Source organism: Neovison vison, chromosome 2 (assembly GCF_020171115.1).
Source record: "Neovison vison isolate M4711 chromosome 2, ASM_NN_V1, whole genome shotgun sequence".
NCBI classification, from domain to species: domain Eukaryota; kingdom Metazoa; phylum Chordata; class Mammalia; order Carnivora; family Mustelidae; genus Neogale; species Neogale vison.
This window is the reverse complement of record NC_058092.1, coordinates 230,554,356-230,695,860: the sequence shown is the minus strand read 5'-3', so window position 1 is coordinate 230,695,860 and position 141,505 is coordinate 230,554,356. Positions and strand designations below refer to the sequence as shown.

The 141,505-nt window shown below is 49.9% G+C and overlaps 1 protein-coding gene across 12 annotated transcripts; it reads left to right on the top strand.

Moving 5' to 3' along the window:
• The first annotated feature begins 21,749 nt into the window (after nt 1-21,749).
• On the top strand, nt 21,750-125,071 carry FGFR2 (fibroblast growth factor receptor 2). 12 transcript variants are annotated; one of them, XM_044240641.1, is made up of 18 exons: nt 21,750-22,080; nt 26,021-26,312; nt 49,462-49,728; nt 50,625-50,702; nt 60,797-60,966; nt 71,937-72,060; nt 87,476-87,666; nt 90,358-90,502; nt 92,587-92,789; nt 102,213-102,364; nt 105,255-105,376; nt 107,622-107,732; nt 109,406-109,596; nt 115,901-116,023; nt 116,565-116,635; nt 118,378-118,515; nt 120,070-120,175; nt 123,370-125,071. In XM_044240641.1, the coding sequence occupies exons 2-18, from the start codon at nt 26,144-26,146 to the stop codon at nt 123,532-123,534; spliced, it is 2,526 nt and encodes an 841-aa protein (XP_044096576.1). In that variant the 5' UTR covers nt 21,750-22,080; nt 26,021-26,143; the 3' UTR covers nt 123,535-125,071. The 12 variants fall into 12 exon arrangements, with proteins under 12 accessions (XP_044096576.1, XP_044096575.1, XP_044096584.1 ...); XM_044240640.1 differs by lacking the exon at nt 90,358-90,502 and adding an exon at nt 88,979-89,126; XM_044240649.1 differs by lacking the exon at nt 49,462-49,728 and having other exon boundaries at nt 21,751-22,080.
• Nucleotides 125,072-141,505: the final 16,434 nt, after the last annotated feature.

Below are 141,505 nucleotides of genomic sequence, written 5' to 3'. Positions count from 1 at the left end.
CCTGTCACTCACAGATCATCGAAGCCTCCTGAGTTACAACTGTAGACTCCAGTATTCCCCGCAGAGACCGGATGGCCCACAAAGCCAACATCATTTCTATCTGGCGTTTTGCAGAGAAGGTTTGCTGAGCCCTCGAGTCGTAAAACACTCCGCTCTTTGCCAGGGGGCACAAGCTGCCATCACAGCACTGAGGCACACACTGGGACCCCCACGTATTCAGGCGTCTCCGAATTCAAGGCATCCCTCGTGGAGGCGGGGTGGTGGGACAGAAAGACATGGTGACGTGGGGGGGCCGTCGTCAAGCTCTGCCCCCAGCTATGGGTGACTGTGGACAGGTCCTATCCCTTTCTGGGCCACAGTGTACTGAGAGGTGTGGGGGTGCATGCGGACCCCGGAGGGGCAGTCAGAGCCTCTTCTGAGCTGCGGGATGGTTGGACTAGGAATGGTACCGCCCCGTGCCTCAGTTTCCCCCTCCTCACTGGATTAAAGAGGAAAGTGTGTAGTTTGGGATGGCGGACACAGGTGCTGGTGACGGCTGCACGACAATGTGAATGAACTTCACGCCCGCGAACCGCCCACTTAGAACACCTAAGACGATATACTTTACGGGATGGACATTTCATCACAATACAGGCAGAGTGGATCGCTCGCAGGGTTTAGCCTTGCACCCGGCATGCAGCAAGCACTTAATAAATAAAGACAAACCATCTATGTGATGAAGGTTTGAAACCAGATGATGGTGAGGAACGATGGTAACACTTGGGATCTGAGGGGTGTGTGCTCTTTGGATCCCAAATTTATTGCCCTCCCGTTAGTTCCTGAAAGCAGACTCTACCTGCTTGGGCCTTCTCCCATGGGGCTTTTGCTCAGTGTCCAGCAGGGACAACTGGGCAGCTGTTAGGATTTTCCTCCCCATTGAAGGGAGCCGCCACCTTAAGGAACATGCTTGCGTTCTTCCTACTCCATGATACCCAGGGGGACAAAACATGACTTCTACCTCCCACGGTCCCACCTGTGCTTCCTTGATGAGACCCAGCAAGTGGCTGGCCCTCAGTGGCCCCCGTTATGAGCTGAGAACGGGGACATTACCTGGCTTGCTTGCTTCTTGTAAGAGAAGCAAATAGTTCCCTTCAGAGATGATTAAGAACATTCCTGCTGTGTAATTAAGTGTCCTAAAACCCACTATGCCAATGCCATGACTTACTAGTTTTAGCAGGCTTTACCAGCCTCTGCATTTGGTTTCCAAAATAATCGAGTTAAAGTTAAATTAACAAGGAGTGATCATTGCTTTGAGAGGCTTGTACCGTCACATGGAACGGTCATTTCTAATAGGGCTGGAACAGGCAGGGAGGGCAGGAGAGTTAAATTAAGACTTTTCTTCGAGGTAAAGCTTTATCTCTGTTTGTTTTTTTTTTTTTAAAGATTTTATTTATTTATTTGACAGAGAGAGATCACAAGTAGACAGAGAGGCAGGCAGAGAGAGAGAGAGGAGGAAGCAGGCTCCCTGCTGAGCAGAGAGCCCGATGAGGCTCAATCCCAGGACCCTGATAATCATGACCTGAGCCGAAGGCAGCGGCTTAACCCACTGAGCCACCCAGGCGCCCTATCTCTGGTTTTTAAAACCATCACAGAGAAATGTTCGTGGAGAGAGCCAGCTGAAGCCCAGCCTCTCTGTGTCTTTACCCAGGAAGCCCACATGCGTGGAAGCGGACCCACGAGAAAGGCAGGGGCTGAGCCGAGCACTTCTCAATTTCAGCAGGCGTGCTAAAAATCACAACCTGTGCTTTTGCAAAACGGCAGCTCAGACTTTAGTCTTGAGGTTTGCCACAGTCTGTGACCATCCGTTTAAACAGTCAGGTTGTAACTTAATTCTGTAGATCAGCGTTCCTCAAAAGGAGACATTTTTAGCTGGGGGGCTCTGCCCAGCCTTTTCCTGGCAGCCTCGCTTGGAAGCCGTGTGTGCCTTTCTGCCTCCTCAGATCTTTAAGGACAAAACTGAATGCTGAGAAACTTTAGTCCATTTAAAAGAAACCCAGTCCATATGTAGACCCCTGACAGGACCCAGGGCATGCTGGAGATTAAAAAATGTGATGATCACACTTTGTTTGGGCTGTGGGAGGGCGGGTAGAGGGGAACGGGATAGTTTTTTAACCAGTAAAGGCATGTGTAAGTCATAGATCTGAAAGAATTTCTGTAAATGCATTTTTACAAGCAGCATGCTAAATGCACTCGTTTTGGGGGGAAACTTGATGGTAAAGGATTCTCTTCCAGATGGTCTTTCTCTCTCTCTCTCTCTTCGTTCTTTTTTCCTAAGATTCTATCCATTTATCTTAGAGTTAGAGGGAGTGAGAGGGGGAGGGGCTGTGGGAGAAAGACAAGCAGACTCCCCACTAAGTGTGAGCCCAATGAAGGCCCTATCCCAGGACCCTGAGATCATGACCTGAGCTGAAGGCAGATGCTTAACCGACTGAGCCACCCAGGCGCCCCCAGATGGTATTTCCGTTGTTTTCGTTTTGTTTTGTTTTAAGATTTTGTTTATTTATTTGACAGAGATCACAAGTAGACAGAGAGGCAGGCAGAGGGAGAGGGGGAAGCAGGCTCCCCGCTGAGCAGAGAGCCTGATGCTGGGCTCCATCCCAGGACCCTGGGATCATGACCTGAGCGAAGGCAGAGGCTTAACTGACCGAGCCACCCAGGCTTCGCAACAGTGTTGTGCTGACTTGCCCACAATTGCCAGGGGAGGGCAGAGAACTGGGAGGAGGATGTGGGCAGGGTTTGGTGCCATGATTATAGTAGCAGCTTGTAAATGTGTAACAACTGCTTCCCCGAGAGGGGGAAAAAGCCCCCCAATTTATAGCATTTGCCGATGTCTGTGGTGGAAACACTCCCACCATGGCCATGCTCAAGCTGTCCACGTGACCTCTCCAGACATGCCCTCGGCGGAGGAGCACACCGCGGCTCCCGAGAACCCGAGGAGCCAGCTCCATCCCACCCATGGGATAAACCGTGATTCTCCAGGATTCAGGAGAGAGATGGCCGTGGGCACGAGGGAAGGAGACCTGGCTGAGAAACGTCCCTGGCTGTGACCTAGGCTCAATCGTTGCGGGGTGGGGAGCTGGCACCTGACACTTGCGGGGTGGGGAGCTGGCACCTGACACTTTTCACTAGAGACAGGACGTGTCAGCAGGGATGCTTGGGGCCCTTTCTGAGAATTTTCATGTCTTGACAGGGGAAATTTGGACCCCTGTCTGTCTGTATTGCCTTGTTGGCCATGATCCTGACCCGGAGAGCAATGACATTCAGCAACCTCTGTGAGAGGCAGCAAGACCACCCTGGGCCAGGCATAGCCTCTCCCTCTGCAGAGCTCAGACTCCAGAAAGAGACCTGTAACATTCCAACGATGCCATGATACGGACAGGTATGGCAGCAAGGTGAAGGAACGGTGACTTCTCACCAAATGTCTGCATCGTGCACCCACGATCACGACCAATCCGTGAGCTCCGAAACACACACACCAAGCGAAGATGTGAGACGTCCCTGGAACTGCAGCTGACAGCAACATGCCAACTCCCCCTTGAGCTCTTAGGAGCCACATGCTGACATCCCATACTTCAGTGGAAGAGTCTGGGACGCTGCCTGAGCTTACGGCTGTGTGGCCTTAGGCAAGTTTCTTAACTTCTCAGAGGTTCATGGTCAAGCGTTGCAGAATGGGACCTTGCAGAACCACAGGGACAGAGACCAGAGTGGCACTCTGTAGTGCTCCTGTTCTTGACGGCAAGGAGCTTACACCCGCAGCGTGACTCTGAACCTGCATTCTGCTAACGGGCTTTGTGGCTTCAGGCTACTCTTTACCTCCCCAGGAATCACTAATTTATGTGTTGAATAAATAGGTTGGATCTGATCATCTCTAAGGATCTCTTTACAAAACAGGGACAAGGGGGTGACCACGTGCCTTCACTTACCCGGAACAGTCCTGATTGACACTTGCTGTTCCGGCATAATTATGAAAGTGCCCTATTTGCTACCCAAAAGTGTCCCTGTTTGGCCCATAGCATATACGGTCACCTTCTACAGCTGACATTTTTCAAGTACTTACTACTTGTCAGATGATGTGCTTTATAAATTTGATTTCATTTAATGATTTCACTTTCATCTCATCATTTAAATGTATGGATTCATAAGCCTGGAGGGTGTAAGGTCATCCGGAGTGACAAACATCACTGAGACACGGACCCGGAACCTTCAGTCTCAAGCCAACGTCTCAGCCCCTTCCAGACACCAAGCTTCACTGCCTCAATGTTGTTCAGTCACTCAACAAATATTTATAGAGTGCCTGTTAATTCTATTCTAGTCCTGTGGTTCAGAGGAAGTTTCCAGAAACGAGTTCAAAAGGCTGTGCATGTGAAGTTGGTTATTGCTAATAAGGAAAAGCATCATTAATTAGCCTGTGCCTACGGCACACGCTGCGGGCTTTCACGCACATGTGGTGCATACACGCGGCACATCTAGGCTTCAGGGAATCTTGCAGTAAAAAGAGATTTGCCTTTTTCAACTTGATGCTTTGGGGAGGCCAAACTAATGTGAAACATTAGCTTAAGTAAAGCTCCAATTAAGTAGGTGTGTTTGGTGCAAGGCGTGTTTCTGCTTGATAATTGTTCTTTATCGTACACAGATGTGGGTCAGATTCCCAGAGATGCCCAACCCTGACGCCAGAGAAAACCGGGGAGACCCATCGGGGGCTTAAAGAGACAGTAGAGCCTTTTCGAGTACGACCAGTTTTGCGTGATATTTTTGCAAGGCTTCTCTGTGACTCCCAGCTGCTGTCTTTTTCTCTGACCACCGCAGATGCGTTCATCCGGCACTAAACCATACAACCGCACGCCCAGGCTGACTCCCAGCCGCTTCCTTCACATCGCCAACTAGGACCCCCATCGGTCTGCTTCAAGGCTGGGTAAACTCCAGGCTTCTAGATCTGAATTCTCATTATACGAATGTCCGTGTCCTCTGGTCGCACCATACACTGCAAGGAAAGCAGGGCTGCACTGTTAGTATCGTCCACAGGTGGGCCTCCAGAGCCAGGAGGTCCAGTGCTTGCTAGCAAGGTCGCTGGGGCTCGAGTGTCATCCCGCCCAACCTGCTGCTCCGTCTGCAGCACCCAGGGCGCCTGAGGACCGAGTACAGCCCTCAGAGACTCGGTAATGAAAAGACGCAGGTCCAAGCAGAGTGAAACGGCTGGAGGCTGAGATGTGTGTTGGGGGCGGGGGGCTGCTAAGGGCAAGCCACTCGGCCAGGGTCTGCAGTGTGTCCCGTGGTCTGTAGTCCTTGGACCAGCAGCAGCATCGGCGTCATCTGGAAGCAGGTGCAACGGGCAGCGTCTCAAGCCCCAGCCCAGAACTACGGTATGAGACTGCATTTTTTGGTAGGATCCACAGGTGGTGCTTCGTGGGCAAACTGAAGTTGGAGACCCTCTTTAGACAGTGGCTGCCCACCTGCAGGAGGGTGGGCTCCAAACCACAAGGACGAGACCCCTCGGGCACTCTTGACCTCCAGCCTTTATTTTCTTGTTCCCTCTTGGTGTGATCTGTAATTGTCTTGTTTATTTATTTACTGGGCTACTGTCTGTCCCTTCCAGAATATAAATTTTATTGAGGGGGGCAGCAAAGACATCGTCTTATTCCATGCTGAATTCCTGGTGCCTCAGCCAGAGCTCTGCACAAGGCAGGTGTGCAAAAATACATTAGTAGGTTGGCTGGTTGGTTGGATGAGAATGAATGAATATGGGGGGGGAGGTAAGGAAGGAAGGAAGGAGAGAGGTGCATTGGCAGACAAGTGGCCATCCTTTTCTCAAATCTCTCCCCAGACCTCCAATCTTCCAGCACCTTGATCTTGGTCTTCCCAGCCTCTGGAGCCCTGAGAAATCACTATATCGCTTCTCGGCCTTTTGGCTAAGATCAAGTGTGATGTTTAAGGACCCGGTCTAGGTATCTGTGTTGTAGCAGCCCGAACAGACTCAGACACTGAGTCACCAGGGATGAGTGGTGGGGGAGTGGCTGTCTCCATGGTCAAGTGTCCATTTCCTGGTGTGAACTTCAGACCAGTCTCTGTACGGTATTTGGTGGTCGGGTCATGGCATCACGTGCAGGACTGTGCCCATCGAAACTCGGCAGCAGACACCATTAATTCTCAAATCATTGGTTCATAATGTATTACTTTTTCAAACAGGACCTGGGCTGAGAGCTGCAGAACCCAATCTGTGCGTGTTCTGAACGGAGACGCTGGCCTGACGACATGATTCGCATTCGCAGTGAGAAGTGGTTCTACGGCGTTCTTCCGACTTGTGATGACTTATGGAACACCTGGGCTCCCACCTGACCGCAAGCTCCAGGGCGACGGGCTCGAGCCGCCCAGCTACTCAGTAAACGGTGACTGAATGACTGAACGTACAAATCAGAGTCATAGAAGTTGTCTGGAGTTTCTTGTTATTCATTGTGTGGCCGTCCATGCGTTTTATCAAATGTTCCAATTACCTCCCAGATATGTCTTGATGTGGAAACCGACCATTATTTTTGGTTTCATTTTGCTGGATTTTAAATTGGTTTTGGGAACACCTCCAAAAGTAGGAGAATGCGCTGAGACAGCTGACCGGCGACACCATTAGTCACTGCGGAGAGCGGGGACACAGGCGTGTGGTGACCGTCCCCACACCCCTGGGTGCAGTGTGCAGCTCTGTCTTTACGCTCTCTGGAATTGCCTTGTGGATGAGAAATCGCCTTCTGGAAACCGAGTGTGGTTTTCGCATTACGGTTTGGGAGTCCTTTAAATCTATTTCTGCTACCCACACCCGTCCCCCACCGCTTTTCCCAGGAAAGGATTGGATTGGCCTTCTAGGTGTGGGGTAGGGGGGGTCCTCGGGGGCCCAATTCAGAGATCACCGCCAAGCTATAGTAGTATCTGTAGTCTGTGTGTGTGAAATCAGGCAGGGATGAGAGAAAGGAGGTTAAAAAAAAAAACAAAAAACCCAAAACAAACAAGTGTGTGTCTCTTTCCCGACTGTTCTCTATGTGGATTTAAGTGTTCTGCCGTGAATTCAGCCCCCAGCTTAAGCTTCAGCAGATTTAGATCCCAGCACGGTCACGTAGAAAACAGCTCCTGGAAAGTGTGTTTGAAGCTTGGGATGGAAAAGTGCGGAGCGTTGTGTGTCTTGTGGTCACCGGCAGACTCAAGTGGGCCAAGTGGACCTTTAGGGTCAGTGAGAGCTCCCCGTTTTCTGCTGCTCCTCCCTCCTCCAAGGGTCCCTTCCCACGCCCCTTGGATTTGGGCTGGCCTGACTGGCTTGGATGAAAGGGATGAGAGGGAGCCTCTGGGGCTGGGGTCTCCCAGGTCTGCAGCTTCTGCTCGGGACCCAGCGCTACCCCCACGAGAAGCTCAAGCCCTGTGGAGGGACTGTAAAGAGGGAAACTGAGGCTCTCTGTCGACGGCCCACCGGAGCTCCCAGATCACAGCTTGCACGCATCGCTGACCATGCGAGAGGTTGAGAGAGTGGGCATTCCTGCCCAGCGAAGCTTCCAGATGAGCGCGCCCCTGGTGACTCCACTGCAGAGCTGAAGACCCCCAGCTGAGCCCAGCCAACCCACACGACTGTGGGGAGAGCAACCGGCTGCTGAGGCAGTCAAACATGCCTCCGAATCATGATAAAAAGGAGGTCCTGGCTCAAGAGCCCCAGGTGGCCTCTCACCTGGCTTCCTTGACCTTGGCAGGTGCTCTGGGCTGAGCCGAGGCTGTGAGCGGCAGGTGCTGAGGATGACCTCCTGGGCCGCTGGAAGAGTCGCCTGGCTTGTGGCGAGGGCCTGACTGGATTGCACCTGGAGATGTTCCAGAAGGATCTGCAGCTTGGACTCTCCCTCCCCCACAACCTAACAGGGAGCATTTCCTCTGAGCGGAACTTCCACACGCAGGCCCCTAGGAGGGATCCATAAACTAGGGTTATTAACCAGCTGAGAGGCGACGAGCTCGGACCCAGGGCTTTGACGCTAGGAAGATTCAAACATCACCACGTTTGTTTATTTTGTTTTACGTTTCTGAGCGAATGTATATTTCTTCATGTTTAGAGATTGGCAGCCCTGGAAAATGAAGTTTATTTATCCACCAGATACACATCATATAAACAGCTGCAAACGGCTTCCCCCTACTCCCCCCGCGGCTGTGGCTCTTAGCTCTGACCTGTGGGACCGCTCTGTGACGGAAAGGAGGTTTCATTTTCTGGCATGCTCTGCCCTTGGCCTGGCTTTGGGGTGGTGCCTGTGGGCAGTGGAGACCCTGCATTCTGGGACCCAGGTAGTGGGGAGACTAAGTCTTGGCTGCAAGAGGGGGCGGCTTTCAGAATCCTATTCGGTTGCCTCCAATCATTCCCGGTTTGTGCTTACTTGTTCATTCAACAAACCGATATCCCTCTTTCCCGAGCCCTGTGCTAGCCCCTGGTAATGCAGGGATGATCAGCCCAGCACCGCCTGTCTGGGGGGGGGACCCTTACCCTGAAGGTGAGAGCCTCGAGAAGCAGTGTCTTGGGGGAAACGGTGACTTCCCTCTGGGGCGTCTTTCAACCCCAACGGAACCTACCCGCCTCTTCTATTTCCCCAGCGGCTACAGCTGTCCCTCGTCCTCCCTGCCCTGTTCCCATCTGTGCTGGGGGATGGGGGGGGGTGAACTTAAGGACGTTTCCGGAAATGAGGAGAGGTCAGGATGCTAAAGTGTTTGGAAGTCATTCTAGAGGACGCCCGCTGAGGCCCTCGCTCTCCATGAAACTCTGCTTGTGGGACTGCTCTGGCTTTGCACGTGTTCCCATTTATTAAACGTGGAGGCGCTCAGCTTCGGGGTGAGATCCCAGGGCTGCTGATGGGATCCATCAAATCTTTCCTTCACTGCCTGTCAAAGGCGGGTGGACAGAAGAAATGCACAAGAGCAGTGATCAGCCAATACCCAGAGTCTTGTATGTAATGCAGATCCCCCAAGAATTATGGCTCCTGGAAGGCTCACTTGGCAGGAGTGTTTGGATGTTATTGTTTTTCTTTCTAGGAAGAGCGGTTCACGTTTACAAGATGGATGATTATTGGGCCAGGCGCGGCAGAGGGTGCAATTTCTTGCCTGAAAATTACTCGTCTTCTGAACCTTTCAGCCACTGAGTCAGCCCCTTGCTTTGTCTTTGCTTCTTCCTGGCGGGGCTGGGTTTTTCCTATCTGCATTTCCTAACAGGAAGGCTCTTTTTTTCCGGCCAGCTGGGCAGCAGGATTTCCAGGGTGGTACGGCTTCTCCCTTCTCACTCTTTAATCGGCTCAACCTGCCAGTGGGCGCTGCACCTGAGATCTGGCCTTCCAGAGCAGGTGGGACTTGAAGAGTGGCCAAGACGTGCGTTTGGACAGCCCGGGGGTGGAGGGGGGCTCTCAGGCAAGGGGCAGCCTGAGTTAAGGGCTCTAGGGAAAGCTGAACCCGTGCTGAGACAGGGATGGTCAGGAAGGCAGGACAGAAGGAGGCGCCATTTCTCAGGCTCTTGCCACGCGTGCACCAGCTGGCCCAATGCATGCCCGCCGGGACCCAGACCGCATGACCGTAGAGTTGCCCGGTGCCTCTCCCACTGGTTAAGCCCCAGCCAGAGGTCTGGTCCCCATGCTAGGTGCTTTTCTGCCATTACCTTGTGTTTTGGGTTGAATTTTGTCCTTTTGAAGTCCTAACCCCATGATCTATGAATACGACCTTGTCTGGAAAGAGGATCTCTGCCGATGGAATCAAGTTAAGACGAGGTCGTCATGGCGCACCCCCCTCAGTGGACTGGTGTCCTCGGAAGAAGAGGAAAATTGCGACCCAGACCTGCAGGGAGAAGGCTGACTCCAGACAGAGGCAGAGCGGCAAGACTGGGACTCAGTGACTGCCAGCCACCGCCAGGAGCCAGGAGAAGAGAGGGAGAATTCTCCTCTAAGAAGGAGCATGGCCCCGCTGACCCCTTGATTTGGGCCTTCTAGACACCAGGACTGTGAGACGAGTCATCTGGCCTGTGGCACTTGGTTCCACTAGCCCTAGGAAACCAGTACGCCGGCTGTTACCCTACAACGTTGTCACCCCACTTGTTGGCATATAATGGCCCCCGTCCCGCGATGTCCTTTCTTTACATCCCAGAAGCTGGTGAAAGGACTTGCACTTGTTGAAACAGGGAGCATACCTGGGTGGACCTGACCCGATCACGTGAGCCCCTGAAAGCAGACAGAGTCATCCAGCTGGAGCAGAAGAGATGCCTCAGGGGGGAAGGCACAGAGACTTGGAGGGTGATAGGGGCTGGAATGAAGCTGCCAGCTCTGAACATGAAGGCCAGGCGCTGAGGGAGGCTCCCGGCTGCCGATCAGGCCAGGAAACAGCAACTGAGTTCTGCAGCCATGAGCAACTGCCTTCTGCCAACAACCAGAACACGCCCGGAACAGGTTCTTTCCCTGGAGTCTCCAGGAAGGAACACAGCTCCGCCGATGCCTTGATTTTGACGGAGTCCCCCCAGACCCCTGGCCTTACAGAACTGTGATCTGAGAAATATGTGTTGTTTCAAGCCACTAAGTTTATGGTCACGTGTTCTGGCAGCCCTAGGACACCGATGCACCACGTATAAACTTCATGGAGCAGAGAGAGGTTAGCCACCTTGCCCAAGTTCAGATGAAGGCTCGGTGGAGAAGCGGGCACGGGGACCCAGCTCTGACTGAAACCAATGTCCACGACTTACCTGTTGGAAGCCGAAGACATTTGTGGCAAAAGTGAATGACGGGTAAAGTGAGGCAGAGAACATCATTGATGTAACATATGGGGGCTGGCAGGGGGTAAGGGTGGGTAGACAGGGGGACTGGTGATCCCCACGCTGGTGGGGGGTTGGTACCCACCAGACATGGCTGACACGGACAGGGTCAGGAGAAGGTGCTGGGAACCCCACAGGCTGGAGCAGAGAGCCAGCCCTGACCACCAGAACCAGGTAGAGTGGCAGAGGCTGGTGCTGGCAGGCAGCCTGAAAAATGGGCCAAGCGTGTGAGGGCGCATTTGTAGCAGGAGGGTGGTCTGGCTCCATCCCGGACCAAAGGTCTATTTTCCCCATAAACTAACTCGCCATAGGCCAGCTAAGACCAGGTGAGAAACCACAGTGGTGGAAGGCTGTCATCCCGAGCTTTGTGGCCACGTCCTCCAGGACCCACACGAACCCTGAGCAGGAAGGCGGGACCCAGGATGGCCTGTGAAGCACCGTTCTGTGGTGACATGGTCAGTGGGTTCTAAGAAACGGATGGTGACCAGGATTTCTCCTGAGGGCGGGTGCCAGAGGCTGGCTGCTGAGGACCTGCCAACAGTGGTCAAACTGGCTGGTCCCTTAAATGTCTGGGGTCTCACAGAGATTGTCCACTGTGGCAAGACTCTGCCCTGGGGAACTGACCACAGCCACACGTTTCATACGCACATTTGATGACCAAACACCATAGCATCCTCACGCCCCAGTCAACAACCAGATGCTACTTCATTCAAGAGAAAATATGGCGGGCGCCCGGCTGGCTCAGTCAGGAGGACGTGAGACTGTAATCTCAGGGTTGTGAGTTTGAGCTCCGCGTTGGGTGTAGAGATTGCTTAAAAATAAAACCTTAAAAAAAATAAAACCTTGGGGCGCCGGGGTGGCTCAGTGGGTTAAAGCCTCTGCCTTCAGCTCAGGTCATGATCCCAGGGTCCTGGGATCGAGCCCCGCATCGGGCTCTCTGCTCAGCAGGGAGCTTGCTTCCTCCTCTCTCTGCCTGCCTCTCTGCCTACTTGTGATCTCTGTCTGTCAAATAAATAAATAAAATCTTTTAAAAAATAAATAAATAAATAAAAATTTAAAAAAAATAAAAGCTTAAAAAAGATCCCGTTAATTAAAAGAAAGAGGAAACAGGACATTCTATAAGATTACTATCATTAACACCAAATATACAAATAGCTCTGTCAATTCATAAATGTATCACTTAGAAATAGGCCCAGGTCTGCCATACAGTGGCCCCAGAAACCAAGCCCAGGGAAAGCATTACAGAGTTTCTGATCAGGGCTGACCCCCTTCTATTTAATGGAGACTTTTCCAGTGTGAGCCCAGGATGGAAGGAAAAGGCAGGTAATGCCCAGTGCTCTCTGGGAAGAATGCCCACTCTCTTGGACTTGTCCCAACCAGTCACTCAAAAGTGAGTGGCTTTTCCCCAGTATTGGGGTGCCATAGAAAATAAAGAACACAAAGTTCAATCTGAGTTTCAGAAAAACAATAATGTTTTTTAAAGATTTATTTATTTATTTATTATTTATTTATTTTTAAAGATTATTTATTTATTTATTTATTTGATAGAGAGAAATCACAAGTAGATGGAGAGGCAGGCAGAGAGAGAGAGAGGGAAGCAGGCTCCCTGCTGAGGCAGAGAGAGAGAGAGGGAAGCAGGCTCCCTGCTGACTGAGATCACAAGTAGGCAGAGAGGCAGGCGGGGGTGAGTTGGGGAAAGCAGGCTACCCGCTGAGCAAAGACCCCAATTCGGGGCTCCATCCTAAGACCCTGAGATCATGACCCAAGCAGAGACCCAACCCACTGAGCCACCGGCACCCTGAAAAGCAATAATTTTTAACGTAAATATGTCCCATGCAGTATTTGTTCATACAATATTGGGGAATGCTTCTACTAAAAAAAAAAAAAAAAGTGTTTATCTGAAATTCTAATTTAACTGGGTGTCCTGCATTTTTATTTTTTGGTCCCCCAAACTAGCAGTGTTCTGAAGTGGTATCTTGTCTTATTTGGAGGAGACAAGGTGAACAAATGTCTTGGTTCCCATTTTGAAGCACACAGAGGACTTTTTTTTTTTTTTTTTTTACAAAGGAAATGTCCTTGTCCCCAGAGGATGGGACAAAACAATGCTTCAGGTGGACCCATGCAGAAGGTGCCCATCACCATGACAAGCTACCTTTAGAATGAACCTGCGCGATTTCGGGAAGACCTTTAGAAGAAAGTGAGCGAATGCTCTGCCCTCAACAGCTCCAGCTTCTGCTGGAATCAAGGCTTTTAGAGGTGAGTCTGCAATATGGTTACACCCCAAATTCACAACCTATGAATAAGGACACAGAGTCAGAAAAGCCAAGAAACTTGCCCAGAGTCACACAACACAGATAAACAGGGGGAAGTAAGGCCAGGGTTAGGACAGGGCTACAAAGAAGTTTCTGCATGCTTCTAGTCTGGAAACCGGAGTCTCAGCTAACACACACCGACCAGTTGCCATGAACCGAGCACCCCCCTGAAGCCTCCCATTCAATCCACACAAACTCGGGTAAGCACGTTAAGCAGGTTTATTACTCCAATGTACAGGGAAAGATGTGGTCAGAGGGGCAGACATGAGGCCCTTTGGCAGCCAAACTGGCTTACAGATCCCGTGTTCCTAGCCACTTCTGGACAGCAGATGATAAGACCTGTAGACTCACAGGCCAACCCAACAAAGGAGTTAATGTCTAAAAATTGAGACAATTAGGGGCTCCTGGGTGGTTCAGTCGGTTCAGTGGCTGCCTTTTGCTCAGGTCATGATGCTAGGGTCCTGGGACGGAGCCCTGCATTGGGCTCCCAGCTCAGTGGGGAGCCTGCTTCTCTCTCTCCCTCTGCCTCTCCTGCCTGCTTGTGCTCTCAATCTCTCAAAAAAAATAAATAATATCTTAAAAAAAAAATCTGGATCGGAAGGCCATCTTCTCCAGAAGGATTGGAAGAATGGGCTCCATTGGCCTACATTTCCAGTCTTGGGCTGCCCTGCCACTCTGGACCCTCCCCCACCGGGCCCACACCCCCTGCTCACCAAAGGGGCAGCATAAGTGAAAAGCACACACTCAGAGATCAGCCTCCCTCCCTCAAGACCCTATGACCTTGGGCATGCTCTCAGAGTATCCGCTGCCCAATTTGTAAAACTGGGGTCATAATAGAATCCACTTCACAGGGCCCTCGTAATCAATATGTGATGATTCATGGAAGGCTCTGCTCACAGTTGTTTGGAATGTAATAGGAATCCAGTAAGTGTCCGCCACCATGCACCCACTCTGTGCAGAGAGAGCAGTTGCCATGATTCTTGCCAACAGGGACCCACCAAGGCTCTGAGTGACCTGATGGAGGAGGAGGAGCACGGTGGTCCCCTCCTCTGGGCAGAGTGGCTGGCAAGCTGCCCAAGGATCCTGAATGACCATCCAGATGGAGCCTGGACAGCTTCAGTGATACTGGAGAAAAGACCAAAAAGGATGGGGTACGTGGCTTTCAAAAGACAGCCCAGATCTAGGCTTGGGATGGCCTCTGTGAGAGGAGAGCGGGCAACCCCCGGCCTGGAGGGGGCCGGCCCGGGTGGAGACTGGGGCCTTAAGCTCAAATAGGAGGCCGGTAGTTGAAGCCGGTAAAGGCAGCTCTCTGGATTGAGGATCCAGGGGAGGAGTTGCCGCCCCTAGCTGTGGACAGAGAGTAAGCCGGAGATAGCTTCAGGCCAGGCCAGGCCCCGGGTGGAGACGGGGCAGGATCCCCTCCCAGCCACGCTTCAGCAAGCTCCAGGATTCCTGCCGCAGACACGCCTCGGCCTTGATCGCTCATCACCTGCACAGCCCGAACGAGTTCGGGGTGAGGCCTGGTGCAGGCGGATCGCCCCGCCTCCGCGCTGGGCCTCCAACCCGCATCGCGCCCCCAGTCCCCCAGCCCCCTGCCCCCCCCGGCGCCGCCCGCCCCCGCATCCATCCTGCGCCTCTCCGGACGCGCGCTGCCACACGGGGGCGCTGGCACCCGCCGCGCATACCTGCGCAGAGCCCCGAGAACAAAGGGAGCCCTGGGGACCTTGGCCTCCTTCACCTGGAGCCACCTGCTCCCCAGGCTGCGGCCCGAGCGCCACGCCGGCATCCGGCCCCTGGGAAGGAGTTAAGTTTTGCTCAACGCTGCTCTTAGAAATCTGTTAAAGAAATCGCTCCTCCCTTGATGGCCTTTCTCCCCAGCTTGGGGACAAAATATAAGAGCTCTGGGACTCTAAAAGGGTTACTGGGTTTGTGGTTTTACGATGCGTCCTGCTCTGTATTCTCCGTCTCCTTCCCGGAGTTAACCAGGATCCTGGCAGCATCATTTTTCTCCCACTTGGTTTATTAAAGTAAACTTCTTTTCACGTTTGGACGAAGTAGACACGCACTCTGGGGAAATGGTGTAACAAACTCAACAGAAGTCAAGGGGAAGGAGGGAGGAACGCCTGGTGGAAACCGGGTCATCGCAAGGAAGGGAAACGTGCACCGCCAGGTTCCACAGGCCTTGCCCTGATGTGGCTTTTATTCTCTAACTTCGAAACATACCTCATCCACTAGGTGCAAAACGCCATGCTAATGTACCCGGATGCCTTAAATGGGAAACCCCAAAAGAGGCTAAGTTACAATCACCATCAATCAAGTATCTATTGAGGGCCTGTGAGCACAAAGGGCCTGTAGCAAACTGCCAGAGTCTGGCCAGGCAGCGCGCCCAGCCCTCCAACTGCAGGATGGGGAAGGCAGCTGAGCTTTCTGGGTGTTCTAATTTAGTGGTCCCTGATTAACCCCTCTCCCCCCAAACTGATGCCCACGGTCAGATTCAATGGGGTGTTTTCGAAGTGCATTGCCCTCTTGGTTCAACCAGCCTTTCTCCCTCTGGGTTCCTGTCTCTGAACGCACAGCTCTGAGTTCCTGGGGATTTGAGAGAGGAGGAGTCCTCCCAAAGAGAATCAGAACCCACAGAAAACCCCGGTGGGGGCTCCTTCGAGTGGTTCCCAGAATCAGGACGTGATGCTAAAGACACCATATCACTTGGGTTCAGTCACCGGTAAGATTGCAGTTGTCCAACAAAGACCTTTCCTGGGAATCTCCAGGACTCTTGCCCAGCCGAGGAGTCAAGTTCCCACCCCTAAAGTTCTCTGGTAGCAGGACACCAGCGAGAATCCATGGGAGTTGGAGTGGGGGAGGCAGAAGCAGTTCCTGGGGATTCTCCTGGCTAAGGAGACCTCGGAGGAAAAGAAGAAGACAGGGTACTCTCCAATGGCCATTTCCTGTAATCCCAGCAACACTCAATTTGGAGGCCAGAGCCATTAGTGGCTGTTGAGCTTATGAAATGTGGTTGGCACTCCTGAAGGGCTGATGTGTAAGTTTTATTTAGTTTTAATTAACTTAACTTGAAATCCTCACACTGGCTAGTGGCTACCATATCAGACAGTGAAGGTACAGCTCTAAGTAGGGACGGTGGGCAGGGGCAGCAATGGGACGTCATGGTTAATCTCTTTCTAACTGCCCCACCCTGGTGAAAAGCACCTGCATATTTTCCCTCCAGTCTGCTGGGAGCCCATTGCTGTGGTGGAGATGGGGGTTGAGGGCAGGCCAAGGGTGTTGGGAAGGCATGGAGCCTTGCAGTCAAGGACTGACATGCCAGAAATTGTTCCTAAGCAGCAATGGGCCAGGGATTAGAGGATTTTCCTGGTAGATACCGCTACCAGTAGACAGGGGTCAACAGCAGGGTTCCTAGACTGTGGTTTTAAAATACTTTAAAGAGTATGCTGATTTCCCCTAACGTGGTTGCTCTTTGGTGATGGGTCAATGACAACTTTTAGTGTCTCTGGAGGCAGCGAATGTTCAGCAATTGGAAAAGCTGGAGATCTTAGACAAATTTATTTTTTGAGGGGAGACATTATGCAAGAGAAGCAAGACCAAGTGGGGGGAGGGGTGGGACATGTTCAATGACTGTCCCAGAATCATATGGTTCTTGGCAAAACTGGGTTAAAAACCCAGGTCTTGGATGTCTTGGCCTGATGCCGTTCTACTGCACAACATGGCAGGTCAGATACCTTGTGACTTTGGGCAGTGCAGACATTACATGTGGCTGGTTTGGCCAACCATCGAACTGACCAATCAATTTTCTTTCACAGATGGACAGGTGCCTGGTAGGATGCAGCCCTGGTAGTGGTGGTGGGGGGGGGTGGTGGTTAGTGTTGAGCCCAAAGTAAAATTTCCCCAATTATTCCCCCTCCCGCTACTTTTACAGCAATTTTTGCTCTTCTTGAACCAGGATGCTGTCAAGGTTCCTGAACTGCCCATTCATCACCGTTGAGTAACAGACCTAGTTACCCAGTTTTAAATAGCAAATGTGTGGCAGATTGTTAAGCCTTAATTCCTCAACGCAATTCTTCAGAATTTTCCATTTCTATTTGTTTTCATATTATTGCCGATAAGAGTCATTTTTATGAACCTCAAACGTTGGCCCTTACCTCTTCCCCTATTTTGAAGACTGCGAATTCAGCTCGTGAACTGCAGGTGTGTGAAAGAGGTCTAACAATCTTAGGTACCTGAACTTGAAGGTTTCTTGGAAATGTTAACAGCAACAATGACCCTCACCAAATTCTTGGAGCACTTGAAGAAGTCGGATGAACCTATGGTGTGTGGGTACGTGTTCTCTTGAAATATTAACACTTGGGGAGGCAATGAATTCTATTCACATATTTCAGCTCTGCCCTGAGTTGGACCACCTAGAAGCCATCACGTGGCACGGAGAGGTGAAAATGGTTGACTTGCTGTAGTGGCTGCGGGAAGGAATCGCAGCCCCATCAGGAGACAAGACTTTTGGTTTCCCTCCCCTGAACCAGTGGTGTGACCCTGAGGCCACCACTTCCCCTCTCTGAGCTCCACTTGCCTCCCTTGTCAAATGTGGAGTGTTAACATGATGTTTTAACACATACTTCCTCGCCTCCGGGTCTGGTCTCCTTAGGAAGACCTATGCATGTCACTGAAGCCAGTTGGAGATCCGAGAAACCGTAAGAGCAGAACGTAGTGGTAATTTTAATTCAGGTGCTTCTCATGTTTATACAAAAATTCTTTCTTGGGGCCGAATTTTTCACCAGTGTTAAAACAGCTTCTGTCTGACCTTCCTCCTGCCTCTCTTGCCACCCCTAGGTGGGGAGCAGTGGGTACCAATAAGCATGAAGTTGCCTTCCATTTGGATACTCATTTGTATGACAGGCGTACATGCTGTGCACTTGGCATTCCGTCTCAGGTGGGCTTTGGGTAGGCATCACCAGGTCCTTCAACTGGGGCGGAGGGTGGGCATGGGGAATTCAGAAGTCACGGCTCCAGACTCTGTGAAAACCAGGCTGTAGGCATATCTGGGTGGGGCCAGTGGGTTCTAGGCTCTTCACTGAAACACTTGAATCCTTCCAATAGACCCAGGGTTAGGAATATTAAGAACAGCTAATAATGATTATAGGAGGCACATTGCATTTCCAGAGCCATGAGGAGTATCTGAATAAAAACTGGTTTTGTCACACTTTCATTCATTTTGTCTTGTTAGTGACCCTATTAAAAAACTCCAAGATAGGTACCACGATTGTCCTCATTTTGCCTGAGAAAATGGAAAACTCCGAGGAGTAACGTGCCCAAGGTCACACAGCCATTGAGTGAAGACAGCGGCACCTTGCCTTTTGGAACCAAAGCGCCTTGCCTCAAAGCGAGGTAGGAATTCTGGAAGGACTGTGTCTCCAGGGACTCTTGGCTTTGAGATTCTGTTCTAAGTTTAGAATCATCGCTAATGTTCGATGTGCGGTGCTGGGATTTATGATATCGCTTCAGTGAAATGTGGTAAGTTCCCTGAAGATGGGACAGAGCTGTGAGGGGTCAGGCCCCTCCCCTCATCCTGGGAGTTAACTAGGCTAACCACAGTCCTTGAACTAGTCTATATTTCACCTCTCAAACGCTTCTTTCATGCTCTGGATATTATTGAGAAGTAGCCTAAAGAATAAAATTCATACTTTCCCAGTGAGCTCAGGACATTAGAAGGGCTCATTAGCACTTAATGCCAGCGGCCTTTATTCATCTAACTTTTCTATAGGGCGAAGGAACAACCACCCATTAAAAAACAAATTATTTAAAAAAAATTCTGAATCTTTAGAGGAGAATGGCCCATGGCGGCAAGAGCTCCCATCCCTCCGACCATTCCCCTCCCTTCCCTTCCCTTCCCCTCCCCTCTCCTCCCCTCCCCTCCCATAACCGATGGGCTAGCGACACAATTTGTTTCTTGAAAGTCATGGGGCATCGGAGTTCTGGTGTCCTCATTTTTCTTCCTTCCATTGATGTATCATTACTAGAGTGAAAGAAAGAAGGGCGTCTCGAGGGCTTTAAAAAAAAAAAAAAGGTGGCTACTCAAGACATTTTGTAAAGGGGGGAAAATTGTGAAGAAAAGGGACGCCAGTGGGGGGCGGAGGGGTGGTGAATGTGGCCTTGTCTGGCGTTCTTTCAGCAGAAACCTGGTGCTGGCATTGTAGTTCAGTGCAAACTGTCACCTTTAGTTCTTGCTGGCTTTTCTGCCCTTGGCCCTGAACCTCAACAGATTGGGGCTTATTTACCTATTCACACTCGGCCGGGGAAGCTCATTAATAGGGTTATTAGCAACACCATTCACGGGAGGCCATTGACAAAAGGGGTTCCAGCCACTTGAAGAGGGAAGAGAAAAAAGCTGTCCAGAGATTATTTTCTCATTCAGAAGCCTCACTGGTGTGAACGCTTTCCTAGACCCTCTGAGATCACTTGAAGCCTAAATATGATGACAGAATTGGTTTTTGTTAAAAAAAAAAAAAATTCCAAACATGCTTTTGCTTCTCTCAAAACTGAAGAAGGTTGCTGCTGTGGGCCTGTGGGCCTCGCTCCCTTAAAAACGGGAAAACTCTTAAGGGAATAAGGGTCTTGTGACGGATGGGTGTCTTTTCATCCCTAGAAAGAATAAATTCTGCAAACTGCATTTGGGCATGAAAGTAGGTGTTCTGATTCGTCATTTTCAGCGGAAGCCTGCCTTTTTATTCAGTGTGTGTAAAGCTATTGATGATTGGGGTTAGGGACGATGGCTTCCTGCACCAGCAATTTATGTGAGAACGTGTTCACAGCATTTTGAATGGCTGACGGATATCTTGCAGGATGGGAAGGGAATCTGTCTGGAGACCCTTGAGTTCCCCATTGGTGGGGAATATAAAGATGTTAAGTGCCAGGGCCTGAGCCGGCAGACGTTTAGCCCCGTCTCTTTATGTGACCCCAGGTCTGACGACTTGAAAAAGGTACTGGTGTGTTCAGAACCTTCCGGGTGTATGAGCGGATCCGGCTGTGTGAGCAGACTGGTAAGATGTCAGTTCATGAAAAGACCTCTGGACCGATCCAGGTGAAAAGACTTGACCAAAAACATAGGCCAGCACTTGGACCCATAATTTTGGTTGAGAATCTTTTCTTTTTGCTGTCAGATTTCCAAAATAGAATTTCACAGCCATTTGCCTGAAGCATGTCAATGGATTTGATACTCCCAGCATGTAAGTCATTTCATGTAAGTTTTCTGTGACGTATCGTGAAGAAAAATTATTTTCTCACGATGCGTGGCACCTTCAAAAAAATTTTTTTTTTTCGTAAATGTTATTGAAGTGTGCCACGTCGGTGACCCAGGAGCAACTGCATTTCTCAGTGCTGGAAAAGTCGATTTTCCAGGTCAGTTTTGTACTCACTACTCCATCTAGCTTCAGGCCTCCAAAGCATTCTGAAGCACTTCGGGGTTTAATGACCTTTTCTAAAGAAAAATAATTAAGGTTTTTATCTATACTCTCTTGGACTTAAGCACAAAAGCTTAGGAGCTGGATGAGTGGGGAGGAGAGAAAGTGTATTAAAAAATATATTACCCCATTGCCACAGCCTCCCGAGAAAGGTAAATGGAAAATATGAACTTAAACCAGGTGCAGCCTGGCATTTAGTTGAAGAATCTGATTTTGCGGTTGAAGAATCTGAGATTCAGGAGGAGGAACTGCTTTGCTCAAGGCCACACAGCTATTTATAGCAGAGTCGTCTTTAGAATCTTTCTAATTTCTTTGGATTACTCCAGATATATATTACTAAACAACACTTTTTTTTTTTCTTTGTCGTTGCTGTTTTTGACTTTCGGGAGGGGAGGCCGGATTCAAAGTCAGGCTGTGCCCATAAGCGGCTGTGTGGCCCTGGGCCAATGACTTAACCTCTCTGCTCCCGTTTCTTTATCAGAAAGTGGGAATAGGACTTTCTGCGGGGCGTTGGGGCCAAGGAAGAATAACCGGCTCGGCGTGTCCTGCTCAGAGGAGGACCTCCAGAGATGCCGGTTTCTTCCCTCACCGCGGCTGTTTTGCAGGACAGAGAAGTGCAATGTCCTGCAGACCTTCTCATCCACAAGTTTCAGTTGCATTAACCCCCACGCCCCCACCGCCCCGCCGCCCCCGCCGCCCCCACCGCGCAGCAGGCAGGCAGGTCGTCATTTGTTTTCTGCCTTGAACTGAAACAACGAACGCGATCAGCCGGCGCGCCGTCGGTCTGGGTCCCCGGGGAAGGAGGGGGCGGTGGCGCGGGGCGAGGCCGTCGCCGCACCTCCCGGGGCCGGCGGTGGCCGCGGTCTCGGGCGGCTCGCGGGCGTCGGGAGCCGCGCCGAGTCGGGGCGGCCCGGCGCGCGGCGCTGATTGGCAGAGCGGGCGCCGCCGTCCAGGAAACGGCTCGGGTTTCAGCGGGGGCGTGACCCGCGGGGAGGGGGCGGCGGCGGCGGCGGCGGCGGCGGCGGAGAGCGCAGCCGAGAGCCGAGCGGGCGGGCGGCGAGTGCGGAGCGGGCGAGCGAGCGAGCGCGGCCGCCACAAAGCTCGGGCGCCGCGGGGTCTGCGCGCGGCGTAGCTGGCCCGGCGCGGCGACTGCTTCCCGGGCTGGCGGGGCCCGGGCGCCCCGAGGCCGCGGCTTTCCAGGGCGCCCCGAGCGTTCGCAAGTTGCGAGCAAAGTTTGGGGGAGGAGACGCCGAGCCTGAGTCCTTTCTTCCTCTCGCTCCCCAAACCCGAGGGCAGCCGGCGGGCGTCATGCCCGCGCTCCTCCGCAGCCTGGGCTGCGCCTGAAGCCTCGGAGCCTGGGCGCAGGCAGGACCCGAGGACCACTCGGTTTCGGAGTTTCCTCCGAGTTCGTCGCTTGCTGCATCCCGACTCGCGCCGGGCGCGGGGACAGACCGGCGGCCGAGGAGCGTTGCCATTCAAGGTAATCGCCGCGTCGGGTGCCTCGGGGAGCCTCGCCCGCCGGGGAAGCTGGCGCCGCGGGAGCGCGGGACGCCGGGTGCACCGACCCCCGAGCGGAGAGGCGCGGGGGACTGGCACCGTGGAGCCTGTTCCCCCTCCTCCCTCTTTGGCTGCGTGTGTGATGGGGGAGCCGGGTGCTTGCTGACCGCGGCCCCTCGGGAAGGTCTGCCTCTACTTACACCCCATCCAGATGCTGACATCTGCCTTTGGCGCTGACACCCCCTCCCTGTCAAACTCCGGCCGGCGCCGTTCCACGGGCCGGCGCGATCCTCCGACCCCAGGGCGGTCAGGCGAGTGGCGGGGCTACCTCGCTGGTGGTTCGGCCCCGCGGGTCCGGGGTTCGGAGGGGCATCGTCGGGGTGCCTCACTCCGGGGTCTGGGGGGGCGCTCGCCTGTCCCATCCAGGCCGGGGGTGGGCGGATGGAGACCCTTACCGGGGAGGGAGCCGCTGGATGGGACCGGAGCCCTCTCCATATAGGGCTGGCTGTGCTCGTGGGGGTGGCACCTTGGGCGGGTAGGCCGCTGGGGTTCCCCGGTTTCAGTAACCGGCGCCCCTCTCCTGCTGCCGCCGTCGGTGCTGGAGGGAGCGCCCCGCGCCTGGGGCTAGGGGGCGAACTGGACCGACTTTTCCTAGCTCGCGCCTGCTCAGCCGGCAGCAGCTCGGGGGTGTCGAAAGCGCCGGCGAGTTCTAACTTGCGCGCTCATTCTTTCAGCGCCGGGGCCGCGCCGGGGAGTCAGCCGAGGGCCCTGCCAGGCGCTGGCTCTCACCCTCCCGGCCACAGGGCCAGGCTCCGGGGTCCCGGCCGGGCGCGCCGAGTCGCCGCCGCTCCCTTCGAAGCTCCGCTCCCGCCAGACCCTTCTCCGGGCCTGCCTTCCTCCGGCCCAATTCAATAAAGCCTGCCCTTAAAAGCAAACCTGCTTTCACACTCGGGGCACCCATTATGTGTTTGGTGTGAAACGCTATCAACATTTAAAACCCCATTGTCCCCCTGGTCCCAAATCCCTGTAAATCTTCCACTGGCCGCGACTCATTTTCATCTGAAAAGCCTGTTTAGTTTGAATAGAAAAGCAATCAGGCGCCCCTCTCCCTCTCCCTGGAATGTCAATTAAAATGCAGATTTCTCTGAGCTCTTTAGCGCCCCAAGAAGGGGCAGAAAAACAGGATATTTCAGGCAAGCAAATGAAAGAAATGCTACAATGGAACAGGGGCTGGTGGTGTTCAGGAGTTCCCCAAAGCTGCGGCAAGTTCTCACTGGCTTGCTAACATTAACTAGGGCATGGATTGTCGTCCTGGATCAGCCTGTATTTTGTGTTTTTTGAGATTTCTGTGTGTTGAAGAATCTCTTCTCCATCCCCCCTTCCCTCACCCGCCCAGATTTGACCCCTGATAGCTCCCTCCATTACTCAGCTCAGAAGACAAGGAGAACAGTGGGGAGGCTTTGAGCTCACTGATAGGTCTGCCCCCTGGGGGGACCCAGGCATCCCAACCTTGCCTGGCACTGTTGACTTTCCTGATGTAGAATCCACCAGAAACAAAGCGCCCAAGTGCTCAGCATGGGTTAGCCGGCCGAGGACAGATAAGTGCTCAGCGATAGAAGCTCCGTTAAGGTAGGACTGTGTTGGTTTGTCTTCTTGGAGTGTAGGGGGGTTGGGGAGTATTTTGGTTAATTGAGCTCAGCATGAACCTGGCATAGGGGCCACTCGGCAGCAAGGCTCCCTTGCTTGTCACTTTGCCCGTCTATGGGGGCAGGCTTGTGTCCAGGTGAAAATGGACCAGGGGAGCGGGTGGCCACGGAGAGCCGTCCATCATAGGGAGGGTGACAGCTCCTCCCTGGGCCCAGGCTGAGAAGAGAGTTCCCTTTCAAGGGGAAAAATAAACACGCTGGGGCTTTCACTGAGGCTCAGACTCCAGGAAGGATTATGGTATTGAAGGCAGGAAGCCGGGATTGTGGCCGCCAGCAGCCTGCTGGGCCTGTGTTCCCAACACCGAGCCTCGGGACCTAATTATCCTGCCTAGGAGGTCCCTCCACACTTGTGTCCACTCTGGTGAGGAGCTGTGCAGACCTGCTGCCTTAGGCCTCCGCCTTCCAGAGATTTGGGCAGGGGGCGGCCTGGGGCCTTGAGCTGGTAATGGCTAAAATTCAAGTTTCTCCTGCAAGCCTATGGGATGAATGAATGTGTGAGATTTAGCTGGTTTAGGTCACTGGCCTGTTTTCTCTGCTTGGAGCGAAGGAGGCCCGTCTGGGCCAGGACAGGTGTGTGATGAGGCCAGGGAAGCAGCCCAGGATGAAATCTCCTGCTAGGATTTAAGATTGTTTAATGAAGTTGTATCAGAGGCAGAACATTCGCATGCATTCTGGAAATGCTTAGTAAATCGATGAGAATGCTTGTGTACTTTCCTCCCACACGTGTGTAGAAATAGATACGGAGTTATCTTTTGAGGCTCTTAACTTCAAGAGGAAAGAAAATTGAGGGGGGGGAAAATATCCTTCAAGCAAGCGTAAAATAGAGGGTGTGCTCACAGGCACACGCTTTTCTTGCTTTTGCCCTGAATCACACCGATTCATATGTGCTTTCTTTTGAAGCAGAGGTTTTCTTTTTTCCTTCCCAGGAACTAGTGCAGCATTCTCTTCTCATTTTAATCCTTAGTCAAGGCTAGCAGGAGGAGTTTTTCTGATGTAGCTTTGGAGAGGCTCAGGCAATGTTGAAGGCTTACATGGCAGTATTTGGAAACATGGAGTTGGCATGCCAAAAATCCAGGCTTTGGAGATTTTTATATTAAAGTTCTCACCCTTACACTCCCCACCCCCTTAAAGTGAGGTTCGTTTGTTTCACCCAATCTGTGATTGTTTCAAATGTTTTCAAGTTTGTATATTTCGGTTGTGCACTTAGTCATGGAGGATAATGAATGCACTTAAAGTTATTTGGAATAGTTAAGCTTGGACAATTCTCTTTGCTTTGGGGTCACATGGGTGCACAGACCAATGAGTGGCGCACCCTCTAATTTTTGAAGTCTTAACTAATAGGTTAGCCTATTGGAAGTTATTGGCCCAATCACATGCCAGGGCAGTAATTTGCATATCACCTTCGTTCTAAATAAACACCTGCCTTCACAGCCCCTCCCTTCCATCACGACCCGTGTGGGCTGAAGACAGTTACCCAGGCAGGGGGGCGGTTGCGCGTAGTGGCAGTGGAGGGGGATTCAAGGCTTTGAATGTATTGGCGGCTCCGTTCATTCTCCTGTAAGTGGCTGCTTGGTGAAAGATGGAAATACATTTCCGTATTGGAAAATGAATCCTGACACGTGTAAACCGGTGGGGGCTTTCTGGTCGCCTTCCTGGGGTTCCCTTTATTTTGCTGGTCTCCTTTCTGGTCCAGTGCTCCAGGGAGCGTGGGGCCAGCCACTCTGCTGCAGCCCCCGCAGAAATTCTGCACGCAGACACCTCCACCGTCCAGCTGTCTGAAGCCCCGTTGGCCTAAGAGAAGTTCACAAGGCGGGTTCTGCCAGCCCGAGCACTGGTTAACTTGCTTTTGTAGTTGCCCTTGAAACTAAGGTCGTGTTGCTCCTGCGTTTTGAGGGCTGCCGAGGTGACAGTGGATGGCAGAAGAGAGTGCGCCTTGCCTAACCCGAGTGGCCGCCGGGAGCTGTGTCCTGGAGCTACTCCTTCATCTCCGTTTTTTAAAAGTATGCTTTCTTCCGATCAGCCCGACACGGCCCGTGGGGCACCGGTCTGGCGGGAGCACCTGGGACCCTGAGGCGTGCGGGCCAGGCGTTTGCAGATAATGCCGAGGCGCTGCTGGGGCCCGTCCGAAGAGGCTGAGAAACTGTTGTAGCCCACTTGGGTTTGCACCCGTTGGCCCTGGGGAGGATTTCACTGACTCGCCGACTCTGTCTCCCCTAGACACTGCAGCAGCTGCGGGAGCGGCGGCTAGACCGGCAGCGGCTGCGGGAGCACCTCGGCTCCGGAGCCCACCGCAGGCTGGAGGCGTTGCCGGCGGTCCATGCTCGCCGGCGACGTGTGCAGATGGGAGTGACGTCCACATGGAGATATGGAAGAGGACGGGGGATTGGCACCGCCGCAGCCATGGTCAGCTGGGCCCGCTTCGGCTGCCTGGTCGCGGTCACCATGGCAACCTTGTCCCTGGCCCGGCCCTCCTTCAATTTAGTGGAGGATACCACATTAGAGCCGGAAGGTAAGTTGTTTCCTCTCACCCTTCAGGTCACCAAGTTTGTTTGGGGATGTGTCTGGGGAAGTGGCCCGGAGGTCAAGGCCTGCATTTGTAAGTGAGTCTTTACGAGCAAGGCGCATGGGCTCTCTGCTCCCCGGCAGGTCAGAGATTGGCAACTCCCGCCTCCCCCAAAGTCAGAGATGGCGGGAGACGCTTCCTTGCTGTGACACTGTGGTCAGGAGGGTCCAGTTTGGTGGCTTCTCGGTGTGTGCGTTTGTTTTCCTGCGCTGGCTGAGGGAGGCAGCCGGCCCTTCCCCTTTTTCCACTGCCCCGGGGAGCTGTGGGAGGGGACCTCTAGGTGAACGCCATCTAGAGCCTTCCTGGCAGGAGCAGTCTTACTGGAGGGAGACTCTTGCTTAGGATGTCAAGAACTGGCTATTTTCTGACAAAAGGAGCCGCAAAGGGAAATTGCCAACATCTGAAATGCTGACATTTTATTTTCATTGTCTAAGGAGAAAAAGAAGCTTCTGGAGCTCACAGAGATGCTTGATGGTTAATTTTTTTTTTTTTTTTTAAGCCACTGTAATTCCTAATACCTAAGCAATACGTCACAGAAGCTGCAAATTCTGTTTGAGGTAAATTTGTAAGTGATGGTACCTGCGTGTCTCCCACATCTGTGACAACTTCCAGGTCGACCAGGCCACACACTGGTGTTTCAGCTTTGGAAATTTAATTCTCAAGGTAGAAAGCCAGTTGCGAACACTAAGTGGGAGCGAATTACTCAGCCGGGCAGGTCTGGAACCTCTTTTCCGGGTCTTTCCGAGACGACAGTAGCCAAGCCCTCACTTGGGGCGGCATTGAAATCTGTCATCAGCCGGGAATATTGGTAGCTGAGTTATTTTTCGAGTGGTAATCCGAGAATAAAATGGCAGATCCCAGCACTCATCGCCACTTAATGAACCTGTTTGCTGAGAGCCCACCTGGTGCTCGCTTCGCTTTGGGGGCCTGCCGGGGTCCTGAGTGGTCTGGGGTCAGTTCAGCTGTTCTGGAAAAGCACCTGGGGCCACAGGCTGGCCGAGGACAGAGAGCCTGGTCAGGCAACACGGGAAGGAGGGCTGCTGCGTTCCTGCCCGAGGTGACCGCACTGAGAGAGGGGCTCCCAGTGGGACCCCCATGTGTGGGTCATGAAGGGATAGGAAAGAGCAACGGCTTTTCTAAAACGGCCCTGATTTTACCCAGAGCAGTCGTGCTCTGGCCAGAGGGAGGCCGGTGCTGTGTCTCACACAGAGGCACAGAGGCCTCGTGAGAACAGGTGCGGTGACGTCACAGGAGCTTCTCGGGGAGGGGAGTCTGGCAAGAGTCTGTGTCTGTGGCACTTACAGGCTCTAGCTACGGTGATGAGGGGACAGCCTCCTTGTGACCTGTGCTGGAACGTAAGCACACGTGTGATTTGCAAAGGCAGTACCTTTCTGCGGGGCTTAAAGGGAGAGAAAAGGGTCCTGCTTTCTGAACGTCAGGGCTGTACTTCTTTAATTTTGCTAATAATTAAAATCGATGTGTTTCCTAATTGCTGGTTTTCCCTTGAGTACGAGGCTCAGCACGCAGCCAGGCAGCTGAGCCAGGATTTCCCACCCGATGTGCCCGGAATGGCCCAAGTTAGGAAGAAACTGTCATTTTTCATTTCGATTCTCAGGGCAGCATATTCTTGGGAGTTTATCTCAGCAGAAAGTATAAAATGGTCCTGGAGGACTTCTTTTCTCCTCCTTAATTACTGAGGAAAGTTTAAAACATGCAGGAAGAATGACATGGGGGAGAGAGGGGCAGAAACCATGGACAGCGATAAAATGCCCCCAAAGGTTCTTTGTGTAAAAATTTGTCACCAACAATGGGAGTATTGTTGAAAGCAGGTCTTCCCAACCAGGGATCTGGGGCTGTTCTTGGGGGTTGGGGGTGGGGTGGTTCGCCAGTTCCCCCAAATTATAGGAAATACTTCGCCAAAGATGTTTGATGCATTTGTCTGGGATCACAGCTTCTGTGAAGTTTGTGTCCAGGGTTGTGAGACGTTTTAAATGGAAGGTGCAGACCCGCAGAGGACTGGCTTTGGAAAAGCATGGGAACCCCCGCCCCTCTGTTTTCCTTCCTGCCCTCCCATGGTTTGATAAGGTGACCTTGAAAGGTCTTCATTAATGTGGTGTATATTAACGTCGTCAGGAGGCTTCTGGTTCCTTACGTTAAGAGATCACCAGGACGTTTCAGCATCCCTGGGAGCAGAGAGTGGACAGTGTGTGGCCTGGTGTCTCCGGGGGACCCAGGACATGTCAGCCTCCTTGTTGCCCGTGAGATGGGCTCACGTGTCTGCTCTGTCCTGTGTGGGCTGGTCCTGCCAGTTGCCATAATGTCAGGAAACGTGGAGGCTCTTGGGGACAGTTGGGAAGAAAGTCGCTCTGTCATGGAGAAGGCCCTTTGTGACTCTAGGCAGCCGTGTTTGCTTTCTGGAGCGTCTGGGCCACCCTGGTCTGTCCTGATCGGTCAGTACCATGTCGGCAACCGATGTGAGTTCTTCCATTGCAGGTAGTTTTGCTTTAGGGTCAGAGGTTATTAGGAAGGTCGTCTAATTCTAGATGAAAAAAGAGTTAGCTGGAAGCCAGTCGACTGACTGGGACAGCTCTAGTTTAGGCCGTGGTCCTCCTGCCGAATTTGGGGGAAGGAGGGAAGGTGGGAGGGAAGGAGGGCTGACGGATAAAAGAGTATGTGCCAGTCCCAGCCCGTCCCCTGTGGTTCATGTAACTATACCTTTGGTTAATGTAAGTTTAAGCTTAACCTTTTATTGCACCAGACCCCACCTTGGAAGACTTTCTGGTTTGTTAATTCGGAGGCTGAGATTAGATGAGGTCTGTTAGGCTGGACTGGAGGAAAACGCACCCAGGGAAAAAAGCAAGTTCCAGGAAGGAGCCTGAGCCCTAAGACGGGAGGATCCTTTTTCCGTCTTCTCGGCTTTGTACGACATGATCCTTTATCATCGTATCCTATCGTCCATCACGGGCCATTTGTCTTCTGGACACGATGAAGTAGAAATAAACAGTAGGGTTGGATCTACTCAGCTGGCTTGAGAAGCAAATAATCTCTAGGAGATTTTAGTTAATATCCCTGATTAAAAAAGAATATTTCCAGTTGGTCATTCATTGTTGTGGAGGAATGGCTGAAGGCTATAAATTCAGTTATTGATGCAAGGGGGGGCAGTCCTCAATGCCAAGTACTATTCTGTTGATTAATATTCCCATTATTTAAAGTAGAGTCAAGCTTGATTATCCCGGGGAGGAGGTGACTCTTTCGAGTTCTTGTCACCTACTCTGGTTAATTAAGTCATTGTTGACATTAATGATATCTTTGTTTACACCAGCCCAGTAGGAGCTAAAATAAAAGGGCTTTTCCAACCCCAAACCTCTAATTACTTTCCCACCCTCCAGAAAGTGTGATTCTGGAGAGCAACAACCTGGGAAGAATGTAGTTTTCTTTTCTTTTTTTTTAAACCAGTTTTTTTTTGGCCACCTTCTAAGAGGTGATGCTGTCCTGGACTGATGTGAGTTGGTCCAAAACTTAGTAGCAGAGCAGGACGCACATGGAGAACTTTCGAAGTTCAGATTTTTCCAGCATGGTTTAAGTTCTTTATTAGAAGTCTTGCAGATGCCACAACGCCAGCCACACGCATTTAATTGCAAGTTAAAAGAAGAGAAAAAAAAGAATGTGCCCGCATACCAAGAGTGAATGATTTAAAATAATCTTCTGTTTTGTATTATCTGCGTCTTTGTTCCTCAATGCAAGTGTTAATATTCAAGAGTCCACTGGACCTGGAGAGTTAGCTCAGGAACAAGGACTTAACTCTGGGTCAGTTAAACCAAATGCAGGCTTATGCAGTTAAACACACAATGAAGTACACACTCTTTATTAGTATATAAAGTATTTCACAATTCAGAGACAGAGAACTATGCTTAATATTACTTCGAGAGTGACAATTTGGCAAGCTGAGTTTCTATACTCACTCCCTCTGATCCAAATTCAGCGTGTGCGTGTGTGTGTGTGTGTGTGTGTGTGTGTGTGTATGTGTGTATGTGTGTGTTCTGCCCATTTATTCTAACCAGCCAGAACACTTTGAGTACCTACTATGGGATGAACTCCCTGGCGAGAAGCCAGAAGCGTTGCTTTCCAAGTCCTTCTGACCCAGCTGAGGGTGAGAATTCAGATAACCAGAACAATCCAGTGGGTGATGTTTCCAGTATGGTCCGGAAGGAAGAATTACGCATTTACACAATACCCCGGGTAGCATTGAGTCAGGAAGAGTCCTGTTCTGTGTTCATATTCTCCATAAAATGTATCCAGTAGCCTTGCAGCCTGACGTCTGTTTGGATGTTGAGTTATCCAGGGTAATTGTTAAAAGGCTACCACCCCAGGGGCGCCTGGGTGGCTCAGTGGGTTAAGCCTCTGCCTTCGGCTCAGGTCATGATTTCAGGGTCCTGGGATCGAGCCCCACATTGGGCCCTCTGCTCGGTGGGGAGCCTGCTTCTCCCCTCTCTCTGCCTGCCTCTCTGCCTACTTGTGATCTCTCTTTCTCCATGAAATAAATAAATAAAATCTTTAAAAAAAAAAAAAAAAGGCTACCACCCTTTCTCTGCCCAGTCTGGCCTGATTTTCCATTTCCATGGAAGCTGCCTGATTTTCGTCTTTCAGGGAGAATGTGGGAAACCAGGTTTTGGCCCCAGGCAGGAAGTAAAACTGGTGTGCTACTTTCCACGGTCCTGCCTGGAGTCCTACCATGGTGACTTGGCTCGGTAGGCAACTCCGAAATTCTTTGGGGAAGTGTTTCAGGTGATCCCACAAATGATTCTGATGCATGGCGTTTTCTGCTGCTGTACAGAAATTCCTGTGATCTTTATTATTTGTTTTCCTTGAGGAGGGTTGACTTTAGCCTTAGGTTTTTCTTCTTTTTTTTTTATGATTTTATTTGTCAGAGAGAGAGTGAATACAAGCGGTTATAGCGGGTGGCGGCAGGCAGAGGGAGAAGCAGGCTCCCCGCTGAGCAGGGAGCCCGATGTGGGACTCGATCCCAGGACCCTGGGATCATGCTCTGAGCGTCCCATGGCTCTGTATTCTTTTTTATCCGTTTGCCGCGTCCACTTACTGAGGTTTAGCAGTGGCTGTGTTTTTTTCAGCTTTAATGGCATGGCTTGAAGCCGCTCATCATGCCTTTGCCTCAAGGCCTCTGACCTGCCTTTTCAGTGAGTTTCTTTTAACTGATGGTGACTATGTTCGAGGCTGTATGTGGCTGACCAGTGAGCCTGATGTAGGGGCTGAACCTTTGGCCTTCGCTGAAGGGGGGTGAGGGGGGGTCTCCGTAGTCATCCTGCAGCATCGTCGTATCCAAGATGATCAAATGCCTAAGAACACAGCTTGGACTTGTTAGAGGCTCTTGGACTTGGGATTTTAGTATTTTTATTTATCTTATTATTTTCCTATGTAAGTTCTATTCCCGTCGTGGGGCTTGGACTCATGACGCTGAGATCAAGAGGCACACGCTCTACAGACTGAGCCCACTGAGGGCCCTGGACAAGAGATTTTCAAGCTCGGTAAAACTCGTGTTCCATTTTGGGGCGACTCTTTTATCTTCCTGTGGAGGCTTGAGGCTTTCTGGCTGCTGTAGAGTCTCCACAAAATGGCCTCTTCCTTCTGCTTACCCAGGTAACCTGGAGTGACCCAGCTGGTTTAGCTCTGGCCTTCTTGAATTAGGGAATGTGTAAAGAAGCAGGTAGGGAAGGGAGCCTGAGGCCAGGCTCTTTAATGAGTCTGGTTGAACAAGCTGTTGGCCTCTTTACTGTAATGATCCTGTGTGTCTTGGAGATGCCTTCTGGAATGAACAAAGGTTACACTTTTCCCAAGTGTTTTTTTTTTTTTTTTTTTAAGATTTTATTTATTTATCAGAGAGAGAGAGGGAGAGAGCGAGCACAGGCAGACAGAGTGGCAGGCAGAGGCAGAGGCAGAGGGAGAAGCAGGCTCCCCGCCAAGCAAGGAGCCCGATGTGGGACTCGATCCCAGGACACTGGGATCATGACCTGAGCCGAAGGCAGCTGCTTAACCAACTGAGCCACCCAGGCGTCCCTCCCAAGTGTTTTTTTTTTTTTTTTTTCCTTTTCTTTACCCCTTCCTTGCTCTGATTTGTGACTACCCCCCACTTTTTTTTAAAGGTTTTATTTATTTATTTGATAGAGAGAGAGAGATCACAGGTAGGCAGAGAGGTAGGCAGAGAGAGAGAGACTGGGGAAGCAGGCACCCTGCTGAGCAAAGAGCCCAATGCGGGCCCCGATCCCAGGACCCTGAGACCATGACCTGAGCAGAAGGCAGAGACCTAACCCACTGAGCCACTCAGGTGCCCCCGTGACTACCCCTTTTAACAGGACATGATAGAGAACCCAAAATGGGTTTCACTGGGCTTCATTTATGTAACTTCAAGCTTTTACCCCTTCTATATTCGTGCAAAAGGATATTTAATTCTCAGGACAGACTGGCTGCCCTTGAAGAGAGTATGTTATGTAAAGTGGGCATGCTGTAGGTTTTCGGTGATTATGGTTTTGGGAAACTTGCACCATGACGGAGTTGTAAGATGTTGGGTGTGAACTGTTGTCATTTATTCCACTTTGGAATACATAAGTAATTACGCCCCATTCTGGATTTTTGCCACTTCATGGGAATATTGTAAATTTCAGATTCTTTTTGTACTGAGTCAGGGACCTAGGCTGTGGCATATTCTTTCCTTTAACCCCTTGTTCAGCTAAAGAATGGTAAATTCTAAGTCCCATACGAATGGAATACATATATGAAATTTCAGGTTACAGTGAATATGTTTTATGAGGAGGTCAAAAAACCAACGTATAGGAAAGTTCTGATATATTCAGGAATGAGGACGAGGTACATATTTATTTGTTTGACTTATGTATCACATTCCCTGGAAAGAAGGAAACTCAGGCCTGACCTCTGACACCGAGAAACCCTATATGAATTGTCATACTTATTTTCTAACACCAGAACTCCTTCTTTGTGGTACTAGGGTCTCACTTTTCAACATGACTGTTCACTGTTAAGGTTTTCCATACACGACGAGGTGTCCTGCCTTAAGAATATGTAGACATCATGAAGGCCATCTTGGCCTGTTGGGTGCAGAGCAGGGTGGAGAGGGGCCTTAGAGTGAAAATAAGGGTCATTGCAGCTACTAAAGTTTTGGATTTAGCCTTTTTTGAAAACCCTGAAGCTTCAGATTCTCAGTTGATGGTGAGATTGCCTCATAGGAGTGTGGCTGGCAGTGTTTAAGGGCCTCCTCTTTGTTCGCCAAAGCTTCCTGGGTTTCCGCCAAAACGTGCTGCATTCTTAGCTGACGGGAGGTAGGTGTACAATTGAATTTGGATCCTAAATGTTCTTAATGTTTCAAAGTTAATATCACTCAAATCTTTAAAGACCAAAAAGCCCCTCTAAAATTAACTTAAAGTTTTCATCTATTTTTTTTTCCCCCATAGAAATGAATAAAATACTGAATGGCCTGTGTTGTGTTTTCTGGAGACAGACAGAAGGAACTTAGCCTTGGGAGTTCGGCAAGTCAGGCTTGAATCACTCTCCTCTACCTTCTGGTGCTGTGACCTTGGATAAGACAGATAATCTCTCTGAGCCTCCCTTTATCTAAAATGGGGCTGATAATATCTCCAGGAAAGGGGGTAATATGAAGATTAAATGCAAATGGAGGTAGATCCCTTACTGGAGTTCTTGGCCTAGGAGAGGTGCTCGGTAAATGCTACTTTTCTCTCTACCCATCCCTACTTCTTGTCTGTGTAAAAATATGATAAGGGATTTTTAAACATTTTTCCATTTTTTATTTTTTAAAGTTAGGCCAGTGGAATTGGAGGGAGAGAATCTTAAGCAAGCTCCTTGCCCAGCACGGAGCCTGACGATGTGGGGATTGATCTCATGACCCTGAGATCATGACCCTCTGAAATCAGGACCTGAGCCAAGACCAAGAGTCAGACAATTAACATCTATCTGACTGAGCCACCCAGGCAACTCGGCAGAGGATTTAAAACCAATATTTCAGGTATATTTACCCTACCACATATAATGATAAATCTTCTGATGAGAGGCATTTACGTTAATTAAAATAGAATGGGTGCTCTAGGCTCTAGGCTATCCAACCCTTTTTATTTTTGTACGGTCTTTCCAAGTCTGGACTTCAGGAGTGTGCTCTGATCGCCTTGCTGGTTGTAGTCTAGATGGTTCAGGGTTGACCTGTTTTTCCCCATTGAAGAAACGGGTGGCAGCTCTGCAGTCATGGTGGGACACACGCTTCGTGGAGAGCCGTATATTTGGGCAAGGAAAGAGTTTTTCTTTTTCTTGTTGGAGGCTTTCAAAGGGTTGTCATCAGGCCCTGTGAAGAATGGTGGAGACCGGGGGTGGGGGTTGGGAGCGGGGTTGGGGTGTAACAGGCTCTGCTTCTGTCCGGGTCATAGTATGTTATGGACATCCCGGCCAAGTTTGCCCAGTGATTTCCCCTGGGCAGCCTGCTGGGCTTTCCTTGGGGCCCAAGTAGTTAGGCTTCCAGAATTTAGGGAGGGGAAGGAAATTGTGAGGGGACACACATGACTGAGGGCAAGGTGCTGAGCAGTCCTTAGCATGTTATGCCCTTGTGGGGTCACTTGATAGGATCAGTGGAGGTAAGAGGGGGAGGGGTCAAGATGGGTGGATGGGGTCATATTCTTTAGCCCATTCCTTGAGAGGATGAGGACGAAGATGGTACCAGGAGCTCATTACCATTTATTAAGTGCCTGCCATGTGTTAGAGATGGTGCTACATACTTTGACCTGTATTATCTCTATCTAATCTTCCCCTCCCCCCCCCATTAATTGAGATACGATAGGCATAGAGCATTGTGTAAGTGTAGGGTATATAGCATGATGATTTGACTTATTTATATTATGAAATGATTATTGTAGTAACTTTAATATCCATTATCTCCTATAGATGCAAATATAAATATAAACATATGTATGGGTTTCCTTGTGATGAGAGCTCTTAGGATCTATTCCCTCAACAACTGTCACGTACACGACACCGCGGTAGTAATTGTAGCCATCCTACTGTGAGTTACATGCCTAGTCCTTGTTTATGTACAAATGGAAGTTTGTCCCTTAGGACCACCTTCCTCCGGTTCCGCTCTCCTGCCATCTCTAATCTTAAGGACCCAGCTGATCCCAGGTGTTACGCGTTGTCCCATTTTATGGAGGAGACTCTTGGCTGAGGCTCTTGGAGATGAAATGTTTCCTCCAAGTTAGCATTCCTCCAGTTTAGCGTTGGCCCAGGCGTTTGGGTGAATTTATTGGTAAGACAAAGATTTATCAGTTGATTCCTTCTCTTTGCTGAGTGGGAGGGTATTTTGTGGAATACTGTGCCGGCCCCTCGTTCTTTCCTAAATCTGTCATTGGACTCTTAAACATATAAGGATGCTGCTGGGTGATTCTCTCTTCCCCACATAGCCACACCTATTTTCCTAAAGCTGCATGAAGAGAAGTCATGGGCAATAAAACCACTCCAAGAATGACCCCTTTGTGTTTCTTCTAGAATGGCCTTTGGCAGTATGTAACGTATTAGTAAGGAGCTAACCCTTCTGCTCCCTATGTGAGTCCCAGTGAGCGACCCAGGCTCAGTCACCCAGCGGGTGTCTAGGCAGGTAGGGGTGGCTGGCCTGGTATTTGCCCATTTTCTGGCAGTTTGCTCTGGCACCACTAAATGTTTGCCTTGTTGGTTGTCACTCTGATAGCATGTCAAGCTTTCCCTCAGCATGTCTGATTTTCCGTGGGGTCAAGACCCACCCGCACAAACCAGTGTGCCTGGGGCTCCTGCCGCCTGTGGTCATGGCAATGACAGATGCCATAGAAATGACAGATACCTGGCCGTTATGATGTCAGAGACCAGGGAAGAAAAAAAATAGTGGGGAAGGAAAAAAATTGAAGAATGAAAGGTCGGGGCGCCGGAGTGGCTCAGTGGGTTAAAGCCTCTGCCTTCGGCTCAGGTCATGATCCCAGGTCCTGGGATCAAGCCCCACATCGGGCTCTCTGCTCGGTGGGGAGCCTGCTTCCCCCTCCCCTCTCTGCCTGCCTCTCTGCCTACTTGTGATCTCTGTCTGTCAAATAAATAAGTTAAAAAAAAAAAAAGAATGAAAGGTCAGAAGGAACAATACCTAGGCTGCCTCTTGGCTAGGAGGGTCATCCCAAGGGGAGGAAAAGGCTGGGGAGTAGAGCATTTTGCAAGCAAACAAAGTTCATTTTGGGTGGTTAAAAGTAATTTCTGGGGCACCTGGGTGGCTCAGTGGGTTAAAAAGCCGCTGGCCTTTGGCTCAGGTCATGATCCCAGGGTCCTGGGATGGAGCCCTGCATTGGGCTCTGCTCAGCGGGAGGCTGCTTCCCCCTCCCCTCTCTGCCTGCCTCTCTGCCTACTTGTGATCTCTGTCAAATAAATAAATAAAAAATCTCAGAAAAAAAAAAAAAGTACTTTCTGAGCGGAGCTGCTGGTCCTGGAGTTCTGAATCAGGGCTGGTTTAGTCTTTCCGGCTCTGCACGGAACTTGGATGGTGACTGCAGAACGCACGCCTAGAGGTCGCGGGCGTTAAGAAGGGGGCACTCGGTGCCGGAAGGAAGGTGTTGGCCCGAGGAGACCCTGCACTTTCCCTCTAAGCCTGGAGGCCTGGTGGGGTGACCACTTGCAGAGCTTGGCACAGACAGCCGATCGTTGGCTCGCTCTCCACACTGCAGCGCAATCGACTTTGACTTTGTTCCCCCAGATACGGTTTTTGAAACCCTGCTATGTCCTAGGCTCTGTGAGGATAGCGTTTCAAGCCAGAATCAGCCTCAAGTGCTGTTGAGTGAGCAGCCACGGGCCTTTGACACAGAGCTATGGAAGGGAGGCGCCCGTCCCCTTGCTGGGTGCAGGTGCTCTGAAGAAGCCGCCTGGCGGCATCGCAGAGAGGCGGGGGCCCAGGGTGCTGCACTGACAGAGGCCGGGGGCCTGTGTGAGGCTAGAGAAGTGGACTGGGAGGCCTGTGGGCCATGCTGAGGATTTTTCTGGCTACTCCCGACGAGGCAGCTTCCCAGGCCGCGCTTCGAAGGGAGGTGGGCAGCCACCCACCACATCGGCCCTAGTGGGTACCTGCCAGATGTGCCGGCCAGGTGGCTTCCTGTGCCCCTTGGGAACTGTCCAGGGCTTGGTCCCTCTGCTGGCCTCTGTCCACGTTCGCTTGTCGCCCAGAGGTGCCCACCCGTAAAGGCGGGGCCTGTGGATGGGTGGGCAGGGGGAGCTCTCGGCTGCCCCCCTGACGGTCTCTTTTCCATACCTGTAGTTGTTTATCACGACACTGGGGAGGCGGGGGGTACCTGGCCTGAGTAGTAAACACCAATGGTGGGGCCTCCCCCAAAGACCTGGGAGTTCACGTAAGACTCCTTCCTTTTCTTGGAGCGGGGTGGGGCACAGTCTTGTGTTCCAAAGGGCAGATATGCCCTCAACAGCAAGCCAGGATGCTTGGGGGCCCAGCACAGCCCCTTCCAAGAGGAGATGTTCTGGTGGGTTTTGCAAGGGGCTCTGTCTAGAGAAGCAGGATCTCTTGAGTCTGTTTTCGGGAAGGTTTTTTATCTATGCAAAGATGGGACTTAGGGCCTAGGAGAAAGGTTAGGGTCTAACCCGCTGGCACCTTTCTTAATTTGGAATTTTCTGAATGACTGTGGTTTCAGTCCTGGGGCACAGGATCGCCCAAGGGAGAATCTCCTTTTCTCTCTAAATCACTGGAGAAAAGTAACACCGTTCCCTACCCCCCCCCCCCACCGGCCCGGGGCTAGGACCTTCCTTTCACCGTCCTGCCTTTCTTGGCTTGAGGGGCAAAGCCGGCTGGGGACGTGCTCCACCCTCCGCAGAGGCTCCCTTCCCCCTCTGACTTTAGGAAACCTCTCCAAGAGGTCATTCCTACCCAGCTGCTTGCTAAAGACCCCTCAGGCTATGAATCTGTGCCTTCAGCCTGAGCGAGATTTCTGCCCCGGCCGGGCCTGAACTTGCTGAGGCCTGTGTTGCTAGATCAAACCCATTCAAATGAGGAGGGCCATCTGTTTCCCAGTATCCAGCTGCTGTCCCTTCACTTGTAAATGGCTGAGATGCTGCTGGGTTGGGGCGGGGGGACCAGTCCTGGGACACAGCTGCGGACTCTGAACAAGTGTTGGAGCTGGGGTCCCGCTGAGAGGAGAGAGGTCCAGCCCTTTAAGTCAACTTGCCATTGGTGCGGCAAAGGGCCCCGGTTGAAGTGCAGGCGCGGCTTGCCCTGGAGGAGTCACTCTTAGCCCGCCCTCTTCCCCTTTTCTTTTGTCCCTGGGGGCACTATTTCACTGGTTCTGAAAGTTCTTACTGCAGGGTGGGCTGGGGGAAAATGTCACAGAGGATCTGGATGTGATCTGACCTTTCAGGGACTTGTCAGGCAGATGTACCCACTTGAGTATGTCCCTGTCGGGGGCGGTGATCTGGTCCCGGAGCAGCGGTAACACTAAGTATGGAAAGGTGACTTGCGGCCCCTGAAAACTTGCTTCTGGCCTGTAGTTGGAAGGCTGGCTGTGGGACGGGGTCTCTGGAAAGCAGGCCAGTTTCCCCCTTGCTGTAGCTTGGCCCCTCAAGCTTGGGGGATGTGCAGGGCATGGGTTGGGCCCCGTGCCCCAGGGGTTCAGGGTTGCTTCTGGTATGCTGTGGGATTGTGGTAAGACATCCTGTCAAGAGAACTCTGCTGGGGTTTCTGTGCCCTGCATATAAATATCAGGGACCCCTGATTTGTGGGATGGATGAACAGTAGATGCTATTTTAATAAGCCACAGGTCTCTTCCCTCACTGAAGTCATCAAACAGGTGTCACTGGTGTTGGTAACAACACACTCAGAACGTTTAGTTCCATTTACAAACGTTCCAGAGATCCCCACTTAGGTAACTTACACAGATGCAATGTGACAGATCTGCGCATTTGTAAGAAAACCCTGTCTTCAAGTCAGAGGAGTGCAAATCAAGGTTCCCATGTGGTTGGGGAAAAAGAAAATCTGCCGATCAGGTAGGATCAAGCTACAACCCACAGGTAGGAGCCCAGGTCCGTCCTGGCTGGAGCTGGGGTAAGGGGCGCTTTTTCTCAGATGTGCCCCCCACTTCAGGGTTTACAAAGGCCTTCCTAGGCAGCGTCCTGGTTTGTCCTCATGGTGACCTTGATCAGCAGCAGGCTAGCCCGGAGGTGTTTTTCCTGTTTTATAAACCAGGACTGAGGCTCCGCAATGGGACGTGGCTGCCCACGTCACTGTGGGTTCATCACAGCAAAACCGGTCTCAGACTCTTACCCTTGGACACTGGTGCTGAAGTTCTAACAGTGTGGGCTCTGGACCAGCAGCACGACCATGATCTGGGAGCTTGTGGGAAATTCAGATTCTCAGACCCCACTCCCTGAGGAGTCCAGGTGGTCTTTATGCAAAATAAAGTCTGAGAAGCGTCATCCCCTCTTGAGGAAGGTCTGTGGGAGAGGGCGGGTGGGTGAGGGAGCGGACTGTACCCGGCTGTGTATGTACTAGGTGCACAGACAGAGGCTGTAGTGCCTTGGAGATAAGAGCAGTGTGGGCTGTGTTGATGGGAATCAGGAATTTTCACAGAGATGATATCTGAGCTGGGCTTTGAAGCCTGAGTAGGAGTTTGCCAGGCAGAGCAGTGGAACAAGGTTTCCAGGTACCGGAATGCATGCCCATGAGAACAGACAAGTCTAGAGTGTGAGGGAGAAGGTGGAAAGGGATCTGGGGCCTGGAACAACCAAGGCCCTAATGTGGGTGATGTTCTTTGGGGTTTTCCCTGTCAGAGTGGGGAGTGGTTTTTGCTTTTTTTTTTTTTTTTTTTAAAGTCAGGGTCAGATTGGCTTTTCAGAAGCTTGCTCTGGTGGTCTCTGGTGGATAATCATAGGGCGGACTGTGGCGGTGGGTTGGGGCCCTCGTAGAGGTCTTCTTGAGAAAAGGCTTGCCGTGAATCTGCCCGTGAGGTCTTGCCCTTGCTCTCTTTTCAGAGCCGTTTCAGAGGGAATTGGCCGGGGTGCAGGTGCGGGGCCCCATCGGATGGGAGGCAGGAGGGAGAAGCCGGGCTTCAGGGTGGACTTGGAGCCGAGTCATGTTGCGGGGTGATTCTGTTTAGCAAGGAAGGGCACGTGCTGGTTTTGGGTGGCACGTCTGTAGCAGGGCAGCTGGAAATGGGAGCCCGAGAGCAGGGAGTTGAGCGGCGTTGACCTGGAGCGGGTGGGAAGAGCTGCCGAGATGGAGGGGAACAGAGGGCAGGGCACGGAGCCCCGGAGCCGGGGTGGGATTTGGCACCTATTCGCAGACACAGGGTGTGTGGAAGGAGGAGGAGGTCCCAGGAAGCCAGGAACACCATGGGGCTCTGTGGTTAGGGACTCACACGTGCGCGCAAGCAGAAAACAGAATGAGACTGTAGGGGCGCCTGGGTGGCTCAGTGGGTTAAGCCTCTGCCTTCGGCTCAGGTCATGATCCCAGGGTCCTGGGATCGAGCCCCGCATCGGGCTCTCTGCTCAGCAGGGAGCCTGCCCCCCCCCCCCCCCCGCCTCTCTGCCTGCTTGTGATCTCTATCAATTAAATAAATAAAAGCTTAAAAAAAAAAAAAAGAATGACACTATAGACGAATAACACTAAACCACGTGTTAGGGCGCCCGGAATATAGTAGGAGGCTCCCCTCTGCTGTGTTACGTCCCCATCGTTCCATGCTTGAGAACACCGGGTTGCGTGGCTTTCCTTTCTCTTGTGCTTTGTCCGCTGCTGCCGAGGAGCCGAGTTTCGGCTGGAAGGTCTGCCTTCCTACTGGCGCATCCATTCGTGTTTCTGCGGAGGGCCGGCCCGAGCTTGATGCTTTCCGCCCGCTCTCCGTTATCTTCTGTTCCTGGTTTGCAGGAGAAGAGACAGGAAGTGATGACAACAGCTGAGAAGTTTGTTTCCGGGCGCACAGGTTTTAAGTGGCAGACTGGGACTGGGGTCTGTTCTCAGTGTGTTCGCGTCTCCGGCGTGTCCTTTTCCGAAGAGTCACTGGGGCGGGGACCGAGATGGGATCAGAGCCTGAATGCCAGGGCACCAGGAAGGGCCTTGGGGACCAGCTGTGGGAGTCCAAGGAGCATCTGATTAGGAAGGTGGTTAACCCCTTTATACGAGGAAGAGGGCTGTGCCATAGTCAGGACTGGGAGGTGCTGAAAACATTTTGGGGGCTGATGGGGTTTTCAGAACCGGAGATGATGTGTTGATTTTAGAGGCGACGCCTCTGCAAGGCCACTCCTGATCTTAAAGATTGTGTCGATAAAGGTCCGGCAAATCCCGATGATTCCTTCCTTCTTTACCTCCTCGTGAAGCTCTGTCCCCCGGCCCCCAGTTCCCTTCCTGATACAGTGAGTACGAAGCCTTCCCATGGGGAGAAAGTTCCCAGGAGTCTGAGTCAGCCGGTAGGGACACCAGCAGTGTCTAAGGAAGCCCTGAAGATCTTGAGAAGTGTCCCTGCCTCCTGTGTCTGGCAAGTGTGTTTCCAGAAGGCAGGGGGCTCGGGCGGCCAAGAGAATGGACTCCTCGTTTTATACTAGACCGGGGCTGTGGGCTACTGCGACAGAACTTGTGGGGCTGGTTTCTGCTTCAGATAATCTAATGGCTTGCTTGGGATATGCTTTTTGAGCAGAGGGGGCTGAGTTTGGAGGTTCTCACTCAAGCAGAGCTGCCAGGGAGTTGAGGCAGAGGGGGTTGTTTGGTGCCTGTGTCCTGGAGGTCCGGTGGAAATTCTGCTGTCCTGAACATGAGGGTTTGATGCAGGTGTCGTGACCAGGGAGTAAACCCTCCTTTTGGTGTCCCCCTCCCTTTTGGAGAACGTGATGGTTAATATCCCGGAACGTCAGGATCAAAAGGAGGAGGAGATACAGTAAGACAGGGGGCGAATATTTCCACGTTGGGTCCAAATCTTGGGGGATAGTAATGACCCCTCAGATGGGCCTTCCTTGGCGCTTGGCGGTTTCTCCAGTTTGATTTTCTCAGGGGCAACAGCATCATTTCTTTTCAAACTTGGAAAGCTGTTCACCATGGTTCTCAGTGATAGACCGAAATTATATGAGGGGTGTGCCTAAATATATAATTTTTAATGGTTACCATATTGGGACCATATGCCATTATCCCATCCGATCATGAAGCATGTGAGCCAGTCCAGAATTTCTGGAACAGGCGAGCTACTGTGGCAGAGGTAGCTATTAGCTGTTGTTATGGGCCCCGGGGAACCGAGAAGGGGAGTTTTAAGCGCTGACGTGTGCCTATAAGACACCCCGACAAAGATTTCTCTTTCCGACCCTCTCTGGTCGGAAAGAGAAATCTGCATGCAGCCTTTCAGCCTGGTTACGTATCTGTGTTCCGTTGCTTTGACTTCTGTGTGTCCCCCGTTTTCCTGCTGGCAGCACTTCTCGAGGGAGGGAGCTATCGTCTTTGTGCTGTGCGGCCTATTTGCCTCTCCCTCCTGCCTCTTAAAGAACAAGTAGTACCCATGCCTTATAAGGTCTCCGTTTGATGTCAGGCTTTTCGTCTTCTGCAAGTCTGATCTTGTAGAGGGGAAGCTTGGAGGATGTCTCAGCCGAAACAGCCAGGTCTGCCGCCGCCGCTGTCTGTGTGTCTGCAGAGCCCCGGTAGTAGGGCCCACGGGGGCAGTTGTTTCTGATGTCACTGGGGGGTGGGGACCCTGGTGCCTTTATGTCTTCCCGGTGGTGAGTGTCGGTGCCAGGCGGGCCCATCTGGTGCCATCAGCCTCTGTAGGTTACAGGAAAGTGGGCCGTGATGCCCAGGTCTCCACTGTCCCGACTCCCTCCAGTCCTGCTTGTGAAAATGCTTCAGGAGTCCTGTGTGAGACGAGGGGGCTTGGTAGTCCATTCCCGTGGACAGAAAATTGGGTACCGTCCAGTTAAAACTTTGTACCCGGACCACGGTGTGGCGGCTTCAGGCTGTCTCCAAGACCAGGAGGGCAAGTCGAGGCTTACCGGAACGGACGGGATCAGCTGCCACTTACTTCCACGTGTGGCCCGCACTGTGACGCTGCAGTGACATTTGCAGCTTCGTTCTGTGGCTGCTTCTGTCCCGACGCTGGCAGCCGCACGGCGGTGATGTTTATTTCTCTTGTATGGGGCGGTGCCGTATCTGGGAAGGCACCAGGAAACCCAGGCTGTTTTACTACTCCTGCCCCGGGGGCTGGTGCGACAGTTCCCGTGGGAGCCCCGAGCTGTGCCGAGGGGCGCGGGTTTGTCCCCGCACCCTGCCACCCGCCAGGCCTCCGCTCCAGGTCCACCCCCGGGGGTCGAGAGTGGGGGATCTGTTTCCCCAGTTCTTGCTCTTTCTCCCTTTTTAAAACCCTTTCTGGAGGAATAGGTTTGGGGCTTGGGTGCCGCTGGGTATCTGAGAGGGAGGAGCGCGGGGGGCGGCCTTCCGGGGGCCACCCCACCGCATCCTCGAAGCCGGGGTTCCTGTTTCTTAGCCGTGATCACCTCGGCTCGTGAAAAGCCACCGTCCCGAGGAAACCCCAGCAGAGGCTGACTCTGTGCCGTGTGACGTCGTCGTCCTGCTGGCATAAGCCGCTTTGTTCGCCCGGAACAGTTTAAATCTGTCGTCCACGCTCCGCAAGCGATTGGACGGGGCGAGACGCGGGCTTCCCATCTGTTCTCTGTTTGCACTTGGGCGCCATTTCAAAAACCACACGGGAGAGTTTATAGGCAAACGTTATAAAAAGTGACAGTCTGAATTGCTGCTATGGCTGGTTTGGCAACATACAGCGTTACCTGAAATAGCTTACTGTTCCCAACGCCCGCCCCGCTTCGGTTGTCCCCAGGCAGTCTGGCTGGTGACACTGGCGAGGGACCAGGAACAGGCACGGTGAAGGCGTGTAAGTCACGGCCCTTTGCTGACTTTCTCGGGATGTCCCCCCGCCCTCCCCAGCCCTCCCCAGGCCGCTGGGCACAGTCAGCCAGGATTTGCTTCCCTCGGTTTGTTTACCCGGGGGGTCAACACTCATGGTCTGCGGCCAGTGACATCAGTGCAGTGTCACTCCGAGGGTTCATGACCCCTGCCTCAGTTTCCTTCTCTGCCCCGATGAGGCCCCTCCGCCCTCGTGAGGGCGCGAGGCCTTCCTGAGGGCAGTGGGGGGTGGCCCACGGCGGGGATGGCACAGACGGCATTCGGGGAACACCGCTGCGGGCGTGCCCGCTCTTCCAGTTCCTAACCTCCCAGTGGTCACTTTATAGAGAAGCAGTGAGGCCTCCTGCCGCTGGCACTTCTCAGGGTTTGGAACTTCTGGGGAGAAAGTTGAAATTCATGTGCCCACTGTGTGCGGGCGGGTCATAGAAAGCAGCACGGAGAGCCCTCCCCGGACGTCACCTCGCCCGCCTACCTGCTTAGCGGTTTTAGGTCACAGCGACAGTGCCCAGCGCTAGTGTATGTCTCTGCTCGCTTTCTCACTTCTTTGTGAACTTACATTATGAAAGACAGGCGGGGACGTTCTGTGTCTGTCTGGGGACATCCCTGAAAGAGTATTTGGTGTGCAGCACAGTGGCTTCTGGAACCTTCCCCCGTTGTGATTTGGCGAGATCAGAAGAGGAACAGCGTTGGACTGTGCGTTCCACGGGGATGTCAGCCCTTGCTCTGCACAAGAAAGGTCAAAAGTAAGCTGTGGCACCAGAAAAACAAAACAAAACAAAACAAAACCCCAAATCCAGGAAATGTTAATATGACTATAAAAGGTATTGTTTAAATCTCCCCCGGGGAATACTTTGCCCTGTGTGGACGGTCATGTGTTAGAGAGCCGACCGAGCCACCGGTTGGAGTCCGGACACGGACCCGGCCGTGTCCGTGGAAGTGGACCGACCTCCGAGAGGCTGCTGGGGCATCACCGCCGCATCCTCTCTGGTGTCCGAGGACTGGGGTGAGGGAGATACCTGTGCAGGTGTGGGCAGAGCACTCGGGGAGCGTGTTTGCCCAGCGTGGGCAAGAAAGCCACCTGTAGGATTCGGGCACAGAAGAGAAACCCAGCCCGGATTGGCCTCTTGGGGATGGGTGGGGACAGAGTGGCCCCCACGGAGCCAGCTGTTGGGGTTCCAGACAAACCACCCATGTCCTTGGCACCTTGTCCCGAGGTGTCCGATGCCCGAACCCACAGGTGGGCGGGGTTGCTCCTGGGAGCAGTGGACCAGTGCGGCATCCCTTCCCTCCCCCGCTCAGCCCCCATCATAGTCCTCCTGGCGTGCACCCTGGGCTTGCTGGGCCTCACACAGCCCGGGGGAGCTTTGTGTGAATGGATCGCCCCGGTGAGGGAGGAGCACGTGCTTTCTGAACGTCCCACGCGGTCGTCACGGTCAGACTCACGGTCAGTGAGGTGGCTTCGTCTGATGGATGGACATCATTATTGATATCTTTGGGGGAGTTATTTTACTATCTTGGAGCTTATCACCTAACTGGGACACCGGGTGACAGTTTTGACCTGGTTTTACTGGAAAGAAAAACCACTATTAGTGTAAGTCATCTTCTATGGAGATGGGAGCCGGTCCGTAAAACCGTCCTGTGTCCTGCGGAGATCCGCCAGTCCAGGTTTTGTCCGAGCATCCTCTGGCAGGGGCGGAAGGAAGGCAGCAGCAGTGCCTGTCAGGGGCCCAGCAAGTTACAGGTGGGACGATGAGGTTCCTGCTGGTCGGCTCACTGGGCCCTCCCAGGGCACACTGTGTTATCTGGGCCTTCTCGCTTGTCAGTGGATGAGGGGCCAGGGATGCGGAGATAAGCAGGAATGGAGTGGACTTGGGCCTCAGGGCTTCATCCTCTTCTCGTGCAGGATGGTCCCCATTTATCAAGCAGCCCCTGTGTATCCAGCCCAAAACAGGACACGGTCCCTGCCCTGGAGGCCTCCTGTGCCCTGTCCCTTCTATGACCGGAAGGATACTTGTGTCTTTGGTCACGTGGTCCATGCCCCTGTGGTTTTGGTGAGCCTTAGTGGTTTCCCTATTTCAGGTGAGGCAAAAGATTCTCAGTGAAAATGCTTTCCTTTAAAAACAGGGAAATCCTGGCTCTACCTTGGTCAGGGGAGAGATTTTTCTGTATCATAAATGCAAGTATCTTGCTTACCTTTTTTTTTTTTTTTTTTTAAAGCAGTGTGTGTGCATCTATCTCCCTGCCTGCCTGTAGTAGGGACATACTTCTGACCTGAGGAGCAGGGTAGAGGCAGGCTGGCTGCATGGGTCCCATCTCTCCTGAAGAGAGAGGGGAACGTTGTGGTTTGGGTCCAGCTCCCCCTCCTCCGTCGTCTCTGGATGACCAGCTCTGACTCCGAGGAATATGCTTAGTGATGTGCGCCTGAGGCCGTGTGGGCCTCACAGATACTGATCATTTCATGACCCAGGCTGATCCCGTGTAAATTCACTCTAGCGTTGCGGGTGCTTTTCAGTAATTATTGGTGGGTTATAAGGAACCAAAGGGCATCTGATCCTTGCTCTGACCAGCTGCGGAAGGGGTGGGCCAGCCGTCCTTTGGGACACTGTGGGCCCTGGGGGGCTCCAGGCTGCTGCAAGTGGGGCAGAGTCTGAGATTTGTGGCCAAACCAAAATAGTTTTTCTCCTCCTCTCCCCTCTCCTCTTGCCCACATATTCCCTCCTTTTCCTTTTCTGCCCAGGCTTCAGAGTTCAAGGTCTCTCTCTTTGTCCTGCAGTTCAGTTGCATGAGGGCTTGACCAGCCTCAGGAAGTGTGGCCTGAGGAACTCCCAGCTACGTTCCTAGCGGCATTCTTCAAAAGCCACTTTGCCCTTCACTCCCTAGGGAAGCCTTCCTCGAACAGCCCATTCAGCGGGGCTTGGCAAACTTTTTGTAAAGGGCAAGGCTTCGCAGGACGGAGGGCATCTGTTGGGACTCATCCGCTCTGCCATTGTAACAACCTCGGCCCCAGACAATACTTCAGGAACGAGCGTGGCCGCGAGCCAGCAAAACTCTGTTTACAGTAACGGGTGATGGCTGGCTTTGGCCTGGGGGCCGCAGTCTGCCAGCTCCCGCTCTGGGACGAGTCCTCCCCCCGTCTGTGCTGGTGCTGCTGGCTTGCTGGCTTGGGCTTCCTGGCCCTTGAGACCACCTCCCGTACTTTATATTTTTGGCCGATTTTCTCTTTATTGTTGGTCGCCTCCGCTGTAATTAAGGTCCCACCCGTGTTGCAAAGGATTTCCTTGTGCCCCCTTGCTTCCCAAGCATCCAGGCTCAAGTGTGGCCCGTGGTACGTGTTCAGCAGGTGTTGAATGAGGAAAACAGATTTACTTGGGAAATGTAATGTACCTGCGAGTTGGGGTTTTCTGCCCTTGTTGCCGGCCATGTTTGTCCACGGTAAACTTGACTTTTATTTTCTTTTATTTTGTCGCGGTTGTCCCTTTATGTCCACATCCTCTTCGGCGTCTGGACCCATCTCGGCATGTGTGCTTTTGGAGGTGCCCCTTTGTGGAGCCCTGGGCCTCCCGTGTTGGCTGTTGATGGTGGTGCTGTGGAGAATTTCTAGAAGCAGAGGCACGCGGTCTTCCCTCTTCCTTCAACAATGGAACTAAGGCACGAAGCAACTTTATTCCCTTGTTACATGGGAGTTTGGTCCCGACTTTGCTCAGAAGGGCAAAACAGCTGCCTCGTGATGCCCAGATTTGGAGCCATCCCAGAGCTGGGAGGTTTGGGTTCCTGGGCCTGGGACTCTGGGTACCATTCACAGTTCCCATTGTGAGGGATGAAAGCCCATTCATGGGTCCTCGTGGGTCCCAGCCAGCAGCTCCGGCCGCTTTCCTTATAAGCCTGTGGCTCCGTCTCACCTCTCCTTGCACACATTGTACCGTCCCCTCTTGCCCTGCACATCGGGTGCTGGCAGTCCTGGTCAGCACGGGCCCCTTCCATGTGTATGCCCAGAGGCAGAGCAGGACACCCAAGGAGACCTGAGCCCTCCGTCTAGACCTCGCTGTCTCCCCAGAAGACAGGACGCGGCCATGGGATCCGTGGTGCTTCCCCAGAAGTGGGCAAAGCAGGCAGGTGAACAAGGAGGGGAGATCCACATCGCCCCAGGCCTGGGGGACGGATGACAAGCTCACATCCAACAGGATGATTTGGGCCTTGAAACATGAATCGGGTAAATGGGGAGGGGAGGGAGGAAGGACCCCCTAAAGGGACATAAAGTTAGAGGCCTGAGGGGGCTGGAACCCAGGATGTGTCAGGGGAGCTGGCGGGTGGGGAGGGACCGGTCCTGCAGTGTCCTAGGGTCAGGTGCGCAATGCTCAGTAGGTTCGTTTCCAGATCGATTTGAGTGCGATATGGAGACCGCCTCTCGGACGTCGGGGGGCATTTTGATCTTTTCAGTGTGAAGAGAAACAGTGTGTTCCAGCTTACCCAGCACAGAATTAGGTCTCCAGACCAGCAAAGCAATCTGAGCCTGAGAGTTTTGTAGAAGGACTCATTTGTCTCCCTTGAGTTTGAGGCTATTTCATTGTAAGAAGCTTGGCTTTGTGACAACAGTCTAGCAAAAATAAATACACGGGTGTGTGTGTGTGAGTGTGTGTGTACTTGTGTATGTGTGTGTAGGTATAGACACACAGCCGTGCAGTTGCACTGAATGAAAAAAATGATAAAACACACATCCCTACGAATGAAAAAATGCCACAGGAATAGAATGACCAGGTGTGACAGTTGCAGGCAGACTTGGGATTGGCAATCGACTGAAAAGTTTTCTTGTACGATATCGTTCCATGCTGGGTTTCGGGTGTGTGTTTACAGCCGTCCAGCTCGCACAGACCCAGCAGGGCCGCTTCTGCTGGGCGCTTCCTGTGGTCCCCGTCTCGGACCCTCAGTCTGCTCTGTGCACGAGGCTGTCTCCTGGGTTTCCCGGGTGTGGGCAGAGGTGAATGCCTGCCTGGGCCATTTGCAATCCAACAATGGCCTCTCCTGGGAATAAACGGGCCGCCACTGACCTTTGTTGGACGTTCTCTCCTTTTCCTCCTTCCCATCTGTCTCCATCTTCTCTCTCCTACCTTTCTGCAGAGCCGCCAACCAAATACCAAATCTCCCAACCTGAAGTTTACGTGGCCGCGCCCGGGGAGTCGCTAGAGTTGCGCTGTCCGTTGAGAGATGCCGCCATGATCAGTTGGACTAAGGATGGGGTACACTTGGGGCCCAACAATAGGACAGTGCTTACTGGGGAATACTTGCAGATAAAAGGTGCCACGCCTAGAGACTCCGGCCTCTATGCATGCACGGCGGCTAGGCCGGTAGACAGCGAGGCTGTCTACTTCATGGTGAATGTCACAGGTGAGTTGGCCCGCAGGCCCTCCGCTCTCTCTCCTTTGTAGCTGTTTTCTGGGTCAAATCATATTGGATGAGCGAAGTCATAGCGGGAGCTGCTAATTGGATGCCACGCACAGAGCTTTATAGTTTGCTGTTGATCTGTTTCTGAAGTGCTTCCACGGGACCAGCTCGACCACAGAGGCTGGTCGTTAAAAATGATGGGATTCTCGTGTGGAAAGTAACATTTCCCTTTTAAGACAGTCCGCTCTTGTAGAAGTAAAAACACATCTTCAACTCCCATTCCCCGCCTACCCCACGCCCCACCCCCACCATACTGCTGGCATCCTTGGCATGTAGAACCCAGGATTGAAATTTGATGGGGAAGATTTCTGATTCCTTTTATTAAAATGTGAGTTTCTCTCCTTCTTGATTTTTCCTCCATGCAGTTAAGGGGAAGACCCCCTGTGTGGCCGAGATTAAAGGTTTGCTTTGAGAAGTCAGTGAACGGCTGGAAGGCCACACAGGGGCTAAGCTGGGCTAGGGACTAAATACAGATTCCCTTCCTGAGAACTGAAAGGTGGTGTTGGGAAGACTCTTTGGACGCATCACAACACAATCAGTCAATCTGTTGGGGACCTGAATGCTGTTTGAAGCTTAAAAATCTAGCTTCGATATATATCCAGCTTGACAGCATGTTTAAATAACGTGAAAGCAGAAAGCTTTGCGAATCATAATGCAGATCAACTGTCATCACGGAGAGAACATTTAAGCCATTAAAACCATCTTCGCTAAGCACGGTCTCTGACTCTTGCGTGGGCTCCCGGGTTGAGGAAGGCCCTCTCTAGAAGGACCGAGTTGTACATGATTACAGCCTTTTGCTTCGCACAAACACAACCATGGCTATATTCTTTTGAATACAGATGCCATCTCGTCTGGAGATGACGAGGACGACACAGACGGCTCCGAGGATTTTGTCAGTGAGAACAGTAACAACAAGAGTAAGTAGTGGCCGCCTCAGAAGGTTCCGGAGTGAGCAGAGCCTGGTGGGAAGTCCGGACTCTAACCTGTCATCTCGTCCGTTCTTCCGGATGCCGTGTCTGTCCTGCAGCCCTCGCCTTTCCTCTGCCATGTCTGCTTTCCCGACTTTCTAATTCTGAGAATAAACCATTGTTCCTGAACACCCTTCTCTACCGTTTGTCCTTTCTTACTGTGTCAGAAAGCCGCTCTCTCTGGAAAGCCGTCACGATTTTCCTTTCCTTGAATTTCTTTTTCTCTTTGGTTTCTCACCATTTGGGGACATCACCCGAGTAGAACCAAATACCATCTTCTGGTATCCTGGGACCGTGCGGGGCTTTACTCGGGGGTTCTCCACTGGGGGGCTTCTCCTCCTCCTCCCTTCCCCGGGGACATTGGGCAATGTTGGGTTGTCTCAACAGGGGGAGGAGGGATGCCAGTGCATCCAGTGGATGGAAGCCAGGGGGCTGCTGCAGTGTCCTGGACCGCCTGTGACCAAGAGGGATCTGGTCCAGGATGTCAGTAGGGCTGAGGTTGAGAAACCAGGGCCTTGTTAAACATTACTGCGTGCCGAGCGGAAGTAAGGGGAGTAGTGTGCCTTACTCTGCAGACCGATAGAGAAGGGGACCGGCAGGTGCCGTTGGCTTTGTGAAGGCAGTTAATGCTAGCAGTGACACGTGGGTGGCCTTGGTGTAGAAGCACGTGGCCTCTCTACCTCTGTCACTCGGGCAAGTAATTTACCTCTGTGCCTCAGTTTCTTCAACTGTAAAACGGGAATAGCCACAGTGTCCATTGGGGTTAACGAGGATTTTGTTTGTATTTGAGTTTGTGTTTGCACAGCGCCCAGAAGAGTGTGTGCGTTTGTTCAAGAAAGAAGGTAAAATAGAGCCTTTGTTGTCTTTCCGATAATACGGCTTGCGTGTTCCCAGAGTGATGTTAGACGGGTCCCCGGCATTCTTCCCTCAGGTGTTACATTCTACATTTTTCCAAAAGGATTTTCGTCAGTTTCATAAATTTAAACAAGTCCTAAATAATAAGACAGTTATTAAAAGAGGCCCAGGGCTGTTTCAGGGAAGATGAGAAAATTGAAACTGTTAGGGACCCGGAAGAATGTGTTAAGTGGGAAATTGCACTTGTCCCTGAGTCTCCTAGCAGCTTAGGCAAAAAGGAAAATATTTTGGTCTACAGTTTTCACTGTTTCGGAAAAAGGCTTAGAGCCTGGACCACTAACATCAGCGTCATCTCTAACAACTTACCAGAAATGAAAATGGCAAGGCCCCACCCCAGACGCACTGAATTAGAAACTCCTGGAGTGATTCTCCTGTCCCGTGAAGAATAAGCTCTGACTTAGGGATTCCCACATGTCGATGTGCCTCGAGCAGGAGTTTGCCGTTAGAACTCTTGTTTATAAAACAGTGGGTGAGTGAAACTGTCCTCTGCTGTGATTTGTACCAACCCTTTAACAAAGTTATTATTACAATTTAATGATAAAACTCTGGTGCATCAGAAGACATCACTCATTCCCTGTTATTACTTCTTTGGCTCTACAGGGGAGGGTACAAAAGACCCTGCTTTGGAGGTCCTGCTTTGGGCAGACTCTGTGCTGGTTGCTGGCTCAGGCAGAGCATCCCCCACTCCGCCCCTGCCCCCGCCACACCCCACAAGGTAGAGAAAGGTATTATTCCTGTGTTACTGATTGGAAGTTAACGATCCAGCGAGCAAAAGGCAAAACTGCCATTTACTTGTAGACCAGTTCATGTCGAATCACAGTGCCCCTCTCCCAGTCCCCAGGGTGATGAAGGGGGCGCAGTGTTGTTTATAGCCCCAAATGAGGCCCACTCGTGGGATATCAGCCCCGGCGGCAGCTGGGTTGTGTTAGCATGATTGCCCACTGCACTGTCCGCTGAACCAAGTCTGATGGCAGGTTACCTGCAATCCTTGGGACGCGGTGCAATGTAACAGCAAGGTATAGATTACGTAACAAGTAGACCGACTGAACCGACCCTCTTCCTGACGATTGGGAAGGATTACCTGCCTCGGAGCTCCAGGCTTTCCTCCTGAACACTAGTTCCAACCGCCCGGTGCCTGTGCAGACGGGCCAGGGAGTGGAGCACACTGAAGGGACGCCATGCCTTCACCCTGGGACCAGGCTGCTTTGTAATTAGCTCTCGAATGACACCAAGTCTGCCCCACGATGGGTGCTGTGCAGTGATTAAGGGCCGGTGTTAGCTGTACCAGGGAGATAGTGCTGTCGGGAGCTGCCTGTGTTTGGTGCCTGTGAAACATTAGATGCGATTTAAAGTGATAGCAGTTCTTAGCTGGCTACTTGGCCTCTGCCATCTGTTAGTGTGATTAGGCTGGTCTGATTCACAGGCGCAGCCTGGGGCAGCAGAGATTAAGCAGCTGTGGCCTGTGTGGACAGAGGAATGCCATGGCCAGGGTAATTGGCAAGGCGGGGAAGGGGATGTTGCCATTAAAACAATTTTTTGCCACCTCCAGTGTCAAATGCCTGACCTGATTAATAGGGAAAATTGTCGAAGCACCGAATTCCATGCATTTTCAGCCACCTGGAAAACACCCGTGTGTCCAGATTGATTCCTCTGGTGCCTTTTGATTGTCTGGAAATGCCACTGGGGTGTGTTTGAAAGTTCCTCTTCAGTGAAGTTAACAAATGATGTTCCAGGGACCCTGGCCTGACAGTCACTTTTCTGGGCTTGTCTCAGAGATTTTTTTTTTTTTTTCCTCTCCCTTTTTTGGGGTTGGTAGTTGTTCTGCAGCCGATGGCTTGAAAAATATATTGCAGGTCATTCCCTCTGCTGGTATGCTAGATTTTGTTGATCTAATTTGGGTGGTTAGCTGTAAGAAGGCGAGCTTATCTGCCTGGTGGAGTTCTTAACTTTTGTATGGAGTACAAAAAGCATGGTAGTCAGGTACAATGGCAAAAATAAGTTCAAAATTAAGGCGGGATTGTTGAATTTTGGCCATGAAAGTAGGTCTGATTTTTTTAATAGGGATATTTTGCAATATTTAGGTTGACCTGAACTCTCACAGCACCATACAAGACCCAGCTCAGCTTAAAAGTGGGCTTCCCTATAGAGATTTCCTTGCTTACACAAGCAGATTGAGTGGCTCGATCTTGGAAGTTCATGTGTCCTGTTTTCTGGCATCCTGGGCGGTATCGCATCGTGTCTCAGACCCGCCTTTCCTGCTAGACCACTTTGGGAGGCAAGGACTCGCCTGGATGTTCAGGGAATAGTTTGTGAAATTATAGTCCTCACATACGTCATTACGGGTCTTGTTACAAGTGGTAATGCTCGGGTCTGGTCTGTGCCTTAAGATAACAAGCTGGTGTTTCCCAAAGTATATCCCTTTGGAACCGTAGTCCAGAATAATTCTGTGCCAAGAAGGAGTTATATTTTGAAATGAATTTGAAAAATACCTCCTCCTATGACCCTTTTTCAGAGACTTACAGTGTCCATCCGTAAGCCTAATACAAACTCTGCAGCATTCAGTGATAAAACATCTGTTTAATTTTGGCTTTTCCCAGGGTTTTCCAAACTCACTGACCATACGACCCTTTTTAAAATCCAGCATTTATTCGCATCCTGTTGCCCACGCTTTGAAAATCCCTGCAATGGGCTGATCTGGTTGACCTGACTTTTCTCTTGCCTTTTAAGTCAAGTCCTTCCATCGCAGATGGGAAGGGCATTCTCAGGTCATATTTTGGCAGCTGACTAGCTGATGACCTCACACTTTACCATCCCTAGATGTTTCCCCGAGCGGAGCAATCCTGTGATGTCATTACAAGCTTGGCTGCCAGGAAATAACGCTGCTTACGTATGCCCTGTAGTGAAACAGACTTTCTCGCTCTGAAAGTTGCAATTTCAAATGCTGATTTTTGAAATGGATCCAGGTTGAGGGTTTTGAAAGGTTCAGAGTTTCTACTTCAGCAGGGAAAGCATAACTTAATTAGTCCTTGCCTCCCCTAGGTGCAGGTATCTTAATGGGTTATCTGGCAGCTAATAAGTAGACGTGCATGTCCATTTTTTTTCCTCGAGTGATTTTTATTACCTCAAGCGGGTGTTTAAGTGATTAATGTTTCTGAAGAGCTAGAGACTTAGTTCTCGGGAAGATCAGGATTGACAAAGTTCAGGTTAACTGCTGAACTAGAAAGAAGTGATAGCGAGGCAGCTCGATCAAGATTTTTGCTCCTGGAGTGGTTTTTTTCTCTTGAGTGCAGAGAGACACAAGGCAGTGTTCTTTCTTTCTTTTTAAAAGACTTTATTTATTTATTTGACAGACAGAGATCACAAGTAAGTAGAGAGGCAGGTGGGGGGAGAAGCAGGCTCCCCACGGAGCAGAGAGCCCGATGGGGGACTCGATCCCAGGACCCTGAGGTCATGACCTGAGCCGAAGGCAGAGGCTTTAACCCACTGAGCCACCCAGGCGCCCTGACAAGGCAGTTTCCTATTTTGGTTTCATTCCTGTTGAGACCCGCAGGTACTCATACTCTGTGTCAGGGAGAAAGGCAATGTTTTTGGAACTAGCCAGGGAAAATGAAGGAACTTGGCCTGAGATTCCATACTCCTTTTGTGGTTAACCTGCTGATAATTAACAGTTCACCGTCACCTTTGCTCTGAGTTTTTTACTTGGTAGAGATTATATCTAAGTTGGTAAATGTTGTGTTGCAGTTTCCAGGAATTGAAAATAATAGTAATAATAATAATAATAATACCCAGAGCGCACAGCCTTCCTGAATTTTTTGACATTCTTTCATAATGAAAACCTCACCCTAAATTGGTTTGGGTGTTTTATCACAAAAACCAGGGATGGTGTTCTGTTTCAGAAGGTTGGGTTGAATTATCTCTTTCTTGGCCTCCCCTGTGGTCAACCAGCACAACCAGTAAGTGGAGGGTTTTCTTTTGAAGGCAGATCCTAGGAACTCCCATGGGGCAGCTGGTCTCCCAGTAGACTCAGGCATTTCAAAGGAGGGTCACTTGCCTGGCGAGTTCTAATGTGTTTCTCGTCAAATGTGTCACTGGTCAGCAAGTTGTTGTCTTTAATGACATTCTCAAATAAAGCCCGCCGACCCCATAACCACACGCTCACTTATGTCTCTGTATTTTGTTGTATTTGTTTTCTTCGAGTTTATTCAAAACTGAAAACAGATGAACCTCAGTCTCCTGGAGGACGGGGTTGGAGCTCAGAGATCTTCTCCCACCCCCACCCCAGTCAGGGTCAAAGCATTCAAATGTCCTGATTAGTGATATTTTTAAAGGCCCTAATTATAGACTTAAGACAGAGGCCTTAGTGGGGCTTTAGGGAGTTTGTGAGACTTAATCTAGGAGCTGAAACAGGCTGTGTTTTTTTATTTTTGCATCAATAAAAATACAGTTGGCAGTCATCAGCGTCCACAGCTCACATAAATCTTGAACTTTTGACTTAATTACCATGGGAGAGTTCAAAGGGCAGCCTGGAGGGGTTGAAAGAGCTTTGCCCAGGGAGCTGGAGGCCTGGGTCTTGCCTCAGCCCGGCCTTGGCCATGCAACCTAGATCGGATCACTTGACCTTTCTGGGTGACATTGATCAGACCTGCCGTTGGACCAGACGGTCACTGAGGCCTCTTGGTACAGTGGAAATATGACTCCATGTTTTTCCTTTAAACTGCTGGACTGTGTTCTCTTTTTGATTTCAGAAAGAAAGGAGACCATAAACCGTAGGTGTCCATGTTGGCATACATTCTGGGGCATGTGAGGGCTTCTTGGGGAGCAGCCCATGTTTTCAATGGCACGGTCACAAGAAACCCTCTAATCCTACCGTGTGTTGACACGATCGATATCTGCCTGGAATACCTGCACAGAATGTTAGGACGGGGAGGGACCTTACCAGAACATTCAGTTCAGCTCCTTCATTTTGTAGCTCAAGCTTTTAGCAGTTGTCCATCTTGTACATTTATCCATCTGTCTGTCATTCCGTCCGTCCATCCATCCATCTGTCCATTCAATAAACACTTGAGTGCCTACTCCATGCGCTGAAGACGACTCAGACTGCACCCTCCAGGTGCTCTACTCTGGCTGGTCAGCAGACCCTGAAGGGGATACATTTCAGTATGGAGCCATCCGGATGACGGAACCATGTAAATGACAGAGAGGAGGCCCAGCGAAGGGTGTGATGGATCTTCTGTGCAGGGTGGAGGTGGTGGGTGGAAGGAACGTTGGAGGAAGTTTCTGCGGGATTCTACATCTCTGTTTAACCAGCACATCTTAAGAGGATACCGCCCTATTAAAGTAAAATTCTAGTAGCATTTTCACTAACATACAATAATTGTTTCAGGGTGGAAAATAATATCGAGTATAGGTATCGTGTTCCTTGATGGAATGCCAAGCCTTGATTCCTTTACTTACTTTTTTCCATGGGTTTCACTCTTCCTTTAAGCTCATTGTTCGTATTTCGTGACTAAGAGAGCATCATTCTTTTGCTACATGTTACATCAGAAGATCTACGAATGTCAGAGCAGAAGGGACCCACCTGTCCTACAGGTCAACTTATTTACCTCTGATTTAGTAGAATTTGTTTCTCTGTGCCGTCCGAGATTTGTATCACCATTCCTTTTCTATGGATTGACTTTAAACTCACTCCTACACAAGTTTCATCTTTTATAAAGTTGTTGAGGCGATGTTTGCACTGAACACCTACTACATGCAAGGGCCATCTCGCTTTTGTAAACTGTTAATTCGTTCAGTGAGTTCCTTCTGCAAATGAGAGTTAACACTGTTCACCAGTCATGGTTTGAGAAAAGGAGCCTGGTCCTGGTCTCTCATCAGCTGCATTGTTGTTCTTGTTCTTGGGGTGTGTGTGTGTTGGGGGGTGGGGTGGGAGGAGGTGGCTAGCATTTCCACGTATCCAGACTGCAAAAATGGCACGAAACATCGAATACAAAGTTCGCGGGGGACACGAGGCCACTGATGCAGAAAGCGCAGTGAGGGCTAATTCTATAGTCTCAGTATTTTTCTAGACCTTCCAGGTTCACATAAAACTAGTTTATTTCAGGAAGAACCATTATAAAATAATAACTCCCTCCCTCCAGCATCATGCTCATTAAAAAAATTTTTTTAATGCGTGAGCTCAAAATCTTAGAGGAAAGCCTTGTCACAGAAGCGTGTTGTCCTGTGTGATGTGAGTGGGACTGGGCAGAGTGTTGGGGTGGCCCAGCACTGCTCCCACAGAGAACCCGGAAAACTTGGCTCGACGGCTTTTCCATCAAGTCACGGTTTTCGGGCATTTGCCGATGGAGCCGGAGCCGTGTAGGTGATGGGTTTCAACTCGGTTGATTAGAGTTTACAGTGCCCCACCCACCCGGCATCTCTGTGACTTCAGGTGACAAGCCGGCTGCCCCTACCGTGCTTCGTGGCCGTGCGTTTCTTTTGCACGAGCAGATTTTATAGGTGCAGTTTTAACGATTGAAATTTTACCCCAGGGAAGTGGCTTCCTGCCAGAAATTCCAGCAGAATTCTTTGCACTCTTGTCCTTAAATCGTTCCTTAGGTGCCAAGACAAAGGTGCTGGCTGCCAGGGTGCTGTTGCCACAGGCCAGGCCCGTACGGGCTCATGTGGTCTGGGGCGATCCCTATGTGAGTTCTTGCCTCCCGGACAGCTTTGCTCCGTGAGAGGGGAACGCAGCAACGTTCCCAGGTCCTTCCACTAAATCCTACTTTTTAGCATTTTAGGGAACATAAAAATCCTGCCTCATAGAATTGAAACACATATCTGTTGGTTCCTTTTATATGGAAAAAAAATAAAAAGACATTCCAGAGGACCAGCTCAGCCCTAATTGATGCTATCTCAACGAGTTACTACATTAATATTTAGCTCATTCATATGAATAGGCCATTGTGTTTACTTAAACAAATGCCACGAGTATGGACACCTGACAGCATGAGGTATGCTTTTCATTTCGGTCAGATTTATAAAAGTCTTTGTGTAGTGACAAAGCTCATTATTTATTTTGTGCTCTTAATGGTTTCTTTTTAGTGGCTGTGGCTGTGGATGGATTTTTCTAAGTAGAAGCTTTTAAAGTGAAAGATTATTGAAATTGTTCCAGTAGATGCCAGGCCCTGGGAGTCTTGTGATGAATAGCAATCAAGTTAGTCCCTGGTGAGCCCTCAAAAGAATGGGTGTGTTTATGGGCATTTGACACCCAAAGCCAAATGGCTACCAAGTTGCCTACTCATTGCAGATACAAGTGGTTTCAAGAGGAATGTGCGCAGCCCCGTTGTTCTTCCCTTGGCTCTCCCCCTGCCCCTGCTCTGGCCTTTCTTTCTCTGGCACACGGGACCAACCACCTCGGCTCTGCCTTGCCTGCACGATCTTGGCATGGTGTAGACACCATGCACATCGACGCTGATGCTTAGATAAACAAGGATAAAGAAGATTCGGCATGCCCTTGTTAAGAAATCTCAGCTCCACCTTTTATAGTCAGGTTTTAAGAGCAAGGGTGAGGCAAACAGGGGTAGGTGTTTTGAATGCACTTTTTCCCATTCCTCATTCTGCCATGGGAGTCTGGCTGTTAAGGAAGGGGATTGTTACCCCCTCCTGGGAGCAGGCTGTGCCATCCACAGAATAGAGGAGACTTATAAATCCTCATCAGAGACAAAACCCCTGCCTGGACGCGTTTGTTTCTGGTTTGTGAAATGTGTGTGCTGCTGCTCAGGCTAACCCTCATCAGCAGTAAACACGTTATGAATCAGGCTTCTAGCATTTCACTGTTCTAGAATGTTCTAGAATGTACAAGGCCCCCTGTTGATGGATGCTTTAGGGAAATTTCGGCTACCAGTTTGCTAAGACAGAAACACACACGTGAAGAGTTGAATAGCTATACGAGATTTCAGTGGAACTTTTGGGCCGTCATCGAGAAGGCAGCGTGCCTCTGGCAAGGGCTGGCTGTCCTGGACTCCGGTCTTAAACATCGGAGTGGTTGGAAGTATGGATTCTGACCCCTTGGAGAAGCTGGTTCTTACCAGCCTTGGAGAGTAGGGGCAAAGACAGTGGGCTCTGGAATCAGAGTGCCTTGGCTCAAACCTGCCTGTACCTCTTCCTAACTTTGTAGCTTCTCTGTGCCTCGGTTTCCCTGTCTGTGCACAAGGATTATAATAACGCCTTCTTATCAGATTCATGTCAGGATTAATATGCTAAACATGTAAGAGTTTTTAGAGCTCTCTTTGGCAAATAAGCCCTCAGTCAGCAGTGCTGACTGTTGGCAGGCATGAAGAATTTACGATGGTATTCTGGGTCGATGCTGCGGTTCTTACTTAGATAAAATGTCCTTTGTTTGGGAATTTAAAAAGTTATCTTGTGAGTTTAAAGAATCACTTGTATCCATAACTTTGCAGGTCATTTAGAGGGCTCACCTTCATAGAACATGTAATCGATAGCCTTCTGTTAAGATTTACCTGTTTAGAGATGGCGGTAGAATTATGACATTCACAACCACTGAAAAATCGTTGCTCATGTAAAAAAAATTAAAATGTAATTAGTGATAGGGGTTTTTGGTTTGTTGTATAAAGTCCTGGGAAATTAATGATACCTTCCTGAATGATTACTCATCTTAGAATGGTAAATTCTATTATTATTGATTGTCCCTTACAGCTTCAGTGGCTAAGTTGAGGTGGCTTCGAGCACACCTTGTGTGTGTATGCGATCACTTGCTAGTGTGGTGATTTAAAAGGATACATTTTGGAGGACTCAGCTGTTGTTAGTTACCTATGTGTTGACACTGTCTATGTAAAGTCACATTTGAAAACACGATTCGCTGTGAATTTATACTCTGGGACTGGGAACAAGGGCGAGAAGGTACCTCAGATACTTTTCCCTGTTAAGAGACACAAACTACCAAGCAGTCTCTCTCCAGGGACTTCTGCTAGGCCATCTACTAGACTTCAGAAAATTTTTTTCCTAATGTAAATATTACCAGGAGATTTTTGAGCATGTCAGCTCGCTCACATACAAAGTAACATTATCTTCCCTGTTATGGAAATGAAGCTCTCCTTCTCTGTACATTGTAATCTTGTTTTCCACCCCAGGAGCTCCGTACTGGACCAACACAGAAAAGATGGAAAAGCGACTTCATGCTGTCCCTGCGGCCAATACCGTCAAGTTCCGCTGTCCAGCTGGGGGGAATCCAACACCAGCGATGCGCTGGCTGAAGAACGGAAAGGAGTTTAAGCAGGAACATCGCATCGGAGGCTATAAGGTAGAATGAAATTTTCAAAATGCTCTATTTCTTAAGTTTTTATGAATCTCTATCTCTTTTTTTTTTAAGATTTTATTTATTTATATGACACAGAGAGAGAGACAGCGGGAGAGGGAACCCAAACGGGGAGTGGGAGAGGGAGAAGCAGGCTCCCTGCTGAACAGGGAGCCCAGTGCGGGGCTCGATCCCAGGACCCGTGTGGATCATGACCTGAGCCGAAGGCAGGTGCTTAACTGACTGAGCCACCCAGGTGCCCCTCACGGTGGATATTTTAAAACCGTTTTCCTGGACTCGAGTGTACTTTAAAAGCATAGCCCCCGTTTGCATTGTTCTTTATGCGAGAAGAGTTTAATAACGGAAGAGTAGAAAGTTGAGTCTGTTTTCTACATGCTTTATAGTCCGTAAAACTGAAGGTGAAGCAGAATCGGAGAAGCGTGAGTGTACTTGCCCCGTTTGAGTGGGATGTGTGAGTATGGATGGACTTAGCCTAGACCCTGGGTATGAAATAGTGTGTATGCAGACAGGATGCTTCCGTGGTGACAGGACCTCTTTCCTCTGTCTGCCAGGCTCTGGAGAGCCCATCACAGAAATGTAGTCTCCTCACACCGGGCGAGGTGGACCTTGACAGCCACCTCCCTAAAGAGGTGTGGAAATGCCTGTTCAAGCTCTTGTTCATCCAGTCAGTGATGGGGATGACATCCTTGGGGGCAGGCCCATCTGAGGTGCTGGACAGAGCACAACCCCAGCTCACCTCACAGGGGTTCCTCGTGTGGTAGGGAAGGTAGACCAGAAAGCCGTGATCTGATTAGGCCGAAGTCAGAAGAGCATGTTGTCCTGTGGGTGTGCGGGGAGAGAGGGTGTTGGCTCTTCCGGAGGCGATGGATAACAGAGGTCAGGAAGGGATGGGCTGAGTTTGAAGGAAGGATGTCTCGGGAAGATAAATGGAGTCTCTACATCATTTACCCTGGAAAGGGAGGCCTTGAGGAACGTAGTATGTGAGGAAGGCATAAGGAATTTGACTGTGACATTCTTTGATGTGTATGGAAAACATGAGTCGGTGTATTCGTTACCTATTACTGTGTAACAAATTCCCCCAAGGCACAGTCGCTTTAAACAACATTTATTATCTCACAGTTTCCAGGTGTGGCTTAGTTGGGCCTTCCACGGGGAGGTCTCTCATAGGACTAAGCTTTCAGTTTTGTCTGGAGTCTCATTTGTGGGGTCGGTTGGGGGAAGGACCTGCTCCCGGTCTCATTCCTGTGGTTGTCGGACTTCTTTGTAGGTTGTTGGGCTCAGGGCCTCAGTTCCTCGCTGGCTGTGGGCTGGAGGCTGTCTTCAGTTGCTTGTCCGTGGGCCTCTTTGTGTGGTAGCTGTCACCCCTCGGGGAGGGGAGACCAGAGGAGGTAGCACTTGAAGAAGGCAGGAGTCACAGCCTTTGGTAACCTAATGGAAGTGACCTCCAAGCACTTTGGCTGTTTTCTGTTATTCAGCAGATCATTAGGGAGGAGATGAATTTCCCAAGGTCACGGACATCGGGAGACCTGGGATCAGCGGGAGCCGTCTGAGCAGCCTTCAGGGGGGCGCTCTTGCCCGGACCCCAGGTTCCAAAGAACCAGGTCAAAGAGGATTTCTTGGTGGATGGACTTTCCTGCTATAGATGTGTCCACAGAACTGATGACACGTGAGAGGGCGTGTGAGCCCTGACCTCATCGCTGCTGTGGTTCAGGGGGCCTCCTCTCCACCAAAAAGTACCCTGGAACCCTTTTCTGAAATACCCTACCCAGTTCTCATCTTTATTATTATTATTATTTTTTAAAGATTTTATTTATTTATTTGACAGACAGAGATCACAAGTAGGCAGAGAGGCAGGCAGAGAAAGGAGGACGCAGGCTCCCCAGTAAGCAGAGAGCCTGATGTGGGGCTCGATCCCAGGACTCTGGGATCATGACCTGGGCCGAAGGCAGAGGCTTTAACCCTCTGAGCCACCCAGGCGCCCCCGGTTCTCATCTTTAAAGGGGTTGTTTTCTTCTTCAAAAATGGCTGACTTCTGTTTTACCATTTAAAAACATTCAGAAGCCAAAACCCAGAGGGCAACGGGGAAAGCCTAGGAGTAAATTTCTAAGCGTAGACATGGGGCAGTTGGCGTGTGTGACAGGTGTGAGGTACGTTTGCTGCCAGGTGGGTGCCTCGGAGGCTGTGGAAAGAGACACACGTGGCCCTTCTTCCACTTTTAGACTCCTTGTTGGTGGGAGCAGGAGGCAGGAGGCTGCTTTGTCTCTTTCCTCTGAGATTGGTGCTTAACCCAGGGGCCATGAGACGGGGAGGTCGGCTGGCTTTCTTTGTAGAAGATGGTAAGACGGAGATTTACAGGTGGTTGCTGCTTGGAAAGGAGGACTTAAAACCATGACAGTTGCGGCCTTGGGGATGGTTCTAACCGCCAGATGCTTCTCGGGAACGTAATCGATGTCTTTCCGATGATTTCATTTCAATACAACCGGAGTGTCAGAGCGGTGGTCAGAATCCTGGCCGTTAACAAGTTTCCTCACTTAAGTCAGCCTGGGAAAAAAGTAGAAAGAATTGATGAGCCTCCAGAAACTCCTGGTCTTAAAATAAATAGGACCAACATCATTATTATGGGTAAGGAGCTTTTTGCAAATCTGAATTAGTGATTATAAATGCGCTTAAAGACTAAGGGCGCCTGATGAGGAAATGCTGCTTGATTTTCAGCAGGTGCAGTTCAGTGTAAATTACCGAGGGCCGCATTCTGCTAACTGGAGAGCACCCTGGTTCCAAAAGCAAAGTGGGGCACCTTGCGCAGGGGACCTTTCTTTTGCCTGTGCGCGGAGGCACAGATGACCAAAGGATTTTTGTTGTTTTGGGTTGGAGCCATTTCTGGAGTGAAAGAGAATGGGAATTTGAGTGCAGGGGAACGAAAATATGAAGTATATTTTGCTATAGGCGTGCCTGGCTGGGCGTGTCGGCACGGCGTGTAACTCTTGATCTCGGGGTGTGAGTTCTAGTCCCATACTGAGTGTAGAGATTAATTAAAAAAGAGGATCTGAAAAAAAAGATAAAGTGAATTTTGCTATTAAAAAAAGGGCAAAGAAGGGAGAGTATTGTACCTTTGGGACGTGGTTTGCTAGCTGTGGTGATGAGTGCATGTTTCTGGTCCTGTTGGACTCTCTCCGGAGAAGAGTCCATGGCCGTGCCTGGGCACCCTGGAGTGTGGCAGGGGTGTCACTCCGTCAAACACGAAGGTGGTCCACCTGGGTTTAGTAAGGAGTTTTCACAGCAGTTGTGGTGCTGGACGTTGATTTGGGGGAGACCGTTTTAGCTCAGGAATTCCTTCCAGCCAGCCCCAGGGGCTTCTGGGACTTGAAAGGGAAAGAGATCTCTCATCTCCTGGGAAGACATAGTTACCTACAGCATAAGCCTTGCTAATGATGTGTGAGGCTCACCCCAGGCCCCAGGTCATGAAGTCCTGCGGGGGTCACAGATCCCTACAGCCCCACCTCTACCACGAGTCCAAGCACTTTGGCTGGTGCAGGCCTTCTCAGGGCCTTGAACAGGGCAGAGTCAGGAGCATGGTTCTACGGATGGGTTTTCTTTCTTAGCTGCAGAGACTTTTAAAAGAATTCTACTTCTCCAACATTTGGCATGAGGGAACCCTCCACCCCCCAAAACAGAGATCCGTGTGGATAGCCTGATGTCCACATGTCCCTCTCCCCCACTCCCATCAATTTGCTACTTTATTTAACGAAGAAGCAAAGTGTCAAGTTTTCCAAGATGTATTTTTCCAGAAAGCAAGACTTGAAAGTTTCCGCAAACAAATGTCTGTTATTTCTGTGATTTTTTTTTTTTTCCCCCTTCATAAATCTCATTCCATAAACCGTGGTTGCTCTGTCTGCCTCGCTCAGCTGTCAGACTAGCTCTTTCTACCTGTTTATGGATCAGGCATTTTGGCCCTTGTCCACTGTGTTCTAGCTTGTTTTGAAATGGTGGCCAGTGAAGGGAGAAGGAAAAAAACCCAAAACAAAATCAAAGAGAATTATGAAATGGGACAGAAAGCTCATTTTAATTAAAATGACCAACAAAGCCCTTCGGTGTTCTGTGGGTCGGTCTTACTTACCAAAGGACTCATGCTGAGCCTTCCTTAGGTGATTTAAGAGTCATGTTACTGTTTTTCTTAGTATGTGGGCACAGGCCGGGTGGATATTATTTATGGTGATAAAGGTTGACTTGAAGCCTAACTGCATCTCCCTAATTGTCCTCACGCCTGGGGTTTTTCATCAGTCTTGTCTGTGGGCAAGTTGTTGAAACTCTTCTTTTAGGTCATCTGTCCTTAAAATGGAGTTTGGGTGTATAGTCTTGAACATCTGATTCCTTCCAACTGTGATTTAGTAGCATAACCACCAACTATTTTTTATCATAAACAATAGCACAGATTTTTTTTTTTTTTAAACGAGGTTACCTATAAGGCTAGATATTTCAAAGGGCTCTGAACAGTAATTACAATTTAATGCAGAAAAGCAAGAAGATTGAGGTAATTAGTAGACCACCTCAGTTCCTGACTCATTCCCAGGTAATGACTCAGGCATAGAGGGGAAGAGTATTCTTAAAAACTGCCTTTCATGCCACTTAATAACTGCCTAAGAACCAAGAGAGATCACAGGATCCAGCCCTCCCTCAATCTGGGCCTGGGACTGGCACAAGAGGGCGTGGCTTCAGGCCTCCTGAGGGTGAGAACGCCCACGGACCCCAGGCAGGGTGAAGTGTCACTGGATCTGGACTGTCCGTTTCCTTGTATGTTTCAGGTCCAAGAAAACATGAGGAAAAATCTGTTTTCTCATAATCCCGGCTAAACTGGTGGTTTTGCTGGGTAGGTTCACTTTCTAGGTTACTTAGCTGTCCTGTTAGCGATGTTTGATTAAATGTTATGCCTAATCCCAAAGTACGTTTCTTGGGAAAAATCACGACTAATGTCCTTATGCTTATATTTATATTTGGTTGAGCTCTTAGGTCAGCCAGCCTGTGTCATGACTGCACTGGGCACCTCCCACCCGCCATGACGCGGAGTCCCCTGCACCACCCGAAGAGGGGGACGCTGTTATTTTGCCCCTTTTACAGATGACACTTGTCATGGGGCTCCTTGGTGGCGAAGCTGCCGTATTTGGACCTAGGTAGTTTTCCTCCAAGGTTCATGCTCTTCTTAAACTGCTTTCTTCAAAGGGGGTTCCATGTCTTTATAAAAAACACTGTGATAACTTGGGGGACGCCTGGGTGGCTCATTTGGTTAAAAAACACTGTGATAACTTGGAAACATGGAGGTAGTAGAGGCATCCCAGGAAGAGCTAAGTATCCGTCAGCTCAGGGTATACTGTTGAGAGCAAAGTTGGCCGTATGATCCATGACCCGTGTGGGATTTTTCAAATTGTGGTAAAATATACAGAATATAGCATATGTCATTTATTTTTCTTCACCCCAGACAGAAACTGTGTATCTGTTAAGCAGTAATTTTCCTTTCCTCTTTCCCCCTCCTCCCACGCCCTGGTAACCTCCAGTCTTTCTATCTCTGAATTTGCATGTTGTAGGCATTTCGTGTAAGTGGAATCACAGGATAATTGTCCTTCTACCTGGGTTCAGGTGTGTTGTAGCAAGAATCAGACCTTTATTGCTTTTTAGGGCTGGATACTATTCCATTATGTGGATCGGCCCCATTTTGTGTAGCTGCGCATCTGTCGATGGGCCCTTGGGATGTTTCCACCTTTTGGCTCTTGTGCATGAAGCAGCTTTGAACATGCATGAGCAAGTATTTAAGTCCTTGCTTGCGGCTCCTTCGGGCATATCCCTGGCAGTGCGATTGCTGGGTCATCTGATGATTCTTCATTCGGCTTTTTGCGGAAGGTCATGAGATTTTTAAAAAGAGTGAAATTCAGAAGGCAGTGATCCTGCTGGCAGTCTACCCCCAGAGCACCTTCCTGAGCCCCTTCGGGCATCTGAGGGCGGCCTTCCATGTTGTAACCCTCTCCTCCCTGCTCTGGGAGATCCACGCAGCATTCACGGAGTGGAGGAAAGAGTTGTAGTTGTGCGCTAGATGGGATCAGAGCTCGCCTCGCCCTGTTCTCTGGACACCTCCTGTAAAGCAAACTTCAGGAGTTTAAGCATTAATCAGGCATTTGCCTCCACATCTGCGTGGTGATAAGCAGCAGTGAGTGCCACAGCCCTCGACCAGGGTGAGCTCCCTTTGTGCACAGCTCCAGGGGTCTGGTTTAGAGACCCCAGGAACCTGCTGGAAAATGGGGTCTGGAATGGGATCGTAAGGCTCTATGTGTCCCAGTGACAGCTGGGTTATGGCGTGTTGTAGGTCACGGGCTGCCGTTATGAAGGCCAGGGTTTGAAGGGGTTGCTGCCTTTGTCCATAAACTAGGCCTGACATGGGTGGAAGGAAGTGCTGGGGTATTTGCCGTCACACGGACACAGTATTCATTGCCTTGTTATCGAGCAAAACTTTCCATCCAGCTTCTGGATGTTTATTCTGCTTGTTATCGAACACCTAGCTGTTTGGAAATGTCCAGAATTTTTTTTTTTTTTTTTTCTTTCTGCAATGTGGAAACCAAACATCCAGGTGACAGCCTGGGTCTTTGGCCTTTCACCTTTCCCCTGGGTGTTTTGGTATCCTAACAAACGAAATCTGCATTCCCAGTTGTCACCTGAAGATAGCGGAGGGTTTCCACATGCCTCTCAGAAGACTAAGGTAGCAGAGGAATTCTGAGCAAACCTGTCTGGGCCACCTTTGGTCTTTGTGACCAGGGGCGTGGAATGTTTGTGGAATCCACCTTTTTTGTAGTAAGAGTAAAAGAGTCGAGGCCATTAACTTCAACCCGCTTTGTTTCAGTATTGAAATGTTATTTTTACAAGTCTTTAGTGAACATAGTTTTGAAGCCTCGTGCTCTCTAATTCTGTTCCTTGGCAGATGAAAAAATCATGATGAATTCCGCAAAGATTTGGCCACAGGCAGGAATGAGGAGAAAGGATGATGCGTGTGTCTGCTGGTGCCGGATTTCTGTCCTCCCCGGCCCTGTCGCCCAGTCTGCCAGAGGCTTACAGTCCCCGTGGTTTTGCCACAGAGCCGCTCCCGCTGAAGGGGGAACCAGGGGGAGTAGGTTTTACTTCAGTTTTTGGGTGCCATGTCTGTGATTTCGGGTTAAATTTGAAAAGTGAAAATGAGAAAAAAGTCAGCAACATGCATAACCCCAGTACCTAATTATATATAGTGGACTGCTAACAACTTAGTACAGTTTTGTTCTGATTGTAGTTATGTTTATATAGTCGTGCTTACAGATTCAGGGTGATGCCATAGGCACCTGCAGGGCTGTGTGTGTGTGTGTGCGCACACGCGCGCGTTTATATTTCTGTACAATGGAATCCTGAATATAAATATTTTTATCTCACCTACTCCCCTCCTCCACTATTTACCAGTAACTATTCATAGTATCTTACCAGGTCTGAACGTAAGGATACCTCTTTCCTTTTAATGACTGTGTGTTATTTTGTTGGAATGAATTAACCGTCTGTTAGTTCATATAGGACAAAGTATATTTTAGTAATGATTTTATTCCTGGTGGATTGATTTTTGCCGTTACAAACGGTGCTGGAAACCTCAGTCTTTCTTGTTCATGTGCCTTGAAGTCATCCTGCTATTTTCTGTGTAGGTCTCATTGCTAGCGGTGGAATTAACTGAGTAAAAAGAAAAAAAAAAAAGGGTTGCTGATTTTAATAGGCCCTGCCAAATTATTGTACAGAAAGGTTTTTCTCTATGTTCCTGTTCTCAGTTTGAGCCTCTCTTGCCCTCCACCCCCGCTAAGTACTCAGTGACGTGGCTTTTCCTAATTTTTGTTAATCAGCAGGTGAATAACAGGGTCTCATTATTGTTTTAATTTGCATTTCCCTGATTGTTAATGAGGTTAAGCATCTTTTCATATGTTTATTGGGTATTTACATTCCCTCTTCTGTGAAAGCAAAGATGTGCATTTGCTCTAACTGGCAGAAGAATGGTAGCACTAAAAAGATGAGGAATATAAAAAAAAAAAAAAAAAACCGACAAAGAGGACATCTGACATTTTTGTGGGAAGGGCAGTGTCTTTAGGTTGACCCTGAATCGGGGTATGGAAGAGGACTGCTTAGAAAAGAAACACAAAAGTCTTTGTGTCTTTGCCCCTCATCTTGATAGAATTCCTGTTTGTCCTCTCTCAGCTTGTCATTAAGCAACCACTAATTAATGGTAGGATATCCCCTAGGAGAGTGTCAAACGTTCCCACTGTTGGCAGCTTCTAAGGGCGTCCATTTGGAAAGTGCCACAGCTCATAAAATTTGGGATTGGTGGGATGTCAAGGAATCAAATCCTGGAGCAGTGGTGTAAGAAATTAAATATTAACAGCACGGCATGGGGCGGTATTGACTGAGTACCAAGGTCTCGGGCAGGGCAGAAGCACCTTGTTTGGTAAGTGGGTTTCTCATTGTGAAAGCATTTTATAAATGTTAACTTATTAATATTTGTAGTGCATCTCCAGGAAGGAAACATTTTGGGGAGCACACGCTGTCGACGAGGGGTTTTACGTGGAATGCCATCGCCCCGACGAGAGCCCGGGTCTGACCATATGCCCTGGGGTTAAACACGGCAGTGGTATGCCGGGCTGCCCATGCCAAGATTTAATGTCTTGGGCAGAGGCAGACGATGCCCTCCCTGTGCAGTTCAGGTTCAGCTCCGTTTGGAATGTACCATGTGCCAAATCTGGATCCAGGCGCAAGAAAGACATTGACAGTTTGGACGGGGTCCAGAGACAGGCACTAGTCATGATTAAGGGCTTATGGGCATGACATTTGAGCAGGGGCTCAAAGAACTGAATATTTACAGCAGGGCTGAATGCTGGATTACGTGGCTTGGTGACGTTAGGCCCTGTGGCTTCATCCCCAAGTTACCCTCTGTGTGATTAGTCCTTCAGAGCCCAGGAAAGTCCCATTTCTGATACCACTGAGAGCTTGGGGAGAGGGAGGGTCTCTGCGTGGGCCCATCTGAAGGAGTTAGTCTCTGAGTCGCCCGTGCTCTACGACACACGGCTCCAGGGTGACCCCCGGGGGGGGCCAGGATTTCAGTAGAGAATTAGCAACCGCTTCTTCTTGGTGTTCCCTCTACAGGCTACACTGAAGGCGTATCCCTCCAGAGGGGAGACTCCCCTCTTGCTTGGGTTCTCCTAGAAGCCTCCGGCCCAGCCAAGAGCAGGAGGGAGGTCTTGGTTACCAGTGGAGGGGACACACTCTCTCCTCTGGGGTCTGATGCCTTCAGGTTCATTTTACCACCAGACTCTTCGCCTGTGACACTGAGAATGAGTGTTCTCTCATCAGCTCCGTGACAGGAGGTGGGAACAGTCCAGGGTTGTGGAGGGGAACGGGGAGAGACGGCAGGTTGAGCAAAGGGCCTGTCTGCCCAGAACTCACTCTCCCTTCCCTGATCGTCCTCGGTGAGGAAGAGTCCAGCCCTTACCCCCGGGATCCTTACCCCCGGGATCCTTCACGGGACTGTGCGTGGCGAGCAGTGGTCTCATTTCTGAACCAGCATCGGTCGCTGCTGTCTGTGACAGCGGCTCACACTCAGCCTGTGACACGACCTGCGTTGGGAGTAACGGGCTCCGATAACCTCTTACCTCTGTGGGTGCTGCTTTTCGAAGTGGACAGCTGCTCTGCCCTCCCGTTTTTATAATGGAGGGTTCATGAGATGAGTTTCTTTATTCTCTAGTTCCTTGACTCACTCGTGTGCTCACAGAGGCTCGGCTGGTATTATCGGTTTTTATGTGATTAAGGCAGAAAACACTTGCAATGCTCAGGGAATCATTCAGAAGGTCAGTTGAAATTCCCGAAATCATAGTTAAGACCGGTAGGGCCCAGGCTTTTAATTTATTTTTTTATTTTCTCCTCGCCATGTCTTTAGAGTGCCTTGTCCAAAATACCTTTACAACATGATTTGGATTTGGAGAGAAAGGGTAGAGCCTTGGGCCTGCAAGAGAAGATCTGCATTTTGGTCTTAGTGAGGAAAAGTCATGCTTGCTTGAAAGTTTGAGTCGGTGGAAATATTTTAAAAGCAAGGTGGGAATGTGAGAGTCTAGCCTGTTTGCGTGTTGACAGAACTGGGGGTGGCAGTCCCAATACCTTATTGTCACATGTGCTGCTTATCTTTGAAAAAGTCTCAAGGAGTCTGTAAGCAGATGGATATGCAGCTTAGGTTTCCTGAGGATTCATTGCTCCCATTTTTGGAATTCTGAGTGTGTCTCTCAGGAATATGTAGCATCTATTCGACCACTGCCAGAGATGGGAGGGGCAGACCTGTGTTCCCAGTTGAAACTTCTGGAGGCTTCCAGACAGCCTCTGGGGGCCGTGGGAAAAGAAACTGGAAGGTTCCAGAACAATACAGAATGTAGCTTGTGGGCTTCTTGAGAGATTCACCTTAGCTAAGGCTGGATGGAGTGCTCAGATCAGTGACTGGCATACAGTAAGTGCTCATTGGAGCTGGCCCTAAGTGGTCCATGGGTGCCCCGGGGCCTGGGGGTTCCTAGTGGATGAGCAACCTTTCAGCCTCTCTGCTCTGGGGCACTGGTAGGGTCGCAGGCTAAAGGGCAGGCTCCCCCGGCCATTTGGCAGCTCCTGGAGGAACCGTCAAACCATGACAGTGAGAGACCCAGTCCGCACACTTGCATATCTGAACGTGTCTGTATCCCCTTGTGAGACATTCACCTTGATGACACTATTGTTTTCACTTGTTTCTATTCTGAATCCTTTGTATGAGGGAAATGTAAAATTCAGGGGATATTTCTCTACTTTCCTTGTCTCCCCCAACTGCTTTTTAAATCAAGAAAGCAAAGTATCTAGTATTCTGTGCTAAGCATGTTAAATAAGCACCTTTACTTTGATCTTTTCAGGTGCGAAACCAGCACTGGAGCCTTATTATGGAGAGTGTGGTCCCGTCCGACAAAGGAAATTACACCTGTGTGGTAGAGAATGAGTACGGCTCCATCAATCACACGTACCACCTCGATGTTGTTGGTGAGTTTGCTTCTCCCAAAGGGGCAGCTGCACGCCAGCTTGACTCCTGTGACATCGTGAAAGTGAGTCTTGTTTCTTTCCCATGGTTTAAGGAGAGTTGGTCCATTTCCTTCTTCCTCAACACACGCTGTCGTTAGAGAAGGATTCTTTTGTCAGTTGACAGTGTTCTGTTTCCCAAGGAGCCATGCTTTATGTATTTTGTGTGATCCTCTTGGTTCCCTCGCGTCTTGTGGAAAATGGACATAGTGTGAAAGGTGCTGACATTCTGGAAGCTGAAAATGGATGAACATAGAGAATGAAAAAAATATTCTGGAGAATGTTAATGTGTTCAGGGAAGGGGCACAGATATGCTCTAAGAGAACTTTTAAAGATTTCTTTATTTGTTTTAGAGGGAGAACAAGAGCAAGTGCAGGGGGTGGGGAGGGGCAGAGGGAGAGGGAGAATCTTGAGCAGACTCCACACTGAGCGTGGAGCCCGACATGGGGCTCGATCCCGCGACCCTGAGATCATGACCTGAGCTGAAATCAAGAGTTGGATGTTTAACTGACTGAGCCCCCAGGAGCCCATAGACTTTGCTCTTAAAAGAGAGGAAGCACAATCAAAAGAAGGGCTACTGTATTGTGTATTGTGTATTGAATTGCCTGCGAAAGAGTAAAGGAAAAGGTATCAGTATGACTGAGCTGATACCTGGCTGGGGCAGGTCAGGGTCAAGGCGCCCTAGTGAAAGTCATTCGAGATTGTAGGCTCAGCGTTTGTTCCTAGAAATGATTCCTTCTGTGGAAAGGGAACTGTATATATGGGCTTCTAAATATCTAAGTGCTCAGATAGATAGGGCATTTTAATTAAATATCTTAAGACCAAGTAGCCTGATGTCCTGGAACTCAGATTTTTTCCCATCTTGCCTGTTGTGATGGGTTGTGTTGTAACTGATAAGGAAAGAGGGTTTCTCTGTCCCGTGGGAGGATTGGAGATGCCGAGGTCAGGTCTCATTGCAGCAGGGATGGTGGCCTAAGATCTTTGGATCCTTTGTACGATCCATCTTTTCTCTGTCTTGTCGTCTACCTGGACTCTCAGGCTCACTGCCTGACCTTGAGTTCTGGCTGAGGGTCAGCTAACCAGTTCACCCTTCTCTTGCAGATTGCCAGCTTCAGCTAAGGGACTCAACTCCAGGCTCTCCCTGATAGATTTTGCCCTAAGGTGACCCTGTGTAACTCCACAGACCATGCCCACCCTTCATGTCTATGAACAACGGCTTTCCTCCATTGTTTCCTGTGCATGTGTCCCTAGTATTATTTCATGTGTGGACATTTCTTCTCCTTCAAGAAGCTATAAACTCTCTGAAGAGAGGCTCCATAGTGATTTGAATTGCCCAAAGAACCATGAAAACACCTTCCAAATCTTGATTAACCAAATTACATAGATTTTGGTTATTTGAAGTTTGAGACTAACTGCAAATTGAACAAAACCACTTTGATTTTTTATCAGGTTGCCTTAAATTAAATCCATAAGAAGCTCAGTTTTCAAAAGCATGGGGTAGTATTTATTTCTGAGCATGTGTTAAAATTCAGTGAAAAAAGTATTTGTGATGCTTTATCTTTGTTATAACAACGCCAAATTTGGTAGCTTTTACATAATGTAGATCCCCTGGGCATTCCTAAAAGACTGAGTTTCTTTGCTCACAGGGATATCGGGGAAAGTTTCTTAGTGGGAATCACTACGCACAGATATTTTACAGATCAAACCGAAAGAAGTAACACAAACATGAGAAGAGAATGTTGAACATTTATTTTGGCATTGATGGGCCATAAATAGGTTGATTAAGCACACAACATGGGTTCACATTGGGCCTCACATTGCCTGAATTTGACGAGAGCGTTTCTATTTAAGGAAAGAAAGATTTGGGGCTAGAAATTCTTCAATACTTAATTTTGAAACAAAGTAATTGATTGTGTGAATAAGATAATCATGTTGTAGCTGTCCCCAGGGATTCTGGCTTTGCACGGGTCCCCGATGGCTCGCTGGGATTGGCTGGGGATCCATCCAGGAATCTGGAGTCAGCTGGGCGACCTCAGCTCCTAGCAGATTTTGGGTTGAGTTGTTATGTAAAACATTCAAAGCCCCTCACCCCACCTCTCCTTTGAGCTTTCTGGCAGCTCATCTCTGTGAAGCCCTCTGCCGTCTCTTACAGTGTAGGGCTGGATTTGAATTGGGCTGCTGAATAATGGAATTGTGCTGTCTAATGTTAATCCCCTGGCAATCAGTCTTGTTGAAAAGAGCGTATGATTCAGTGGTGTAATGTAGAGGGAGCATAGAGCGTATGGAGTAATGCAGAGAAAGGCCTGATTATGTCACAAATTTGGGAGATTGCCCAGCCAGACGTGGGCCAATAATGACACAATGCTGGTTGGGAATATCCATTAAAGCTCAACCCCTAATAATTTTCCAAGCCTTGAACCTTCTTTATAAATAGAAGCCAAAAGTCAGTGGAGTATAAGACATTTTCAGGAAAGATGGAGGTGTGAAATACTGTCATCTTTGCTCAAAACCCCGGTAATTGCTTTGAGAAGCACTAATAAAATAAGAATTGAGTCAGCTCGAGAGTCTCATGCAGACTTACGGGGTTGGCAGGCGGGCGTTCTGAACATCTCAGCAAGTGGCAGCAGAAGGGATTCAGGCTTGAACACCGATTTTCTGGTGGCCCACAGTCCGAGCGTAATACACCACCCCGTGATAACAAGCTTCCCAGCTACGGCTGCATCTCCCAGAACATCGGAGACTTCCCCAGTGAAAGTGAAGTCCTGTCCTTGCTCACGTTCCTCTAGAGTTTATTTTTGTTGCTATGATACATAGGTTTGGGGTTCAGATACTGCGAAGCATCAAAATGGGCAAGATCTTTTTATTGAAATTCTTCCTTGGGAAGGCATTCCCATAAGCACTTTAATGTAAAAGCCGTGTAATTTAAGTGACATTCTTGTGTTCTGGAATTAAACAGCCAGCCATTGTTGTGTGCGAGGGAAATGCTCTGGTGTACGGCAGCCCTTTTAGGAGCCTCGCTTGATCCTCATTAAAATTGACACCATTACTTTTCAGCCATTTACTGGCGAGGGAAAATTAGCGCGAAGCTCCACATCCCAGTAATTGTGACTCTCCTAAACCAGGCTCCCCTCAGAGGGCTGGCTTTGGGAGGTGGTGAGTCTTGGCCCTTGTTCATCAGTGAAACGAGGCCAAAGCCCTGGGTTCTGATGGCTCTGCCACCAAGAAGCCACAACCTGGGACACATCCCGTGACCTTGGGTTTCCCGAGCGAATGGCGACAAGTCCCTTCGCCTTTCCTGAGTCCTTCTGGCCTCACCGGGGGAGTTGGAATGTTGGTATTTAGCTCATTCCTGTGATGGTGGGGTCTGTCTCCTAGAGGCTGCTGTGACAAGTGAGGGCAAACTGGGATGGGTTAAGACAATGGAGGTTGATTCTGTCTCCGTTCTAGAAACCAGATGTTTGAAGTCAGGGTGTCAGCGGGGTTGGTTCCTTTTGCAGACTCTGACGGGGCGTCTGGTTCACGCTTTTCTTCCCAGCTGCTGCTGGCCGTCCTCGGCTTGTGGACATGTCACTTCCGTCTCGGCCTCTGTCATCCCACGGCTTTCCTCTCTGCGTCTCAGATCTCCCTCTGTGTGTCTCCTACAGGGACATGTGTCACTGGATGGAGGGTGTGCCCTCCATCCAGGATGGTCTCATCTCAAGATCCTCAATTAGAAAGACCTCGTTTCCAAATAGAGTCACATGCACATGCACAGGTTCCAGGGCTGAGAACGTGGACTTACCTTTTCTTGGTGGTGGTGGGGCTACAGTTCAACCCACTACAGTTGTTATGAGGAATCTGTTTGGGTTAACAGATTAAAAAAAAAAAAAAAAAACCAAAAAACCCAAAACACCAAATTGGCGTCAGGTGGCCAGCAATAAATGCTGTTTTTTTTTTTTTTTTTAAGATTTTATTTATTTATTTGACAGACAAAGATCACAAGTAGGCAGAGAGGCAGGCAGAGAGAGAGGAGGAAGCAGGCTCCCCGCTGAGCGAAGAGCCCGATACGGGGCTCGATCCCAGGACCCTGGGATCATGACCTGAGCCGAAGGCAGAGGCTTTAACCTACTGAACCACCCAGGCGCCCCAAATGCTGGTTTTCTCCCTTCAAACCTGGACTCCCTGGAGAGTTAGAAGGCATTTTATTTGTTTTTATATATATTTTTAAAAGATTTTATTTGGTTGAGAGAGAGAGGGAGGACATGAGAGAGAACAGAGGGAGAGGGAGAAGCAGATTGAGTGGGGAGCCCGATGCGGGGCTCGATCCCAGGTCCCCAGGGTCATTACCTCACCCAAAGGCAAATGCTTGACTGACTGAGCTACCCAGGTGCCCCTAGAAGGCATTTTTAATAGCTTTTATTAGACTCCATCAGAAGTTTTATTAAATAAACTGAATGCCATAATGGGACCAATGGAAGGGGCCAGGGGCTGCCGTTCACGTCCTGCTGGGTTTACCCCTTCCGTTAATCCAGATGTCTGGGCCGTCCCAGGACCGATCCAGTCACAGAAGAGGATTGTGGCGTGTTTGCGAGCTCCGAGTTCCTGAGGCTGGCCTCCATCCTCACCCCTCACCCCACTGATAGTTGAGGAACATCAGGTTTGGGGTGTTGAGGGTTGGTAAGGGATTTATTTGCCAAGGACTTAAAAAAACCTCCAGAGCCCGGGGCTCCATCTGGATGTTCTGGAAACCACAATTAATGCTCTGTCCAGCACTGCACATGGAGGTCTTGGTTTTAGATGTCCCGTGGTGTGGAGCAGCAGGGACCACTGCAAAACTTTGAAAACCCCCACCCTGTGTTCCAAACAACAAAGTGAGAGAGAGAGAGAGGGAGAGAAAGAGAGAGAGAGAGAAAGTGTTTAATGGACCAGTTGGTCCTCCTCACTCATAGAGACCCTTTGGCTTTGATTTATGAGCTTTTTCTCCCTATGGGTGTCCCAATTCTGGAATCCCAGAGACCATGATATAAGGTTTGAGCTTTTCACCTGGTGGTGGGTATTTGCAGGGCAGGGTGCAGGAGAGGTTGGAAGGGGTGCCTCTGAATTTGCTGGGCCGGCCATGCCTTGTCCTCTATCGATCTGACTTTCTAGAGATTTGTCTTCCCCCAGGACAAGAGGTGTAGGCGCCAGACGGGGTCTCAGTGGTTGGGAGCCAGTCAGGGGCACATATGCCTCTTGGGTGGGGGTCGCTCAGGCTCCTCACCAGCCCTGACTTGCTCAGCGGCAGAGCGCAGGGGTGCTGTCGACGAGTCCTTGACATAAATCTCCTCTAACTGGGCTCCGGACATGATGGGACGGAGCCCGAAAGCACGAAGGAATCTGTCCTGGCGCTCACCCCCCCTCCGGTGTGTGTTCAGGAGGAATGAAGCGTCTTTTATTCCAGCACTGACGGACCGATAAGCCTGGCTGCGGGGTTGACACCTGGCACCCATCCCCAGTGGGAGAAGGAGAAATTGCGTAAATTGTTTACTGCTTGGGGTAGCCTCTGTCCCGGGAAGACAAAGCCTCCAGTGTGGTCCCTGAGCAGAAGGGGGACTTGGAAAAAAGTACTGTTTAGGTAAATGAAGAAGTGGTGGCCTTATTAATTAACTGGTTGGTTTCTTACTGAAACTGTCAAAAATTGGGATCGTTCCTGATCGTTCTCCTCAGGGAAGAGCCCTCTCTGTCCTCTTGTCTATCATCCCGGGGCTTCTAGACAAATCTTTTGTTTCTCTGTCTGATGAGGGGTGGCTGTTGTAGTAGGTAACGTTGAACTACATGAAACCGTGCATCCACAGATTGTAACGCCTTGAACGCTTGACTCTTACGTCCAGCAGTTGCCATCCTTGTGCATTTCCCTGGCGTCCACCAGCCTTAGCCTCACAGAGCCCCTGGCAGGTCTAAACTGGAGTCATCTTGACCTAGAGGCTTCCTGGCCAGGCCTCCTCTGATTTTCCATCTTCATCTTCTTGCTGCCAGCTAATTCTTTCCTTTTCTTGGTCTGGGTTTAAGACTCGGTGTGTTTCCCCTGATGTGGGTCTCTCGTGCCAGCTCTGGGGTGGTGAAATCCCGCCCGGGGGAGATAGGAAGCCCCTTGTTGACAGCGGGTTGGGGTGCCGTGCTCGGTCATAGGTCACAGCCAGTGCCTTCGTAAGTAGGCTTGTGTAGTTACCGTAGGATCCTGGAACGTGGTCAGGGTTGAGTAGGATGCGAAGTCATGTTGCTGCTCTCTTCTGTGGCTCCTGGAGCCATTTCCCCATTTTCTTCCCAACCGATCTACTGTGTCCGCCCTCATGGGTCTCCACGCCTTCTGGAAGCGACTCTGGAGGTTCGTGTGGGAATTACATGGTGGAGGGGTTCACGTTCCATTTCTCCATTTCCAGCTTGGGCAGTGCCGTGGCCTTGGAAGGCGCGGAACCTCTGAGCTGCAGGTCCCTCGTCTGTAAAGGGGGGGGGGGCAGTGACCTTGTCCCGTTGTCCGGATGCAGGCAGTGGTGAGGTGGGGGGAGTCCGTGCTTCTAATAATAGCACCATGTGCTTGAGGCTTAGTCACTCCAATGAGGGGGTCCCCCAGCTCTTCTTGGATGGCCAGGCTGAGCCACGTGCACTCGGCACAACCCTGGGTAAAGGAGTGGCCTGTTCTCTTTCCTCCAGGACAGAGATTTCAAACCTTCCCTTTGAGCTACTGTTTAAACGAGCTCTGGGTTACTGCAGAGCGGATTTTTACACCTGTTTCACAACAGGGATTCCAGGGGGTGAACGCCAGTCAGTAGGTAGCCCCGGCACCCCAAAGGTACCCCAAACCCGTAAATGGGTGCTCTCCTGCAGGACCAGGACCAGCCAGAAGTCCCTCCTTCAGGTCCGTGGGCAGGTGGTCTCTCGCGTGCTGGCTCCTGAGGCTGGAGCAGGCACAGGCCAGTGTGGGTGGGGCACGGTAGGACTTCGCGGCGTCCGCCGTCTTGCCGTGTTCTCTGCAAGCCATCAGTTGCCCCTGCCCCACAGCTGAGGAAGGAAGCCTTACTGATTGCTTTCCATTCTGGCAGGGGTCCTGGCCGAGGTGGCTGGGGAGAAGGCTAGGCTAATACCTGACCTCTTGTCTCATCTTTGGCATTGAGTCTATGGTGTGGGCAAAGAGGATGTAGAAGTGTCGAAGATGAGTTATGGTCTTATGGCTTTTTGTACGAAGACGGTCTCTTCCCCACACCGGGTGGTGGGATAGGTCGGGGCAGGGGGTGGGGAGAAAGCTGCTGCTGTCCGCGCGTGGGCGAGTGGTCTTGGCATGAGAATCTAAGTGCCCTGCTGGCAATCGCAGTGCCCAGGAATGGGCTAGAACTTCCTAATGGCTCTGTCAGTGCTTGCTGAACTGGAAAAATAGAGGAAAGCAGCTTAATGCATGACTTTCTTTTCTTTTTTAAAGATTTTATTTATTTGAGAGAGCAAGAGAGAGAGAAAGAGAGAGAGAGAGAGCACATGAGCAGGGGGAGGGGGAGGGGCAGAGGGAGAGGGAGAGGGAGAGGGAGAAGCAGACTCCACACCGAGTAGGGAACCCGACATGGCGCTTGGTCCCAGGACCACGGGATCATGGCCTGAACCGAAGGCAAGCACTTCACCGACTGAGCCACCCAGGCATCCCTGACCTGGGACTTTATATTTGGAGTTTGTGGTTCTTAACATGGCAAGTTCTGAAGCGAGTGCTTTTCAGAGTTGCCCGATGTCCGTCCCCTTTATAACCAGAAGATCTTGGTTGGGAAGTATTAGGTCAGCTGTCATTAAAACATCAATACAGAAATGCTGTGAGCTTTCTTCCCGTTTCAAATGATACCTTCACCAGAGCCTTTATGCCTTTGTGGGTGACGCTGCTCTTAGAATGGGGGTGGCACCCAGTTGACTGAGAGATCCTGTCGGACTTCTCACGTCACAGCACAGAAGACCCCAAAGCTGCCACAGTGAGGTGATGATAGCTAGGGATGGAGATTTCTGGATCTTGATAGAACGACTTTTTCTTTCTTTCTCGCAGAGCCTCCCCCTCAGAGGGTTCTCTCACGCAAGGATTCCTCTGGGAATCCTTTCCATCACAAAGGAGTATACAAATGAACAGATCTGACTATGTGCCGGACCTGTTTCCTGTCACGTCAGCTGGAAAGTGGTATTTTGCAAGACAGTGTTGGATATTACTCTAGAAGGATCATTTGGCTGTGGCGCTTTCTTTGACAAAGAAAGTCCCTTTTATTTGTTTGAAAGAGAGAGAGAGAGCATGAGCAGGGGGAGAGAGAGAAGCAGACTCTCCTGCTGAGCAAGGGGCCCAACACGGGGCTCCACCCCACGACCCTGGGATCATAACCTGAGCCAAAGGCAGACACGTAACTGACTGAGCCACCCAGGCACCCCAAGAAAGTCCTCATTTTATTGGGTTCAGTGTGCACTCAGGACTGGGGCTGAAGTCCTTTGCATTTTGCATTTGGCCAATAGAAACAAAACCACTCTGGGTGTGAAACCATCAGTGAATGTTCGGCGGTGTTGGGGGGGAGGGTGGCGCTGGTCTGCAGGCTGGCTTGAGGCTTCCCAGCCGGCTCAGACAGTGAGGAATGGGGCCTCTCGTGAGCTGGGTGACTCTTGGGACTCTTCTCTGTAGGCGACGCTGACAGCAAGGGGTATCGAGAAGCAGTTCTGTGTTCAGTTCTGAGTTTGCCTCTAAGAAAACAAATGAGGTTTTATCATTTAACTTCTCATGTTGTTTGCACCAAAGGGAGGCATTTCTTGTTTGCTCAGATGGGCTGAAAGCTTTTCCTTCTGCTTGAATCACCCCAGGAGCAAAATAAAGCATCGAAGATTTTTGGCGTGGTCGATTTTTCTAGACTTCCTCTAGGGCGAAGGCCTTTTCATGGTGGAAGTTGATTAACCTGTGAACATTATTTTCGTAGACCTCTTCCCATATCTGTACGTGTTGTCTATTTCCTTCTTATTCGTGACCCCTATGCTCTTCTGGATCTCAGATAGTTTATTTAATCATTTCCCTCTGGGTGGGTGTTTAGGCAGTTTCAAAAGAGGCAAGCTTTGTGCACACTGTAGTTGGCTGCCTGGGTGACTCTTTTTCTGGGCGGGATTTCTAGAGCAGGACTCACTGATGTCAGTGAAACATCTCCAACCTAAAGAGCTCCATTTTGAGTACTGCCGTGTCTGGGGACTCCCCAGTGATGTGATTTTTTAGCTTCTCTGCAGGTCGTTTGAGAGAAGTCATTCTGATCTGGAGTTCAGCAGGAAGGTATGTTTCATTCCGGGACTTTGGAAAAACATCTCCAGCATGTTCTTCCCATGGAGGGAACCCAGCTATGCAGACACCAGCTGATAATCTTACATTCCTGAGAGATGTCGCACCCCCTGTGGCAAGTAGCGGGGTGCTGAGGCTCTGGGACGTGGCTCCCAGCGTGACCGCTCTCAGCTGTGTTTACCCCAGCACCACTGGAGCGAGCGCCGGGAGACTGACGTCTGAGTTTTACATCAGCGTGAAAATCAAGCACAAGACAGGGAGGGCCCCTGTGCCGAGTCTTTGTGTCAGAACAGAGAAAAGCTCTCGGTAAACTGGGCAAGGTAAATACACTTAACTAATTGAGAAGGCAGGTTTTCCGTGACCCTAGAAATAGATCTTGTTCGCTCTGAGATAGAGTCACCTTTGCCATGTCTCCTTTAAAAAAAAAAAAATTGGCGGCAAAGCATATATAACAGAATGTCCCATTTTGGTCAATTTCGAATGTGCAGTTTAGTGGCATGAAATATACATTTACATGGTTCTGCAGCGATCACCACCATCTGTGCCCAGAACTTTGCTTCGTCCCGAAGCCACGTCTCTCTTTAACCAGAGGAAAGGCGTTTTTGACCCTCTCTTGGACATAACTTCGTGGTCACCTAAGAGTCTTCAGTTCTGGTTTAACTTTTAAAGGCACAGAGCTCAGGTTATCGTAAACATTTGGGGGTGTGAATAACACACAGCTCTGCTCTGGTAATTTGCCCAAGAAGACCTAAATTGACACCCAGCTGGTAGAAGCCACTCAGCCCCCAGCCACATAATACAGTCGATGACATTAATTAGGGAAGGCACTTTGCCTCCACCTGCTTTGGTCTTCCCAGGCCGCCTGACCACGGCCAGCACTTCGCCCCGTTCTCCACCTCATCGAGCAAGCACAAAGGAATTAGTGGTGTTTTGCTTCTAGCATTTCACATGGTGCAGCCTCCCTAAGTCACTGAGGGTCTTTGACGCTGGAGGGAAGACACCGTGGCTCTCCCCAGACAGGCCTGGTCTGCAGACATTTTTGCTCTCTCTGTAGGAAAATTGTGTATGTTTTAGAGGAAGCTGGACCCCCCCACCCTGCCCAGTTCTGCAAGGCTTTCAGGGTCGATGTTCGGACAGGGGCACAATGAGGCTCAGCTTAGCTCGGGACAGAGAGACAGAGCAACACACCAGTGACCTTCTACAAAAAGGCATTTTTCCTTTTTTTTTAAGTTATTCCAGGTGCTCAGTACCCCAGGCCACTCCGTCTGTTCTAGAAAATGACAAGTCGGAATGCCTGGTCCTGGTCCTCGGACTCTTAATAAAAGAGATCAGTCCTACGGACCCTTTTTAGTTCTGACCTTCTTTTGTGCCCATCCCTAGAGGCTGGAGAAAACGTAGGGAAAACAAAACTCAGAGCCCAACTCGATCTCTCTCGTGTGTGTGGAGTGTGTCAGGTAGAGGCTTGACAAGGCAATGAACTCGTTCTACTAATTGTAATTAGCGCGAGGTCTCCGGCAGGTTATTGGGCTCCTCGGACTTCAGAAGGCTTTGATCGCCTCTTGCTAACTGGGTTAGTGTGTTTTTTTATGCAGCAAAAGCAGCTACTACCTGCTCTTTAGAAAATCATTCGAGGCTGGGCTTTAGAGCAAGAATTCTCCATTGTTTTCACTTGTCCTCCAAATCACGTAGAACGTTCTTTCCCTATTCAGCACCTTGGAGTTGCTAAGAAGGGTAATTCAATTTTGATTTCAATTTAAGGACAGAGCAGGCAAGGTTCTCTATGCTCCTTACGTGAATGGGTGCCCCAGAGCAGGAGACCTGCTGTTTCCAGATCAATACTGGCCACTTGGCGTGATTCGAGTCTCTGGGTGTTTTGCTGCCCAGAGAACAGATTTGAAATGCTTCTTTGTGACAAGCGCTGCTGAACTTTTGGGGGAGAAATACTCAGGAGACTAGTGTGTGCTGGGAAACCTGCAACTCTGGGCTTGATTAATTTATAGGTGTAATTTAAGAACCTGGTCTCCTTCTGATCCCCGGGATGCATGTTTACTGAGCCTGTAGGCATGAGGCCTGTCTGCTCTGTGGACATTTTTTATGGCCTTTGCTATGTCAGAGCTGAAGTTGTAGATCTCTTATGAGCCAAGCATATTATTATGTCCAGAGGAGGACTGGCATGTTATAAAGTTTCAGTGGTCAATTAACAAAGATTTATTCTTTGTCACTCAGGTATTTTCTCTTTCTCAATAATTACCTCTTGGAACGAAGCAGGCTGTTTTCCGCCTGCTTTTTCTGGTTGTGGCCCCCAGTGTCAGAGCAGGACCTGAGAGGGTCAGTCTCGAAATTCAGACTCAGAGCAGCTGGGCCTTCCACTTGGGGAGCATGGACTGGCTTGGAGCTCCTGACCAAAGGGAGTGAGAGCGAGTGAACCCACGGGGGAGAGAATGTATTTTTTAAAGCACTTCAGTCTGTGTTTACTACGCATCGGTTTGGCAGAGCCTCATTCCAGCCGGGCAGCCAACTGCCCCACCGGCAGCAACCGCACACCCTGGGCTTCGTTCCCTCCTGTCTGAAGCTGGAATTCGCACAGGGGCCCGAGAGCCGCTCCTTTAAAGGTGCGCGCCCGGGTTCGGGTCCGCACCCTGTCCGCGTGCCACCCGCTGCGCTCAGGATGGATCTTTTAAAAAATCCCAGGAAGGACGCAGGGGTTGAGCTGCTCGTCAGCCTTTCTGTTTTTCCTTCTATTGATGTCACTGCCCCTGGAAAGAGAAAAGTCTGTTTTCTGTAAGATCTGAGAGTTAAACACGCAGTAAGAGAACCTTGCCTAAAACCGTCAAACCTTCCTGGTAGAGGCTGGCGTTTTTTGTTATCACATAGAGAGACGGACCAGCTCTGAGTGTTAGTGCGTAACCCAGAGATAATTCATTGACTTCTTCTTCTCGTATCAGCCTGTTGCCCCCGGCGTTGGAAACCTGAGGGGTTTGCTGTGCCTGGGGCCTGGTGAGGTTCTGGGGAGAGCATGTTAGCCTTTGGGGGGGATGGTCTTCGTGCTCACCATCGCTGCCCTGTTCCGGGGCCCCTGGCGCGCTGGCCACGGAAGTCCCCTCTCTGTGGGAGCTACTGCCCGCACCCTGCTCCCCCGCCCTGTGTTTCAGAAGCTGGAACTTCTGTCATCCCCTTGCTGCTGATCACTGCTTTTTCGGGTCTGACAGACACCAGAAAAGAGTGACCGCTGAAGGTTTTGAGAAGAGGCACAGCTCTCTGCAGATCCTGGCATCCTGGGACCTCTTGCAAGATGTTTGGGGCCTGGTCTCAGACTTGTTGAAGGGCAGAGAATAAGGTTGCAAAGGAAATCAAAGCCTGATGTGGAGAAACGAAACATGAGGCCTACTGACTTTTTAAAAACATTTTAAATAACATTCTCTAAGGTTTCATTTTATACCGAAGGCAGCTGTAATAAGTTTTGGAAGACGGTGTAAGGTTTCGATTACAGAGCGATCCCGACTTGCAGTTTCTGTACCAAAAGTGAGAAAGGGCGGAGGGACGCTGGGCTGCTTGAGAGGTTATTTTGTATAAGGTGAGAAAATGTGAAAGGATACATTCAGGACTGCCAGCGGCAACTTTGGGTGCCCTGTAATTCGCAAACGCAATAACATTAAACCATTGCAAGGACACCCCCCCCCACCCCTTGGTGGAAATAGTCCGGATAGCAATGGAATAACTTAATAAGTGGAACGCGGCAGCGCGCTGACCACAAGTGAACAAGGCTGCGGCTCTGCGTGGGCCCTGCCAATGCTGTCCCAGGGACTACATTCCCTGCTGAAGGCTGGCGCAGGCCAGAGATGCCGGCCTTATGAAAGCACTCATTGTTCCCGGGGCATCGTTATTTGGTATTACATGCACAGTGTTTGCTTGTGAAACGATTTATTGGAAACAAGTATGTTTAAGAAGGAGAACTTGGTTTGAAATTCAGTTGATCTGGCTTATGACATTTAAGGTTTTATAGGGCCTTTGTTTCTAAGAATAAATATTTAGGTCCATTGTAAATATTTATCTCGAAACACACAAACACGGGCACACAAAACTGGAAAACTAGCCAGGGAACGAAAGGGTACCTAAAATGCACTTCTCTGCAGGAAAGGGCAAACTATCTCAATATGAGGTATGTGTGAAGGAGGGGATTTTGTGAGCTTGGCTGGCAGTGTCTAGCCCAGAGGACAGATTCCCCTCCCACGAGGCGTCATGGGAGGAGGCCTGGTGAGGACAGAGTGTGTGTGTGTGTGTGTGTGTGTGTGTGTGTACACTTGACTCTGTTCTCCTCTTGTGGCTGGGGCTCGCTGGGATTAAACCAGCCTTGCCCCTGCTGGCTCCAAGCCGGGTGCCACACTTGACCGGGAGGCTTGCCGTGGCCCATTGCAGAGATGGCATGTCCGCCAAAAGGTGAGACTTCCGGTCATGTTTCTGGTCATCCATGGTCATGAAAAGATCATAGCTTTGAGATTTTCTGCCCACAAAAGTAGGCTTTCTGGGTTCTTTGTTCAGCCTCCAGGGTAATGTCCCGCAAATGAATGACTTCTTTGGAGGCTCTGAAATCCTTACCTTTTTAATGTGAAAGTGTAGGTGTCTCTGAAGTGATGGGAGATACTGGAATGAAATGTGCTAAGAGTAACCCACTAGCATTTCTTTCTTTTCTTTTCCTTTTTTAAACAAGTTTTTAAAGACCAACAGTCTTGTGCAGTAAAATCAATTTACATGTGGTTTGGTTTGTGTCCAGCAAATTCCACCAAATACTATTTTAAGGCCCAAATATAGAAGGGTTTCAGTATCTATCATTGTAATTTGCTGTTTCTAGTCCAGCACACGGGGACACTCAGGTACAGGGTGGAGGCATCTTTGGTGTGTTGGGTTGGCTGGGATCTCTTCCTTTCCTCGGCCATTTCTTAAGCCGGGGGTTAAAGGCAGTGGCCTCTGCAGTGTGGGGAGACAGATAGGCTGGCTTGCAGGTAAGGTAAGATAGGCTTACGTGCAGGTAAGGTGGGGTGGGATGTTATGTGTGTGGGCTGCTGGACGGGCGATTGGGTATGTGTTGCCCTTGACCAAACTGCCGTGTAGGAAGATGGCCGTCGGCTTGTGATTCTAGAGCTTTTGTGGACGGGATCACGCAGTGGGCTGCTCGGTTACCATTTTCTTAAGGACACTTATGTGCAGTTTCTCATGGACCTTGAACTACAGGATTTCTATAGAGACCCCCTTGAAACTGGAGAAGGACTTTTGTAGGTATAAGATGAGGGGTGTCTTCTGTTGAGAACTTTTTGCTTCGGCAAGGCATGTGAGGGTGGGAAGTGATGGCTAACATGCCCTCTGTGGGGCTTCCTTAAACGTGGCCTAGAACATCGCCAGGATTGGGGGACTGGGGTCTGTCTGTGTTTCTTTCAGTGCCACATCTGAAGAAGGAATGTCTCCTTGTGCACCTAGCATTGGGCAGACGGTAACACCCAGTATATATCGAGAAAATGAAGGGGTGAATGGTGACTAAAAGGGGTGAAGTCCATAGTAAAAAGATGAAACCTGTTGTTCATCCAGTCTGTTTATCACCTTGAATTCGTGCTTTTGGTTTTTCTTTCCAAACAAGAAACGGAGGTCTTCTCAGAGCGCCTTAGAGATGTTTTGGGAGACACTGAGTCCAGGAGCCATTTTGGTGTTCTGGGTGACCTTGGGCTTGTCCCTTGCCCGTGACTTTAATCTTATGGTCAAAGTGAGTCTCCGCTATTATCCCAAGGGGGACAAGTGAAGAGGCCCCCATCCCCCTACTGTTTTTCCCCATTGTCAAAGTAAAACCTTTCCCCTTGTTTGGTGAGTGGCCACAGACAATCCATACCTTGAGATATCAGAAGCTCTTCTGTGTGTTTTCTAAGTAAGTATTCTTTTTACAAGGGTCGCGCTCTAGCAGTCTCCTTTGAAGTCGGTTTTGTTATACATTGGGCTGCGGTGATATTTCAAAGGAGTCAGCCAGCAGACTTGAGGCCTCTTAGGCTTGTGTTCACGAACAGCCTCCTGGACAACACAACTTATTTATCCGTCTCCCTCCCCGCCCCCCAGAGCGATCGCCACACCGGCCCATCCTCCAAGCTGGACTGCCGGCCAACGCCTCCACCGTGGTGGGAGGGGACGTCGAGTTTGTCTGCAAAGTGTACAGCGACGCGCAGCCCCACATTCAGTGGATCAAACACGTAGAAAAGAACGGCAGCAAATACGGGCCCGACGGGCTGCCTTACCTCAAGGTGCTGAAGGTGAGGACTTTCTGAATCTCAAGGGACCCGCAGGGGTCTCCGTCGTGGACGTCGGGGCAGTTTCTCCGATTTCCTGTTGGATCTGGGAGAGGACCATTCTCCCATTTGACCAGCCAGGGGAGAGTGTGTTAGGGGATTAGCAGATTATTAGACTCGCTAGTAAAACTGCAGAAGGGAACTGGGGGCAGGGTGGGGTGGGGAGGAAGGGCTATTCGAGGGGGAGCTGGAATAATTCAGCTATTTATCACCCTGAGATCTCCGACGGGGCATTGAGGCTTAGCTGCATGTCCAAAAAGTGGGGGTCGCAATGCCGCCACCTCTAGCAGAGTCCACGGGTTGGTGTGCGTTGAGAGAGCTCTGTAAACTCGAGGCGAGGTACCAGCACTTACCGCGATGCTGATATCTCCGTCTCTTAATATGACATTAGGATTGAATTGGCGTAGCCATCTGTCCGAAGCAATTCACATTTTTTTTCCAGAAGAGGGCTTTTAGCCTTGGAAACTCGTTCACCTGCGGCTTAGACAATAAACTTTATTTATTTTTTATTTTTTAAAGATTTTATTTATTCGACAAAAATCACAAGTAGGCAGAGAGGCAGGCAGAGAGAGAGAGAGGGAGAAGCAGGCTTCCTGCTGAGCAGAGAGCCCGATGTGGGGCTTGATACCAGGACCCTGGGATCATGACCTGAGCCGAAGGCAGAGGCTTTAACCCATTGAGACACCCAGGTGCCCTGACAATTAACTTTAGAAAATGGTTTTGCACAAGTGAAATGTTGAACAAGGAAACTTTCTCCTTGCCTTTCGTATTTGGCTCCTTGAAAGTCCCCAGTGAAGCCAGCATCAGCCTCTTTAATGTTTAGGTCTGTCTTGTTCTCCAGGACGGTGATGGCAGGTGGCAGCTAAGTCTACAGCCTTTTCTTAGCCACCGCCTACCACGTCTCCTGCATGTAGGTGCTCAAAGAGATCGTCCTTAGAAAAGAACAGTCTTCCCGTAGAACCATAGGTAGCCCCACTCAGAACTCTCAACCAGTGAGCTATTCTCTCCAGCTGAGAATCCCAGTGATCAAAAGAGCTGGAAAAAGATGACCAGCCCGGGGAACCGCGGGTCCGTTCTGCTTGGTCTTGATCACACGTCCCTCCCTCCCTCCCTCTCCACGGTCGAAGCCCACGACTCAGCTCGTTAAGGCAGCCGCTTAGTCCTCATGGAAGTTGTTTTCTGTGCGAGTTGTTTTGGTGGTGTTTGGTGGTGGGACCTAGACAGCACAAAGTCCTTCCTGGTTGGCCGTTATATTGTTCTCCTGTGTCTGTTCCAGCACTCGGGGATTAATAGTTCCAATGCAGAAGTGCTGGCTCTGTTCAATGTGACGGAGGCGGATGCTGGGGAGTATATATGTAAGGTCTCCAATTATATAGGGCAGGCCAACCAGTCCGCCTGGCTCACTGTCCTGCCAAAACAGCAAGGTAACAATGTTTTGTGTTTTTTTTTGTTTTTTGTTTTTTTTAAAAGAAGTCTGGATGTAGAAGCTGAAAAGACTTGGTGCTTTGGGAAACTGCAGGCAGCTTTTAGGATGACTCTGTGGCCTTGGTATATTCATAATCATCTTTCTTCGGTGATGCAGCTGGTAGGATGCCAGCAGCCATGGAAAAATGCCCACGATGCTCAAAGTGCTTGCTCTCCTCTCTTCTAAAGATCACCCTCCACCCCCTCCCCCAACCCAGATTTGAAGTCGTTCCTTCTGGCTTGTCTTGTTCGGGCTGCACATTCCCCATCATGACTGTCCACCGTCAGCATTTTAAACACACGCAGGCATGCCTGTTGAATTTGGGACATTGGCGTATCAGCAGAATTACTACCTCCTTCTGCCCCAAATTGGTAGAGAAGTATTGGCACGCAATAATTTTTCCAACAGAATATCACTTCCTTGGTTACCCGTAATGGGTGCTTAGGAGATCCTGTCCTTGACCTTGCAGTCCCAGTTTGGAGCGTAATCCACCTCATGGGTGTGGACGCTGTTGAAGGCAGCCGCTGCCGTTCTCGGTTTGTCACAACCCACACTCAAATGTCTATATTGAAGGAAAAAAAAACCCTGCAGTGTCTTTGCTACCAAGATTGTACTTTCTTCTGTTTTTTTGTTTTTTTGTTTTTCTTTTTTCACTCAACGTGAGTCAAAGTGGTGACATGTGAAAATCAGACACAATAGCCCACCCTGGTTGGTGCCCCCAGGGCTGGAAGGACGTGCCAGGTGTCCACTTGGGTGCGTCTCCAGGGTTTTGCTCCCTAATGCAATAAATTTAAGACAGCACCATCCCTTCCTCAAGGTGGGAGTCTGCAGCCAACAGGACCAGAACCCAGCTGGGACTTTTGGGGTGTTCATGCTTTTGGAAAACCATCCCTCAATCCAAAGCAACACAAAGGCCAAGAGAAGGGATCTCTGTGGGTTGATTTTTCCATGCGTCTGATTGCATGCATGTCTAGGTGGTGAAGCCGGTGTGGTGACGGGCCTGTGGCGGCGAGCTGCTCAGTGTCGCTCAGTGTCTCTCGGTTGTGGGCTTTGTGGATGGGCTGCGATCGGAATCTTCTGCTGGCCAGCACCTGCCGGAGCCCCCTGGTGCAATGCCTCATGGTTCCACGGCCCCCTCCACGGTCATCCCTGTGTTGTCTAGCCTTTTCTCTTGCCTCCCTGTTTTCTAGGCCGCCGGTGTTAATACCACGGACAAAGAGATTGAGGTTCTCTATATCCGGAATGTAACTTTTGAGGATGCTGGGGAGTATACGTGCTTGGCGGGTAATTCTATTGGGATATCCTTTCACTCTGCATGGTTGACCGTTCTGCCAGGTACATACTGCTCTTTCTCTCCATGGTTTTTTCCCTTTTCTGGGTTGATTGCTATAAAATTAACACAGCTTCTGTTCTCAGAAACAGCCCCTTTTATGCTGGCATAAAGATTTTGCAAAATGTTGAAAATTATCCCCCGGGGATAAGAATGTTGCCTTTGGAAATTCACTTACAATGAGATCCCACACTCACATTTATGATCAAGTGAAATTTCATCCTTAAAACCCAAAGGGATCTTAACATTTTCAGTGAGTCAATGTATAAATTCACCCATCCGCAGTTCTCTGAAGGAAGACATGGCAATTACTTTGTAAAATTCAAAGTAATTTTTTCTCATTTCAAATTCCATTTCACTAAAATCCCATATGTACTTTGATCATGTGGTTCCACTCTCTCTTTTCAATGATACGTGAATAGAGGGATGTACGTTGGGGTGCCTGGGGAGAAGCACCCTGGCATGTAGGACGTACAGAAGCAGTGTGTTACCTACCTTGGGAATCGGTGGCTTGCTGCATGTTGCAATGAAATGGACCCTCCGTTTGCTTTTCCTGCAAAGCATGCTCGCGCCGACGTGGGCTTGATGTGATTTCCGCCCTTCGGAGAAATCAACATCAGCGAAGCCCTGTTGCTACGTGCTGCTGTGGTCTGGGTCTTCGACCAGCATCTCTGTCCTAGTCGAACCTCTCCTGATAACCACGGTCTACTTTGATGCATCTGTCTCTGTCATTTCCTTTGTGAAGCTGCCTAGACTGGTTTGCTAGCTCATGATGTTCCACCCCAGTTCCTAATGCCTTATTTCTAGAGTAAAGTGCCTACCTGCATGCTTGTTTTTATATCTGGTAAAAAGAAATTGATCATTTCATTTTGTGCTGTGCTGCTGGGAGTTTTGACTATCTTGCAAGTATTTTTTTCTGATTAAAATGGATAAGCTTTAAATAATACCATTGCATCCATTTTGCCTTTTGTTTTGAGTCTGCTCTGTGAATATTTGCTTTGAAACAATGAGATGCCTTTTACTTTGAGCTTGCTTTTACCTGTAGTACTGCATTCTGCAGGGGCCTAATTGGCCCTTCTTAACGATTTGCCTGACAGTACTAGCACATCAACTAAGGATGCAGTTTGAGAAAAATACCGTTTGGAAATACACTGCTTGTAGCTCCATGACCCTGAGGACTGAGGAGGGAGCAGATAGTATTTTAAGTTGATCTAAGAACGTGTTACCTTAAGTAATTCCATGGATATGCACACGTCATACTGTTTCTATTTTTTCTTTTAGAGAAAAGTTGTAGTGATCTCAATATAACCAGAAAACACAAATCTTAAATGGTAATTGAAATTGATTAAGGGATATTAGAAACGTTCCATGGTATGGATGTAATGATTCTGTATCAAAGGCAATTCGGTCTTTAAATTCAGTGCTTTCGTTTGTTCAATTAAATAATATGCTGGACTGTGTTAAGAAATTGGAAACCTTTCCGGACCAGCCTACTAGATGAATATTTATTTCATTTCATATGGAAGTGTGTTCATCTGGGGGAAATCACCCCGTCACATCTTCCTTTGGAAGGGCTTACCCAAATAAGAGGGACGTTCCATCTGTTCACATGCGAAAGTGGGCGTTGTTTATATTTAGGAATTTTTAATTTGGTTTGCATCAGAGATCCCCTCGGAAGACAGCTTTTTTCTTTTTCTTTCTTTCTTTTTTGTTTTTTAACAAGTGTGGATAACTGTCCTATTCTGTCCACATGTGTGACAGAATGTGGCCCCGTAGCCTGCCCTTCGTGGCTTGGAGCCAGCCAGTCTGTGACAGTCACTGGATTGTAGAGGCCCGTCGCGGCTAGAGATAGTGGCTGCTCGGGCCCTGGTGGTCCATCGGGCAGCCCTTGGTCTCTCACCCTCATTTGGGAGCGGTGCAGGGCAGGCCCATAGCCCGTGCCATTCTGCAGCACTGAGGCAATGGGAAGCCTGTCGTTGGGAATGGTCATCACCATGTGATTCGTTTAGCTGTCCGGGATGTGTCATCAGCCCCGTGTCCTAACTCTGTGGCCTGCTTATCTGTTCCTCCCCTGTGGTGTCCACTCCAGCTCCTGTAAGAGAGAAGGAGATCACGGCTTCCCCAGACTACCTGGAGATAGCCATTTACTGCATAGGGGTCTTCCTAATTGCCTGTATGGTGGTGACGGTCATCTTGTGCCGAATGAAGACCACGACCAAGAAGCCAGACTTCGGCAGCCAACCAGCCGTGCACAAGCTGACGAAGCGGATTCCCCTGCGGAGACAGGTAACAGAAAGTAGATAAAGAGTTTGAAGACATTTACTCCTCCCTGCACGCCCCAGCCAGCCCCCCGCTCTCTTTCTGGGCTACGATATCCTCTACTTCTGCGAGCTTCCGTGCACCACATGCCTCTCAGTGGCTCTCCAGTTCGTGTTTGGGGCTCAGAGAGTCAAACTCTGGTGCATCGATGGGGTCTGCTGGGTCAAGTTCCAAGGGCAAGAAAGGGGGTCGGTGTGAGACTCGGGGAGCTAATTGGCAGGACTGGAAATAACACAGGGAGGCAATGCCCTTGTGTGTTCAAGGCTCAAGTGTAACCGTCTTTTTGAATCATAGGCCACTTTTGTCCCCTGTGATCTAATGCTGTTTTTGAGACAGGCTTATGCCACTAGTTGGAAAGGGAAGGACTCTAGTTCTCTTTGACTTATTATTTTTTTTTTAATCAAGGTCAGAAACTTATGCCCTGGAGATGAAACTGAACTACTGCTTGATTTAAACCAGACTATGATGTCTCTAGTAACTGGGTTTTGGCTCGACCTCTCTGATTCTTAAAATAGACATGTACACATATATTATGTGTTATTGTTCATCGTTCGCAAGAGCGGCTGTGGATTTGGTGGTAGAAAGATTTTTATACTGAATGAGCAACAGATTGTTCGTAACCCTGTGTCTGCCCTTTGGTGGTTACTTTTCAGTCGTGTGTCCCTCCTGATGGGTGTCGTCTTGCTCTGGAGAGACAGGGCAAGATACAGCCTCTGCCGCCTCCGCCGTAACCCACAGCTGCAAAGCTGAGTGGGACAGGATGTGCTTTGACTCCTTCCTCTGTGTTCCTGAACATGGAAGGGGAAAGGCAGATGTGAATGACAAGTGTTTACAGTCAATATTGGGAACTTTGTTCCGATCAAGGAATTTCTTTGGTGGCAGCAAGTGAAATGGCTAATGCACTGCTCTGTGGCAGCGTGTGCATTAGTGGAATTTACGGGGGCCTCCGTTAAAATTGCAGATTCCCTGGTCTTCACCCCAGAGGTGTGTCATCCAGCAGATGTAGACTGGGGCCAGGAATCTGTATTTTAAGTGGGTCCTTAGGTGATTCTGAAATGCACTCTGAGAAACTCTGGGTGAATCCCAGCCCCGCCCCCCCCCCCCCCCCCCCCCCGGGACTTCAGGTGGCGATGACATTTTCTGGGGCAGGCATTAGCACGGATTAGGAACCGGTCGGCCAGCCGCAGCTTTGGCATGGCTCTGGCTGTTCCCAACCCGGCTCCACACTCCTGGCTGAATGGGTCCCTGTTGACTTCTCTGGAGCCATGAATCAAGCAGCTCTTTATTCTTCTTAGAGGCTGAGCGTGGCATTCGGAGTGTGTGTCAAGTGCTGGTGGTTGCCCAGACTGTTAAGAGCAAGGGAAGTAAAGGTGCCCATTGGGTGACTCCTGCCACCAAGATTGCTATTGTTATGAAAATGACACCACCATCATTCTTGGGGCCTTCCAGAGCAGCAATGATGGGGCCGCTTGCCTGACTTTGGGAGAATCCAGTCTGAAGGTGACTCTTTTTTTTTTTAAAGATTTTATTTATTTATTTGAGAGAGAGAGACAGTGAGAGAGAGCATGAGCGAGGAGAAGGTCAGAGAGCGAAGCAGACTCCCCATGGAGCTGGGAGCCTGATGTGGGACTTGATCCCAGGACTCCAGGATCACGCCCTGAGCCGAAGGCAGTCGTCCAACCAACTGAGCCACCCAGGCGTCCCTGAAGGTGACTCTTAACACGGCCAGGTGGTGCCTTCAGTGACCTTCAGGGGCTATGGCCACCCCTCCCCCTCCCTCCTCCTTTCCAGTCACCTCTGGGCCATTCTTCCAGCCACCATCTTGAGAACCTGACCTCAGGGAGTTGCAAAAGGGAGTGGTGTTCCCATCTCTATTATTAATTTTTTTTCTAATGGGGGAAAATGCTACCTTCTGGAGGAAACCTGCAATTTGGTGAAGCTAGACCATTGGCCCGTAATGATGTCATCATCTTTTTCTGCCACTGCGACATTGCTCTTCTCTTTACTTAAATATAAAAGACCCAGTTGCCCTTAAAATCTCCTTGACTCAGCCCTAGTCATTGTATTTCCGGTTCTCTTTGGTGGACCGGCCTTTTTTCTTTGTCTCCACTTGGGCTCGTCATTCTTTCTGTACTCTCCCCTGTGTAGCCAAAGGGAACATTAGCTTTTCTCTTTTTCTTCTCCTTCTTCCTTTATTTATCATAGTTTTCTGAGTGCTTGATCTAACCCAGGTTCCATGCAAGATAAGACCTGTCCCCTTCCAGTGTTATTTGGCCATCATCATTTAGAATGAAGCTGTCTTGGGTTTTAGCAGCATCAAGGAGAGTAAGAGAAGCAGAGGAAGGTGGGCAAATAGCCATGCCCTGGAGAGGGGGAGGGGAACCAGCAGATCTCTGGGAGATTAATTTATTTGGGGGAATGTTGATTATTCATTTGGGGGAATGTTGACACCCATCACCAACTCTTATGTGTTAAAATGGGTGTGTGATTCTTGACAATGAGCATGGCCCCTTTGGTGGGGAAGGAGATGCCTATCAGGTATCTGGATAAAAGAGGGTTATGGGCTGTAGCTGGAATGAAAACCCCATAAAGGCTGGCAGATATGTTGATGACAGAGAAAATACCACAGGGATGCCAAGCATGCCTTTACCTGGCGACAGGTGAGCCTGTAATCAGATGTCTTGAGGATGGGTTCTTTCTAGTTACTTGCAAGGCCACTTTTCAGGCTGTATCTGCCCAACCTCCTCTACCACACAGGGAACACTGAGTGTCTTCATGGTGGAGTCCGAGTGTTATCTTCTTGGCCCTGACCCTCGCCCCTCCCCCAACACACATACACACAACGTCTCACTCAGCTCAGTCCATCATTGTTCTCTGTTTAGAACAAGAGGAGTGGTGTTCTTATTTTTCCTTCTTTCTCTCTCTCTTTCTTTTTTTTTTTTAATCCCTCTGTGAGTTTTTCCTTCTTGACATTTACTAATTTGTCCTGGACTTAACTGTTATAAGACCGACATTTCAGTTTGTTATTTTATTTGAGTCAAAAATACTTTTTCCTCGGGTAGCTCAGAAGAAATTTCTTGTGTTCCTGTCCCCGTAAGCAGGAGTTTTTTGAGGTTCTTTATGCATTTTGAAGCTTGAGGAAAGGGGGGAACTTTTTGTTTGTGGGGGAGGTGGGTGGCACACAGCATCTCCCCGTGTCCCTTGACCGGGGTTCACCCTGCTTTCAGCGCTGGGGCTTGGACACCGTGCCCAGCCCCTGGCTCGCCCGCTCTCCCTCCTCTGGAATCGGATGATCAAGGTGGAGGCCAGCCCGGAGAGTGTGTCCTCGTGCGCTTGTCAGTGCTAGCGCAGGTATCGGGGGCTGCCCGTGGACGGCTGTAGTCATTAGGAGGCAGCCTCTGCATGGCCACGGGTGCAAGAGAGGGCTCCGCGTTTCTTGGACGCACACATCACTTGGGCATCGCTGGAGGGGGCTGCGAGGAAATTGTGGAGGTTTCTTTAGGAAGCATGAGCTACTGTGTTGAGTTTGGTCAATCCGGTTTTCAGTGAGTACCTCGACTTTCTTCTCTGGAGCCAGAAGTCTCCAGAGGGCAGGATGGAGATTTCCCTTTTGCCATAAACAGGTAAACCCATCTCCTAGGTGAGGAGGGACACACGTGCGTGCAGCGTACACTCCCACTCCCACTGGCCTCTGAGAAGGGCCTATGGGGTACTTTTTGTGAGACTTTAGTTTTGCCATCTTGGTTGCTGATACAGGTGGATCAAGGGCATCTTTTGTAACAGTATCTTTGAGGTGAGTGGCATAATCCCAGAGACCTCCTGAACGGGACAGAAGATGTGGGGGTTGGGGAGGCCTGACTGGGTACAAGGGCATTCAGGAGTCAGTTCTTGGGGCTGCGCACTAATGGTTATTAAATGCACTGAGCCCCGTGAAGGCGGGTTGCACTCTTAGAAGCTCATGCATTGTCTAGCAGCCAGATACCATGATCTTGGCATATTCTCCATGGTTTGGTCAGTCATGGGATCTAGTGAGACCTCCCTGGTTCCAGAACACACGTGGGTAATGAGATTGGCCATGGGTGGTTCCCTGCACTCTGCCCTTCCATGTGGGCGCCCCCATTGGGCTGCTCTCCCCCTCTCAGCCTTCCAGAGACAGGGCAGCGTGAGATCTGGTTTGGATTTTGGCTCCTGGGATCTTCTAGAAGAACCAGCCCATCCAGGACTGGGGAGCCATTGCTCTGATGGGTTGAGTCATGGAGTCCAGGGAGCAGCGTGGGGGAGGCAGAGACCTGGTGAAGGAGAAGAGTGACAAAAACACCTCATCTGATGACTTAAATTTTGTTATGGAGGGAAACAGAATCCAACCCCCGAACCCCCTTGAACCTTTAACCCAGCCACCTGGTTTGAGGTGGTGAAAGCATTTTGTTTGGACATTGGGGAACAGCAGGCAGGGCTTAGAGCAAAAAGTATGTTAATTGGAAGCCTTCTGTTCTGGCTTGGGACCGAGGACCCACAGCTTCAGAGTCAGGAAATAGCATGCACATTCGTCACCGCCCCCTCTCCTCCTTTGCTTCTGCCTGCCTTGTTCTCTGTGAGGTCCCCTGCCTTGGTTCTAACCTAGTCTAGTGTGCAGAGATAACACAATTTCTTGGTGGCCCTTTAAAAGGAAAAAAAAAATCACTTCCTTTCTTAATCTCCCCTATAGACAGTAGAAATATACAAAAGGCACATTTCGTTAAAAGCCTGATTTATGGCACGGGTTAAAGAGATTCCGGAAAGTGGGGAGTTGAGTAGAGACTGAAAATACATGCTAGAACATGCCTATGGGGACTGAGGATGGTGAAGGAGGTTTATTTTAGGGTGTTTCCATTTATGGCTTGTCTATCACTTAATGATCGCCACCCATGGAATATTTTCAAATTAGATAGGCTATCCAATGAGGGGAGATCATGGTTTTGTGCACAAAAAGAGCAGTTTATAATTGAATAAGTGCTGCGTTAGGAGATTCACAGGTGGGCAGTGGGAATGACTTGGGGAGTGTGTTTGGAAGGAGAGAAGCGCCAGCGAGATGCTGTGTTTCGTGGAAGCATCGACAAGCCAGCCGGGGAGTGCGCCAAGCCCCGGAAGCGCGTCAGCTCACGGCAGAAACGGAGTGAGGACAAAGCCAGCCATAGTTCCAGTCCCAGAGGGGATTTTCAAATCTCAGTAAAAATGCATGGAGGTAAAAATAAGATAACACCTCGCCGGACAGAGTGACCAAATTCTAGTTTCTCATATTGCTGGCATTTTCTTAGCCTTTTCCCCTCCACTTGGTGCTTTTGACAGAAGTATTTTCCAGATTTATACATTGAATTTAACCTCCACCCTTGATCTGGACAGAACTTTCCTAAGTAATCCCTTTTGTAAACACGATTTTCAGGTTTTTAATAGTCACGATAACAACCAAGTTGGCCAAGTTTTGAAAACTTTCCCAGGAAAACCTCGTTGAGATTGTTTGGAGGCAGATGCGTACGTATGTGAACTTCTGCTGTGGGTTTGTGGGTGAAGGTTGCTCTGGGGTCATAGGTGAGCCGCAGAGCAGTCCGCGTCTGACGGAGCGTTAGGTTTTTCTGCTCTTAAGCCCCCTCTGAGCCGTATTTGTCACGAGGATGTTTTTATGCTCCAGCTTTCCTCCTGCTCTGGGACCGACCCCTGACTCCCGGATCCTTGGTTTCTTGGGTCTGCTTTTTCCCTGCTGGAGCCCCAGCCCACCCTGGCTGTGAGCAAGAGGGTCTCATCTTCCAGGCCAGTAAGGCAGTCAGCCCTTAATGCCACTGGGTTTCGTTCTTCGCAGGGCACACAGAACGCTAACATCTCCCACTCAAAACCACCACAGGCTCCAGATCTTCTGGGTTCCCCAGAGGAAGGTGCCGGTCATAAACTCCCTTGGATCTGGGCAGCTCAGGATTCTGCAGAGGTGCTAGGAAAAACTGCTCTGGTCTTGGCACATATTAACTGAGCTTTTAGCAAGCGCCAGGCTCAGCACTAAATGTCTTATGGGCGTGACTTCATTTCACCCTCATGGTGCCCCTGTGGGGTGGGAACTTCCCGGTTTCCTTCTAACAGGTAGGAGAGTCTAGTTTGGGATGGGTTCTCACAGATGGCCAGCATGGGAATTGGCACATGGCCCCCACCCGATTGGGCCCCCATGTCGTAGATAGTTAGCAGGGGAAGGGGACCAGCTAGGGTGGGCTGCTTGGCCAGGGCTGGTCAGTGGGGTGCGCACGTGGGAGGGTACAGAGACGTTGCAGAACCTAGCACAGGGAAAGGAGAAGGGCAGTGTTCTCGTCATTTCTACCTCATGTTGGAAATCAAGTCATTGTGTCTCAAACGTGTTTTTCTTGTTACAGAAAGTGCTATTCCTAAAACATCAGAGAAATACATAGGCAAGGTAATAAAATTCAAATGGCTTAAAAGTTCTGAGGTAGAACAAATTCTGCCCCATCCCTCAGCTGCTTGAGTCTCTCTCTGAAGGTGGCCGCTCTGAAATCTATATCCTTCCTGAACGTTTGGAAGTAATGCTGTGTTCTCACACCCACAAGGGAAGAAATTCTGGAGGACCTCTTCACTCAGAACCACATTCCCTGTTATTTCCCCATTGGGTTTCCCCTCCTCTCCACCGATGCCGGCACACCAGGCACCGATGGTGGAATTCTGGAAATCCTGCAGGGCCGGTGGCAACAGTCTACCCAGCTGGCCTTGCAGAGAGCGTCATGACGGCAGAAACGGTTGGGCCGCGGCCTTTTGAGGCATCTCCTCGTGAGGCTGACTCTTACTAGTGTGGTTGGTACTCATTGCTTATGACCTTTAAGTACAAGTTCCCGTTGTAGTGAATGGTGATTTTTTTCCTCTTCATGGGGAAGAACTTTCCAGAAAACCCCAGCCTCTTTTGGTATCCATAGCACATGGCCTTGAGTCAGCGTAGTGCACTGAGTTGGGCCCCCCACACTGGAGGGGTGTTCCAGGTTGTCGGTTCGGCCAGGGTGGGGTCCCTGCCTTGGCCCCGGCATTAGTGGGGGGCAGGGGTGGATTCTGGGGGAGTCGCCACGGTTACGACTGTGCTTTCCTCCTTGCTTCTGCCGTTCGAGTGTGTGGACACTTGGTGTGAGGTCGCAGCCTTTTGGAGCCCAGTCTATTCATGGGGTTCTCTCAACTCCAAAATTAATGATTCTTCAACTCCTTTTGAAAGAAGAAAAATATTTACGCACTCACAAGAACATGGCTCGTACTGTCTGCATAGTAAAATTTAGGAGGGAGTCCCCTGTCAAAAGATTGCTTAGAAGGGTCAGAAATGTTCTCTTGTATGTTTTATTTTTAGTTTTTAAAGATTAATATATTTAAGGGTGCCTGGGTGGCTCAGTGGGTTAAGCCTCTGCCTTCGGTTCAGGTCATGATCTCAGGGTCCTGAGATCGAGCCCCATATCGGGCTCTCTGCTCAGCAGGGAGCCTGCTTCTCCTCTCTCTCTCTCTGCCTGCCTCTCTGTCTACTTGTGCTTTCTGTCTGTTAAATAAATAAATAAAGTCTTAAAAAAAAAGATTAACATATTTACAGGGAGAGTGAGTGGGGGGACAGAGAGAGAGGGAGAATCCTCAAGCAGACTGCTGAGTGGGGAACCCAGCATGGGGCTCAATCCCACAGCCCTGGGATTGTGACCTGAGCTGAAATCAGGAGTCTGATGCTCAACCTACTGAGTCACCCAGGTGCCCGTTCTCTCGTACATTTTAAAAGATAATAGAAATTCTGGCTTAAAAATCCCCTGCAACTTGGGGCGCCTGGGTGGCTCAGTGGGTTGAACCTCTGCCTTCGGCTCGGGTCATGATCTTAGGGTCCTGGGATCGAGCCCCGCATCGGGCTCTCTGCTTGGCGGGGAGCCTGCTTCCTCCTCTCTCTCTCTCTCTCTGCCTGCCTCTCTGCCTACTTGTGATCTCTCTTTGTCAGGTAAATAAATAAAATCTTAAAAAAAAAAAATCCCATGCAACTTGATTTTAATACTGAAACCAACTTCCTGTTCCTAAAATGATTTCCCCCTTCCAGTCCATTCTTGGGTGTCTCTTGGGATTCCGTCTGCACTAAGGGCAGTTTGGGCTTTACCAAGAAGAGAATAAAGGTTTTCCAAATAGGACGTGCTCCAGGAAGTACAGATCTTCTTGTTCCCAGTGGGGATGGTTCAGGTACTACTTTGTGAACACTCATCCCAAGTAAGTTTGCTCACCTGCGTTCCGTCTTTGGCATCTTAATTTGAAAATTACGCATCGGCACAGCTGGGGCGTGCAGTTGACCTGGACAGTCGTGCAGGCGATAGAACCGGGTTGCGGGGGACGGCGGGCTGCTTTGTTGGACCATGTTAAACCTCATGGTCTGACTTTTTTGACCCCAGGGCTGGCTCGTTCATGGTTTAGAATAAGGTGGTGGTCAAGCAGCCCACGATTGTATCAGGACAGTTCAGTAACTGTCAAAACTGGCCTTCAGGTGGGCTCTGCACATCTTTTCCTTTACAGAAACCAGCACAGGGAGGATGCTGTGTTTAAGAAGTAACCCTTTAATCAGACACAGCCTGAAAAGGATGATGGTGAATGACAAAACTCGGGGAAACCCTTGCCTACCTCAGGTGGGAGAGGAGCTTTGCCATGTGATTATGAATCGAGGACGTAGTTTTTTTCTCCTTGACTCTTCATCCCTTGTGTTCAATCCACTCGTTTCTGAAAGCGAAGTTGACAAGAGTCTTGATTTTCACTGAATGGTCGGCATCAACAGAGAATGGCCTCAGTGCCTGGGCTTCAGGTTTCCTGGCATTATGGCACTTGGAGCGAATAGAACACCCTTCACCTTCAAATCCTAGAGCTAGGTCCTTGAGACATCCGGCTTTTCTTTCCAAAAGGCAGATGAAATATCGAAGAGCGGATTTTCTAAGACGGTTCCATGGAGTTGAATAGGCAGAGAATTGATTCATGGTCTGAGCTGGTCCGCAGGGAGATTGATCGTGCGGGGCTCTGGGACAGATCTAGACCAAAAGGCAATTGCGAAGCCCGTGGGGTGGTTGCCCTGTGCTCAGGTGCTTATTTGGAGAAATTAGGTCAGAAAGTCAGAAAGCTGACTTAGATGTTGCTCAGGTACCATCTAAAAATGTTTGCAAATCTGGTCTTAGGAACCTCGGATGGGGGTGAAATCTGGTACTGCAGAGATGGGAGCACAGAGGAGCTGGAATCCAGTGGTTTGGGGCCTAAATTCTTGACTTTAGCCAGTGCTCCCACTTGTCTTCCTTTCTACGGATCGAACATCTGGCTGGGCTCTGGCCGGCTGCCAGGCCTCCCAGGTAGAGCCAGGATTACATCTGGGGCTTTGCATTTTGTATCCAGGTTTCTGCCGAGTCCAGCTCCTCCATGAACTCCAACACCCCACTGGTGAGGATAACCACACGCCTGTCCTCAACGGCAGACACCCCCATGCTGGCAGGGGTCTCCGAGTATGAATTGCCAGAAGATCCAAAGTGGGAGTTCCCAAGAGATAAGTGAGTATTTCTATTGATGCAGCCCCGAATAGAATCGTAGGTATAAATGGGGATGCTGGATTGACACGTTCTTTTCCTGATCTTAACTGCAAAGGTCACGTGTGATGGTGTCAGTAGGAACGAGTGAGATTGTAATTCTAAATCACCAACTTCTGAAAAAGAAAAGAATGGATTTTCTCTCTCTCTTTCTATTTCACTGGTTCTTTCAAAACAGGTGCTAGGCATGGCTGGTCCCCAACCAAGATAATACTTTCTTAGCACTTTTTTTACTTTTGAGATCATTCAAACCCAGTCACATGGACTACATGTAAGGCCGTATCCCATTGGTAAAACAGATACAGTGTTCCAACTTCTGGTTATTAAAACATGACTCTTCTATAGTTCATTTCTTTGGGGGAAATTAGGTATAAGACATAAATTGTCTGAAGAATCTTCAGTCCATGTTGCTCCTTTTAAGTACTGTTAATGTGATATGTGGCTGTAAGGTTTGAATATGGTACCTGACGTCACATTTCCTCTGGTCCGTAGTATTTTTTCTATCGGATGATGTGGAGGTGTTCCAATCCGATGTTTAGTCAGAGCATGGCCACCTGGGCTCTGTTGAAGGCATTACTGAGGAGGCTTTATGTCTTGATTTGGCGTTAGGCCTGTGTATTTGGGCTGTCTTGGGTGGGATTTGAACCCTTGCTCAGCTAGCCAGTGGCTGGGCAACCTTGACTCTCTGAACTTCGTGTTTATAAAATGATGACCATGGTATAGACTTCACAGGACTGAGTACGGTTCTGGACTCATGAGTTTCCCCGTCTTGCTCTCTTCTTCATGTAATGGCAAGCCAGGGGCTCTGAACCACAGACCCCAACAATATGGCGGTGCTAGGTAGAGAGTGTGGGAGGCAGACCCTGTGCTCCCGGCCCTCTGTCTTCTGGGCGGGACCAGCTTCTAGACCTACCTTCTGCAGTACAGTCTGATGGTCCTTCAAGGCCCTCAGCTCACTTCTGGGGTACCACTTGTAGTCCCTCTAGTCTGAACCGTGGTACTAGTGGAAGGTGGAAATCTCCGTCCACATCATGTCAACTGGGACAAGCTCTTGCCTTGCTTCTATAGAGCTCTTACTCACTGTTGGTCTTGACATTGGCAGTATCACCCTGAGATTAGGTCAGAGAGGTGTTTAATTGCAACAGAAGAAACTCATCCACCAATGTAGAGGTACCAAGATAAGCTTTTCCAGAGCCTGGGTCTGACGAGCTCTGTTTGGAAAGAGAGGGAGCTTATAGGGCACCGTGATTTTGATTCCCACAACTCCAAGCCACTTTTGCTTCCCAGGAGCCAATCTGGAGATACTAATGTGCATCATAAGCTAGAATCAAATAACTGCCCAGGTCTCACTCTGTCAGGAGGGTTAATGGAGGTCATTTCCAGTGTGTTCGTGTGTTGTAGTGGAGAGACCATTCACTTGGTTTTTGAACAACAACTAGGAGACATCAGAGAGAAACACAAAGAATGGTGTTCTTACCTGGGGAGCGTGGAAAGAGAACAGGGCTGTTTCTCACGAAGGCACCTCGCTCCCTCCTTTGGGTGTACAAGCAGAAGGGCTCATGCGCACGTTCCTGTGCGTAGAGGACTGACCTGGGCCCCTGTGATCACACGTGAAGAAATGACGGCTCCCGGGTTTGGGCCACAATGCTTGCCGCCCGTGACGCCGTCAACAGTGGACGTCTGTGTGTGCCTAACCGTCCACTCCCACCTGGGCGGGGGGGGTCCTGAGTGTGGAAAATGTGAGTGCTAAGCGTTTCAGAGCAGAGTTGAGCACAAATGTAGGTGGGGCAGATTTCCAGTGAATGAAGGCGATTTAGAAGCGGTTTATTAGATGGGAGAGGTGACACAAAGAAGGGATTGTTGCGCTTGTACTAACAGGGCAGTGGGACATAAATTAGCCATTTTTCCAATGCAAATGTTTATTTTCTGCCAAGATACTAAATTTAATTTTAGTTCAGGAGAGAAACAGAATGACCTCAACCTAGCGTACGCTGCCCTCAGTCTTTGCTTAGCTTTTGTAAACCATTGTGTACTTAACCATAAATACAGTATATTTACTAAGAGCTGCTAAATACTTTGCTTTTTGGTGCTTAAGTGAAACACACACACACACACACACACACGCACACACTCATAAGCATTCCAAGGATTTTGCTGTTCTGTCGGCTTTTAGAAGGTCCAGAGACAATATATGGCCAGTAGTAGGACAGGCACCGAGCTTCTGAGCTTAGAAAATAGAAAAATCGTTTATTGTGTTCACTCTGGATTTTCTTCATTAACAGTTTGGGTAGTTAAGGATTTCTAAACTGTTAGGTCAAGAAAGATTTCCCTCAATTTCTAGAAATGTCTTTGTCCTTTAGGGAAAAATTAGAGATTCCTTGAAATGCGTTTAAGATTCATGTCATGTAACTTGGCCAGGAATGTGACCGTAAAATTCACTGGTATTTGAATAATAGTGATTTTAAAGACATCACTTCACAAAGACTAAAAAAGAAGAACAGCTTTAACAGTTTTTCTTTAAGACATTTTAAATTACGAATATTCAGTTGGCCGGAGATCAGAAGCTCCTCCTTGTTAGCACTTAGGAAAGCTGACCGCCTCACTAGCAAGGATACCTTCCACAAAGAAAATAAATCGTGAACACAAATGTGAAACTTAATAGCTGTCCCGCCCGTAATTGACATTCTCTACAACGTCACTAAGAAAATACTCAAGCGCGTGTATACTCCGGCCTCATTAGTTCCATATGATAAATGCTCCATGCTTTTGCAAGCCGCTGAAAGATTTTTATATTTCGTTCTGGAATTTCCCCTTCACCAGATGCTCTGCGCTAATCCCCTATTTACACATTTAGGCTGACGCTGGGCAAACCTCTGGGGGAAGGTTGCTTTGGGCAAGTGGTCATGGCTGAGGCGGTGGGAATTGACAAAGAGAAGCCCAAGGAAGCAGTCACTGTGGCCGTGAAGATGTTGAAAGGTACGTGGGGAGGGGGACGGGTGGGGGGTTGGGGAGAAGCCTTATCAAGAATGTTCCTTTTGTGGCATGTGAACTCTATCATGGCAGGGGGTCAGAGAGCACATAGTTGACCCAGGGGTTGAGAAGTTTTCAGTATAAATCAGCGTCCTGGACAGACGATTTATCTTGAGCTGTGTGCACTTCCAAGAAAGAAACGCCAGTTTTGTTAGAAAGGGGTGGCTTCCCATCCCAGATTGTTCTTGGTCAGCTCCTTGTGGAGGACTGTGATTTTTTTTTTTATTCCCACTGTATCTGTATGTGCTTAGAAAAATCAACTCACGTGTGATTGGTTCCTTTGGATGAGTCTGGGTATGCGGAATTTAACTTGCAAACGAAGGAAGGTTGGCCTCGGGGAGGGAGTGAGGAGGCGTAGGGAGAGGAGGACGTACCTCTTTTGTAAGAGGAACAATGCAGAATGGACACTGGTCTGGGAGAAGCCCTTGGAGAGCTGAAAGGGAAGGAGCGGGATTGGTGGCCCAGCAGAACCTTCTGGAACATGTGAACAGTTACTGTGTGATGTGGATGTCCCATGGCATCTGTGGGATGACCGCCCAGCCCTGCTTCATGCTCACGGCTTACAGCACCTCCAGCTGTCAGCTCCGTGGTATTCTCTTAGGACAGGAGTTCCAGGGAATGGTTCTGTTATAAAACCTATTGTTGGGGGCTGAGAAAGGACGGAGCTTTTCCCGTGTGTCCAGGCAGAGATGCCTGTTCTTGGATGTGGGTGCCTGTCCCATCGTGGATGCTCCCGGAGTTAGGCTTTTTCTTTCTTTTGTGGGCTGTCTGTGATGGTCATCCTGTCCTTCCCCAAGAGGGAAGGTAGCAGGGTGGAAATGGTATTTTAAAAAAAAAAAATTTTTTTTTTTAAGCTGTTGATCTGAATGGCTCCTCGGAAAACCTGGGTGTTTTGAGCCCTTCACTTTGGGATTTGATGCGAGGGAGGCCGGTGCTCAGCAGCCCCACGTGCCTCAGCTTAGCTATACCAGCAGAGGTGGCCCTCTGGCTTTTGTCCTGCATAGCTGGGGTCCACCCGTGTGCCCTCGCCCCCCTGTGTGGCAGGTGGAGGCAGCTGTGTGCCCCCAACAGCCAGCCTCAGCAGCCCCTGGCCGCTAACCATGACCAACGTGGGGAGGGCCTAGGCTTCCAGTCTCTCTTGGCTGAACTTTTGTTTGGTTTTTGGAGCTCAGAATTAGAGATCTGAGGGTTTGTTTCTCTGGGTATAATCAGGCTGGCCTTCCCTTTAAGGGTGGAGGCGGGCATCGGCCCCAGAGCCCTGTGGGGACCCTGGGGACTCTTAAAGTCAGTGGGTGGCTCACGTCGGGACAGCCCTCCCCGTGCTCCAACCTAATGCGTTGCTCATTCATTTGTGAAGTTAAAAAACTTTTGGCCATGTGGCTCCTATGCATTTCTTTATCTCTCTTTTCTTTCTTTTTTTTTTTTAAGTAAATGCAGAGTTTTTCATATCAAATGAACTCGAAGGGAGGCCCATGGGGAAGAGTCTTGCCACTCTTCAGAAGCTATGAGCCCACGAACATGGGACCAAAGCTGTTTTTCTTGAAATTGGAGAGCAGAGGTTTATAAAACTTCTATTTTTTTAGGTTGGGACTCAGAAACCCCTTTGGAAGGCATGAAACTTTGCCTGCTCAAAGTGCACACACACACACACACACACACTTTTGTAAACACTTACAAGGGGCCCTCTGAACCTGTCTGTGACTTCTCTAAGGGCTCAGATTAGTGGCATTTGGTCTGGAGAAAGTCTGTTGGTTTGGGGTCCCCCATTTCCCTCTCCCTCCTCTTCCTTTCTGTTGGACTCCCAGTTCTTTCAGGCACCTTGAAGTTCGATACGGTTTTTTGGAGGCACCGTAGATCTGCCAGAAGGTGGACTTGCTTCACGATAAAGTTAAACACCCCCACACTCAGGAGGGTTGCTAGAAAAGAATTGGTCTTAGCATCAGAGGCCTATATTCTCATCCTGACTTTTGACCCCCTGACCCCAAATTAGCTGTTTGACACGGATCAGGGCAGTTCCCTGTCTGGGCCTTTGCCCCCTTACCAATAAAACGAGGGAGATGATTTAGAAAGTGTTTTCTGGTCCTAAAATTCAATTTCACGCTGTTTCCACTAAGTTTCTGGCAACTAGCAGCAGCTGTCGATGGGTTAGAGGAAACTACTAACTGGGTTTTAATTTACCTAATGTTTGTAGATGATGCCACAGAGAAAGATCTTTCTGATCTAGTGTCAGAGATGGAGATGATGAAGATGATTGGAAAACACAAAAATATCATAAATCTCCTTGGAGCCTGTACTCAGGATGGTGAGTAGGAGGAAAAAATGCTTTCATCCAAATAATTTGAGCTTCAGTGTTAACATCATTTTAGAAACGGTTGGACTTCTGGATCTTGCTGCTAGGCACCTCAAGGGCATGTTTAAAGTTCTCTTTCAAATCCCCTTAGGAAGATGTTCCTGGCTGTGAACACAAAGGGGACTTTGTGACTGTACAGGGGGACTGGGGAAAGGTAGGCGTTGAGAGGCTTTGAATGGGAGGGCCTTCTAGAGTCCTGCTGTTTTTAGGGCATAACCTGGAGGGTGTTTAGAAACGACAGTCTCCTTATGTTTTTGTTTTGTAGTGCTAAGAGGGATTTTTCAAAATAAGACCCTATGGGGTGCGCCTGGAGGGCTCAGTGGGTTAACAGTCTGCCTTTAGCTCAGGTCATGATCCTGGGGTCCTGGGATCGAGCCCCATATTGGGCTCCCTGCTCAGGGGGGAGTCTGTTGTCCCTCCCTCTCTGCCTTTCCTGCTGATGCTGTGTCTCCCTCTCTTTCAAATAAAAAAATCTTAGGAGGAAAAAAAAAAAAAAAAGACCCAGTGTTATGGTTAACAAATGCCTTAAAATGGGGATTGAAGAAGTCCTGTCTTGCTGTGGGCCTCGATGGCTGAGCTCCCAATAGTGTGGGAGAGGGACAGAGTGGGACCAAGGGACACATCTTCCTTAGAGGAGAGAGTGCTCTGCCTTCTCTCATTGGAGAGCTGACACTTTGGAAATCAGTTTGACGGTAATTTATAAACTTGAAGATGGCGATCTTTGCCTCAGCCTTTTCTCTTTTAGGTCTATACTAGGAGCTGGGAGACTTTCTGGGAAGGGTGATTGTAGATATTTTCAGTTTTGTGGCCATTAGGGTCTTTGTGGCAACTCCTCACCTTTGCCAGGGTAGCGAGAAAGCAGCCACAGACAGTACAGAAATGAATGGGCCGGGCTGTGTGCCAATACGCTTCAATCACAGAAAGAGGCCGTGGGCAGGATTCGGCCTGCGGGCTGTAGTTTGCCGGCCTCTGGTCCATGCCTCGGAGAGAGGGCGGCACGTGTGTGTCGGGAAGCAGACACAGAAATGTTTGCTGCGTGCTGTGTGTCATAGCCGGAACCTGGAAGCAATGTCAGTGCCCACAAATGTAGGAAAATAGTGTTCATGTGATGGAATGTAGATAGGAATAGAAAAGGAACGATCTAGATTCATTTTTATCAGCCTGATTGGGTTCCATGCGGATAACGTGTAAGGGAAAAATGTTAGCTGTAGCTCTATTATACACACACACACACACACACACACACACACACACACACACGATTAAAAATAATAACATTGTTTCTTGATCCGTATCTGTATGTCAGATGGTTAAAGTGAACTGGAAGAGGCAAATTTATGATAAGCATTGCTCTGCAGGAGGGCGCAGGTGCGCCGGGGATGGCAGGGAAGGAGGCTCCCTGTGTCTCTGTCTCTTCTACTCGGACTTTTGAGGCTGTCTTGACCCAAGTCTCAGTGATCTCTGGGGGAAGATGTGATTGCAGGTGTTGTGTTTTTGTGTGTGCTTTTCTGTATGATTCAATTAAAAAAAAAAAAGTGCTGGGTTACCAGAAACAAAACTGGGCTGAGCTTCCCAAGGCGGGCCTGGGTGCGCCGTCTCAGCGAGCTTGCCCTGTCGGTCCGCAGGGCCTCTCTACGTCATCGTCGAGTATGCCTCGAAAGGCAACCTCCGGGAATACCTCCGAGCCCGCAGGCCGCCCGGGATGGAGTACTCCTATGATATCAACCGCGTTCCCGAGGAGCAGATGACCTTCAAGGACTTGGTGTCCTGCACCTACCAGCTGGCGAGGGGCATGGAGTACTTGGCTTCCCAGAAAGTGAGTCCTTCGCATTCTCCTCAGTTGGGTGGATTCCAGTGAAAAAGGTCTGTGAAGAAAACAGGCGATTTGGACGTGCTCATTTGCTGAATCAAGCCCTTGCATGTCTTGTACAACCTGGAAAATATTTATCGCGTTATTCACGTTGGGGTTTGGTGAGCTCTTTAAAAGCCAAAGCAGCCTCAGACGTGACATGGTAGAGGTGAGCAAAAAAGATGTCTCTTCCCCTGGGATTCTGCTCTTGGCACAGAACAGCTAGGTTAGGGGGCGCTGCCTTTAATTCTGATGAGTTTTTGGGGCTTTATTTGTTTTGGGATGAGTTTTTGGACATAGACTTTGGGTGTCGTGTTTATAGTTTTAAGCTTGGAAGGGCCTTGAATATTCTACGACTAAAGATCACGCAAGGGGACATTTTAGGAACACGGGTTCCTGGGTGTCATCTGGGTTTATTTTGTCTCATTTAGCGGGGTGGCCCTCTGGTTCGAAATTGGCCAGGTCCCCTGAGGTGAACCGTCTGCATTCCAAGCATGCCACTTGCAGTGGAACTTTAAACATCTGAGTTATTCTGGAAGCAGTTAGACAGGTGCCCCGATGTCCTCTGGGGCATTTTGGATGACCCAGGACACCCTGCCTTAGCTCACACTTCGGCAGGGAGGGAGGGTTGCAGAACTTGTCCCTTGGGCAGAAGTGGGGTTCCTTCCTACCTGTGCTGGGGCTTGATGCTGCTCTTTGCATCCCCAAAGAGGTGAGGTTCTCTTGTGGGCGTGGACTCCTTGTCATCGGGGACCTGGGCTCGGTCATGACTCTGCCCAGTCACAGCAGTGAGGGATGCGGCCACAGGGAGAAGGGAGGGGCGGGTGTCCCTCAGCCGCTGCTTCTGTGGCTGTGTTGGAACATGGCCAGAGCTCCCACATGTTCTGTTTTTTGGTTTGTTTTTTATTTTCTTTTTTGTTTGTGTTTTATATTCGAGGGAGTCCAGAGTTGGAGACTTTCTCAGATTTCTTTTTTTTCTGGGAAAAGCTCTTAACCTGTAGATTTTAGGGAACTGTTCTCTGCCCGCGATTGTGCACGTGTGTGGGAATGCAGGCCCCGCGGAGAAGTCTTCGACATGAGGAAATGGGTCATATCCAGAACGGGGGACATTTGACAAGACATCACTTCCAGCTGTCCAAGTCGTGAGAGACAAAAACCACTGGGAGGGAAGTTCAGATTAAGGGAGGCTTAAGGGACAGGATAACCGTGTGTGCATGTGTGACCCCGGACTGGGCCTTGGGCAGGGTAGGAAGGGGGGCAGCTTTTATAGAGAACATTTAGGAACAGTGGAAACCTGAATTGGGTCCACATTGTAGAATACGATTGGATCGATTTGCAGTCTGGGGGTGATGTGAGTGGTCCTGGATTAAGGTGGGAGATAGTGTTTACGTGTTAGGGTGTGAGGTGTGCAGTCACTTTTAAATGGTTCAGGCATACAAAGATGTGTGTTGGGGGGGACATTGTGAAGGGAGAGAGCCGGCGTGACAAGCCATCCCCGCACACATGGACCATCGTTGTCCTCTTTCACCTTTGCTGTAGCTTTCAAATGTTCCTCACTAAACCCTGGGGAGCGTGACCCCCCCCAGGTCTGGGGGCCTGGCCACTCTGTACCCTTCCCCGCCTGGGATGGGGGAAGCATTTCTTGGACATAGCGTGGCTCTGCTATTAATACAAAGGCAGTAGGAAGCCTGGCTCGGTCATTTTATTATCCCTCAAGCGAACATTCCCGAGCACTCCTGACTCCTGCCTCGCGCCCTGGGTCAGGCTCCCGTAGTGGGTGGCCGCTACGGGCGGAGTCCTTGGGCCTCTTGGAGCAGGAACCTCGGGCGACAGCAGGAGAAATCAACAGTAAGTGTGGGAAGACAAATAAGGATGGGAAAGGTTGAGAGGTGTGCTGTGTAGGAGACCGATTGTGGGAGGTTGGTGGGGGAAGGTGGCTGGGGAGCGCCCCCGCCGGGGGACAGCCGGGAGCCGGGAGCCGAGTGTGAGATGTGGCTGGAGACAGGCAGGCCCAGCTCATTCCAGGCCTTACGGCCCCAGGCCAGGCCTCCAGACTGCACCCTAGGCAGGGGTAACGGGGGCGGGTCTGTGCTCTGAGGATGGCTCGCTGGGGCGCTGCTCACAACTGATGGGTCGCTGCTCACAACTGATGGGTCGCAAGCTTGGTGCTGGGGTCTTGGGCTCGAGTTTCTTGGCTCCTGCAGGTACAGGAGAAGAAGGTGGATTTTGGATAGCTGTTGCTCTTGGGGTACTTCGTGATTTCCAGCCTGAGAGATCAGACGGTAGGACCAGGAGGAGGAAGACTCCGAGGCGGGAGGTGGGGGAAGACGGCGGGCAGAGATCCTGGTGGGCACTTGGGCAGGTGCTCTGAACACCAGGGAGAGCCAGTCAAGGGCTGGTGCCGGGAGGAAGCTGCGGGCTGAAGCGCAGCCCTGGGGCCTGGGCTGAGACCTTGGGAGCCAGCAGAGGAAGTGTGGTTCCCAGGCATGGGCGGTCCTCTAGCCGGGGAGAGTTAGAGTAGAGGGGAGTAGGAACAGCTCTCAGTTTCTCGAGCTTGGCTCAAAGCACCTGATGGCAGTGGAGGCCGAGGGGACACAGAGGGGTGGGAGGAAAGGCAGGATATGGTTCACAGAGGCCACAGGACGGGTTTCTGGAAGGCAGAGTGTTGTTCCGCCCAGAACGGGGCAAAAGAATGTGTCTTCTTGCACCTGGCTGGTAGAGCCCGTGTGGACTTCTCATTGCTCCCCAGCCCTGAGGACTCTGAGATCCTTCCTCCTTGGAACTGTAGAATATAGGGAAGAGGGAATTTTGTGAAAGGGGGCAATTCTCATTATTAGTCAGTACCGGTTTTGAGAGCTCAGCATCTGCTAGGCACAGGACGAGCATTTTCCGAAGAGTATCCTCCATAACCCCAGAACACGTCTGAAATAGGGGCGATTTTAAGAGAAGGATTCTGAGGACTGTTCGGGGATGTCAGGACCCCTTCAAAACCAGGTGTGCCTAAGTCATTGTCCTCATTTCCAAGATGGGGACTCCTAGGTCCACAGAGCAGAGAAAAGCTGCTGGTCCCGGGCTTGGCCCTTGGGCCAAATACCCACCATACCCCGCAGCCTCCCTCGCTGCTCTCTGGTAATCCCTGCCTCACTCTGGTTGGGGGAGGGGTGTGTGTGGACGGGACTGATAAGACGCCCTGTGTCAGGGCTTTGCTCATAGATACAGAATGGGCTAGAAGGGATGGAGTTGTATGTCATTAGGGCCTTGAAGGGTTCCAAAGCCCTTCATAGAAGATTGCCTGTAGTTAAGGACCTAGAGCTGGTGTTGAGCCAGCAGTAGCTGAAGGTCTTAAGAACGGTCCCCTCGAGTGGAGGCTGCCTGCAAAGATGGAGGCTTATTCCTGACGGTGGAGGGTGAAGAAGAAGGGGCCAGATTCCGGTCTGCTCGTACACACGCCTCCTAACCTCCAGCCAGGACCTTGCTGGAGGCCCGCTGAAGGAACTGTTGAGTGAGCTCTCTGGCTCATTACTGATGGAATGCAATAATGAATTCGGCTCAGTAAACATTTACTGGGTCAGGCTCCGCGGTCGGTGCTGGGAATATAGACATGAACATGCAGGGTCTGTCCTTGAGCCATTGAAGTACGCACACGCGTGTGCATGTGTGCGCATGTGTTGGTGGCGAGCTAGGGGTGGGCAAGTAAAGAGACCACTAGGATTTTATAGACTACAACAAGGTAATGTGGGGTATTTGAACCTTGTACAAATTATGAAAGCTTTGCTTTTTAGTTCAAAGCACACTAGTTTTGCTTTTTACCAAATCCCAAAGCCAGTTCGACTTGCTTCAAAGTGTTAAACCTGAGTGGGTGGTGTTTTTGTTACTACAAGCAGGGCCAGCTTCCCCATCTGTAAAATGGGTACAATCATACCCATCTCATGGGGAGCCCTGGGAATTTAAGTCAGTCAGCCGTGCAGTGGCCCCCGTCACACTGTCTGGGCCATAGGGATGTTAGTCTTCCTTCCCTTCGTGACCTGTGGATCTCCGCTTCCTTAAGAAATGGATGCCAAATGGTCTGAGGGCCTTCGTTACGTAAATGGTCAGCTCTGCCCTGGAAAACAGCTCTGATTTCTGCAGATGATGGGAATTTGGCTTGATGTTAATTATTTTCTTTTTCTTGTATGTTGGTTCCAAGTCTCTTACCGTCCAGCCCAGAGGGTGGGCGTTGGTATCTGCTAGCACCGTGGGATGTGGGACTCGGTGCTCCATCCTGCCTCTCGCCAAGACAATGATGGAGGTCACTGTTGTGGTGTCTCTTGAGTTGAGCCCTCATGTGTGGTGGGAGCCCAGCATGTGGGAATCCAGAGTCTTCTGACCACACAGCTTGCCAAATGCACAGAGCTCGTGTCGGCCGGGAGCACGCCGCCGGGAGAGTTTGGCCGAGGGCTTAGAAGTTCAATCTGAGGAGGCCTCCAAACTAGAACATGGCTCCCGCCCCGGCCGGATCCCCAGGCGGCTTCTGGGAGCTCTCACGTTTCCTGCTTCCGTTCTGGCCAGGCTCAGGCATACTTACTTGCGGGCTTTTCCTGCTCTCCCTTTCCCGGTCTTCGCCCATCCAGGGGACCACAGAAGCATCTAAAATCAAGGAATTGTTGGGCGGTGGGTAGGAAAAAGTAATTCCTAATTTATTCTTCAGTGAGAGTGTGGCTTGCTCCTTTTTATTGGCCATTTCTTGGCATCCCTAACTACAAGCAGCCCCGTCTGACCCTTGTCAAGTGGCTGGGTAAAACCTTCCTTCCTCCACTAGTTAACTTTGCCAGGAGCCCTTGTCCAAACATTTGGTAGAACTTTTTGTTCACTTCCTTAGACTTCGCCTTTTCCAAAAATAGGGGATGGTGATGGGGGAGTCTCCTTACCGTGCGCCATGGTGAAGTTTTGTGATACTGAAGTGTAACGCTTTACAAAAGCCTGTCACTTGCAGAAAGGAGAAATGGGAGTTATCATGACCAGACCTTTCTGAGACCAAAGAATAGGTATCAGAACTATGAATTAGCTGCCCTGTAGGGAGCGTGTCTGCATTCTTGCCCCCCTCTCCCCAGCGCCCCCCCCCAGGTGTTTCGCAGACCTAGGTGGGGCCCTTTGTGTGGGCCGGTGTCCTCCAGGCCTGGACGTGGACAGACAGGCTTGGGTCATGATACAAGCCTGAAAAGGACGTGGTCGGTTCTTTGAGAACCACAGCTTGTGGCGAGCATAGCAGGGGCGGCCAGGCTGGGTCTGGAAGCGTGGAGACCAGTCCGTCAGGCCGGCAGTGTGGCTCTCCGTGGGGCTGGGGGTGGGCAGTGGTGATGTCCTGGGCTAAGGGTGGCTAGAAGTGGGGACAGAGCGGGGTGGACAGACTGCAGAGGCCTGTGGGAGTCCGCGTCTGCTGAGCGGGGGAGGGGTGTGCGGAGAACTCTGGTGTGTACCTCTTAGACTGAGAGAGACCCAAGATGAGAGAATGAGGGGAGCAGAGGCCTTGAATTTGAGGTGCTGACAGGATGTCACAGTGGAAATGTCCCGTAGCCTGTGGAAGACGACAGTTAGGGTCCCAGGAGAAAGGTTAGGAGAGAGGTAGGAATTTGCAGATCTTTTGTGTGTATCTAAGACTAGAAGCCCTGGGGATATGTAGAAGTATACAAAATTAATGGGCTATTTCTTCCATTTTAAGGGACAGGGGAAGAGAGGAGCTAGACTGGGAGAGGGTGAACCAAGAGAAGGGATGGGATAGAACTCAAGGTAGGGGGTGGGAACTGTTTTTTAAAAGGAGCGCGAAGCAGCAGCGTCCAGAGCTGCAGAAGGAGGTTCGAAGAGCTCACTTGGGTCTGAATGGAGGTTCCCCGTAAACTTTTGGGAGGAGCAGGGATGGAAAGAGAGTGTTTGCAGACCTACCAGGAGGTAAAGACGATGTGGTATTGGAATTTAAACAGCTCTTCTGAACGTCTGGCTGTAAAGGCTGTGGGAGAATAAGTGTAGAGAGAAAAGGTTTTTAGAATAATCTAGTACAGATCTCCTGGGAAGGACGGCAGTGTTGTTGGTCCTTTGCAAGTAAAAGAGAATCGGCAGCTTGGTGTATCTTTGCTCTTTGAAATTATTGGGGCCTTGGTTTTTTAAGTTACCTTTAAGTAGAAAAGAAATACCATTTTTTGACCCAAGATGTATTTTTCTGTCTGCATTGTAAGAAGTGAGAATGATTTCTCTTTATCCTTGAAATAGTTTGAAACGAGTGCTTTCTTGATTTCAGTGTATTCATCGGGATTTAGCAGCCAGAAATGTTTTGGTAACAGAAAACAATGTCATGAAAATAGCAGACTTTGGACTGGCCAGAGATATCAACAATATAGACTATTACAAAAAGACTACAAACGTAAGTCGTAAGTCTACGGTGGTTCTGTGGTGGAAGGGAGGGGGCTGGTGGTGGCACGGAATGTTCCAGATGAGAGATAATAGGCCTTCATTCCTCTGCCCTTTATCCCTGTTCCTGGGCCACGCTCTTGACAAACTTCTCAATAAGCACATTTCAGCTGCCTTTAAGATACTTGGAGTAAATGTGAAACAGCCTTGTCCACAGAACCATCATCAGGCTCTTTGTCAAGAACTTCTCCAGCCAAAACTAGAGCTTGGGAGTTTCTGGATTGATTTTTGCCCAGGAGGTGGTCAGGGTGTGTCTCTGTGTGAGGGAGATCAAGCATCGTGAGAGTCCAAAGAAATGGCATTTTACTCATGTGCCCAGATCTGTGCAGTTTGCATGTCACACACAGGCCCTGCTGGGACCGATTTCTGCTCTGGGAACGCACCAGTGACAATCAGTGTCAGCTCTCAGATAGGACACAGCCTGCTGAGCGAGCAAAAGTAAACTGGTTGTAATCTAGCGGTTTTTACCTTTTTTTTTTTACCCACACCCGCAGGGGCGACTTCCAGTCAAGTGGATGGCCCCAGAAGCCCTTTTTGACCGCGTGTACACCCACCAGAGTGACGTGTAAGTAACTCCCTTCTCTCCAGCTTCTTCACCAGGTTGGGTTGCAAAAATACTGTATTCACCCTTCTTCATTCTTCGGCGCCTGCCGTATTTCACACATCGATGGAAGGTGCAGGAGCCGGCCTCAGAAAGGGCGGATTTTCTGGTAGGCTGGTCACCAGTGCGCTGTTGCTAATCTGCCCAGCTTCAAAGTGCACAGGCTCCGGGCGGTGGGGGGGGTGGGGGTGTAACTTTGAACCTCCTCCCGCCAGGGCGGAAGTGCTCCCCCCTCCCCCCAACTTACTCACGGATCTACGACTACAGAGCTGCTGTGTCATTTGCCAGGCCAACAGCGTGTTCTTTGCTCCCTGAAAGAAGGAATTCTGAAACTTTTTTTTACTGAGGCTGGCGTGTCCTACTCCCCCACCGACCCTGCATCCTGGGCTCGTCCTTGTAGGGAGAAGCCAAGTGGGGCGGGTGATTTCCACGGGGCCCACTTGTTCTGTTTGTCCTCGGAAAAAATCTGACCTCGTCCTGCCATCCTTGATGAGATTAGAGAAATAGAGTGAAAACTGTATAACATTTCCATTATGATACACTTAAAAATACCATCAGGGTCAGGCTTCAACTGATATTTCAGAATTTCAGGTTTGGAAATTAGGTTGGAAGAAGTTATCCTGGTGGGAAACCAGGGGGAAGGTACAGAGCATCTCTCTGTACTGTTTTTTCCAAGTTCCTGCGAGTCTATAATTAGCCCAAAATAAAAAGTTAAAAAAAAAAAATCAGTTGAGCTATTTTTATTTACGGGACCAAGAGGCTCCCTGGGGTAGGCCTAGTGTTGCTGCTGGTCCCCTTTAGCAGTCCTAGAAGAAAGGCATTCTGAAACCCGTTTTTGTAGGGAGTCAGCTGCCTGCATTTTGCTCCCACTTTTGCTCTAGGGGGAGAGTTTCATTGCTCACCCCAAACCTGAAGGGAGCCAGGAAGGGTGTGTGTTTTGAGCCTCAGGGATGTAGGTAAATGCAGGAGTCTTGGCTTGATGATCCCAGGAATGGCGAGCATCCTGAATGAGGCTCAGTAAGGTCAACTGGGCCTCCACGAGGTCAGGTACCCAAGGTGCCCTGTGAGCTGCTTTCAGTTTCTGTTGTAGGAAACCCTTTGGGCTCTGGGATTCCTTCATTGTCACCCCAGCCCGGTGCCCGCTCCCTTCCTGACCTTAGTGGTGAAACCTTTGTGCTCTCAGATGCTCCAGCTGCCACAGCAGGCAGCTGTTTACCTCGCAGGATGGGCTTGCTGGCCTTTTTCGGTCAGCAGCCCCTTCTGGTCCCTACTGGTGGGTCCCATCTCCCCAGGGGGGGTGGGTGTCAGGCGCAGAGGCTGATGGAAAAGCTGGATGAGAGCATGAAGAATTTTGCAGCTTAGGAGCTGAGATCCTCCCATGGCTAACGCTGCATTTAAGAATGTCAGAATAAAAAAGCAACCACCCCAGATCTCCACTAACAAAACCCAGAAAAATGGAGGGATGGTTTTCCACCCCTACTCTGTTGTCTGTTGATGGAAAATTCCAAGGGAACATCCCTCCTGTCCTCATTTGGGAAAGGTGCTTCTTCGGGGCAGGGAGGGGCCCGTGGGATGAACTGGAGGAAGGTTCAGGCCATTTGTCTTTGAACAGGAGAAGTGAATGGGGGTTGACGTTACTCACTGGGTACGTTTGGGTTTTGGGGATTCAGATGGGTCGGTAACACTGTTTTCTCTCTTCCTTGCAGTTGGTCCTTCGGGGTGTTAATGTGGGAGATCTTCACGTTGGGGGGCTCCCCCTACCCAGGGATCCCGGTGGAGGAACTTTTTAAGCTGCTGAAGGACGGACACAGGATGGATAAGCCGGCAAACTGCACCAGCGACTTGTAAGGACCCTGTTCTCTCCTGACACGGAGCGGACGCGCGATGCCATTAACTCTCTCCCAACTTATTTCGGGTTTCCTAGGGCCCCTGGTTTTCCATACAGGCCCTAGGAAGAATCCTTGCTGAAGCTTTCTGGGCTTAATCCCAGGACTGGGGAGGATGGCTACACCGATGGCCCTAACTGTCCAAAAGAGAAAACGTCCTTCCGAGGTGTATGGAGTGAGGTCTAAGTCAGGGCATTGGGCTTCCCGGCTGAGGGCGTCTGACTTTCTTAGCGAGCCTCAGTGGTCATCCTGGGCCACTGGGCCGTGCTTTGCTCTTGTCTCTTCGTAGAGGGTCAGGGAGATGGAACTGGCCTTCTCTCATACACAGGCTAGAAAGCACAGCTAGAAAGCACAGTCTGTCCCCAGTGCAGCCAGTGGCGTGGGCGACCGCTGAGAATGGCTCTTATGGATTGAAGTTGACCACATTTCTTCAGAGCACACCGGTGTCTGGTTACCTCTGTTCTACCCATAGTCTAGCACAGAGAATTAAGAATGTGTCCAGGTGCCATCCTTGGAGTCCCAGATCTGACTATAAAACCATGAGCTGGTTTCGAGAAAAGCCTGGCCCACACTTCAAGTGGAATTACGTTGTGTTTGTGACATGCGTCTTGTGCAGTAGAATCAGTGCTTTGAAAGGGAGTCTCTCTTCCCAACCCCCCTAGGATTAACTAAGAAGAGTGATTGTCCCGGAGACTGTGGTCTATTGTGTATCGTTTCATGGGGATTTTATATCCGTAATCCCATGAGTGCTTTTCACTGTACAGTGGACATCTGATGAATGGCCACATTTTTATAGTATATTATATAAAGGTATTTATTGTGCTGCCTGTCATTCCTTTGCTTTTTCTAATATAGAGGGTCTGTCGAAACCCATGATCAAGATAAGGCCTGGGACCCTAGGCCTGTCCAAGAGTTAATCAGGAAGTTAATGTGCAGCCCTGGGACGGCCGCTTAATTCATGAAAACCTTACGTTCAAGTTGTGGTTTTCAAACTTCATTTTTTTTAAACTGAGGAACCTTTGTCCTCTGTAATCATTAAAATAAAACCTGAAGTGTCCGGGAGAAGAATGTGTAGCAGCTTTGGTCTGGAGCAGGGGCTGGGGGGCAGGGGGTGGGCTGTGCCGGGAAGAGACTGGAGAGCCCTTGGGTCCTAGAAGGCTTTTCCCCGCAGCGTCTGAAAGTGCCCGAAAGGTGCGATAACCACCGTGCTGTGTCACTGTCACAGGAACGCACAAGTCTGCCCCAAAGATGTAGAGAAAAGTCTCTCCTGAGGGCATAGACACTATCCTAAAACATTTGGGGGGTAAAGTGATGTGTTTGTAGCTGAAAGCGCCTTTTAAGACAAATTAAGCAGTGAATTTTTTTGGAAAGCAAGTAACTGCTTTCTAATGTGGAAATTTCTGATAGATCTTCATAGTTCAGGATGCATCGCCCCAGCGACGGTTAACCCTGGCTGGTAGCCATGCACCTTGTCCTTAACAGAGTTAATTCACCAGGAAATCCGTTTCCCAGGTACATGATGATGAGGGACTGTTGGCATGCGGTGCCCTCCCAGAGGCCGACGTTCAAACAGTTGGTAGAAGACTTGGATCGGATTCTCACTCTCACAACCAACGAGGTAAGAACCCGTTCTGGGAGCCTGGGGTCCTTCTTGGGAGACCCGTGGGGCTTTTCCAACACGACCTCCCCCGTCGGAGTCTGTGGTATAGGTGATTGTTTTCCCACAGGGGTCAGACAGAGTTAAAATGTGTTTCCTAAATCCTGGTTTCTCTCAGGACTGTGATTTGAGAGTTCTGACTCAAGAAACCAGACCGAGGGCCCTAGTTGAGGCTGCCGCTCTCTGCGGCCTTCGGGTGGTGGGTCCAGGCTGTGGTAGGCTGGACAGTGAGGAGACGAAAGAAGTGTCCAACAGCAGCATTTGGGTTTGTGTGTCAGGAGCTTGGGTTTCTGTGCCCTAGAAATGAACGTAGGAGCTGCTGACCTGTTACTGGTGGTTGCCACCGGAAGCAGTGAAGTCCTGCCATTCTAGCTTCCAGCGCACGGCGCAGTCCGCCATAGCCGTCTGGTAGTGGCGTGGGGCATCTGGTCTCCATCCGTGTGCATGTGAATGTATACACAGTTTCATATAATGAGGGGCTTGTGATTTTTTTTAAAGATTTATTTATTTGAGAAAGAGCGAGAGAGTGAACGGGGGAGGGGCAGAGGAAGAGGGAGAGAGAGAATCTCCGGCAGACTCCCTGCCAAGCCCAGAGCCTGACGTGGGGCTCCCATCTCATGACCCTGAGATCCTGGACTGAGCCAAAATCAAGAGTCAGATGCTTAACTGACTCAGCCAGCCAGGTGCCCCTGGGATTTATGATTTTTAAGTGAAAACTTGTACCCTTTTGTTAAAATATTTTTCTGGAAAATATTTATAATCTCTACCAAGGAAGGAAACACTCGTCTGTCCCTGACTGTCAGAATCCAGTCACGGTAGTGCTCAGCATGCGGACAGAGTGGTCTCTAGGGTTGTGGAGAGTGTCTGATCTGAGCAGGGAAGATGATACACCCACCAAGGTCAGAAGAATCCCACGAAAAAATGGTTAATGAATCAATTTGTGATATTTAATGAGGATACAGCAAACAGTCTTCCTTCAAACAGGAATAAGTCCCAAAACCCATTTCTCTTGACAACAAAAAGAGGTTAAAATTGTTTGAATAAAAATATACACTTAATGTGTTTTTGAATACATTTACTAGTTTTAGAATGATTTTTTAAAAATCACATGTTGTGATGTGAAGCCTTAAGCCAGCAACATTATCTTGTGCGTCTAACTGTAGCTGATAAAAGGGGAGATTGCATTTAAATGAATACAGCTGACCTTCAGAAGTTGAAAGGAAAGGAACAGTTCAAGGGGAAAAAAAGCAACTTTCTTCTCCTGCCAAAATTGTTGTTTCTAGTGTAAGTTCCTTTAACCCTAGACTTGGAATCCACTGATACCCCTCTCTGTCCTCTATCAGATCTGAACATTTATGGCTACATTTAGAAACTGGGAAAGCACTGGTCCTAAGTCCAGGCGCGATGCTCTGTATTTAAATATTTATATTTAAAGTGGGCCCATTCATACTGAAATTTACACCTAGCATCCTAAAATAAAAAAGCAGAATGCCATATTGTCTAACGGGTATAAAAATCGAAGTTTCTTTCCTTCTGAAAATCATTACCATATGCTTGAGAAAAATGGTTCCATTTAGGACAAAATTTCATTTTTATCATTGTAAGCAAAAAGTTCTCTTTTGATGTGGTGGGCGTGTTTGTTTCCAGTTGTGCGGTTAATGCTGATGTTGTTGGAACTGACACATTCCCCATTCTGGGATGGGACTCTTTCCCTTGCCAGCCCTGGTGATGAATTATAGTGGGGTATTTTTTTGCGGCGGGGGGAGGAAGGGTCTTTTAAAATGTAGAGTCGCCAACATTCTGCGGCTTCTTCTCTGATAACACCAGGGCCGGTTGTGCTGTGGTCTGCGCTTTCTGCCTCCCCTCTCAGCAAAACCACACATCCTGGAATGTGACTGGCTTCAGGGTGTGGGAGCAGAACCACCCCAGCGTGTGAGCCCAGTGGAGGCAGCAAAACCCAGAAGTTCCTCAGTTTAGAAATCTTTCCATAGTTTTTGAGCAAGGGTCTGCGAATCTGTTCAGTAAAGGGCCAGATAGTGAACGTTTCTTTATCTCTGTGAGCCCACTGTTCAGTTCAGCCGTCAAGGCGAGAAAGCAGTTACGGACAACACGTCAGTGAGCGTGTCTGTGTTTGGAGTAAAACTTGATGGACCCTAGCATTTAAATTCTATATGGATTTTATGTCCTTTGATGTCATTTTAATGCCATGAGATATCATTCTTCCTTGGATTTCCCCCCCCCCTCCAACCTTTGAAAAATGTTAAGAACATTTTAGCTCATGTTTCAAAACATGTTTTTAGCTCTCAGACCATACAAGACCTGACAGTGGGCTCTCCCCCTGCCATAAGTTGGAGGAAATGTTATCCTGGGTCATCCAGTGGGTTCTCTCCTCAGCAACCCCAGCAGAGGCTGGAGGGAGCAGAAGAGCCCCTTTTGAATTTCAAACTTTTCTTTAACAGTCCATTATGGATTTAACATACACGAGTACATCCGAGCCTTTTCTGAACCTGTTTACGTTTTCAAACTCAGAGAGCTTCTGAGAGTAATGAATTCCATCTGTGAAATTACTCGCTGAATGGAGACCGAGTCCCCCTAAATTATCCTAGAAACTGCAATAGTAAAGCGTAATTCCTAAAATAAATATTCACAGTCTCCACTATTTTAAGGGGTCCCCGGAAACCATAACACATTGCGTTTTTTGTTTTTTTGTTTTTCATTTTTTGTGGGGCCTCAGATTTCAACTGTGTGCTCTCTCGCTCTCTCTCTCGACGAGGCACGTAGCAAGCCACTTGTTGGGATCTGTGCGAGTGGACTGGAGGGCCCAGAATTTTCCCATTCCCTCCTTGCCACTCGTTTCTTGATGCTGGATTGTAAGAGAAGAGTTCAAGGCAGCCTCGGGTCAATCAAGTGGGGGAGGGGTCTCGAGGAGGTCTTTGTGGGAGCGGGCGGGAGGGGGGACTGGGTCCCTGAATCCTCCAGGGGTGCCCCGTCCCGTCTCTGCTCCGGTAGAGCATCTCAAGAGCCTGCATTTGAAATAAAAGTCTTCTCTTCCCTTCTTTCAGGAATACTTGGACCTCAGTCAGCCTCTCGAACCGTATTCACCTTGTTATCCTGACCCGAGATGAAATAAAACGTCTTCTCTTCCCTTCTTTCAGGAGTACTTGGACCTCAGTCAGCCTCTCGAACAGTATTCACCTAGTTACCCTGACACAAGGAGTTCTTGTTCTTCGGGAGATGATTCTGTTTTCTCTCCGGACCCCATGCCTTACGAGCCCTGCCTTCCTCAGTATCCACACGTAAACGGCAGTGTTAAAACATGAATGAGCTTGTCCTTCTGTCCTTCTGTCCCCACGCGGGACGGCGCCAGGAGCCTAGCCACACTGAGCAGGGAGGCCATGCCTCCAGGAGCCCCTTGGCTCCGCTTGTATATATGGATCAGAGGAGTAAATAATTGGAAAAGTAATCGGCACACGTGTAAAGAATTTATACAGTTGGAAACTTGTAATCTTCAGCAGGAGAAGAAGAATGTTTCTGGGGCTGTGGACTGCCGTGCGCCGCCACATGCCCGTGACCCCCTGTCGGTCCTGGCTGTGGGCCCTCCGAACTCAAGGCAGACTCACGTTCTGCCTTCCTTGTGAATTTTGTAATAATTGGAGAAAATATATGTCAGCACACACTTACAGAGCACAATGGCAGTATATAGGTGCTGGAAGTATGTAAATATATTCAAATTATGTATAAATATATATTATATATTTACAAGGAATTATTTTTTGTATTGATTTTAAATGGATGTCCCAATGCACCTAGAAAATTGGTCTCTCTTTTTTTAATAGCTCTTTGCTAAATGCTGTTCTTACACAGAATTTCTTAATTTTCACCGAGCAGAGGTGGAAGAATACTTTTGCTTTCAGGGAAAATGGTATAACATTAATTTATTAATGAATTGGTAATATACAAAACAATTAATCATTTATAGTTTTGTGTTTTGTTTTGTTTTGTTGTTTGGTAATTTAAGTGGCATTTCTATGCAGGCAGCACATCGGACTAGTGGATCTATGGCTTGGACTTAACTAGTTATCAGATTCTTTGAAAAGAGAAATATTTGCAGAGGATGACTAATTTGGGGAAGGTGAAGTTTTGATTTATCTGTTTAAACTCTGCTGTTAAATGATTGTTCTTACACCACCAAAACGCCGATAGGAAACAAACCCATTAGGAGGAGAGTATTTTTGTTTGCTGTGCAGCTCTGTCATTGGGCCCCTGGAACATTCAACTACACTTCCCAAGACAAATGGTACCAACGTTCTCTTAAAAAGATGCCTTAATCCATTCCTCGAGGATGGACCTTAGTTGACGACTGTACTCCTGTGCGGCAGCTGGCCTTCTGCCCTGAGTTGCACGTTAATCAGATTAGCCTGTATTCTCTTCAGTGGATTTTGATAATGGCTTCCAGATTCCCTGGTGTTAGACAAGCCTTTTAGAATCTTCACGTCCCATCGTTGAAATTGAAACACTGAGTTGTTCTGCTGATAGTTTTGGAGATACTTCCATCTTTTTAAGGGATTGCTTCTGTCTAAATCTGGCAGGACCTCACCAAAAGATCAGGCCTCATACCAACGTCAGACACAATGTTGCCGTGTTGTGCGTTCTATATGAAAGTATCGTGTTTTGCTTTGGAAACAAACACCTACTCACTTTGCTATAGCCATGCAACATGAGTGCAGATTACACTGATTCTACTTGTTACAAAATTGGAGAAAGTATTTAATAAAACCTGTTAATTTTTATACTGACAATAAAAATGTTTCTACAGATATTAATGTTAACAAGACAAAATAAATGTCACGCAACTTATTTTTTTAAGACTCGTGTCTCACCAAATGGTTTCCTATGCTCGGAGGTGTTGACTCAGTGCTGTTTGGTGTGATCGCATGAAAGGCACAGCTGGGAAGGTTCGTGGTTGGCTACGAACCGGTGACTTGTGACAGGGACTGGCCAGGACCAGCGGTACCTGGGACAGGTGCATTGGGTGAAAATCAGGGGAGTTGGTTTAAGCTCTGGCTCAGTTGCTTCCTAAGGCCCCGAAGGTGTCATCGTATCTTTCTGGGCTTTAACTTCTAGAAAAGCAAACAAGGAATGGTGCAGGCGAAGCTTTGCAAATGGGGAGGTGTCCTGCTCGTGGCAGGTGCTATGAGAGGAGAGGTTCAGACGATCTGGATCCTGGGGAGGGATCCTTGAAGCCTCCTAGGCTGGCTTCCTCCTGATGTACAGGGAGCAGAACTGGCTTCAACCTTTCAAGAGAGCTTGAACAAATGTTAAAATACTTTGACCTATTTCCAGGCCACCACGACTCTGAAGAGGGAAATGGTGTTTTGCCTGCTAACAAGGTGAATTTATGATTCAAGGTCCCATTATGTCTGCTTGCCAGCCTCCTTGTTGGGAAAGGGAGACAGAAATAGCCCAGATTCATGCAGACTTCAGCCCTGCTCTCAGAACCGTATGGTTGAGAAAGGGCCGTGTTAAGGCTGTTCACTGGGTTTGAGGCCGGTGGTAGTGGACCGAGGGTCTGGCCAGTCATCTGGAGGCTGGCCCACTGTCCTGGGGTTCTGTGTCGATCTGCTTTTTACCCACCATCTATTATCGGTGGAGCCCAGTTATGTGAGCCCAGAATGTGACTTTAGAAATAATTGAAAGCGGCTTTGACAAGCAGAATGCTGATTCTGCGGCACACTGGACATCTTCCCTGGTGGGAGAACTTGGTGCCGGTGCCGTGTTTGAAGCCAGGCCCTGCCTCTGTGCGCCAACTTTGGGAAGACCACTGGTGCGCATTTTATGCTTTGGAGACTGAAGGGGTAGTTTATGGCTTTCTAGGAGACCGTGTAGACTAGAGCCCTGTACTGGCTGTTGGCCACTTGGATCTTTTGGATTACTTTGGAAGACTTTACATCCAGGGGAAGAAGTCAGCAGGATGCATGAAAAGAATGAGAAATACTTTTTTTTTTTTGAGCCCTGCCCCCACGTAAATAGATGGAAGTAGGGTGTGGTAGGATCCTGGAGCTTTTGGCTTTCCCGTTCTCCCATCACCAGACCTAAGGAAACTAGTTAGACCACGGTGTGATTGGCAACGTAATGGGAGTGAGTTCATTTACAAAGAACCAAAAGTGTCCGGCATCTCGCTGAGAAATGGGTAGGGCCTGCTCTGTCTCCAGCTAGAAAGGGGTAGTCGAGAGGCTAACAGAGGCTGGTGATGGGCTCGGGCGGGCTAGGGAGGACAGAGGAGCAGGGCAGAGAAGTGGGGCCTTCCAGAGAGTTCTATGGATTCCTTTGGGACTGGGTACTCTTCTCCACTGCTCAGCCTCTCAATGCCTCTTTCCCTCAGGAAGCGTCCCTTCACTGGATCTTGGGGAAAGGTCTTTGATCGCACATACAGAGAAGTAAAACATGCAGTTACAGTCAAACACCTGGCAGACCTGAATGGCCACGGAATGAGGACCCAGCCGCCCATCTGGAAACAGGAAGCAGGTCCGCTAGCTTGTACTGGACAGTTGAGGCTCCAGAAGGGCAGAGAACAGAGGTCTCCGCTCTTCTAGATCAGGACCTGGAGGTTCCCGGAGGGTCACATGGCTGGAGATGGTCTAAAGAAGGCTGCAGCCTTATACAAGAGAGGACTGTGGGTTGAGACAGATTTGGATTGGTTCATTTCTTAACATTGGACAAGTCACGGATTCTGTCTGGACTGTCCCTTCCTCAGCTGCAAAACGAGTTCTCCTCAGCCTTGTGGTCTGGGAGGTCTATGAGTAGGACCTTAGCTCAGCTCTGGCGTAGCATCCTTAATAAATAGTGTTCTAAGAATTTTTTTTTGGACACTTGTGATTTTTTTTTAAGTATATTCACAAGGTTATGCAACCATTGCCACCATGTAATTCCAGAACATTTTCATAACTCCAAAAGGAAGCCCTGTACCAATTAGCAATCACTTCCCATTTTCCTTTTCCCCTCAAGCCCTGAGAACCACAGATCTGCTTCCTGTCTATGGATTTGCCCATTCTAGCCATTTTCTAGAAACGGAATGATGCTGTACGTGGTCTTCTGTGTTTGGCCATGCTTTCACTTAGCATAATGTCTTTGAGATTCACCCATTTAATAGTATTTCTCAGTACTTGATTCCTCTTTTTTAAAAAAGATCTTACTTGTTTACTTGAGAGAGAGTGAGAGCACGAGGTGGGGACATGGGGGCAGAGGAAGAGGGAGATCCTTTCTCTTGGGTGCAGGCCTGGCGGGGGAATTGCTGGGACGTATGGTAACTGTGTTTAGCCTTTCAAGGAACTGCCACATGGTTTCCAAAGTGGTTGCCCTGGTGTATATTTTCACTAGCACTGTAGGTTGCAATTTCTACATATCCTTGCGGACATTTGTTGTTGTCCGTATTTTTTTATGATAGCCATCCTACTGGATGTGAAATGTCTTCCTAAGAGTTTAATAGCTGAAGAGATACCAACCCCATCATGAATCAAAGATGCAGAATGCCTTACTGGGTTTTCTAGAACAAAATACTTAACTTCAAACAATGGGCCGGCTTTTGCGGTTAGATAATGGCCAGGATAGCTGAGGGGCTTCGGTGGAGCCTCCTGGAGTGGAGGGGCTGAGAAATTGATCATTTCCTCTTGGCTGAGAAAGGAAGGAAGCACTGACATGTGATGCAACGGAATAGACCTGCTTTCTGGCTGGAATCCTTGAGTATATCTCTGTCCCGTGTCCCCAGTTTTAGGGAGTCTGGTGAGCTTGAGCAATCCACTGAGACTGATTAATGCACCATTACTTATGCATGCACATCGGAGCCCTCCTTATCCAGCCTGCGTTTTGATGTTATTTATTTTTTGATGTTTTTTTAAAGATGAAAGCCAAGTTTATCTTCTCTCACATTTCATCCCCAGGAAGCCTTGAAATGACTTGGCGGGGCACGGACTGCAGCAGTCTTCCACGGCTTAAGTGACATTCTGGACAGGGGCCCCTCTTGTGTCCTTTCTCCCTCAGGGTTCCGGGGGTTTTGATGGACTCAAAATTGCCTCTTAAGTCCTGGCTCAGAGGTCACAGGAGGTGCTACAGAAAGAAGACAGTGGCTACGAGAACGATCAGTGTTGACCACCTTGTCATTATCTAGAGACTTGGAAATACAAGGCTGTGGATTTCTTCTAATTTGCAAAGCAAATTAGAGTATGTAGCAGCTGAGTGGCAGAATTGGGCTTAAAATACGTATGTAGGTACATGATCCTTCCTCCTATGTCTCAGAACACTGCCTCCTTCTGGGCCGTGTCTTTTTAGTTTCTTTCTTCTAATTCCCTAGTTGAGGGCACTCAACAAAACCTTGCCTGATTCCCTTTCAAGTCAAAGTCCACAGCACAATGGATTTGGAAAGGGACAGAGAATGCTTATGGATTTGTAAATTAAGAATAGAAGAGAAAATGTATTCTTATTCTGTAAGTGGATGACAAATGATCTCTTTCTCAGATGATTGTTGAATTAAATGAGATTTTTACCCGGGAAGTGCTGAACACAGTGCCTGCTACATAGCCCTCAAATACTAACAGTAATTTATTTTTTAAAGATATTTTTATTGATCAGAAAGAGAGGGAGGGGCAGAGGGAGAGAGAGAGTCTCAAGCAGATTCCCCCCTGAGCCCGACACAGGGCTCAATCCCACATCCCTGAGATCGTGAACTGAGCAGAAACCAAGAGTCGCATGCTTAACTGACTGAACCCCCCAGGAGTCCCTTAGCCGCTGTTTATATCTATCATTTTTTAAAATAGATACAGATGTAAACATACACATAGATATAGACCTAAAGACAGAAAGAAAAACATACCTGGGTATATGTTTATAATACCTATTGAAGAAACTGATTCCTGAAATTGCTAGACAGTTGTGAATTTCATGAGGGTGATTGTTTCTCCCCACTTTTGTAAACAAAAATCTTTAAGTTTTAAAAGAAAATGATCAAAAATTTTTAAAATGAAATTATGCTTCTGACATTCAACCTGTTATGTTTCCCTTTTATTTTTTTTAAATATTTTATTTATTTATTTATTTGACAGAGATCACAAGCAGGCAGAGAGGCAGGTAGAGAGAGAGGAGGAAGCAGACTCCCCACAGAGCAGACAGCCAGATGTGGGGCTCGATCCCAGGACCCTGGGATCATGACCTGAGCGAAGGCAGAGGTTTTAACCCACTGAGCCACCCAGGCACCCTATGTTTCCCTTTTAAATAAGAATTTGCTCTATGAACACTGCCAGGCAATGCCCTGTCTGTGCTTTAAGGGATAATTCAACATGTTTGAACTGTATGGACCAAGCTGCTGAGTGGTTGAAGTACCACGGTCTAAAAGGCAGACCAGAACAGAGCAGTTCGGGAGGGTTTTTGCAAGGGAAGCTCCTTCCCAGCTCTGCGTGTGATGTTGTTACAAGCAAATCCAAACGGGTTCTGTGACAAAAGGAAGTATCACACGGAAAAATCAGAGAAAGCCTGATGCAGTGTTTTCCCCGGGTTAAGGTTGTGTATTGCTTGGGGGCTGTCCCACTGACTCCTTGGAAATTGTGAAATGAATGTAAGTTACCCAACAGGGCTGGAGAGGCTGAAAGACACTGTGTTCCATGGAGAAGTTCATTAAGGGTTCTGGTCCACTACCGGCTTATCTCGTTCCTGTAGTGAGTACTGCAAGAATTGAAATGGGAGAAGATGGCTCGAGAGTTTATGCAGACTGAGAACTGCCCTTTCAAATTATGTTATAATTTGACTTGACTTGACCGGCTGCCTCTTCTGGAAAAAAGGCTAAGTGTATCTGTGCATCCCCTCACCCAGTGGGAGAGGAAGTGAGAACGTATTTTCCTTCTTAGCATCATTGTTACTCCCATGAAACTAGCTATCCCTTTGGTTGCTTTGTAATCAATTTGGATTTAACCAAAATGCAGAAGTTCCTGGTTTATTGCTGGCCATCACCCAGTAGCTGCCAGAAGGCGTGAAAGAAAAAGGCAATGTCAAAGCATTAAATGGCAGCATGGGCAGTGACATCACTGGGGTTGCTGGTGTGGTCAATGAGAGAGCTTCCCACTCTTGAGGAGATCAGAGTGGACAAACGATGGCCCATAGACCCGATCTGGCCAACCACCTGCTTTTGTACTGCTTGTGAGCTGGAAGGAAGGTTTTTTACATTATTTATTTATTAAAGATTTATTTATTTTAGACGGAGGGCAGGAGCTGGGGGGGGGTAGAGAGAGAGGGGGAGAGAGAATCTCAAGCCGACTCCCCACTGAGCAGGGAGCCCAATGTGGGGCTCGATCTCACAACCCATGAGATCAGGACCTGAGCCAAAACCAAGAGTCAGATGCTTCGCCAAACGAGCTCTAGTTTTTACATTTTTAAGTGGTTGAAAGAAAATAAAAAACATGTATCTTGTGATGTGTGAAAATTGCATAAAACTTCAATTTCAGCATCCATACAGGAAGTTTTATGGGCACATGGCCGCGCACATTCACTGATGCGTGGCGCTCTGCGCTTTAGCCCTGTGACCGTGACGGAAGAGTTGCAGAAGCTGCATGGCCCAGCGGACTGAGCACATTTGCTATCTGTTGCCCTTTACGAAAAAGTTTGCTGAGCCCTGGTTTAGACACACCAGTTGGAGCCCAGGCTTCATGCAGGTGGCTTGTGGGCAAGGACACCAGCAGAGACAGAGGTCCTGATGACGGGTGATGCGTTAGAGAAGGGGTCCGCCTGGAAGAGAGGCCTGCGGGTGTGGATGAAAGTCGTGAGCAACACCCCTGGGCCAGGCAGGGTGTTTTAAGATCCTTTGGAGACGGTTAGTGGCCGACGTGATGTGTCTGAACGAGCCTTCCTGGCGCCGTCTCTCGCTCGGAGCGCTGTGTAGCAACGTGCCTGGGGCTCTTCCAAACAAGGTTGCCACAGAGATCTGCGAACCCAAGGCTAAATAAATAATAGTGTGGCCCTTCCAGAAGCAGTGAAGGTGAGAGGTGGACGTTCGGGTTCGAACGATGCTCGTTTGGCAGGAAGTAAACCTGCTCTCTTCCGGGGAAGGGGCACGTCTGTACCATCACACTGTCTTCCTCGGCGGGGCTGGGAACACTGAGTTCAGGGGTCAGGTTGGCCCCTAATCTCTTTGGCCGGGTTTTATTTTCCATCACTCTGGTGTTCTTGTGTGCAGTAGGATTTTCATGGACGAGATGGGAGGCACACTTCCTTGTCCAAACTCTGAACACAAAGGCCATCGCTGGACAGATGGTATTGGGGCTGCTTTAGTTCACCTGCCCTCACCACCAGGTACGACCTCTATTTGCTTCCCAAGAACTGGAGCTCAAAACATTTCCGAAGGCCAGGCTTGACCTGACGGGGCCACTCGCCCCGTACAGCAGCAGCACACAGCTCCCTCATGTAAGCAGTTAGGGGAAAAGTCTACATAACGCGACCCGTGCGTATAGGTAATGGAGATTTGGAATAAAAATCCGTGGATCTGGTTTCAGCTTTTCCCTTGTCTTCGGAATGAGGGTTAAAGCAAATCAAACACTAAGCCGTTATTTTTCTGACTGGATAGCAGGTGAGTTTAGTCAAGTGCAGGAGAGGGAAGATCGGGGGAAAGGAAGCGTGGGTGTGCAGAGCTGCTTTGAACAAGCCGAGCCTCTGGCAGATCCCCAGGGTGAAAGCCTAGACCCTTTTCCAACACCCGGACAAGCGTGAGGGAGAAGGCAAGGGTGTACGTGGTGCTCCTTGAAAGGTACACATTGTTGGCCTGGCCTGATTTACACGGCACCTGTAGAACCGAGGAGAAGCGGAGAAGGTGCCCCCGGGCAGCGGCTGGGCAGGGACGTGTGGTGGCCTGTGTGTGCACAGGCACCCTGGTCGACTTGGCTTTTACAATTTGCAGAACAACAGCAACATTCAGAGTTGCTCCTGGTTATTGAAGATCGCCAACACGACTCAAGATCATCTTTGAAGAAGAGTTCAGATCAGCCCCTCACCTACAAGAGACCGTGCCTGACAGAAGGGGCTGGCCTGGGTGGTTCCAGAATTTCTTGTCATCGGATGAGTTGAGGGTCTGGGGTTGGCATGGAAGGGAGCTTGGGGACTTGCAGCTGCTTGTGCAGAGCAAGTACCTTGCTTTTATGCAAATCCAGTGGTTTGGGTATTTTTGCTGCATTTGAGGGGTTGCAGGTTGGTGGGGAGCGTTCTAAACTACCAAGCCACCCCACCCTGGCCCACCACCACCAAGAATTCTATTAGCTCGAGCAGTTTCCTTCCCAAGCCCTTCTCCCCGGCAGTCCACGGGACCCCCTCCCCCCTTTCTAACCTCTCCTGACCACCCTGCCTCCCCCACCCTCACAGGGAGGAAGGAACATGGAGCATCTTTCCCCCTCCCTTAAGAAGTCATGTCTTGCTGCCTGGAGCCGTGGCTGCTGGATCTAACTCTCGAGATGAACACAGAGCACCGTCTGTCTTTAAAGCCAAAGGTCTATCAGAAGTGTTTAACTTAGTTCCCGTGAGGTAGGTGTTTTGACATTTGGCAGAGCCGAGGGTCACGGTGATTCTGGAAATGTGTAGTCACACCCTGCTTCCGGGGGAGGAAAAGCCATTTGGGTAGCGTTGGCATTAGGTAAGGAGAAAGTGGGACAGTACCTTCAGAAATGGCTCTGTAAGCCAGTGTGGGAAGTCACTTTGTCTTTACAATTCGCAAGTCTGGACGATTTCTAGGCTCATTCTCCCATTCACAACGGAACCAGCCAGTCTCAAGTTGTGTCCTGTGGGCCCAGTCCTGCCCTAGGATTGGAGGGTGTGTTAGTTATCAGGCGTTGTTGACACAGTCCTCTTCGGTGTTCTATTTTCCTGTGGCTGCTGAAAGAAATTGCCACAAGCCTGGGGGTGGGTGCCTGGGTGGCTCAGTGGGTTAAGCCGCTGCCTTCGGCTCAGGTCATGATCTCAGGGTCCTGGGATCGAGTCCCGCATCGGGCTCTCTGCTCGGCAGGGAGCCTGCTTCCTCCTCTCTCTCTCTGCCTGCCTCTCTGCCTACTTGTGATCTGTCTCTATCAAATAAATAAATAAAATCTTAAAAAAAAAAAAAAAAAGCACCAGAAGTCTGTTCCGCTGCCGTTCTGGAGACCAGAGTCCCACATCAAGTTCTCAGCAAGGCAAGAATCTATCTTTGCTTCTTCTAGCATCTGGTACCTCCAGGAATTCCTTGGCTGGTGGCATGCGGCTCTGTCTTCACGTGGCCTCTCCTCTTCTCCACGGTGGCGCTCCTCCTCTGCATGTCTCTGATAAGGACCCTCGTCATCAGCTGTAGGGACCACCAGTTGATTTAAGAGGATCTCGTCTTGAGACCCTTAGTTGAATGATATCTGCAAAGGCCCCGTTCCCCTCAAATTCACATTCACCGGTTTCAGGGGTTAGGACATGGACTTATGTCTGTGGGGGGGCATGACTCAACCTGTTAACTTAGTGGAGGGTGGGGTATTTGAGATTCACCGGTCCTCTCAAATAATGCTACATCCAGTTGGCAGAGAACAAGGCTGAAACCCATGAAATAATTTGCTGGGAGCTTCCATTTTATTGAAGAGCTTTCTGGTGTGCCAGTTACTGGCTAGATGAGAGCTCTAAGACCCGTTCCCTCTCTGGCCCTGATGAGAAGGGAACTCAGCTGTGGGGTGGGGGCCGGGAGAGGCGTCTCCAAAGCATCTTCTCACACTTTGCTTTCACGACATTCCCCTGAGGCAGATGCACGGGGTCACTCAACACGTCCACAATCACACAGTTGCCACAGGGGGAGCTGGGATCCGCACCCAGCCGGCCGGATTCTAGATCTGGAAGTCTGCTTCATACCTGCATCTCTGGTAACTGCCCCACAGTCAGTCCCTCCCTAATGGGTGAGAGTCGTGTGAGGGGGTGACCCGCACCCGACTTTCTCCAAGGTTAGAACCCACTGAGGAAAGTGACCTCAGGTCAGAGGAACACTGGAGGGTCGTTCTCCAGAGGGCAACAGCCATAGGACGTCCTCCCCACACACTCACAGGAGGGAAACAGTGAGCATATCTGCCTGTGGGAAGGTCAGTTTTTAAGGGAAAGTGGTCACCTGAGCTGACTGAGATGGACGTCAGCCCAGGTCCGTGGGGGATGGGAACAGGATCTCCTGGGGTTCCCTGCAGGTGGGAGAGATTGAGGGGGGGGGAAGGGGTGAGGCATGAAAGCTGAGGGTTGAGGCCAACATCATGCATCCTGAGTGGTGACCAGCCATAGTGAGTTGTTTTTTCTCCCTCCTCTCCTGAGTTGGTGCCTGTCTTAGCTCCGGCGCCTGCAACAAAACACCGCAGGCTGCGCAGCTTAAACAACAGGAACCTCCCGTAGTTCTGGAGGCTGGAACTCCAAAATCAGGACTTCAGCTGATTTGGTTTCTGGTGAGAGCTCCCTTGCTGGCTTGTTGATGGGGGCCTTCTCACTACGATCTTCTACGACCTTCCCTCAGTGCCGGTGCAGAGTGTGGGGAGAGGGAGGGCAGGAGGGAGCTGGGGAAAGAGGGAGGAGGGAGAGGGGAAGAGAGCTGGGGAGAGGGAAGGGGAGAGCTGGGGGGGAGCTGGGGGAGAGCGGGAGGGAGAGACCGAGAGGGAGGGAGCACACTTTCTTTCCTCTTTCCCTTCATATGAGCCCACCAATCCTATAGGTAGAGGTCCTTACCCTTATGACTTCATTTACCTGTAATTATTTCCCTAAAGGTCCCATTTCCACGCACAGTCACATGAGGGAACAAGGCATCAACACATGAGTCAGGGAGGGACCCGGTCCAGCCCATAGCAGCGCTTGTCTGCCCCTGCCTTGTCTTCCTGGCCTCACGTCCAGCCCCCAAACATTGTCCAGCAGAGAGACAAGGGCTGGATTTCTCCTCAGACCACGCCAACGTCGTCTTTCCAAGCTGGTGCGGTGGCCACCAACTGGCCAGGGCTGCTCAAAGCCAGGACACCCTCGCTGTCCAGAGCACAGGGAGACCCCCTGGCCTTCAGGGGGGCAGTGAGAAGAGGTCCCAGTGTGGCTAGGCAGCCTGCCCAGTGGAGATCGGAAGCTAAACTTCAAAGCCAGTGCATCCATCTAGCCTGATGGCCCCGGGCAAGTGACTCGGTCCCTTTGAATGTCAGGTAGTCCTCTCCCGCATCAGGACAGTGTTCTAAGCCCGGGCCCCACCTCCCTGGCACAACGGTGGTCAGGTAGCTTTGGGAATGCCCTGGAAAGGGAGAAAACATAATACGGGTGTGTAAATCAATAAGGAACCCCCGGATCGGGGCCACAGAAGAGATGCCTGCGCCCAGACCCCGCCGTGAGCTGTGGCTCTCTGTGGCAGACGTGGCTCCAGCAGCCTCTCCAGCTCCTTCCGGTTGCTCGAGGCATGTGGTTCTGGAGAAGAAGTCGCTTGTCTCAGCACGGGGGACTTTTGTTTCCCCTGGGGACACAGGTAGGCTTGCTCTGCCTTCTGTGATCCCAGGGCGCCGCAGGGACGAGCGGGGCCCCTGCCACAGACCGTATTCTGCCTTCTCCCAAATCCGGGCTTCTGAAAGAAAATGCCATCAAAGAGAAAGGAGGAAAACTCCCTTTCCTTCCAGGTAATGAGTCTAACTTGTATTTAAGCGGAGTTACGCAGCAGACGGGCTACTTGGCTGAAGGAAGTCCTTCGACGTTGTAGAATGTGGTCCAGGATTGGGACAACGGCGCCCCGCTGTCCTCCTGCGCCGGGATGCGTGTAGAAGGCACGGGCGATGATGATGGCCTGGTTTTTAACACAGACGCTCATGCCCTCCTGAACTGTTTGGGCTCCTAGTGCCTAGAAAAGGGTGGCTTCTCCTTACAGAGATCAGCCTCAGTTGAGCCTGACCTCCTCCTTGCTGTGTGACCTTGGGTAAGTTGCTTAATACCTCTGAACCTCCCTCTCCTCATCTTTAAAATGTAGACCAAGAACTGGACCAGGATTTACTGTGAGGAGGAGGAGCGGCGACAGACCAGAGGCCTCGATGCCTGTAGAAGCCCCTGTGGTCTCCGTGGGGTGGGCAAACAGGTCACCGGGTCCCTGACACCTCAGTGTGACCTCAGCAGTTGGGCTTTTTCCTTTCTCACAAGAAACCACCGGAAATCTGAGGGTCAGGGGGAGGGCCCCATCTACCTGAATTCACTGTCAGCTCAAGGTTGACTCTGCATTCCAGAAAAATACCTCTTATTCATGGAATGGTTTCTGTCAGCCGAGGGCTCAAAGTGCTAGGATGCAGCAGGGTGAGCCCTGGGAGTGCATGTCGTCTGCCCCCCTCACTGCGGAGAAGGGGGAGTCAAGGCCCAGAGAAGGCAGGCAGCTGGCCCCATGACACACAGCGGAGCTGATCAACGACCTAAGACAGAGACCCGAGTTTCCTGACTTCGGGCATCAGGATAGTGAGTAACACATGTGTCCTCTCGTCTCTTTCCTTCTCTTGATGTTGAAATTCTGCTTTAATAGTGATCAGGCATAGCAGAACACGAGGCTCCAACGGCATCAGGTCGGTGGCGGGGGGGGGGGGGGGGGGGTGTTGTGCACAGTGTGAGGCCTATGCTGTGTTGAAAATTTTTTGGAATTGTTTCTCCATTTACAGTTCAGAAGATTTCACACAGATGTGCATATCTCAAGCTTCTCTTGGAAGGTCAGGTACTGGCGACATTGGCATTGCGTGGCCACAGGCACTGGAGCAGATTTGCCCTCACTCCCTCCAGGCCAGGCCCGTCGGCTCTGCCTGGTGTCCCTTGGTCTGGCCAGCCTTGCTGCCGGCTGCCCCTGCCGGGACTCAGTGGGGACCCGAGGCCCTGTCGTCTGGACAGAAGCTGCTGATCTGGCATCATTAATTCTCCACGCTGGTCAGACATCATGTCTGGATAACAGGTGGATCCGGTTTTTCTGCCTCTGTTCTCTCGACCGGTTAACCTGGCTGCAGGTAGACAGACGTGAAGGCCCTGAGACGTCCCGTTCTGCAATGGAGTTATTTTTCCAAGGTCCATCTGCAAATGGCAAACTTTCCAGAAGAGATTCTTGCTCTCTTTTCCAGTTGTCCTAGTTGTACAGGAAAGTCTTATTTTCTTCAGGAGCAGAGATCTTGCTGGGGTGGCTGTGTGTGGACAGGCTGGTCAGCGTTTCCATTAGGAACACTTTCCTGGGTTTTAAAACCCAGCCATAAAGATGTGTTTTGGGCAAAAACGGGTCCTCCCCCAGAGGAACCTGGGAGTCTTTATTTCAAGGACACTTTCAAAAGAGCATTCACTCTTGGTACAAATATGTGTGGTTTGCGGCTCGGTTTGGATTTTGCTGTATGACATTTTTCCAACCTTTAAGTTTCAAGCCATCCTGTCCTATATTTATTTCCATGGTTAGAGCTGGTATTTTCTCTCTCTCTCTCTCTTTTTTCTAGTGGAGGAGGGTTACATAAAAGGGGACTTTGTCTCTCCTTCCCAGTTGGGGTGCGCACTGCCGTGAGGCCTTGGCAGAGTCCGAGGGTGGATGTCTCCTAAGTGTGCTAATTTACGTTAACCGGCAGAAGTGCAGGACATGATTCAATTACGAATCGAGAGGTGTGCTGCCTTCCCAGCAGGGCTTTGCTTGTTGCTCTCGTTTTGATGCCTCTGACATCAAAACTTTGATGCCCGGCCTCTGACAGCATGTTAGGGTCCTCTTGATTGTTTTCATTATCGGGAAATGGGGCTCCAGACTCCCTACGACTGTTCTCGGGCGAGTTTTGCAACTCACTCTGTACCACTGGGTTGTTTTCTTTTTTTAAGGATTACTTGATGTTTTGAGCACGGAGAGGAGGCCTCCATAGGTAACTCACCCCAGATGTATCCGTTTGCCCCATTCGCGCTCATTTACTCAAGGCTGTTCCTCTTCTCCGTTCCTTGCCTTGGTCCAGAACATCTAGCCAATCTCCCAAGCTAGAGACAAGCTGCCTTGATTTCTCCCACCTCCACCTCCCAACACCCAGTTAGCTACCACTTCCCAGCTCTTGTCCCCATAAAAATACCCCAAGTTTGTCTCCCTCCTTCCCACTTCCACACCACCCCCCTATTCCCGTCCTCACCATGTCTTGCCTGGGCTCTGCCTCCCGATAGCCTGGCCGTACCAGTCTCTGGCCAGCCAGACCAACCTCCACCCTGCTAAAGCTGGTAAGCTTTAGTCCTAAAAAAGTCACATCTCATCCCATTCCATTCTCTGGCTTAAAAAGTGATGTTGGCTCCTGCTGTCTCAGGATAAAGTCCAAGCGGCAGCATGACGTACTAACCGACTTTCCGGGCTCCCTTCTTAGGAACCTTATGTTCCTAGCGCTGTGAACCCATCATTCCGCGGACGACCAGGCCCTTTGCTAGAACCAGCACTCTGTTCTCTGTATCTAGCACGGCGTTCCCCCAGATGCCTTTCCTTCGGCAGATTCATTCAAGGCCCGGGTCAAATGTCACATCCCTTGGAAATCTCTCTGGCTTCTTCCAGGTGGAGTTAGTCTTTTATTCAAGGATCAGTAACAGCATTTGTCATAATGTGCTGTGGTTTAACTTTCTTTGGGTCTTATCTTCTCCTAGTCTGTGAGCACTTGGAAGATAATGTTCCAGATCTTTACTGATTTCTGTATTTCTGCCACTTAATAGTGTCTGGCCTAGAGGAGGTGCTCCTTTGGTGTCTCGTGAATTGAATGATTGGAGCTAATATTGACGGAAAGCTCGGCCTGCACCGGGTCCCATTTCAAGTGCTTCACACATTTTAATTTTCACAACCACTTTTGAGGTATAGGCACTTCTGCAATTCTGTTTGCTGACGAGAAGCCTGGGGCACAGAGAGGTTATGTGAATTAACCAAGTCACACAGCCTGGATTGAATTCAGGCCAACCTGCGCGTGGCCGAGTCCTGGAGTTATTCTGTTTTCTGGTAAATGAGCGCCAAGTCAAAGGACCTGACCAACCACTGGACAGATTCGAGGAGAAGGCCACAGGGTACGCTCACACCCAAGATCTGTTTCTGGTTCTGAGATTCGCATCTCGGACTGTGGCTGGAAGACGTCATCTCTATGCACTTCATCTCGTCAGTCTCCAGACTAGGGTGAGCCTGAGGGCCTCAGGAGGTTGGGTAGGAAAAGCCGAAAAATCGCTGGCCCGCCTGAAATCCTGATCTGAACAAATATCTCCTTGGGAGTGTCAGAACTTCAAGGACAAAGGCAGAGACATACTGACCCGTTTGTCATCGTCTTCATCATTGCGTCATTGTTTGGGAGTCTTTCTGAGGTCAGAAAATAAACTCGGTGCCAGTCTGCCTGCCCAAGTGTGAATGACAGCTTTCTGTATGTTTCTCCGGGACACAGGTTCATACATGAATGACCCAGCATGACGGTACAGTGTGGTCGAAGTTTCCCCAGGAACACTGGTCTGGAGGACCAAGGTAATTGCCTCCTTCCCAGAAGGGTTTGGATGGGATTCATCAGCCTGGAATGCTTAGGTAGAGTTTTCCCTGGAGGTGGAGACCTGAACTTGGACTCTTCCCAGATCGATCTCACCCGGACAGAGAAGCCTGGATCCAGCATCAATGCCAAGTGCTAGCCTCTTAAATAGAGGGCCTTGCGGTAAAGAGCCCCGTGTGCTGGAACAGACTTGGGAACAGGTCTCACTTGGGCTCCAGGGCTGGCTCCAGGACCAAGGTAGGTGTCTCTCTGGTCTAATTCCCACTTCTCATCCCTCTCAAAGAGCCCTACCTTCTGTCCTGACGATCTGTGTGATTCTAGGGAAATGGATTCACCTCTTGGCCCCAGAGACTGAACCCAAGGTCTAGGCAGGCCAATCAGTGCATTCTGGCTCTCCCAGGGGCAGTGTCTGGTCAACTCATTGGACGTGAGACTTCAGTAAGTCCGACTGGCGTGACTTTGCTGGAACGCAGGACAGTGGGACTCCCTTTCCCCTCCGAATATACTTGAGGAATCCTGTAACCCCAGGGGCTTGCTAGAAATGCAAATTCTTAGGCCCTAACCCTGACCTGCGTCTGAATGTCTGCGTGTCTGAGCCAGAGCCCGGGAAACAAGCCTTCCAGGTAATTCTGATGAACATTCCCATTAGAGAACGACTTCTCTACTTCATTCAATGTACAGATGATTAAATTAAAACAAGCAAACAAAAAACAGGTTCAAAGAGGTGAGGTGACTTGCCCAAATTCTTCGCTGGTGAGGCTATAAGCCCAGGACAGGAATTCAGGTTTTGTTTCCACCCCCCACCACGTAAGAGGCATTTGTGTTTTTGTTAAGTTGTGAAGCTACTGGAGCACCAGAAAGCACTGCTCACCTTTTGAAGGTCCTCCCTACCCGGTCCCTCTCTGCAGAGATGAGAATAAATTTCATGCAGTCCGAGGTTACGTGGGGTGAAGCCTCCCTATTACTCACACGTTTATGTGCCATATTGCAGACTCAACGTTGGCTGCACTTAGGAGACATTAGAGCCGGCAAGGACCACGTCCAGCCCAAAGAGATGGGCCCACCTTTGGCCCAAGACCGAGGACGTGCTGGAAGAAAGTCACGGTTGCTGTCATTTCTGGGGTCAAGCTGCTGGCTCCTTGGCTGGCTCCTTCCGGCTTGCTCTGGCCTCCCCCTGCTGCTTTGCCACCCAAGGCTCCGCTCCATGTGTGTGTGAGGATGAGTGGGGGTGGGGGCATGGCTGGTCCCAGGCCAGCGTCCGTGGCTCCGGTCTGAAAGTCCAGGCATACCTAAGGCGCCTCTCATGGCTCCCCAATGCCATATTAGGCTGCCCCCTCTGAAGGGCGGAATCTCTGACTCATCCTCCCCCTCCCCCACATCCCCTCACTCTTGCCAGTTTGGGCCAAGATTAGAATTCACTCAAATCTGTGGGTTCTAAGGTTTATGTGCTATTTCAGTTTGGCAAATGACTCTTTTTTTTTTTTTTTTTTAATGTTTCGAGTCAGAAGAAGAAGCACTTTCACGAAAGGGGATCGGGGAGGTTTTTCTTTGTGTCCCCACGGCTCAGTGTGTCCAAAAATGGGATGATTTCAGTGCATCCATGCATGTGAATCAGAAAGAAGTTGACTGTACTTACATCCTGGGCTGGGAAGAGCAGCAAGGAGACTTTGTCATCAGAACAACGGTGATGACAACAATCCCCCCTCCCTGAGTGTCCTGCTGGTTTCCAGTCCCAAGCTAGACACTCTGTGCGTTTTGCTAACCCATGCCCAGGTCCCTCCAGGTAGGCAAAGTT

What these genes read in the sequence shown, in the direction of transcription:
- FGFR2 (XM_044240640.1), top strand. Translation starts at nt 26,144, where the DNA reads ATGGGAGTGACGTCCACATGGAGATATGGAAGAGGACGGGGGATTGGC. An exon ending in CCCTGCGGAGACAGGTAACA is followed by an intron (nt 92,790 to 102,212) that starts GAAAGTAGATAA and finishes TTTTGTATCCAG; the next exon opens with GTTTCTGCCGAGTCCAGCTC. An exon ending in AGTACTTGGCTTCCCAGAAA is followed by an intron (nt 109,597 to 115,900) that starts GTGAGTCCTTCG and finishes TCTTGATTTCAG; the next exon opens with TGTATTCATCGGGATTTAGC.